This window comes from Canis aureus, chromosome X, assembly GCF_053574225.1.
Source record: "Canis aureus isolate CA01 chromosome X, VMU_Caureus_v.1.0, whole genome shotgun sequence".
In the NCBI taxonomy this organism is placed as follows: Eukaryota; Metazoa; Chordata; class Mammalia; order Carnivora; family Canidae; genus Canis; species Canis aureus.
In genome coordinates, this window is record NC_135649.1 from 51053378 (window position 1) to 51197556 (window position 144179).

The following is a 144179-nucleotide window of genomic DNA, read 5'->3' on the forward strand; positions in this document are numbered from 1 at the left end:
GTCTTAAAATAAGGCTTAAGGCATTTCAGACTAAATTTCTTGGAATCTGTGAAAAGATAATAGAATAAATGTTCTACACTGGTATAGTTAGCAGACCATCTATATGAAAGCTATGGGAATGAACTAGATGATCCTTCCAGATTTCTTCTAACTATAAAATTACAGGACATGAAATTAAGTTCTCCACAAAGGAATAATTCCAATTTATATCTGAATACCTCTCAGATTGATTGGCATGTTGATTAGGATACAGCCGGAATTTTTTTGTTTCTGTTTTTGCTTTTGTGACCACTAGCCCTTACCAACTCATCTTCTCAGGCTTGTACATCCTGCAAAGTCTTCCACTATTTCTTCTAAAATAAGTCATCAAAGCAACGTGTTATTTTTTTTTCTCAGTCCTATATCACAGACTCGAGTGAATTCTATGAAGGTGGGAATAAAATAAATAAGTTAAGTTTCTCTAGAGGTATATGCTGTTAAAAATAAGCTGAGACATATTAAAAATTTTAAGACCTTTGAGCAAAAATTTATTTGAACTGGGCAGCATCCAGTCTAGCAGGAATAAAGGAACCCTGAGAAGATGTACAAAATGAAATACTTTTATAGGCAGAAGGGAGCAGGAACAAAGGAATTATACTATACAAAAAAGTGGGTCGGTTATTGCAAAGTTACTCCTTTTTGGGCATAGCAGGGGTCCACCAGGTAAGTTATTTAACAAGTGCTGATCTGGCTATTCCTGACTAACTGGTTTAAGATTACATTTCTGGGAGAGACTAAGCTATAATTATGTTTTGATTTAGTGATGTGGAGCTTAGCATAAGTAATTCAATTTTGGGCCTGTCATTTTTCTTTTAACAATGCAACATTGTAGTCAAAGAAGTGAGAAAGTGAAAATAAATTTCGCTTTGCAAAAAGAAAATATATTTGATTTTTGTATTCTGCAACAAGAAGAACCAATTTAATGCTGGCATAATGGAAATCCAAGTATGAATGTAATGCTACTACAAAACTTCAGCTCTTTTTTTTGTAAGGAGAATTTTCTCTGGTTATAATAATTTCTTTCTGTGCTACTAAGAAGCACAGAATTTTTTTTTACTGTTGTAATTCAATCTGAAAATTAGAAATTTATTTATATTAGTGTCTTTATGATAATTCAAGGCTTGATGATCCCCTATTATACACTTTATTTGGCATGTTCTGCACAAATTAGACCAGACCTAGAATATTGTACTTTATTGTGGATACCACTACTTAAAACGTTTATTAATGAACTGGCATTTTTCCAACTACAAAGTCTAAGGGTCTGATACATGAGGATAATTCATACACAAATTCTTTGGCCTAATGATGGGATTTAAAACTTACTAAGAATATTTAGTAAAATATTTGATTCATAAGAAAAGGGATTACTTACTCTGAGTCAAGAAAATAGAAGTAGATACAAAAAGTGAAAACTTTAAATAAATTTTTAGATCAATATCAGTACAGACAGCAAGAACAATTTACCCAATGAAATGGACTTTTTTAAAAAATGCGTTTCTTGACACTGAAAGTAATTTATTAAAGGTTGGCTAAAAATGTTTACATCTGTGAAAGATTTTAATGGAACACTTGGAACAGAAGGAAAGGAAATTAAAACCTTTCTCTGAAAGAGAGATTTAATATAGTATATATGGTTTCAGAGATACAGTTTGAATTCAAAGTGTTACATATTAAACTGGACCACAGATAACCTCTATTGAAATCCTGTTTGGCTTTCACTTTTCCCTGTCATTTAAAATCAAGGTATCATAATATTCCCTACCTAACATTTCATTTCAAAATTTTAATCCATGGTATACATAAGGCTGAATTTCAATGCAATGTCACATTACTAAACCTGAGGATACTCATGTCTTTACTTATAATGCAGATTTCTTTCATTTTGAAGATATTATGAGATATTAAAATTTTTATAATATTCAAGTTTCTTAATCCACTAGCTTTTTTCTGAATTAATGTATAAAACAGCAATGAAATAAGTTCAACAATTGGAAGTTATTCAGAATATTCACAATAAGATATACCATCCATAAGATTTTTATGGTGATAATATAGTTTGTATCTTATTTACAGTGGTGGTTACATAAATCTACTTATGTCTATTTCTTGGTTTCATTTATTTTTAAATATTTCATTTATTTATTCATGAGAGACCCATAGAGAGAGGCAGAGACATAGGCAGAGGGAAAAGCAGGCTCCCTGCAGGGAGCCTTATGTAGAACTGGATACCAGACCCCAGGATCACAACTGAGCCAAAGGCAAATGCTCAACCACTGAGCTACCTGGGTGCCTCTAACCTATTTTTATTGATTGTGAAGAGGGTTCTCTGTGCCTCCTGGACTTGGATACTTGTTTTCTTCCCCAGTTTAGGGAAGTAATCTGCTATAATTTGCTCCAATATACCTTCTGCCCCCCTCCCTATCTTTCCTCTTCTTCTGGGATCCCAATTATCCTAATATTGTTTTGGCTTTATGGTATCACTTATCTCTCAAATTTTCCCTTGGTGAATCAGTGTTTCTTTATCTTCTTTTTCTCAGTTTCTTTATTCTTCATTATTTTGTCTTCTAGGTCACTAATTCTTTCTTCTGTCTCATTTATCCTAGCAGCTAGAGCCTCCATTTTTATTGCCTTTCTGATTTTGAGTTGATTAGAACTCAAACAGGAATTCAGTAAAGTGTCAGGATATAAAATCAATGCATAGAAATCAGTTGAATATTTATACACTAACAATGAGACAGAAGAAAGAAAAATTAAGGAGATAATCCCATTTAAAGTTTTACCCAAAACAATAAGATACTCAGGAATAAACCTAACCAAAGAGGCAAAAGATCTATACTCAGAAAACGATAGAACACTCATGAAAGAAATTGAGGAAGACACAAAGAAATGGAAAAATATTCCATGCTCATTGATTGGAGGAAAAAATATAGTTAAAATGTCTATGCAGGGGATCCCTGGGTGGCTCACCAGTTTGGCACCTGCATTTGGCCCAGGATGCAATCCTGGAGTCCTGGGATTGAGTCCTGTGTCGGGCTCCCGGCATGGAGCCTGCTTCTCCTTCCTCCTGTGTCTCTGCCTCTCTCTTTCTCTCTATATATCTATCATAAATAAATAAATAAATAAATAAATAAACAAATAAATAAACAAACAAATAAATAAATCTATCTTTAAAATATAAAGAAATAAAATGTCTATGCTACCCAGAGTCATCTATACATACAATGCAATCCCTTTCAAAATATCATCAGCTTATATCACAGAGTTGGAACAAATAATCCTAATTTGTATGGAACTAGAAAAGACCCTGAATAGACAAAGGAGTGTTGAAAAAGAAAAGCAAAACTGGTGGCATTACAATTCTGAACTTCAAGCTCTACCATACAACTGTAATCATCAAACCAATATGGTACCAGCACAGAACAGATATATGGATCACTGGGACAGAATAGAGAATCCAAAAATGGACCCTAAACTCTGTGGTCAATTTATTTTTGACAAAGTGGGAAAGAATATCCAAAGGAAAAAAAAGACAGTCTCAACAAATGGTTTTGTGAAAATTAGACAGCCACATGTAGAAGAATAAAATGACCATTTCCCCACACCAACACACAAATAGACTCAAAATGGATAAAAGACCTGGATATGACACACGAATCTATCAAAATCCTAGAGGGGAATGTAGGCAGCAACCTCTGTGACCTGAGCTGCAGCAACTTCTTGCTAGACACATCTCCAAAGGCAAGGGAAACAAAAGCAAAAATGAACTATTGGGATTTCATCAAGATAAAAAGCTTTCACATGTCAAAAGAAAGAATCAACAAAACCAAAAGGCAGAATGGGAGATGATATTTGCAATTGACACATCAGATAAAAGGCTGCTATCCAAAATGTATAAGAACTTACAAATTCAACACCCAAAGAACAAATAATACAATCAAGAAATGAGTAGAATACATGAAAAAATTTTCCAAAGAAGATAAACAAATGGCTAACACACACATGAAAAGAATGCTCAACATCACTAGGCATCAGGAAAATACAAATCAAAACCATAATGAGATACCACCTCACAGCAGTAAGTGACTAAAATTAACAAAACAGGAAATAACAGATGTTGGCAAGGCTGTAGAGAAAGGGTAACCCTCTTACAGTGTTGGTAGGAATGTAAGCTGGGGCAGCCACTCTGGGAAACAGTGTGGCTGTTCCTCAACAACTTAAAACTAGAGCTACCCCATTACCCAGCAATTGCAATTGTGTATTTACCCCAAAAATACAGATGTAGTGAAAACATAGGACACCTACATCCCAATATTTATAGCAGCAACATCCATATAGCCAAACTGTGAAAAGAGCTCAGATGCCCATCAACAGATGAATGGATAAGGAAGATATATATATATATATATATATATATATATATATATAGTCATGGACTACTATTCATACATCAAAATATGAAATCTTTCCATTTGCAGTGATGTGGATGGGAATAGAGGATATTGTATGAAGTAAAATGAGTCAATCAGAGAAGACAATGATCAAATAATCTATATGATAATCTATCATATAATCTCACTCATATGTAGAATTTAAGAAACAAAACAGAGGATCATAGGAGAAGAGAGGAAAAAATAAAACAAGACAAAATCAGAGATAGACACAAGCCAGAAGAGACTCTTTTTTAAAAATTTCTTTCTTTCTTTCTTTCTTTCTTTCTTTCTTTCTTTCTTTCTTTCTTTCTTTCTATATTTATGTATTTATGTATTTATTTATTTATAGATTATTTTTTTATGATAGTCACACAGAGAGAGAGAGAGAGAGAGGCAGAGACATAGGCAGAGGGAGAAGCAGGCTCCATGCACTGGGAGCCTGACGTGGGATTCGATCCTGGGTCTCCGGGATCACGCCCTGGGCCAAAGGCAGGCGCCAAACTGCTGCGCCACCCAGGGATCCCTAAAATTTATTTTTTATTGGAGTTCAATTTGCCAACATATAGCATAACACCCAGTGCTCATCCCATTAAGTGACCCCTCAGTGCCCATCATCGAGTCACACCCACACCTCACCCACCTCCCTTTCTACCACCCTTTGTTCATTTCCCAGAGTTAGGAGTCTCTCATGTTCTGTCTCCCTTTCTGATATTTCCACCTCATTTTTTCTCCTTTCCCCTTTAATCCCATTCACTATTTTTTATATTCCCCAAATGAATGAGACCATATAATGTTTGTCCTTCTCCGATTGACTTATTTCACTCCGCATAATACCCTCCAGTTCCATCCACGTCGAAGCAAATGGTCGGTATTTGTCGTTTCTAATGGCTAATATTCCATTGCATAGATATACCACATCTTCTTTATCCATTCCTCTTTCGATGGACACTGAGGCTCCTTCCACAGTTTGGCTATTGTGGACATTGCTGCTAGAAACATCAGGGTGCAGGTGTCCCGGCATTTCACTGCATCTGTATCTTTGAGATAAAACCCCAGCAGTGCAATTGCTTGGTGTAGGGCAGGTCTATTTTTAACTCTTGGAGGAACCTCCACACAGTTTTCCAGAAAGGCTGCACCAGTTCACATTCCCACCAACAGTACAAGAGAGTTCCCCTTTCTCCACATCCTCTCCAACATTTGTGGTTTCCTGCCTTGTTAATCTTCCCCATTCTCCCTGGTGTGAGGTGGTATCTCATGGTGGTTTTGATTTGTATTTCCCTGATGGCAAGTGATGCAGAGCATTTTCTCATGTCATTGTCGGCCATGTCTATGTCTTCCTCTGTGAGATTTCTGTTTATGTCTTTGCCCATTTCATGATTGGATTGTTTGTTTCTTTGCTGTTGAGTTGCCTAAGTTATTTATAGACCTTGGATACTAGTCCTTTATATGATATGTCATTTTCAAATATCTTCTCCCATTCTGTAGGTTGTCTTTTAGTTTTGTTGACTGTTTCTTTTGCAGTGCAAAAGATTCTTATATTGAGGAAGTCCCAGTCGTTCATTTTTGCTTTTGTTTCTCTTGCCTTCATGGATGTATCTTGCAAGAAGTTACTGTGGTTAAATTAAAAAGGGTGTTGCCTGTGTTCTCCTCTAGGGTTTTGATGGACTCATGCCTCACATTTAGATATTTCGTTTATTTCGAGTTTATCTTTGTGTATGGTGTAAAAGATTGGTCCAGGTTCATTCTTCTGCATGTGGCTGTCCAATTTTCCCAGCACCATTTATTGAAGAGACTGTTTTTATTTTTCCCTTAGGATAGTCTTTCCTCATTTGTCAAATATTAGTTAACCATGAAGTTGAGGGTCCAGTTCTGGATTCTCTATTCTGTTCCCTTGATCTATGTGTCTGTTTTTGTGCCAGTACCATACTGTCTTGATGACCGCAGCTTTGTAGTACAACCTGAAATCTGGCATTGTGATGCCCTCAGATATGGTTTTCTTTTTTAAAATTCCCCTGCCTATTCGGGGTCTTTTCTGATTCCACACAAATCTTAAGATGATTTGTTCCAACTCTCTGAACAAAGTCCATGATATTTTGATAAGGATTGCATTAAATCTGTATATTGCCCTGAGTAGAATTGACATTTTCACTATATTAATTCTGCCAATCCATGAGCATGGAATACTTTTCCATCTCTTTGTGTCTTCCTCAATTTCTTTCGGAAGTGTTCTATAGTTTTTAGGGTATAGATCCTTTACCTCTTTGGTTAGGTTTGTTCCTAGAGATCTTATGCTTTTGGGTGCAATTGTAAATGGGATTGACTCCTTAATTTCTCTTTCTTCAGTCTCATTGTTAGTGTATAGTAATGCCATTGATTTCTGGGCATTGATTTTGTATCCTGCCATGCTGCCAAATTGCTGTATGAGTTCTAGCAATCTTGGGGTGGAGGCTTTTGGGTTTTCTATGTAGAGTATCATGACATTGGCGAAGAGGGAGAGTTTGACTTCTTCTTTGCCAATTTGAATGCCTTTAATGTCTTTTGTTGCCTGATTGCTGAGGCTAGGAATTATAGTACTATGTTGAATAGCTGTGGTCAGAAAGGACATCCCTGTCTTGTTCCTGATCTTAGGGGAAAGGCTCCCAGTGTTTCCCCATTGAGAATGATATTTGTTGTGAGCTTTCTGTAGATGGCTTTCAAGATGCTGATAAATGTTCCCTCTATCCCTACACTCTGAAGAGTTTTGATCAGGAATGGATTCTGTATTTGTCAAATGCTTTCTCTGCATCTATTGAGAGGATCATATGGTTCGTGCTTTTTCTCTTGTTGGAAGTATTCCACCTCTTTCTATGTTTCAGAGCAACATTAGTACAATAGTTATGGTTTCTTCTTTAAACATTTGATAGAATTCCCCAGGAAAGCCATCTGGCCCTGGACTTTTGTGTCTTGGGAAGTTTTTGATGACTGCTTCACTTTCCTCCCTGGTTATTGGCCTGCTTAGGTTTTCTATTTCTTCCTCTTCCAGTTTTGGTAGTTTGTGGTTTTCCAGAAATGCATCCATTTTCTAGGTTGCCTAATTTATTAGCGTATAGCTGCTCATAATATGTTTTTAAAATCATTTGTATTTGCTTGGTGTTGGTGGTGATCTCTCCTTTCTCATTCATGATTGTATTAATTTGAGTCTTCTCTCTCTTCTTTTTAATAAGGCTGGCTAATGGTTTATCTATCTTATTAATAATAGAAAGAACCAACTCCTGGTTTTGTTGATCTGTTCCACAATTCTTATGCTCACTATTTCATTGAGTTCTTCTAGAATTTTTATTAACTCTCTTCTTCTGCTGGGTGTAGGATGTATTTGCTGTTTTTTCTACAACTCCTTTAAGTGCAAGATTAGCTTTTGTATTTGAGTTCTTTCCAGTTTTTGGATGGATGCTTGTATTGCGATGTATTCCCCCCTCAGGACTGCTTTTGCTGTATCCCCAAGTTTTTGAACGGTTTTATCTTCATTCTCATTAGTTTCCATGAATCTTTTCAATACTTCCCTAATTTCCCGGTTGACCCTTTCATCTTTTAGGAGGATGGTCCTTAACCTCCAAGTGCTTGAAATCCTTCCAAACTTCTTGTTGTGATTTAGTTCTAATTGCAGAGCTTTATGGTCTGAAAATATGCAGGGGAAGATCCCAATCTTTTCGCATTGGTTAAGACCTGATATGTGACCCAGTCTGTGGTCTATTCTGGAGAAAGTTCCATGTCCACTTGAGAAGAATGTGTATTCTGTTGTGTTTGGATGTAAAGTTTTGTAAATATCTGTGAAATCCATCTGGTCCAGTGTATCTTTTAAATCTGTTGTTTCTTTGGAGATATTGTGCTGAGAAGATCTGTCAATTGTAGAAAGGGCTACTTTCCAGTCTTCAAGTATAAGTGTAGTATTTTCTAAGTATGTCTTAATTTTGGTTATTAATTCACTGATATACTTGGCAGCTCCCACATTCGGGGCATAAGTATTGATGATTTTTAGGTCCTCTTGTTGTATAGATCCTTTAAGTAGGTTATATTGTCCATTTTCATCTCTCACTACAGTCTTTGGGATAAACCTTAGTTTATCTGATATAAGAATGGCTACCCCTGCTTTCTTTTGAGGACCATTTGGATGGTACATGGTTCTCCAACCTTTTATTTTCAGGCGGTAGGTGTCCTTTTGTCTAAAATGAGTCTCTTGTAGACAGCAAATAGATGGGTCCTCCTTTTTTTCCAGTCTGAAACCCTGCACCTTTTGATGGGGTCATTAAGCCCATTCACGTTCAGATTTACTATTGAAAGATATGAATTTAGTGTCTTCATGATACCTATTCAGTCCCTGTTTTTGTAGATTGTTCCCTTGAACTTCCTCTTTCTACTACAGAATCCCCCTTATTATTTCTTGCAGAGCTGGCTTGGTGGTTACATATTCTTTCAATTACTGCCTATCTTGGAAGCTCTTTATCTCTCCTTCTCTCCTGAATGAGAGCCTTGCTGGAGAAAGCTTCTTGGCTTCAGGTTCTACTCATTTAGGTCCTGAATATATCCTGCCAGCCCTTTCTGGCCTGCCATGTCTCTGTGGAGATGTCTGCTGTTTTCTAATATTTCTCCCCATAAGAGTTAGAGATTTCTTGTCTCTTTCTGCTTTAAGGATCTTCTCTTTATCTTTGGAATTTGCAAGCTTCGCTATTTAATGTCAAGTTGTTCAGCGGTTTTTATTGATTTTAAGGGGGGATCTCTCTATTTCCTGCATCTGAATGCCTGTTTTCCTTCCCAGATTAGGAAAAGTTTTCAGCTATGATTTGTTCAAATACATATTCTGGACCTCTGTCCCTTTCGGCACCCTCGGGAACCCCCTTAAACATAGATTTGTCTTTCTTAGCCTGTCATTTATTTCCCTTAACCAATCCTCATGATCTTTTAATTGTTTTTCTCTTTTTTCCTCAGTTTCTCTCTTTGCCATCAAGTCACTCACACGTTCTTCTACCTCATTAACCTTCGTTGTTAGGACCTGTAGTTTGAATTGCATATCATTCAATTGATTTTTAATTTATGCCTGATTAGATCTAAATTCTGCAGTCATGAAGTCTCTTGAGTCCTTTATGCTTTTTTCTAGAGCCACCAGTAGCTTTATAATTGTGCTTCTGAATTGGCTTTCTGACATTGAAGTGAAATCCAGATTTTGTAACTCTGTGGGAGAGAGGACTGTTTCTGATTCTTTCTTTTGAGGTGAGTTTTTCTTTCTAGTCATTTTGCTCAGTGCACAGTGGCCAAAAGCATGTTGTATTGGGAAAAGGAGAAAAAGATAGAAGAGAAAAAGGAAAAGAAAAAGAAAAGAAAAGAAGAAAAAAGTAGAGAAGAGAAGATTAAAAAAAGGGGGAGGAAGCAAACAGAAAACAAAGAAGTAGGGGGAGTATCCTCTGATTCTATATACTGTAAATCCCTCTATGTCACCTGTTATTTTCCGGTGCTGCTTGGTCAGTAACTTGGCTTTTCCACTGCCTGTGTAGCTGGTCTTCTGGGGGGGGGGGGGTGAGGGAGGGTGGCTTCTGTGCTAATTCTCAGGTGTGAGCACCTGGGGGAGCTGCATAGCCCCCTGCCTTGTGCATGGCTCAGTGGGGGTTGTTTATCCTGTGAGGCCCCAGGACGAACAACAGCAGTGGTGGCAGCGAGCTCTCCAGCCCTGGAGCCAGCTCCCGCTGTTACTCCTGCAGCTCCCAGTCCATGGGTGCCTGGATGCGGGGGTGGGACGCAGATCTGCACAGCTCGGGCCGCCCAGTGGCTGGAGCGTCCTTGCTGTCCTGTGCCCTACCGGCCTCTGCCTGTCCTGGGGGGACCGCCAGATCCTGGGCTGTGTCCCCCGGAGCCCTGAGCTCTGGAGCCTGCGCCACTGGAATTGCGCTCCTGGTTCTGTGCAGCCCCCTCCGCCTGCGAGCTGTTCCTGTGGCCTGCGGGGCACGCTGCAGCCCTTTAGCGATCTTGGCCCCGGTGTGTGCCACCTGGGGCCCAGGTCCTCTGTTAGTGCCCTTGGAGCTGAGGGCATCCCTGCCCTCCTGGGATCCTCCTCCCATTCCCTGCGAGCGCCTTTCCCTCCGGGAAGATTTGTGAAGCTCCTGCTTCTCAGCGATGTGGCTTTCCTGTCCTAGGGGCACTTTCTGCGGGGCCTTAGCCCGGCTTCTCGTTGGGCTCCTCCCCCTTGGATGCCTTTTATTTTTTAATTTTTTTTCCATCTTCCCACCTTGATAGAAGCACGAATTCTTCTCACTGTGGCATTCCAGCTGTTCTCTCTTTAAATCTCAACCCGAATTCATAGGTTTTCAGGATGATTTGGTGGGGACAGGTGCTTGGGGACCCTACTCCTTCGCCATCTTGCCCCCTTCCAGAAGAGACTCTTAATCATAGGGAACTGAGGGTCACTGGAGGGAAGCAGTTTGGAGGGACATGGTGACTGGGTGATGAACAATAAGGAGGGCATGTGATATAATGAGCACTGAGTGCTATGTAAGACTGATGAATCATTGACCTCTACCTCTGAAATCAAGAATACATTATATTTTAATTAATTGAATTTGAATTTAAATTTAAATTTTAAAAAATTTAAAAGACCTGTACTACGAAAACTAAAACACTGATAAAAGAACTTGAAGACACAAAGAAATGGAAAGACATTCCATGTTCATGGATCAGAAGAACAACAAATATTGTTAAAATGTCTATACAACCCAAACCAATCTACACATTTAACTCAATCCTCATCAAATTACAGCCAGCAATTTTTACAGAGCTAAAACAAATAATCCTAAAATTTTATGGAACCACAATAGATCCAAAATAGTCAAAGGAATCTTGAAAAAGAAAAAGTTGGAGGCATCTCCATTCCAGACTTCAAGATATATTGTATGGCTGTAGTGATAAAAACAATATAGTACTGGCACAATATAGACACATAGATCAATAGAACAGAATAGAATACTCAGAAATGAACCCACAACTATATGGTCAACTAGTCCTTGACAAAGGAGGAACGAATATCTAATGGAAAAATACAGTCTCTTAAACAAATGGTTTTGGGAAAACTGGACAAGAACCTTCCAAAAAAATGAAATGGGACCACTTTCTTACACCATTCACAAAAATAAATTCAAAGTGGATTAATAATCTAATTGTGAGATATGAAACCATTAAAATCATTGAGGAGAATATAGTAACCAGTTTGACATCAATCATAGTAACTTATTAGATATGTCTCTCGATGCAAGGGCAACAAAAGCAAAAAATTAAGTATTAGAACTTCATCAAGATGAAAAACTTCTGCATAGCAAAGGAAACAATCAGCAAAAGTAAAAAGCAATCTATGGTGTGGGAGAAGATATCTGTAATTGACATATCTGATAAATGGTTAGTATCCAAAATATATATTTATACAAGTCAACACCCCCCAAAACAAATAATACAATAAAAACATGGGCAGAAGACATAAATAGATATTTTTCCAAAGACGACATCCAGATGGCCCACAGACACATGAAAAGATGCTCAATATCACTCACCATCAGAGAAGTACAAATCAAAACTACAATGAGACATCACATCACACCTGTCAGAATAGTTGAAATAAATATTGCAAGAAACAAGAGGTGTTGGTGAGTATGTGGAGAAAGGGTAACCCTCTTGCACTTTTGGTGGGAATGAAAACTGGTACAGTCACTCTAGAAAACAGTATGGAGATTCCTCAAAAAGTTGAAAGTAGTTTAGACTCTTGGGTATTTACCCAAATAATACAAAAATACTAATCCAATGGGATACATGCATCCTGATGTTTATAGCAGTGTTATCTACAATAGCCAAACTAAGTGCCATCATGTCCATTGACTTATGAATGCATAAAGAAGTGATAGATACATTGAAATTTAATGAAAGATATGTTATGGATTTTAATTGGTTATTGGCATTCTCTAAAGCACCCATATTTAAACTTTCCTTGGTCAGATGTGAGATGCCTTTATATTTGAGTGGCTCCAATGGATTATGTTTAAATCTATGTATGTATGTATGTATGTATGTATGTATGTATCATCATAATAATCTGTCTATGTATCTATCTATGTATCTATCCATCTCTGTCATCCATCTTTCTAGATTGAATGGTCTATAATATTTGCCCTACTCTCCTACGAACCAAAAAGAGAGTAATGCACCTGAGTCCTGGTCTTCCAGAATGTGAGCTATTAGAGAAAAAGGAAGGTGATTCATGTGGAGGGTAAGCTAGATTTCAATTGCAAAACCTCAGAGATCTCAGCATATCAAAGTTCAGTCCTTTTAATCAGCTTGTAAGTTAACAAGAGCTAAATTGTCTAAATGTGCAAAGAAGTGTACATCTTTATGTATTTAACCTTAATTTTCAGATAACAATGTAATATATCTTTATACTCATTTAAGTTAAAAGGAGTACACAATGTTTTATGGTGCAAAATTTGTCCCCCAAGTGCTACTTGTGATTATTGGAGAACTAATTTTGGCTCATAATCTTCAAATGGCAACATTCAAATCCGTTTTTGTGCCAGATGTGAAAATCTTGCACAATAAAAAAATACAATATAAAATTTCTATTAGTCTCATTTCTTTCAACTTTGTAGAATGGAATGATGTATTCCAAGGGGCATGGAAGAAGGAACTCGTACTATCACAAACACATCCTAGCTCTTCCAGCTTAGAATTTAGATGTACAGCAGGAATAGGACTAGAGAGTCATTGCCATTCAGTCAAAACTCATTTTTCAATTCTAATTTTAATATTTATCATATAAGTGGTTTGCGGACTATCATTATCATTACTGAAAAAAAATTCAGAAAATGTATATAGCACTTAAGATATCTGTGATAAGTAAAATTTAATCAGAGGTCTAGCTTCATCACTAGATTCTATTCCTTTTTAAATATCACTGCATAAATTTCTCCAAAACAAACTTCCCCCAGATTTGTATTGGCTCAAGAATGGCAATCATAAATGCTGAATAAAAATCATTCACTAATTATATAACAGAAAAATTGAGCCAGAATCTGCTGGATGAGGAAGCTTCTTAAGGGTGCCCCTCAGACACTTTGGGCCACAAGGGAAGCATTTAGAACAATGTAGAATCAAGCTAATAAAACGGTGATGTGTGAAAACATATGTCAATATCTAGCTTCTAGCCTCCATCCTTGTTAAATCTAAATCCCCTTATATATGTATGGACACATTAATAGAAGCCAGTTTTCCCTACTTTCTGAGCTAAAAATTAGATGCACAGAGACATTATAAGATTGTCTCTTCATGACTTAGTGACAAATGCAAGAATAGAATTCATGCCATTTATTTCTCAATCTGAACCTCTGTGACTAGGCTGTGTAGCTTTTGAATAATTAGGACATCTGAAAGTACCTGGTTTACTTGTGACACTATTCACATTAAAAGCATTTTGGCTGTGGTTTATAGTTTCTACATAGATATTAAGTGACAAAAGGTACAAAATGTGAAAATGATCACACCCTGAATACTTGATCATGATACTGATACTTGGTTACAGTATCTTGTTTCTTTTCTCTTTCCTTCTGGTATGCATACCATAGTAACTTCTAAAAGGATTCCAGATAGTGTCCTATAGAGCAGTTTACTTGAAGAGCAATATGAGCCATAGGGATCAAAGCACTCCTGTACTTCATTAGCTCCATTGAAGTAAACCTAATGCATACACTATTATGGAGGACTTTTTATATTCATAGCATAGTGCTAGATATGAAGGTGGATGCAATAATAATTGAAACATGATTCTTGCTTCTACAGGTGTACTGACTACAGGGAGAGTTAAAGGTTTGGGATATTTATCCAACTCTGTCTCTTGCCTTCAAGCAGAAATATTCACTGAACGATTTCAGTTTTCCATCTACCCACTCATCCATACATTCATTCTAAATCATTTATCTGACAAATATCATATGCCAGAGTCTAGGTAGTATGCTGGGGTTAAAAAGATAAATAAATCATAGGTGCATCCCAAGGGTGCTCAGAGTCTATTAAATGGAAACAACATAAAAAGTTACCTTAACACAATGTATTAAATTGTAAAACACTTTTTATATGTAAATATTTACAGGGATATTTGATCAGAGAACATGCTTGACTCTTTCATAAATTAACTAGATTATTCAATAAGTGTGTTATTTTTTCCTTATGGAATTGGATCCTGAAGAAAAAAACGACAGTTTAAAAAACTTTTGAAACTTTTGAAACTTTCATTTAGAATACATCCAGATAAAATTCTTATGATTGAGTCTCCATGGATCACATCTAATTTTGCTTCTAAACAGCTTTATCTTTAATAATCTTTTTAAAATTTTTACTAGGACAATAAAAGGGGGAAAATTACTTGTTCAAAAATATAGTTGATACACATTTGGCGATTGATACACAGTAAAATCTCCTTCAAACTGTTTGCAATATCCATAGGATGGCTTTGCCATAAATATGCCATTCTCCCAATCAATTAAATAAATTTTAAAAGGAGCAAATAATATGTGAATATGCTTAGTACATTATAGTTTTCCTGAAAAATACTTTTATTACACTTTTGAAATATTTAAAAAATACATCAACAGTAGAATAATTTACTGAATAAAATGACATAATGGGGTAAAATCATCAAAAATGAATTTTTTCATACATAATTCTTTCAGATTCATTCAATAATATATCTATACTTGGAAAATTTCTTCAAATGATTCCCTAACTTATGTGGTAAATTTCAGGTTTTAACATAGTCTTATTCATATATATTAAGAAGTCCAGTCCAATTGTAATTAAAAAAAACCTCTCACAATTAATTTAAGCTCTATTCCTATACAGAAAGATCCTGTCTTGAATCAGGTTCAAAACTTAAAGCAAAAAGATGATATGGAAGTATTCAGATTACTTCCAAACTCGTTTTATGAGGCCAGCATCACCTTCATCCCAAAACCAGACAGACATAACTAAAAAGGAGAATTACAGACCAATATCCCTGATGAAGATGGATACAAAAATTCTCACCAAGATACTAGCCAATAGGATCCAACAGTACATTAAGAAGGTTATTCACCATGACCAAGTGGGATTTAACCCCGTGATGCAAGGTTGATTCAGGACTCGTAAAACAATCAACGTGATAGGTTACATCAACAAGAGAAAAAAAAAACAAGAACCCTATTATCTTCTCAATAGATGCAAAGAAAGCATTTAACAAAAGACAGCATCCATTCCTGATCAAAACTCCTCAGGTTGTAGGGATAGAGGGAACATTCCTCAGTATCTTAAAAGCCATCTATGAAAAGCCCACAGCAAATATCATTCTCAATGGGGAAAAACTGAGAGTCTTTTCCCTAAGATCAAGAACAGGACAGGATGTCCACTCTCACCACTGCTATTCAACATAGTACTGGAAGTCCTAGCCTCAGCAATCAGGCAACAAAAACAAATAAAAGGCGTTCAAATCGGCAAAGAAGTCAAACTCTCCCTCTTCACAGATGACTGATACTGTATGTAGAAAACCCAAAAGACTCCACCTAAGGATTTCTAGAACTCAAAAAGCAATTCAGCAATGTGACAGGACACAAAATCAATGCCCAGAAGTCAGTGGCATTTCTATACACTAACAATGAGACTGAAGAAAGAGAAATTAAGGAGTCAATCCCATTTAAAATTGCACCCCAAAGCATAAGATACCTAGGAATAAATGTAACCAAAGAGGAAAAGGATCAATACCCAGAAAACTACAGAATACTTCTGAAAGAAATTAAGGAATACACAAAGAGATGGAAAAATATTCCATGCTCATGGATTGGAAGAATTAATATTGTGAAAATGTCAATGATACCCAGGGCAATTTACACGTTTAATGCAATCCCTATCAAAATACCATGGACTTTATTCGCAGAGTTGGAATACGTGGTCTTAAGATTTGTATGAATCAAAAAAGACACCAAATAGGCAGGGGAATATTGAAGAAGAAAACCATAGCTGGGGGCATCACAATGCCAGATTTCAAGTTGTACTACAAAGCTGTGATCATCAAGACAATGTGGTACTGGCACAAAAACAGACACATAGATCAATGGAACAGAATAGAGACCCAAGAAATGGGCCCTCAACTCTATGGTCAACTAATATTTGACAAAGCAGGAAAAACTATCCACTGGAAAAAGGACAGTCTCTTCAATAAATGGTGCTGGTAAAATTGGACAGCCACATGCAGTAGAATCAAACTAGACCATTCTCTTATACCATACACAAAGTTAAACTCAATTTAAATGTAAGACATGACGGGATGAGCACTGGGTGTTATGCTATGTTGGCAAATAGAACTCCAATAAAAAATATCCAAAAATATAAATATTAGACAAGAATCCATCAAAATTCTAGCGGAGAACACAGGCAACCCCCTTTTTTGAACTTGGCCACATCAACTTCTTCCAAGATACATCTATAAAGGCAAGGGAAACAAAACCCAAAATGATAATCAAGATAAAAAGCTTCTGCACAGCAAAACAATCCGCAAAACTAAAAGCCAACCAACAGAATGGGAGACGATATTTACAAATAACATATCAGATAAAGGGCTAGTATCGAAGATCTATAAAGAACTTATGAAACTCAACATGCTAGAAACAAGCAATCCAATCGCAAAATGGGCAGAAGATATGAACAGAAATGTCACCAAAGAAGACATACACATGGCCAACAAGCACATGAGAAAATGCTCTGCATCACTTGCTATCATGGAAATACAAATCAAAACCACAATGAGATACCACCTCACACCAGTGAGAATGGCTAAAATTAACAAGACAGGAAACAATAAATGTTGGTGAGGATGTGGAGAAGGGTGAATCTTTTTGCACTGTTGGTGGGAATGCAAACCGGTACAGCCACTCTGGAAAACAGTGTGGAGATTCCATAAAGAGTTAAAAATCGAACTGTCCTATGACCCAGCAATTGCACTGCTGGGTATTTACCTCAAAGATACAGATGCAGTGAAATGCTTGGACACCTGCACCCCAATTTTTATAGTAGCAATGTCCACAATAGCCAGACTGTGGAAGGTGCCTCAATGGTCTTGGACAGATGAATGTATAAAGAAAATGTGGCCTATATATATAATGGAATATTACTCAACCCTTAGAAAGGAAGGATGAATACCCACTATTTGCTTCAACGTGGATAGAACTGGAGGGTATTATGGTGAATGAAGTAAGTCAATCGGAGAAGGATAATCATCATATGGTTTCACTCATATGGGGTATATAAGAAATAGTGAAAGGGGTTATAGGGGAAAGGAGGGAAAATGAATGGGAAAAATTAGAGAGGGAGATAAAACACAAGAGACTCCTAACTCTGGGAAATGAACAAAGGGTAGTTAAAGGGGAGGTGGGTGGTGGGATGGGGTAACTGGGTGACAGGCACTGAGGAGGGCACTTGATGAGGTGAGCACTGGGTGTTATACTGTATGTTGGCAAATCAAACTTCAATAACAAAAAAAGAAAGAATAGATGGAATGACCTACCTGTGCCTATTCTTCCTGTTTCACCTCTTCCACAACTTGATCTGCTACTTATGTTTCCTCCAGGTTCTGGTTGGAGAAGAGGGGGTGGAAAGTTTGAAAACATATCACCTGAGTAAACATAATCTATATTCTTCATTATTATGTTGGGAACTGGAATTGGTGCCCCTGTGGGACAGATTGCCAGACTCTGGCTCTTCATTTATTTATTCAGCAATTTGGGGCTTCATTGGGAGAAGCCTGTGGGGACTTCCAGGTACACTATTATTTGAAAAGGAAACCCAGTTTCTGCTTATTCCTTATAAATCCCCTTAAATCCTGGTTCTGGCAATAAATGCAGCATAGATCTGTCTGTTGGGTTCATTACACTGTGCATGGCAGATACATGTCTTTGGGCGAGTGCTGGTTAAGATGCTGTATGCCCAGCTATATTCTTTGTGCACATTCTGGCTCATGGGAAGCATGTTCCACTCAGTATTCACTCCTAACACCTGCCCCTGTTGACCAATAATGTACTTTCTGTTTCTATGAATTTTCTTATTCTGAACAATATGTGACTTTTTGTTTTTGATTTCTTTGAGCATATTTACAAGGTTCATCCATATTGTAGCATGTACCAGAGCTTTACTTTTTATTGCCAAATAGTATTTTATTGTATGAATACATCACATTTTTAAAAATATTTTATTTATTTATTTGTTCATGAGACAGAGAGAGAAAGAGAGAGAGAGAGAGAGAGAAAGAGAGAGAGAGAGAGAGAGAGGCAAAGACACAGGCAGAGGGAGAAGCAGGCTCCATGCAGGAAGCCCGATGTGGGACCCAATCCTGGGACTCCAGGATCACTACCTGAGCCAAAGGCAGACGCTGAACTGCTGAGCCACCCAGGCATCCCACATCATATTTTCTATATCCATTCATCTGTTTATAGATATGTGGATTATTTATTATTTATACTTTTGGATATTATGATTAATGCTGCTACAAATATTGGTATACAAATTTTTGTATGGACTATTGCCTCTACTTCTCTCTCTCTCTTTTAGTGGAGTCTTTATTTGCTCTTGGTAACAGGGTAATTCTGGCCTCATTAAATGAGTTTGGAAGTTTTCCTTCCTTTTCTGGTTTTTGGAATTGTTTGAGAATAGGTAGCCAGTCTTCTTTAAATGTTTGGTAAAATTCATCTATGAAGCCATCTGTCTCTAGACTTTTGTTTGTTAGGAGATTTTGGATTACTGACTCAATTTCTTTGCTGGTTAATGATCTGTTCAAGTTTTCTATTTCTTCCTCTTTCAGTTTTGGTAATTATACGTTCTAGGAATTTATCCATTACTCTTAGGTTGTCCAATTTGCTGGCACAATGTTTTTTATAATATTCTCTTATAATTGTGTGTATTTCTGTGGTGTTGGTTTGGTTGTTACATCTACTCTCATTTGTGATTTTATTTTTTTAGATCTTTTTTGCTTTTTGATACATCTGCCTATAGGTTTACTAATTTTATTAAATTTTTCAAAGAAATATCTCCTGTTCTCATTGATCTGTTATATCATTTTAGTTGTTTGTATATCATTTATTTCTGCTCTAATATTTATTATTTCCTTCCTTCTGCTGGCTTTTGGCTTTGTTTGTTGTTCTTCTCCCAGCATCTTTAAGTGTAAAGTTAGGTTGTTTATTTGAGGTTTTTCTCACTTCTTGAGGTAGGCCTGTATTGCTATATACTTCCCTCTTAGAACCATTCTTGCTGTATCCCAATGGTTTTGGACCATTGTGTGTTTTCATTTTCATTTGTTTCCATGTATTTTTTAAACTTTATTCTCATTTCTTGTTTAGTAGCACATTTATTCATTGTTTAGTTGCACATTTAACCTTCATGTGTTTGTGGTCTTTCCACATTTTTTTCTTGTTGTGGTTGAGTTCATGTTTCATAGCATTATGTTCAGAAAAGAGGTGTCTGATTTTCGTGAATTTGTTGATGCCTGATTTGTGATCTAGTATGTGATTTCTGTAGAAATTTCCATGTGCACTTGAAAAGAATGTGTATTTTGTTGGTTTAGGATAGAATGCTCTGAATATACCTGTTAAATCCATTTGTTCCAATTTGTTATTCAAATCCTTTGTTTCCTTTTTGATTTCCTGTTTAGATTATGTGTGATGTTAGAGTCTCCTATTATTGTCTTACTATTAATTAGTTCCTTTATGTTTGCTTTTAATTATTTTATGTATTTGGGTGCTCCCATATTGGGAGCATAAATATTTATTCATTTTTAATTTTTTTTAAAAATTAGCATATTTATAATTATTATGTCTTCTTGTTGGATTGTCCCCTTTATTAGTATATAATGCTCTTCTTTGTCTCTTGTTACAGTCTGTGTTTCAAAGTCTAGTGTGTCTAAGTATGGCGGGCCCAGCTTTCTTTTGACATCTGTTTGCATGATAAATATTTCTGCATCTCCTCACTTTCACACTTCAGGTGCCTTCAGGCCTAACCTGGGTCTCTTATAGGCCGCATTGAGATGGGTCTTGGTTGTTTGTTTTCCATTATGATAAATTCTGTTGTTTGATAGGATAATTTAGTTCAATTTCATTCAACATAAATGATAGATATGTATTTATTCCCATTTTATCACCTGTTTTGTGCTTGTTTCTGGAGATTTTCTCTGAAGCTTTCTTGTCTTTCTCTCTTTTATGGTTTCTTGATTTTCTTTACTGATATATTTAGATTTTTTCCTCTTTGATATATATATATATCTTGTTGCTTTGTGGTTACCATTAGGTTTGTATATAATATTGCTTCAAGGTGGATGGAACCGGAGGGTATTATGCTGAGTGGGATAAGTCAATCAGAGAAAGAGAGTCATCATATGGTTTCACTCATATGTGGAATATAAGAAATAGTGAAAGGGACTATAAGGGAAAGGAGGGAAATTGAGTGGGGAAAAATTAGGAAGATAAACCATGAGAGACTCCTAACTCTGGGAAACAAACAAAGGGTTGCAGAAGGGGAGGAGGATGGAGGGATGAAATAACTGGGTGATGGGAACTAAGGAGGGCACTTGATGGGATGAGCACTGAGTGTTATATTATGTTGGCAAATGAATTTAAGTAAAATATTAAAAAAACAAAAAAAATAATGGAGACAATAACACCAGTAATGCCCAACTGGTTCTTGTAAAGATTAAATAAACTAATATACATTAAATACACACAAACATATAAGTGTACTTTGTACAATACTTGGCATAGGAGAAGCCTCTAAGAAATTGTAACTATTATATTATCAATATTACACATTATCATTATTTTTACCATTATAATGAAAACCTTAAAAAATGATAGGTCTCCAAGGAATCTACCCTAAGTTGATAATAATACAAGTGGCAAAATATACAAAGATATTTATCACAGTGTTTTTTTCAAAAAAGCTAGAGATGACCACAGAGAATTGATTGATTAAATTGTGGGTATGATGCACATAATGAAATATTATGCAATTGTTGAAATGATTGGTGTATACCTATACTTATTGACATGGAAAGATACCAGCAACATTGCTAAATAAAAAAGTGAGTACAGGAAAAGGTTTGTATATAATATTTACTGCATATAACAGTATATATTAAGTTTATGGTTATTTGATGTTGATCTCATGCTTTTCCCCTTTCTTCCCCACGTTTCAGGCAGGTATATGTTGTAATAAGCTTACATCCTTTTATTTTGTGATTCCTTGACTGATTTTTTATAAACATATTAATTTTTAATACTTTTGTGCCTCCTGTCTTCACACTGTCACAGTTGGTCTTTATTTTTCATTCACAGAGTCCCCTTTATTAGTTATTGATGGGCTGGTTTCGTGTTCATGAACACCTTTAATTTTTGTTTGTCTGTTAAACTCTTTATTTCTCCTCTTATTTTGGATGTTAGCTTTGCCAGATGAAGTATTATATCCTTCAGGTTTTCCCCTTTTAGCACTTTGAATATATCATGGCACTCCCTTCTGGCTTGGAGAGTTTTTCCTGAAAAATCTTGTGATAGTCTTGATGTGTTTTCTCTCATAAATAGCTATCTTCTTTTGTCTTACAGTTTTTAGGATTTCTTTTCTTTATTACTATATTTTGCCAGTTTAATTACAATATGTCTTGGTGTTGGACTGTTTTTGTTGAGTTTAATGGGACTTCCCTGGGCCTCCTGGGTCTGCGTATTTCTTTCCTTCTGCAGATTAGGAAGTTTTCAGCTATTATTTCTTCTTTTTTAAAAATTAACATTTTTTTTAATTGGAGTTCAATTTGCCAAGATATAGCATAACACCCAGTGCTCATCCCATCAAGTGCCCCCCTCAGTGCCCGTCACCCAGTCACTGCTATTATTTCTTCAAATTAATTTTTTGCTCCTTTTTCTCTCTATTCTACTTCTGGAATTCTTATAATATGAACATTTATTACATTTAATTGAGTCAATGAGTTATTTTCATCTAATATTCTTTTGCACAATTTTTTTTTCTCTCTTTTGTTCGGCTTGATTACTTTCCATTACTCTGTCTTCTAGGTTATTAATGCATTCCTCTGCTTCTTTCAGCCTGCTGTACATTGCATCAAATATGTTTATAATCTTATTTATGGCACTCTTCATTTCTGATTAATTTTTTTAACTCTATCTCTGTGGAAAGTGTCTCCCTGATGTCTTCCATTTTTTTTCTAAATTCTCCTTCAGGCATGTTGCTTATCTCTGTTTTGCTTAGATCTCTTGTTAGAGCCTTATCTTGTTCTTTCTTCTGAGATAAATTCCTATATTTGGTATTTTTTCTATGCCTGTATCTTCTTCCCTGCATTAAAAAGCCAGTTATATCTCCTAATCCTGAAAGTAACGGCATTATGAAAAAGAGGTTATTCAGTTCCCAGATTACTAGCACTTCATGGAATGTCTCTTTTGTGTGCTGTATGTGCTCTGCTGCTGTGTTCTGACTGCTCTATACTTCAGGCCAGCTATCTTCAAAGATGCTCCTTGCCTACTGTGGCAGTGTTTGGTCCCTGCCCTGAATGTGGTGAGTCTTAACTAGGTGTGCTTTTGTCAGCTTGTGAAATGAGACCCATCACCACCTTCATTGGAACCAAGGCTACAACCAGGAGTTCTACTGCATTTGTGCTGGTCCTCTGGGGGATGGTGTCTATCACACTGGAACTGAGTAAATGTGACTGTGTGCATGGGGGGCGGGTAGGGCTTAATGTAAACAAGTTAAGCAGCCAGTGTCTACACTATGCTAGTTCTCACAGGTGGCTCTGTGTTTCTGCTGATGGGCTGGGGAGGGAAATGGTGCCAGCCATCTTCTTTGTTCCTAGAGAGATCTTTCCATGAATTCTGCTTCTCAGGCACATGCTCCAAAAAGAGCTAAAAATTTCCCCACTGTGTGCCCCAGGCACTATTCAGATTGCTATTTCCATGCTGTATGTCCCCAGGTTGTTTTCTTGCCTTCTCTCCAGGAGCAGGGCAGTGTCCTCTGGGTTCATTTCCAGCCAGTCCCATCTACCTTTAAGACTCCAGGTTTTAAGCGTCACTGGATGCAAGAACTCAGGAAATTCAGCCCCTTTCATTTCCTAAGCCAATGGCTTGGGAAATGTCCTCCTTGTGCATTCCCCTCTGTGTTCCTGTCTCTCTCACCCTTCTCCACAACCATGGCTCCCTCCCCTCCACAGCAGCCAGGATACATTTCTCCCCTAAAACACATCTCCATACTTCCTACCTTCTTTGATGTGACCTCTTCTCTACATTTAGTTGTGGAATTTGTTCTGCCTGTCTTCAGGTTGATTTCTGGAGTTTTTAGAATGATTTGATAGTTATGTAATTGTGTTCATGGCAGGAAGAAAGCTTAGGGTCCACCTACTTCACTGCCACCCCACCTCCCTGATATCAGCCTTAAGGATTCAGAATTCCCCTGAAAACCTCCATCAAACATGATCCAATAGTCTTTAATAAACCCTTTGGTATTCGAGATACACTCTCCCCCAGCCACAGGAAAACAGCAACAACAAACAAACAAGCAAACAAACAAACAAAAAGACACTTCTTTTGGTTCTTTAGTCCAGTTTGTCAAAAATATTTGAAAATTCTGTTTACCCTATTGGGGAACTTAAAATTTCTAAAAGAATTTTAAGCCCCAAATTTCACTTAGCTCAGATTCAGTTCAGACAGAACCCATTTCTCTTGATAATTATGCTAAATTTATTGGTTTAAACTTACAAGAAATCAGTCACAAAATCAAGGAATGCTTCTTCCATGTACTTAACAAAAGGTGACTAATGAGGTTTGCCTGGGTGGCTCAGTCAGTTGAGCATTCAACTGGATGTCAGCTCGGTTCCTAACCTCAAGGTCATGAGTTCAAGCCTCACATTGGTCTCCATGCTGGGCATGGAGCCTACTTAAAAAAGAAAAGTTGACTAAGGAGTCACTTTGCTGCTAATCAAAAAAACTCGTGATAGTTTACTTCATTCGTTAAGCATCTTTCAATATTCCTGACCTAGAAAAATGCTTTTCTTCAACCCTAATTGCTTTCTTTTATTGCTGATTTGTCTTTTCTCTACTTTTCAAAATTGTTGTTATTATCCCTTCTCTAGATTTTGTTTCTTTATGCACTGAATTATTTTACATCACATTTCCATCCACTCTTGTAGTGGAATTATTATTTATTTTTATTTTTAAATATTTATTTATTTATTTTAGAGAGAGAGAGCGTGCAAGTGGGGAAAGGGGCAGAGGAATAGGGAGAGAGAGAAGCAGACTCCCCACTAAGTGGGAAGCCTGATGTGGGGCCTGATATCACAATCCTGAGATCATGGCCTGAGCCAAAATCAAGACAGGACATTCAACCAACTGAGCCACCTAGAGCCCCTGTAGTGAAATTTTTATGTGTAACATTATCTATTATGTTTTTCTGTACAATTTAAGTAAAGTTCACATTTTTTTAACCTAAATTATAATATACATATATATGATATACAATGCTTAAATATATATGATCATCATATATACACATGCACACACACATATGTACAGTTGTTATATATGAGATGTGTGTTAACTGTTGTTTATCATTCAGACTTTTATATCATTGCTCTATATCATCCTGTAGGTTAGTTCATTTCTAGTTAATATTCTTTGGATCATTCCTAAAATCTCAAGTTTAAGAACTCCTCCAAGTAACATTTAAAGCCAATATGTCTATCGCAATCAAGATGTTCATAACCAGAGAAACAAAACCAGGTAAGTTCCAAGTATCATAGACTGTTGCTTTAGCAAGACTTATTTCTATACAGGTAAACTATGCATGTCATATTCACCTGTATGATTACTTTTGGAAAAAGTAAATTTGTGTGAAGGTAGCTAATGAATGAGAGTCAATTATCAAATGAACCCTGAACAGCTAATCTTTGGAAATTCATCTTTAATTTTATACCTTGAAAGTAAACTCTATCCTCCAATAAGCAATTGCCTTATTTTTTTTAGAGACAGTGTATGAGAGCAAGGGAGAGAATCTTAAGCAGACTCTACACTGAGTGCAGAGCCCAATGCAGGGCTTGATCTTATGACTCTGAGATCATGACCCTAGTGGAAATCAAGAGTCGGACATTTAACAGACTGACCCACCCAGGTGCACCTACGGTTGCCTTCTTGATATCTTCATTTCAAAGACTTAACGCATTCTCAAACTTAAAATATTTTAATTTAAGCAATTTAATTTAATTGATATTTAATTGAATGTTCATCAATGAAGAAATGGGTAGACAAAATGTAGTATATAACATACAATGGAATATTATCTATTAGATGTAAGATGAAAAGGTTCTGTAGATATGTTGCCCTAAAATGTGAGATCTGCTGAACAATATATTTTAAAAAGTTTAAAACAGTCAAATTTATGAGTTTTTCCACAATTAAAAATTAAATATATGTATCTGAAGTTAATATAAACATAATTATATGATATTTAGAACTCAAATATATATAAAGTTAAATTTGTATTCTTCACCCCAAATCTACTTTTTCTTGTCTTCTCCATCTCTCCAGCATAACTCAGGTGAACAAGCCAAACACTTGTAAGTCAAACTATAAATGTCTCCCTATCATTTCCCACAACTAATGCATCATCAATTTCTACAAATCCTACCGTATATTTCTTAAATATGTCCGTTTATTTGGAGTTTCAGTGCCCCAAACTTGTTACAAGTCATTATCATTTCTCAGGTAGACTCCTAATGTGTTTCCTAATACTATTTTCCTAGAATCCAATACAGTATTCTTATAGCATGCAATATCTTAAAAATAGCAGTAAATTGAAATATGCCATGTCACTGATTAAAATTCTTCTATGGCTTCCTATTGCTCTTGGGACAAAGTTCATAATCCTTAACATGGTCTTCAGGGCTGCACACCAGCCTCATCTCCTGTCATTCTCACTTTCAATTTTGACATTCCTGCCAGCAGATTGATCTCTTCATTTCCTCCAAGATGTCAACATTTTTTCTACCTCAAGGATTTCATGCATAGTGTTTTGTCTGCCCAAGTCTCTTCTGAAAAATGTCATATTCATCTTTCTCATCTTACCTTAAATATAACTTCTTCAGATGGGCCTCATTTAACCACTAAACAGTTTTTGTACTTTTCTTTTAAACACAAACTTGCATACAAAGTGCATATATCATAAGAGTAGAGCTCAATTAATTATTAGAGCCTTAAAAACAAGCATATCACCAAAATCTATATTAAGAAACAGAAGCATAAACTCTTTATTAGTCATGAAATCTATTTTAACAATATAGTTAAATTTTGCCTATATTTTAAATTATACTTACATAAAATAATACTATGTATACTCTTCTGTGAATACTTTTTGCTTAATATTATCTTCATAAGACTCATGCCTTTTTTAAAAATTTTAATTGCCACATGGTATTTTGTTATGTAAGTAAACCCAAATGTATTAATCCATTTTATTCTAAATGAGAATTTGTTTCTAAATTTGCCTATTACTAATAATATTGCTATACACATTTATAACATTGTTGTGTGTGTGTTTGTGATCAAATGTACAAATGCCTGTTGGATATTTACTGAGGAGTGAAATTGCTAAGTCATAGAATAAACCCTTGTTCCTCTGTAATAATATTGCCAAATGGTTTTCTTTTTTCTTTTTTTTTTTAGCATTATGGGAGTTTTATTTATTTGGAAGTGAACTTTTAACTATCCATACAAATGCCAAAATACTACACAAAACATCCACATGAACTTTTTTCATCGTTTTTTTTGAATTTTTCACAAACGTTTCCTACATAATCCAGCATACAACAGAGAAATGGTACATCTTTTTCCTTCAATTTGCATACAATGGAAAAACAAGAATATATATATATTACACATTTTAACTAAGACACTAGCAGGCTGACAGTTTGTCTATAAGTGAGAAATTATCTAATAAAAAATAATAAGGATTTATTTAGCATCAGTCACTTCCATAACCAAGTATTATTCTGATTAATAAAACTTACTGCCATTAGACTTGTGGCATATACTTATACTATTACTCAATTTGTAGTATTGCTCCCCACCCTTGGTTCTCCTTAACAATTACTAACATAAAAAACTGTTGCAGAGTAGGGGCAAGCATTTGCAAACAAACAAAAAAAATCCCCAGCTTATTATAAGCGTAGATGTGTATGACGGAATTTCTTCCCAAACAATGGACTTTCAAATCATTAATAAATCACCAGAATGGAATTTGCCAAGATATTATGCCTATGTCCAAGAAGAGATGCATTTATTTATATCCAACAGAGGAGCTGAAAATCAAACTTAGTGTTTAGTTTGGGGTGGGTTAGGGAATCCAGCCATTTGAAAAATGACTGTCTTAAAAAAAATGACCACCAAAAATAGGTTCACTAAATTTATTTTAAAATTCATAAAACGGTTCTTACAAAAGAGCATTACATTCTGCACACTGCTCTGAATAGATGCCAGGGACATATGGACTATTGTTACTTTTCCTCCCTGTCCCACCCCGCCCCCAAAATGTTACAGTGACCACAAAGCAAAGTGTTCACAATAATTACATGGGGGTAATTTTTCTTTTAAACCACCAACAATGGGGATCCCTGGGTGGCGCAGCGGTTTGGCACCTGCCTTTGGCCCAGGGCACAATCCTGGAGACCCGGGATCGAATCCCACGTCGCGCTCCCAGTGCATGGAGCCTGCTTCTCCCTCTGCCTGTGTCTCTGCCTCTCTCTCTCTCTCTGTGTGACTATCATAAATAAATAACAATTTTTTTAAAAAATAAACCACCAACAATGAACAAAAATTAAAATTCACTCACTCTGCTGTTGTTTCAAAATTTCAATGTTAGTTTTTGCACGCCCTTCCCCCACCCCCACCCTGTTTGTAAGGAACTAAAACATTACATCTGGTGAACAGCAAAGATTTCACTACACCTCAAATGCAGAACACCTATGAAGCAGAGGAATGTTGGCTTTTTAAACTAAGTAGATAAAAAAAAAAAAAAAAGATGCAGGACTCCTTCAGTTCTTCACTAGTTTTAGAAAAACTTTCCAGAATATTGCTTCACACTATAAAAAAGAAAAAGTATCTTGCATTAGAATCCTTCAACATTTGCATACTGCTTCACACTGTTCTACAGCAAATACGGTGCATTCTGTATCTGGTCCTGTGTTCCTGTAATGGTAATGACCCGATCTTCAGACCCTTCTAGAGGTTCATCAATTTTGATCGAAGCTCCTGACTCATGACGGACTGGCTTAATCCGCCGACCACCTTTGCCAATAATAGATCCAGCCAAATCTTTGGGAATAGTTACTTGTGTAGTAATAATAGGTCCACCAAGATCACCATATGAGCCACGACCCCCTGCATAGGAATAATCATATCCGGAGCCACCCTGTGGTTCATAAACCATCTGCCATTCTGATGGGCTCCATGTATCTATTGCAGAGTCCCAAGTTTCATCAGCACTGAAACCAACCATGCCATCGTAGCGGTCTCCAGGTCTTCCTCTTCTGTCATAGGCCATGAGATCCCCTCCTCTAGGTGGTGGTGGAGGAGGAAGAGGAAGATTCCGAGCTCTACTACCACCCCGGCCACCTCTTCCAGGAGGTGGAGGAGGAGGTCCTCGGCGAGGGCTCATATCGTCATAATCTCTTCTGGATGGAGGCATAGGACGCCCACCCCGACCAGGAGGCATTCTGTCAAAACCACCTCTCCCCCGCATGGGAAATCCCACAGGGCGTCCACGGCGGTCATCAAACATCATTGTAAAGCCACCATAATCGTAGGTTTCATCATAAAAATTGGGATCATAAGGCTGTGCCCGTCCTTTGATGGGAGACTCTGATATAAGATCAAGGATGATCTTGATGCACTCTACCTCCCTATCAGGTTTTCCTCCAATAAGAACAACTCTGTCAGTGGGATGAGGACAGCATTCCTGGAAAAGCTTGATTGTTGTCTGTGTGTTCTCTCGAAGTTCTTTGATTTTAGCACCTTTGACCCCAATAATTCCTCCTGCCAGACTCTGATGAATCAACAGTCTCAACTCGCAGTCAAAGTCACTTCCTTTATAGTGTTGGTAATTTAAGCATTCCACAGCATCAGATTCGAGCGGGAGCTGGCTGGTTGCAGTGGGTGATGGCAACTGCAGGCCCTCTTCCAAGGTAGGGATGATTTTCTTCAGAATTTCTCCAATTGTCTCAATATCAGCACTGATACTCAATATGCGCTCGGGGCCACTACTGTCTGGGACTGAAACACTGGCGTTGTAGTCTGTATGGAGAGCCTTAATATTCTTGCCTCCTTTTCCAATCACTGCCCCAGCATTCTTGCTCTGAAGCAAAATGCGTAGTTCAACCATCTCATCAGTGTTTCTAGATCTTTTAAAAGCTTGTTCCTCTTCCATATCTTCTGCAGGGCATTTACCAAATTCACCATTGGTTTCGGTGTTGGGGAAGGTTTCCTCTGGCTGTTCAGTTTCCATTTTCGTGTATCAAATGGACACACCAATCAGGTATTATATATCCTTGCAGAGCAGAACTGAAGTGTTCTGGGCGGGACCAACTGACACCCTAGTGCTGCAGTAGCCGCGCGAGGCCGCCGTCCCTGTGCCGCCGCGCCACCTCGCCGCCTCAGCCGGTCACCGCCAAATGGTTTTCTAAGTGTGTATACCAATTTACAATCTCACAAGTATTATATGAAGTAGAATTTCTCCAGGTCCCAGAGGGAAGTTAAACACACACACACACACCTGTTCCTTGTACTGCACCTCAGAAGGAGATTAAATAGGGCTACTGTCTCATAAAATAATACCAAACAATGTCTAGGATATACTCATAATCGCTTGTTATATCAAGAACCACAGAAATCACTATACAAATAAATAAATATATTTATATATATAAAATATATATAAATAATTATGTATAATTATATATATAAATAATTATATATAATAATATAATAAATTATATAAATATAATAATATTATATATAAATAATTATATTATATATAAATACATATATACATATATTTGTTTATTTTTTTAATCTTTTTATCTACTTACTAATTTGGCCAGCTTAGCTGGCTTAGTAAAATAAAGATGGCAAAACAGAGAAGAGTAGGCATAATCATTTATTTCTACAATTGGAAGATGCTTTAATCATAAGAAAGGAACCAAGAAGAGGTTCTCAAATTCAGGAGACCATGGAAATTTTTACCAATGAATGGACAAACCTTAAGAAAAGTCACGTTTGGTGACACCTGGTGGGGGATGTAGTTAATGCACAAATTGATTCCATTCTTCCTTGCTACACCACATTGATATTCATTTGTTTCTTTAGGTTTATTATAAGGACAACATTTTAAGGGCAAGTTTAATAAACTGAGACTCAGGTTGTCCTTCATTTAAGGTGCTGATGAAATTATGTGTTAAGCAGCTTAAGTGAAGACCATAGACAGTTTTTAAGTAGAAGTTTTTCAATGTTAAATCATTTCCCACATGTTAATATTCTGTCAAATATGTTCTAGTTCTGGCCAAGATGAGGTAGGCCACTCCTCTCAGGTACTCTTACAAGTACAAAAACCTTGAGATACAAAATAATAAATAAGCATAAGAAAGCTAACAGGTAGAAAGAAGTTTGACTACTTATGGAGCTCAGAACTTGATATGGCAGTGATTTTCCTTACTTATTGGTTCCCATATATATCCTGAATAGGTTGCTGCAAGAGCTTCCAACTCAGAACTGCCATCAGGTACATACAAAAGAAGCTTCAGGAAGAGCTTGTTCTTTTAGCCTTGGGACGTGAAAAGGGGTATCTTAATAACAGAAAACCTTTTTTGACAATATCTATTTTACTACTATCAGACACCAAAAGGAAAAACTGTTGCCTCCCTAACATTTCAATGGAGCTGAATGAAAAACTAATATGCTACCACACCACGTAGAAGCATGCTGGAGCACTCCAATTCCTCTGCATAGTGATGTTGGTGTACCCCAAAACAGGGAACTAAATTATCCTTTGCTTGGCAGAAGCAGGTGATGCTTTCATTTCCCCATTGGATTGTGTCGACAGGGCTGAAGAGGGAGCTATTATTCCATTGATCTCTCATTGGAAGCAGGGAACTCTTTGATTCCCTTGCTTAGGTACTATTAGTGAAGCTGAGTAGGAACTGATATTCCATCTCTCACACAATGGAAGAAAGATTTCCCTGCCCAAGTAGTCATACTGGAGTTAACATCAATATGAACATCCACTCTCACTTGTGAGCAAAGATAATTAATATAACAGTATGAGACAGAGTATTCAATATGCTTCATCCTCACCCCAGTATCAGTGGGTTTCATTGAGGATCTGTGCCTACACCCCACCTGGGATCTATAAGACTGAATAAAGTGATGTTTATTGGAGATAATCAGCACTCCACTTTCTTTCTGCTGTCCGCAGGGCTAAGAGAAAGTTAAATGTTCATAACCATCTGGCAAGAGTGACAATGAAAGAGAAGGCATGAAACAGGGCTTGTTGGTACTCTGTCTCCCACCAGTGTCAACAAGACCCAATGGGCAACTAAGAACCTATACCACCATTAAGCATCTGTGAAGCAGAACGAAGTGTTGTAAGGTAAGGATAGTTAGCACTCTACTCTACCTCCCCTTATTCAGTAGTATCCTATATAGATCAGAACTTTTACCCCAACTTGGCATCAGTGAGGTGGAATATGGTGATGGGAGGTGGGGCTAGAATGACAACTGCTTCTTCCTCCCCTCCACAATTATCACCAGGGTCAAGTAGAGAACTCAGCCTCCAACTCCACCACATAGCAACAAAGCATTAGAGTAAGCCTTTCATTTATTCACTCTCTGGAGTCAGTGGGGCCAAGCAAGGAATTGATTTTATACCTGTCTCATTCAGAGGCAATGAGGAGGTAGGAAGAAATGCTCTACTTTCACTAGGAAGAAGGTGTCAAGATTGCCGAAGGGGGAAGCTGAATTCCCATTCCTCTCCACGAGTCTGTAAAGAAACATTGTGATCCAGCATTCCACTTTTCCTGAAGTATGTCAGGAGGTCCCAGAGGGAAGTTAAACACACACACACACACACACACACCTGTTCCTGTTCCATTGTACCCAACAATGTCTAGGATATACTCATAATCACTTGTTATATCAAGAACCACAGGAATCACTATATAAATGAGAAAAGACAATCAACAAATGCCAACACAGGGTTAAATCAGAATTTGGAATTCTATGACAGAGCTAATAGCAGTCATGATAAAAATTCTTCAGCAAATAATGAAAAAAATAGAAAATATCAGAAAAAAATGTTTTAAAACTGATCCACTTGTCGTTCCAGAACAAGAATTAGGCACATTGCCTCACACTTTTCTTCTAAACACAAGAAAGTATCCTGAAAATAATTCAACAGACAATTATAACTATGAAAGGTGTAAAGAAGATTGACTAGCTAGGGTCTTTAGGAGTTGAATTACAACACTGCAGTGAATTCCTCGTGTTTAATTTTCTTAATTTCTTTATACATGCAGTACTGGGCAACAAAGAGATCTACAGGTGGCACCCACAATACATAGAGAGAGAAACAAAAAAAAAATAGAAAAGGAAAGAAGAAAATCCTAATCTTGTTAGGCAAGTCACTGGGAAAGGGAAAGCCTATTGAGGAATTGGGAGGCAGACTCATACTCAATGACAGCAGTGTCTAATCTGCATACTGCAAGATGATGTTGCACTAGCAACTAGCAAAATGCAGTAAAACTGCCCAATTCCTACCTCACAATGGTCAGCAGAAGTAGCACAATCTGCCATGTAATCACTAGCAGAACCTGCAAGGGCAAACCTATCACTGCCTTGCATCAACCAGCAACAATGGGCTGCATCTACTTGCAGAAGCATCACCAGCAGAATCTGGGTGTTTCAAGGAATGTGTTGCCTCAAAATTGCTGGCAATGGTGAGTAAGCTCTGTATGCAGCAGTAGCAACAGTGAAACCAAGCAAGGAGAGGCCTCTCCTATTCCATATCCATGGATAGCCACAAAGGTATTTGAAGAATAATGGCTAAAAATATCCCAAACTTGGAGAAAGACCTAATTTGTTCTCAGCATCATCACCAACAGAGCCTGTGGGCCAACTGATTCTCCATCCCACAACCACTGACAACAACAGGCCTGATCTAGCCATAGTGGGGATATTAGCAGAGATCAGAAGAGCTGTCAGAATAAATATGATAAAACCAGAAAGAGTAAGTGCTTTTTAAAATAGAAAATTTAAGGGATGCCTGGGTGGTTGAGCGTCTGCCTTTGGCTCAGGCCATGATCCTGGAACCCACGATCGAGTCCCACGTCAGGCTCCCTGCATGGAGTCTGCTTCTCCCTCTGCCTGTGTCTCTGCCTCTCTCTCTCTCTCTCATAAATAAATAAAATCGTTTCTTCCAATCCATGAGCATGGAACATTTTTCCAACTCTTTCTGTCTTCCTCAATTTGTTTCAGAAGTGTTCTGTAGTTTTTAGGATATAAATCCTTTACCTCTTTGGTTAGGTTTATTCCTAGGTATCTTATGCTATTGGGTGAAATAGTAAATGGGATTAAGTCCTTAATTTCTCTTTCTTCAGTCTCATTGTTAGTGTATAGAAATGCCACTGAATTCTGGACATTGATTTTGTATCCTGGCACACTGCTAACTTGCTGTATGAGTCTAGAAAGCTTGGGGTGGAGTCTTTTGGGTTTTCTATGTACAGTATCATGTCATCTGCGAAGAGGGGAGTTTGATTTCTTCTTTGACAATTTGAATGCCTTTGTTTCTTTTTGTTTGATTGCTGAGACTAGGACTTAGACATGGATGGAACTGGGGGGTATTATGCTGAGTGAAATAAGTCAATTGGAGAAGGACAAACATTATATGGTCTCATTCATTTGGGGAATATAAAAAATAGTGAAAGGGAATAAAGGGGAAAGGAGGAAAAATAAGTGGGAAATATCAGAAAGGGAGAGAGAACATAAAAGACTCCTAACTCTGGGAAACGAACTAGCAGTGGTGGAAGGGGAGGTGGGCGGGGGATGGGGGTGACTGGTGGTGGACACTGAGGGGGGAACTTGACAGGATGAGCATTGGGTGTTATTCTGTATGTTGACAAATTGAACATCAATAAAAAATAAATTTATTAAAAAAAGAATGATATTTGCTGTGAGCTTTTCGAAGATGGCTTTTAAGATGCTGAGGAATGTTCCCTTTATCCCTACACTCTGAAGAGTTTTGATCAGGAATGGATGCTGTGGTTTGTCAAATGCTTTCTCTGCATCTAATGAGAGGGTCATATGGTTCTTGGTTTTTCTCTTGCTGATATGATCAATCACATTGATTTCTTTACGAGTGTTGAACCAGCCTTGCATCCCGGGGATAAATCCCACTTGGTCATGGTAAATAATTTTCTTAATGTATTGTTGGATCCGTTTGGCTAGTATCTGGTTGAGAATATTTGCATCCATGTTCATCAGGGATATTGGTCTATAATTCTCCTTTTTGGTGGGGTCTTTGTCTGGTTTTGGAATTAAGGTGATGCTGGCCTCATAGAATGAGTATGGAAGTACTCCATTTCTTTCTATCTTTCTGAACAGCTTTAGTAGAATAGGTATGGTTTCTTCTTTAAATGTTTGATAGAATTCCCCGGGGAAGCCATCTGGCCCTGGACTTTTGTGTCTTAGGAGGATTTTGATGACTGGTTCAATTTCCTCCCTGGTTATTGGCCTGTTCAGGTTTTCTATTTCTTCCTGTTCCAGTTTTGGTAGTTTGTGGTTTTCCAGAAATGCATCCATTTCTTCTAGCTTGCCTAATTTATTGGCATATAGCTGCTCATAATATGTGTTTTAAATCGTTTGTATTTGCTTGGTGTTGGTGGTAATCTCTCCTTTCTCATTCATGATTTTATTAATTTGAATATTCTCTCTCTTCTTTTTAATAAGGTTGGCTAATGGTTTATCTATCTTATTAATTCCTTCAAGGAACCAACTCCTGGTTTTGTTGATCTGTTCCACAGTTCTTCTGCTCGCTATTTCATTGAGTTCTGCTCGAGTCTTTATTAACTCTCTTCTTCTCCTGGGTGTAGGATTTATTTGATGTTTTTTCTCCAGCTCCTTTGGGTATAAGGTTAGCTTTTGTACTTGAGTTCTTTCCAGATTTCAATGGATGCTTGTATTGCCATGTATTTCCCCCTCAGGACTGCTTCTGCTGTATCCCAAAGATTTTAAACAGTTGTATCTTCATTCTCATTAGTTTCCATGAATTTTTTAAAATCTTCTCTAATTTCCTGGTTGACCCTTTCATCTTTTAGCAGGATGGTCCTTAACCTCCACGTGCTTGAAATCCTTCCAAACTTCTTCTCGTGATTTAGTTCTAATTTCAAAGCATTATGGTCTGAGAATATCCAGGGGACAATCCCAATCTTTTGGTATCGGTTCAGACCAGATTTGTGACCCAGTACGTGGTCTATTCTGGAGAAAGTTCCATGTGCACTTGAGAAGAATGTGTATTCAGTTGAGTTTGGATGTAAAGTTCTGTAGATATCCGTGAAATCCATCTGGTCCAGTGTATCATTTAAAGCTCTTGTTTCTTTGGAGATGTTGTGCTTAGAAGACCTATCAAGGGTAGAAAGAGCTAGATTGAAGTCACCAAGTATAAGTGTAGTATTATCTAAGTATGTCTTCACTTTCGTTATTAATTGATTGATATACTTGGCAGCTCCCACATTTGGGGCATAAATAGTGATGATTGTTAGGTCCTCTTGTTGGATAGATCCTTTAAGTAGGATATAGTGTCCCTCTTCATCTCTCACTACAATCTTCGGGATAAAATTTAGTTTATCTGATATAAAGATGGATACCCCTGCTTTCTTTTGTGGGCCATTTGAATGGTACATGGTTCTTCAACCTTTTATTTTCAGGCTGTAGGTGTCTTTAGGTCTAAAATGAGTCCCTTGTAGACAGCAAATAGATGGGTCTTGCTTTTTTATCCAGTCTGAAACTCTGTGCCTTTTGATGGGGTCATTAAGCCCATTCATGTTCAAAGTTACTATTGAAATATATGAATTTAGTGTCATCATGATGCCTATTCAGTCCCTGATTTTGTGGATTGTTCCCTTAGACTTCCTCTTTCAATTACAAAATCCCCCTTAGTATTTCTTGGAGAGCCGGCTTGGTGGTCACATATTCTTTCAGTTTCTGCCTATCTTGGAAGATATTTATCTCTCCTTCTCTTCTGAATGAGAGCCTTGCTGGATAAAGTATTCTTGGTTGCATGTTCTTCTCATTTAGGACCCTGAATATATCCTGCCAGCCCTTTCTGGCCTGCCAGAAATATATATATATATTATATATATTATATATATTATATTATATTATATTATATTATATTATATTATATTATATTATATATATTATATAACCTATCTCACTACTTCATTAACCATTTATCAGTTGATGGGCATTTGGGTTATTTCTATAATTTGGCTATTGTTGATAGTGCCGCTATAAACATTGGGGTATATATGCCATTTGAATCATATCTTTGTATCCTTTGGATACTCAGTAGTGTAATTGCTGAGTCTTAAGATAGTTCTATTTTTAATTTTTTGAAGAACCTCTATACTGTTTTCCAGAGTGGTTGCACAAGTTTGCATTTCTACCAACACTATAAGAGGGTTCCCTTTTTTCTGTATCCTTACCAAGATCTGTTTCCTGAGTTGTTAATTTTAGCCATTCTGATAGGTGTGGGGTGGTATCTCATTGTGATTTTGATTTGTATTTAACTAAAGATGAATGATGTTGAGCATCTTTCATGTGTTTCTTAGTCATTTGTATGTCTTCTTTGGTGAAATGTCTGTTCATATCTTTTGTCCATTTGTTAACAGGATTATTTATATTGAGAGTGTTGAGTTTGATAAGTTCTTTATAGATTTTGGATACTAGCCCCTTTACCTGATATGCTATTTTCAAATATCTTCTCCCACTCCATAGGTTGCCTTTTAGTTTTGTTGACTGTTTCCTTTGCTGTGCAAAAACTTTTATCTTGAAGTCCCAATAGTTCATTTACCCTTTTGTTTCTCTTGCTTTTGGAGATGTGTCTAGCAAGAAATTGTTGCAGCCAAGGTCAAAGAAGTTGCTGCCTGGGTTCTCAAGGATTGAGTTCCTGTCTCACATTTAGATCTTTCATTCATTTTGAATTTATTTTTGTGTATTATGAAAGAAAATGGTCCAGTTTCATTCTTCTGCATATGGCTGTCCAATTTTCCCAACACCATTTGTTGAAGAGATTTTTTTTCCCATTAGATATTCTTTCTTGCTTTGTGACACACTAGTTGACCATAGAGTTAAGGGTTCAAGTCTGGGTTCTCTATTCTGTTCTACTAATCTATGTTTCTGTTTTTATGCCAGTACCAAAGTAACTTGATAATCACAGTTTTGTAATATAGCTTGAAGTCAGGAGTTGTGATATCTCCAACTTTGGTTTTCTTTTTCAATATTACTTTGCCTATTTGGGTTCTTTTCTGGTTCCATACAAATTTTATTTTTATTTTTATTTTTTTTTTAAAGTTTTATTTATTTATGACAGTCACAGAGAGAGAAAGAGAGGCAGAGACACAGGCAGAGGGAGAAGCAGGCTCCACGCACCGGGAGCCCGACGTGGGACTCGATCCCGGGTCTCCAGGATCGCGCCCTGGGCCAAAGGCAGGCGCCAAACCGCTGCGCCACCCAGGGATCCCTCCATACAAATTTTAAAATTATTTGTTCTATTTCTGTGACAGCTGATAGTGGTATTTTGATAGGGATTGCACTGAATGTGTAGATTACTATCAGTAGTATAGACATTTTAACAATATTTTTCCAATCCATGAGCATGGAATTCTTTCCCATATATTTATGTCATCCTAAGCTTCTTTTATAAGTGTTATATAGTTTTCAGAGTGCTGATCTTTTACCACTTTGGTTAGGTTTATTCCTAGGTATCTTATGATTTTTGGTGCAATTGCAAATGAAATCGATTATTTGATTTATCTTTCTGCTGCTTTGTTACTGAAGTACAGAAATGCAACAGATTTATGTACATCGATTTTATATCCTGAGACTTTGTTGAATTATATCAATTTTAGTAATTTTTATGGAATTCTTCAGATTTTCTATGTAGAGTTTAATGCCATCTGTGAAGAGTGAAAGTTTGACTTCTTTCTTGCAGATTTTAATGTCTTTTATTTCTTTTTGTTGTTTGATTGCTATAGCTAGGACTTCCAGTACTATGTTGAACAACAATGATAACAGCAGCTATCCCTATCCTGTTACTGACCCTAAAGGAAAGCAATCATTTTTCCCCCATTGAGGATGACATTAGCTGTGGGACTTTTGTGTATGGCATTTATAATGTTGAGGTATGTTTTTTCTATCCCTACTGTCTTGAAGGTTTTGATCAAGAAAGGATGCTATATTTTGTCAATTTTTTTCTGCTTCTGTTGAGAAGATCATATGGTTCTTATCCTTTATTTTATTAATGTGGTGTATCACATTGATTTATTTGCAAATATTGAACCACCACTACAGCCCAGGATTAAATCCCGCTTGATTGTGGTGAATGTACTGTTCAATTTGATTTGCTAGTATTTTGCTGAGAATTTTTAAATCCATATTCATTAAGGATATTGGTCTGTAATTCTCCTTTTTAGTGGGATCTTTAGTTTTTTAATCAAGGTAATGCTGGCCTCACAGAATTATTTTGGAAGTTTTCCTTCCATTTCTATTTTTTGGAACAGTTTCAGGAAAATCGGTATTAATTTTTCTTTACATGTTTGGTAGAATTCTCCTGGGAAGCCTCCAGCCCTGAAATTTTGTTTGTTGGGAGACTTTTTTCATTACTGATTCAATTACTTGGCTGGTTATGGGTCTGTTCAGATTTCCTATTTCTTCCTGTTTCAGTTTTGGTAGTTTATATGTTTCAAGTACTTTATCCATTTCTTCCAAATTGTCCAATTTGGTGGCATATAATTATTCATAATATTCTCTTATAATTGTATTTCTCCAGTGTTGGTTGTGATCTCTCTTCTTTCATTCATGATTTTGTTAACTTGGTCCTTCCTCTTTTCTTTTTGATAAATATGTATAAAGGTTTATCAATTTTGTTAATTCTTTCAAAGAACCAGCTGCAATTTTTGGTGATTTATTCTATTGTTTTCTTTTTTATTTCTATATCATTTATTTCTGCTCTAATCTTTATTATTTCCCTTCTTCTGTTTTTTGGCTTTATTTGGTGTTCATTTTCCAGCTGCTTTAGGTGTAAGGTTAGATTGTGTATTTGAGACTTTCGTGCTTTTTGAGGAAGGCCTGTATTGCTATACACTTTGCTCTTAAGACCACCTTTGATGCATCCCAAAGTTTTTGAACTGTTGTTTTCATTTTCATTTGCTTCTGTGTATTTTTAAATTTCTTTTTTCATTTTCTGGTTAACCCATTTATTTTTTTAGTAGGATGTTCTTTAGCCTCCATGTTGGCCTTTTCATTTTTTTTCTTGTGGGTGATTTCAAGTTTCATAGTGTTGTGGTCTGAAAATAAGGTGGTATGACCTCAATATTTATATATTGGTTGAGGCCTGATTTGTGACCCAGTATGTGATCTCTTCTGGAGAATGTTCCATGTTCACTCAAAAATAATGTGTATTCTGCTCCTTTAGGATGATATGCTATGAACTTATCTGTTAAGACCATCTGATGCTGTGTGTCATTCAAAGATATTGTTTCCTTGTTGGTTTCCTGCTTAGATTATCTGTCCATTGCTGTAGGTGAGGTGTTAAAGTCCCTACTATCATTGCATTATTATCAATAAGTTCAAGTTTGTTATTAATTGATTTATATTTTTGGGTGTTCCCAAGTTGAAAGTGTAAATATTTACAATTGTTAGATCTTCTTATTGTATATAACCCTTTAATATGATATAGTGCCCTTCTTCATCTCTTTGTACAATCATTGGTTTAAAATGTTGTAAGTATGGCTACTAGAGCTTTCTTTTTGATTTCCATTGGCATGATAAATGTTTCTTCACTCCCTCACTTTCAATCTGGAAGTGTTTTTGTTTCTAAAATGAGTTTCTTGTAAGGAGCATTTCAATGTGTCTTTTTCCCCCCTCTGTTCTTTTATTCCATGTCTTTTGAATTGAGTATTTAATCCATTTACATTCAGAGTAATTATTGAGAGATCTGAATTTAGAGCCATTTCATCACCTATATAGGCACCTTCATTATTTTCAATAATAATTTTATCTTCTATATCACCTATTCATTCCTCTGCTTCTTTCATCCTCATTGTGATTAAATCCAGTTGGTTTTAGATCTCAATTATAGCATCTTAAAATTTGGCTTAATTTTTATGTCTTTTTCTCTGCAGCAAGGGTTTTTTTCTGGTGTTTTCTATGCTTTTTAAAGCCCAACTAGCATTCCTATGACTGTTGTTCTAAATTCTTGTTCAGATATATTGCTTATATCTGTTTTTAGCAAGTTCCTGGCTACAATTTCCTTTTGATTTTTCTCTTGGGGAAAATTCCTCCATCTTTCAATTTTGTCTAGTGGTTTTTGTTTGTTTTGTTTTCTTTTGTTTTTTAGTGCTATGAAAGCTTGTTATGTTTCCTGCTCCCGAGTGTAATGCTATAGGACAGGGTTGTACACTGTCCAAGGTCTGGTGCCGAAGAGGAGTTTCTGGTATATGCTGCTCACTCTGCTATTGTGTTTGGCTGCTCTTTCCCACAGGTCAATCCTCTGCAGAGTTTCTCCTTCCTTGCAGTGGGGAATGTTTGGACCTTTAACAAGGTATGCTTTGATTTGTTTTTTAAAATAAGCCTGATTTTTTTAAAAAATGCCTGATCTAATAAAACTGAAAAGGTAAAGGGAAAAAAAAACAACAAACCAAAAAGCAAAAAAAAAATAAGCTTGATTCCAAAGAAAAAGAAAAAAGAAAAAAAAAAACTTGATCCAAAAAATGAGAAAAGGAAACAGACAAACAAGCAAACAAAAAAACTGTAAGCCTGATTCCAGGGAAAAAATAAAAATAAACAAATAACCTGGTTCTATTTCCACCATAACTGAAGGTGATGCTTTGGAGCACTCTATGATCTGTAGATTTGGTAGATGTAGGGATGCTGTGTTGGTCCACTGAGGGAGAGGCCTATTGTACTGGCTCATAGTCAGACCTGCCCTTCTAAAGATACTCTGGAGGGTGCAGGGTGATGGGGTTTGGTGTAAATGGCTTCAGCCTCCACTGGAGGTGCTGTGTTGCTTGCTGAAATTCAACTGAGCTGGTGGGGAGGGGGTTAGAAAATGGCTCCATCCTGTCCTCTCCATCCAGGGAGGGAACTTGTTCCTGCCACTATTCAGAAAACTCTCACATAAATGTAAATAATTTCCTCCTCCTTTGCCTCAGGCTTCCATCAGATATCTGCCTCGACCTATTCATGCCCAGGCCACTGGCATAACCAGTACCACAGTCATGTGTTTTATCTGTGGTCCACAGCTGGGATTCCAAACTCCAAATCTTAAAGGACTTGGAAAAGTGGGGACCCACTCCCCTCCCCTAGAGGAGAGCCTCACAACATTGCACCAGGCTTTGTCTGTCCCAGAAAAGCAGTTGCATAGTCATGTGGGTGCCTAGGGTCTATGGTGAACTATAACAAATAGCTGTGATCAGGGGATCCACTTTGTGTGCACAACTCTGTCCCCTGCTGTTGAATGGTTGCTTAATGTTGCCTGCTGGATTCCTTGTCCTTAGAGAGGAAATATACCCTTTTCCAAATGAACTCCAGTAAGGGAAACATTCTCTTCCAGTGTGATCCAGGGGGTCCTCACACCATGTTTTCCAGTGTCTACTCTGGGCCTCTATCCTCCCTCTTCCCAGGAGCACTCCAGCAAATGGTGTGGACTTCTAAAACCTCAGAATCTGAGCTCCACTGTTTACAAGAAAACTTGCCATCATCAATTCCTCACAATTCCCTGGTCAATGATTTTGAAGTGTTTTTATTGGATGAATCCAACACACTAATCTCTCTCCCTCTATCCCCCTCTTTCTGTGTCTTCTTTCCATGAAAAGGGCTCCCTCCCCCTGCAGCACCACAGCTATTCTTTCCTGCAGTTCATGTCTCTACACCTTGTACCTGCCATATTCTCTCCTTCTAATTGTGCAGATTGTTATCTTAATCCTCAGACTGATTTCCTAGTTGCTGAAAATGACTTGATGTTTATCTATGTTCAAGGGAAAAGGTAAGTTCAGGGTCCCCATACTACTCTGCCACCTTAACTTCTCACCACCACCCCTATTTATAATAAACAAAATTATTATTTATAACTTTATGTGAAAATGGTCAAAATGCCCCAAATAAAAGACAGAGATTGGCCAAGTGGATTTAAAAATTGACTACTATACGCTGTATGCAAGAAGTACACTGCAAGAAAAAAAGGATAGGTTGAAAGTAAAAAGATAGAAAAAGATATATCATGCTAACATTACTCAAAAAGCAGGAATGGCTTTATTAGTATCAGAAAAAAGTAATGTCATAACAAAAAATATTGACAAAGAGGCACATTACATAATGATAAAGGATAAGCCCACCAAGACTTTGATATCCTATATGTGTATTCACCTAATAAGAGGGCTTCAAAATACATGATAGAAATCCTGATAAAGCTGAAAGGAAAAATAAATAAATTCATAAATATAGTTTGAGATTTCAAATCCCCATTACCAGTAATTGGTAGAACTACTAGATAGAAAATTAACAAAGATATTAAACTCACCAATATATTAATTAATAGGATTTAATTGACAACTATATAACAGTTTACTCAATAACAGAAAAATACAAATTCTTTGCAAGTGCCCATGGAATGTTCACCAGGGTATATCATATCTTGGATATTCAACTTCAATTTATTTTTAAAAGTTGAAATAATACAAATATTTTCCTGATCATAATAGATACAAAGTAGATATGGTAACAGAAAGGCAACAGGAAGATCTATAAATATTGGAAATGTGAATATGTATACACTTTAAATTATATATATATGTATATATATATATATATATACACATATATTTAAAAAAACAAAGAAGAAATTTTAAGGAAAGAGGTCAAAGTCTAAAGAAAATAAAACACTGAATAGAACTGGATGAAAATGAAATAAAACATATAAAGTTTTTGAGATATAACTAAAGCAGAGTTGTAAGGGAAATTTAAAGTACAAAATGCTCACATTAGAAAAGAAAGTAGTCAAGAAAGGAGGAAAGGATAAAGAAACTCAAAGCAAGCAAAAAAAAAATATGTAGTAAGAAAATAAATCAATGAGATTGCTAACAGGAAAATAATAAAGAAAATAAAACATTAGATAGTTATTCAAAACTTCTGATACAATTCATGAATCTCTAGCAAAACCGAAAAAGATACAAGCAGAAAAGGCACTGATAGCCAAAAATCAAGATTTAAACAGGGATGCCATTACAGAACTAGCAACTGAAAACAATAATATAAATAATTTTATGGTATTAAATGGGGAATTTAAAAGAAATGGACCAATTCTTGAAAATCATATAACTACCCAAACTCAACAAAAATGAGGTAGTATGAATTGTCCTATAACAATTAAGAGCATATAAGTTGTAATTAAAAAGCTTCAAACAAAATTAGAGTACCAGATGGTTTCACTGGACAATTCTATAAAATATTTATGAATACCAATAGTACACATTTTTTCCAATTACCTTCTATTCATTCTATTGGTAAAGGACCAAGAAAAAATTCTTGAGACATCTTTGGGGCAAAATGGTGGTTTTATTAAAGCACAGACAGGACATGTGGGCAGAAAGAGCTGTTGCACCAGGATTCTGAGGAGTGGCTGATTATATACGTGGGAATTGTAAGTAAAAAGGAAGTTTCAAAAGGATTTTCAAGCACTAAAGAGGACTTACAAGATATTGGAGGCCTTGCCAATGTCAAGGTTGTTTTTCCCTCTAGCAAGACTACATTAAGACAGTTGGGAACTTCCTGGAGGAATGTCACACATATCTCACCCAGGAGTGGTTGCAGCGGGGTACAGGGTGTCAGCTTGTGTTTTGTTCTCAGCTAACCTTCTATTCCCTTAACAACATGAACTTTGATTTCTTTAGGGGGATGTGATTTACTTATTTGAATAATTTCAAGGGCACACAGTAAGGTTAAAGCCATTAATTTGAGGACTGAGTGGGTGGCAGCTGGTATGGTTGATAGGGGAACCATCTAGGTCAGGAAACTTTCCCTTTGGATTGGGGATCTATCTGGTGAAGGCAGGAGAATGCATGGCTAAGCCTTTGAGACCATATGAACCTCAAAGGTTATAATAATAAAACCAGACAAAGGCAGGGACAAAAAGAAAGTTACAAACCAATCTCTCTCAAGAACTTAAATGCAAAAAGGAATCAATATAACATAAGGAAACTGAAATCAGTGATGTATAAAAAGAATTATGCAATATGACCAAGTGGGATTTATTCCAAGTATTCAAGATTGGCTCAACATTAAAAAATCAATCAATGTGGCAGGGTTGACACAAGCTGCTTAACTTGCTCAAAATAAGTCCCACAGCCTTCTGCTCTGGTAAGAATGCCCTTCTCAGTTAAGCTGACTCAGTCCCAGCACAGCAGGCCCCTCCCCAAGAAGACCAGTGCAAGCCATTATCCACATCACATCTCTAAAGCCTGGAGTTTTAAAGTCAGAAGGCTTGGCAGGGACAGAGCCAGAAGGCACTGTGTTGCTCCTGGAGAGAAAGCAGGCAAAAAATCTGGAGGCAGACAGTGTGGAAACAGCAATCCAAAAGATGCCTGGGAAATGCAGCAGGGAGATAATTTTCTCATCTCAAAATGCTTCCCTGAGAACAGCATGCACAAAGACCTTTTTTGGGGTAAAAGGAACTGGATGGTATCATTTCCCTCTCTCTCCCAGCAAAACAAACAAAACAAAACACCCAACAAAACAGAGCCACCTGCAGGAAACAGCACAGTGCCAACACAGCCAAGTTAGCTTGCTAACAAGTCCCACACCCCTGCACTCTGGAAGGTCTGCTCTTCTCAGTCAAGCTGCCTGAGTCCCATCACTACAGGGCCCTATCCCAGAAGAACAGCAGAATCCACTGCCCATACCACATCTCCTGACCAAATTCTGAAGGGCTTCTTTTCTATTGGAAGGAGTATCAGGCTTCATTGAACAAACAGACAAGTGCATATCTAGTAAAAACTCCTCACATTCTGGTCAAGGACCAAACACTGCCTACTGCAGACAAGATCTTCTGGAGAAGACTGGCCTGAAGAATAAAATATCAAAAAAAAAAACAAAAAAAAACAAAACAACAGCAGAGCACACATAGCACACACCAGAGATATTTCCTGAAGGACCAGGCACTGGATACTACATAGCCTCTTCTTCATAAAGCCATTACTCTCAGGAGCAGGAAACTTAGCTGGCTTTTCTAACACAGAAGAAGGTAGAAACTTAGACAAAATGCCATGATGGAAGAATTCATCCCAAATGAGACAACAATATAATGCCATGGCCAGAGATCTAAATGAAACAGATGTAAGTAACCTGATGGGGAATTTATTTATTTATTTATTTATTTTTTTAATTGGAGTTCAATTTGCCAACATATAGCATAACACCCAGTGCTCATCCTGCCAAGTGCCCCTCTCAGTGCCCATCACCCAGTCACCCCAACCCTCCGCCCACCTACCCTTCCACTACCCCTTGTTCATTTCCCAGAGTTAGGTGTCTCATGTTTTGTCACCCTCACTGATATTTTCACTCGTTTTCTCTCCTTTCCCTTTATTCCCTTTCACTAATTTTTATATTCCCCAAATGAATGAGACCATATAATGTTTGTCCTTTTCCGATTGACTTATTTCACTCAGCATAATACTTTCCAGGTCCGTCCACGTTGAAGCAAATAGTGGGTATTTGTCATTTCTAATGGCTGATGTGGTATACATATACCACATCTTCTTTATCCATTCTGATGGGGAATTTAAAACAACAATCATAAGGATACTCATTGGGCTTCAGAAATGAATGGAAGACACAGGGAGATCTTACCACAGAGATAAAATAATTTTAAAAAGAATAAATTGGAAATGAAGAATGAAAGAAATGATTTGGAAATAGGTTTGAGGCAATGAACAGCAGCCTGGATGAAGCAGAGGAAAGAATTAGTGATATAGAAGACAAAATAATGGAAAATAATAAAGCAGAAAAAAAAGAGAAAAGAAATATGGAACATGAGAATAGACTTAGGGAATCCAGTAACTCCATCAAATGTAATAATATTGAAATTATAGGAGTCCCAGAAGAAGAAGAGACAGAAAAGGGGCAAAAATATTATTTGAGGAAATAATAGCTAAAAATTTACCTAACATGAGGAAGGAAACAGACATCCAGATCCAGGAGGTACAGAGAAGCCTCATCAATACCAACAAAGGCAATCCAACATCAAGACATATTGTACTTAAATTTGCAGAATAGAGTGATAAAGAAAAAGTCTTAAAAGCAGAAAGACAAAAGAAGCCCTAAAATTACAATCGAAGACTCATAAGATTAGCTGGAGATTTCTCAACAGAAATTTGGCAAGACAGAATAAAGAAGCATGATATATTCAAAGTGCTGAATGGGAAAAATCTGCCACCAAGAATACTCGATCTAGCAAGGCTATTATTCAGAATATAAGGATAGATAGTTTCTCAGACAAACCTAAAGGAGTCTGTGACCACTAAACCCACCTTGAAAGAAATTTTAAAGAGTACTCTTTGAGTGCAAAGGAGTGACCAAAAGAGACAAAGACAAGAAAGTATCAGAGAAAATCTCCAGAAACAATGACAAAACAAGTAATAAAATGGTACTAAATACATATCTTTCAATATATACCTTAGATGTAAATGGACTAAATACTCTAATCAAAAGACATAGGTATCAAGGAGGAGTGATAAAAAAACCACCTATCTATATGCTGTCTTTAAGAAACTCATTTTAGATTTTAAAATACGTGCAGATTGAAGGTGAGGGGATGGAGAAACATCTGGCTAAGCCTTTAGCCAGACTTATCAAAAAGAAGAAAGGACACAAATAAATAAAATCACAAATAAGAGAGAAATAACAATCATCAACATAGAAATATGAACAAGTATAAAAGATTATGAAAAACCATATGGCAGCAAATTTGACATCTTGGAAGAAATAAATTCCTAGAAAAATATAAACTAATAAAACTGAAACAGAGAGAAATAGAAAACTGAAACAGAGTGATAACTAGCAAAGAAATTGAATTAGTAATAAACAATCACACAAAAAACAAAAGTCCAAGATCAGATGGTTTCGTAGGCAAATTCCACCAAATATTTGAAGAATCACTTTCCCTTCTTCTCAAACTATTCCAAAAAAATAAAAAAGGAAGGAAAATGTGCAAACTCATTCTATGTGGCCAGCATTACCCTGATCACAAACCAGATAAAGACTCCACTAAAAAATAGAACTAGAAGCCAATATAGCTCTGATACACATGGATGCAAAACTTCTCAATAAAATACTAGCAAACTGAACCTCACAATATATTAAAGGAATCATTCACCACATTCAAGTCAAATTTATTCCAGGATTACAAGCATGGTTCAATATTGGCAAATCAATAAACATGATACATGATACATGATACATTACATAATTACTACATTAATAAAAGAAAATATAGGAATCATATGATCATTTCAATAGACACAGAGAAAGCATTTAACAAAGTGCAGCATCCATTCATGATAAAACCCCTCAACAATATATGTTTAAAGGAAACATACCTCAACATAATAAAGGCCATATATGAAAAACCCAAGTTAATATCATTCTCAATGGGGAAAACTGAGGGCTTTTCCTCTAAGTTCAGGAAGGAGACAGGGATGTCCACTCTTACCACTGGTATTTAGTATCATAGTGGAAGTCCTAGAGATAGCAATCAGACAAGAAGGAATAAAAGGCATCTAAACAGGCAATGAAGAAGTAAATCTTTCACTATTTATAGACGACATGATAGTCTACCTAAAAAACCTGAAAGACTCCACAAAAAATCTTTTAGAAGTGATACATCAATTCAGTAAAGTTGCAGGACAGAAAACCAGTGTTACAGACATGTGCTGCATTTTTATACACCAATAAAGAGGCAGTAGAAAAAAGGAATTAAGGAATCAACCTCATTGACAATGGCACCAAAACTCAAAAGATACCTAAAAATAAACCTAACCAAGAGGTGAAAAACTTGCATTCTGAAGATTATGAAACACTTCATAATCTTGAAGTGGACACTGAAAATGGAAAAACATTCCATGCTCATGAATCAGGAGAACAAATGTTAAAATGCCTATATTATTCAAAGCAATCTACACATTTAGTGAATTCCTTCTCAAAAAACCACCAGGGCTTTCAGAAAGTTAGAACAAACAATCCTAAAATTCCTATGGAACTAAAAAGATCTCAAATAGCAAAGCAATCTTTCTTTTGTTTCTGTTTTTAAGTTTTTATTTATTCATGAGAGACATACAGAGAGAGAGGCAGAGACATAGGCAGAGGGAGAAGCAGGCTCCCTGCAGGGAGACCAATGCAGGACTTGATCCCAGGACCCCAGGATCATGACATGAGCCAAAGGCAGACGCTTAACCACTGAGACACCCAGGCACCCACAAAGCAATCTTGAAAAAGAAAGCAAAGCTGGAGGCCTCACAATTCCAAACTTCAAGTTATATTACAATGCTGTAGTGATCAAACAGTGTGGTACTGGCACAGAAATAGGCACATAGATCAATAGAACAGAATATAAAATTCAAAAATGAACCCACAGCTATATGACAAGTTAATTTTTGACAAAGCAAGAAAGAATATCCAATGGGGGAAAAAATAGTTTCTTCAACAAATGGTGTTGAGAAAACTGTACAGCAACATGCAAAAGGATGATGTTGGAAAAACTGGACAGTAACATGGAAAAGGATGAAACTGGATGACTTAAGGATACCATATACAAAAATAAACCCAAAATGGATTAATGACCTAAATGTGAGGCATGAAACCATTAAAATCCTAGAGAGCATAAGTAGTAGCTTCTTTAGCATCTACAGTAGCAACTTCTTACTAGATATGTCTCCTGAGGCAAGGGAAATAAAAGAAAAAATAATCTACCAGAACTTCATCAAAATAAAAAGTTTCTTCACAGCTAAGAAAACAAATCAACAAAACTAAAAGGCAACCTACAGAATGGAAGAAGATATTTGCAAATGACATATGTAATAAAGGGTTAGTATCCAGAGTATATAAACAACTTCTCCAACTCAACATCTAAAAAACAAAAAAATCCAATTAAAATCCTGGTGGAAGACATGAATAGACTTTTCTCCAAGAAGACATTCACATGAAAAGATGCCTATCACTCACCATCAAGGCAATAGAAATCAAAACTACAATGAGCTAACATTTCACAGCAGTCAGGATGGCTAAAACCAACACAAGAAACTATAGGTGTTAGCAAAGATGTTGAGAAAAGGGAATCCTCCTGCACTGTTGGTGGGAATACAAACTGGTGCAGCCACTCTGAAAAACAGTATGGGGTTTTCTCAGAAGGTTAAAAATAGAGCTATTCTACTATCCAGCAATTGTACCACTATGTATTTATATATAGGATGAAAAAATATGAATTCAAAGGGATACATGCACCCCAATATTTATAGCAGCATTTTCTACAATTGCCAAAATATGGCAAAAGCCCAACTGTTCACTGACTGATGAATTAATAATTGGTACAAGTATATACAACAGAATATTACTCAACCATAAAAAAGAATGAAATATTGTCCTTTGTAATGATGTGGATGGGGCTAGAGAGTGTTATGCTAAGTGAAATAGTCAAAGAAAGACAAATACCATATTATTTCACACATATGTACAGTTTAAGAAACAAAATAAATAAGCATAAAGGGGGAAAAAAGGTGAGAGGCAAACAAATAAACAGATTCTTACATAGAGAGAACAAATTGATGGTTACCAGAGGGGAGGTGGGTGGAAGTAGGGGTAAAAAAGGTAATGAGAATTAAGGAGGGAACTTGATGTGATGAGTACTAGATGTTGTGTGGAAGTATTGAATCACTACATTGTACACGTGAAACTAATAAAACATTGTATTTTAACTGAATAATATTTTAACAAATATTAACTGGAATTTAAATAAATATTTTAAAGAGATGATGATAGATGTAGACAGATTATACATAGATAATAGGTGGATAGAACAAAAAAAATAGATCCATGTAGCAAAAAAAGTAACCCACAAATACAAAGACCCATCCAAATTTGCCCAACTGATATTTGAGAAAGTAAAATAAAAGAAAATCAAAGGAGAAAGGATATCATTTTCAACAATTAATGCATGAGAAAGGAGACATCTGTTGGCAAAAATAAATAAATAAAAATACACACAACAGCAACAGCCCCAGCAAAACTTCGAATTAAAGCAAAAAAAAAAAAAAAAAAAAACAACCAAAATTTTAAAAAGCACTGTCTATCTAAATGTCATACCTCATGCAAAAATTAACTTGAAATTGATTATGGACTTGACACAGAATATTATACATAGAAGGAAAAAAATTGATAAATTGGACCTCATCAAAGATTTTAAAAACTATTTTGGAGATGTCTGGATGAGTCAGTCAGTTAAGCACTTGCCTTCCACTCAGGTTCTGATCCCAGAGTCCTGGGATTGAGCCTGGAGTTAGAGTCCCCACTCAGTGGGAACCTTTCTTCTCCATCTCCTTCGATCCTTCGTCCCACTTCTGCTCTCTCTTTCTCCTTCTCTCTCTCTCAAATAAATAAGTAAAATCTTTAAAAAATATTCTGCAAAAGATCCCGTTAGGAGGATAAAAAGATAAGCTACAAAATGGGAACAAGTGTTCAAAAACCATATATCCAACAATGGAGTAGTATTTTGAAAAGACCTTTGAAAACTCAATGGTAAAACATCAAATCAAAAATAGACAAAAGGCATAAGCAGATATTTCCCAAAGACATCATACAGATGACAAGCACATGATAACATATTCAACTTCATTAGCCATTAGAGAAAGGCAAAATAATAACATAACTAATTATCATTATAGGCCTATCAGAATGGCTAAAATAAAAGAAAAAGAATGACAACAACAAATTCTGGAAGGATGTAGTAAAATAAGACAACTCACACATTGTTGGTGGGAATATAAAATGGTATAGCCATTCTGGAAAAAAGTTTTGGCTGTTTCTTATAAAATTAAACATGAAACTACTGTAGACCCAACATTGCACTCTTAAGAAATTTGCCCAGAGAGGGGTGCCTGTGTGGCTCAGTTGGTTGAGTGTCTGACTCTTGGTTTCCTCTCAAGTCATGCTATTGTGAATCGTGGGTTTGAGCCCAATGTCAGGCTCCAGTAGGGAGTCTGCTTGAAGATTCTTGCCCTCCGCTCCCCCCCCCTCACTTGTGCTTTCTCTCTCTCTCTCTCTAGGATAAATAAATAAATCTTTAAAAAGAAAAAGAAGGAAATTTACCCAGAGAAATGAAAGCATTTTCATATAAAAATATTTATGGGGATGGTCATAGTAGCTTTATTCATAATAACCTTAAAGTGGGAGCAGTCCAAATATGCCTCAATGTTGAATGATTAAACAAAACTGTAATACGGAAGTATTACATATATATATATATATATATACCAAGAAATACTCAACAATACTCAACAACGAAATGAATGAATTATTGATACATACAGCATATTGAATAAGTCTCTGGGGAATTATTCTGAGTGAAAAAAGCCAATCATAAAGGTCACATATTATATAACTTGATCTATAAAACATTTTGAAATGACAAAATCATAAAAATGGAGATGATTGCCAACCATTTGGGGTACAAGGTGGGGGCAACAGTAATACATGTGGCAAAGAAAGGGTGAGGGATCCTTGTGGTGATGTAACTTTTCTGTGCTAATATCAATAACCTAATTCCAATATTAAACTAAAGTTTAAAGATACTGTCATTGTGGAAACTTGGGAAAGGGACATAAGTTATCTCTGTTATTTCTTACAACTATATGTGAAGTTAAAACTATCTCAGAATAATATGTTTAATTTTAAAAAGTTCTCCCCACACCAGTAATGTGATTGTAATACCTGAAGTAGAAGAGAAGTGGAAGAATTCATGGCTTTTATTTACTGAAGTAGTTGCCTGGGCTAGAAAATTTTACCCTTTCTGATAACGTTCCCTTCTGGATACTGCTTTGCTGAACTAGCATGCAGCTAATTAAGTTTGCAAGCACAAATGTATCTCAAGTTCCTGAAGTTTTTATATTTCTTCCAGCTACATTATCAGAATTTTATGTTTTTTAAGTATTATTCTTAATGCATACATTTCTCTGTAGTTGTTACATAATGCAATTATTATTATTATTATTATTATTATTATTTTATTTAGCTCAAACCTTTTCTTTAGCAAATAAGAATTTGAATAACATAAACCATGATAAAAAAAACCATCAGGAACTTAAGAGCTAGCAATTATTTTGCATAAAAGAAAGATAACAGGCCAGAACGCTCATGTATTATTTGCTTTGTGCTGCTGCAAGCAAACCTAGTTTGTAGAACTTCCACCTGCTGTAATATTGTTATGTTATAGCTATACTTTTTCTGTGTGTATTTTATTATTTTGTGTAATTATCACCAAATATCCTGTATCCTATTTCTTTGCTCTTTCTTGCATGCAGAACATGTTTTCTGCAATCTGTTCTCTTTTCCCTGAGTGTCTCTCTTAAAGAAATCAGTTTGTGTTGACACTGCAGAGACAGTAGGAGAGTCCTGCTGGGTGCCCTCACCATAACCTGATTTCCTTCCTATTTGTTCCATGGGAAATGGTGACCTGCAGTGTTTAAACACACTTTTAGACTGTTGATTCAGAACTAAACAACTTAAAAAGCATAGAGAAATATGATTTTCAGGATCATTTGGAACATTAGAGCTTTTGCTCAAAGCATTTTTGAATAGCAGAAGTGGTGATTTTTTTAGTGACAGCAAAGTTTGGGATGCAAAAATTCAATTTTGTTATCATAGTCATGGTATACTATGTATGACTCCTAGGTGACACAAACCATCATGTTGGCATGTGTAATTATTTTAAATGATCTTATTCACATAATATGCTCCTCACAGTTCCTTAAAACAGTATATTTTATTTCTGAAGGCATTTCAAAAATTTTTTAAAGATTTATTTATTTATTTGAGAGAGAGGGAGAGAGAGACACACAGAGAGATAACTAGTGGGGGGGGGAGATGCAAAAGGAGAGGGAAAGAGAATCTCAAGCAGACTCCATGCTGAGCACAGGGCCTTATGCAGAACTTGATCTCAAGACCCTGAAATCACCACCCTGAGACAAAATCAGGAGTCAGATGCTTAACCAACTGTGCCACCCAGGTGCCCCTAAAAGAATTTCTAATTAATTCTACAGACACATAATTCAGTAGCCTTTGAAGAGCTCTTGAGATTGTTATTAAGTTAGTAATCATTTGAAGATGTGGTTATGGTTCAAGCCAAAAGTTCCCATTATCAGATAGCTCTTTGATGACTTCTATGAAAAGAGATGTCAGGGTCTTTGGTCATGTTCCTGAAGTAGAGGTAATCACCACAGAAAAATCACTAAAGGGTAATTTGTCCCAGTTACTGTCAAGCTCAAATGAAAGTCCAAGAAATGAATGAATCATAAACACAATAAAATCCAGCAGTGAGGTGAACTCACATGGCTGTTCCGCATGTCAAAAGTAACATGCATTGCCAGAGGCTGTCAATGTAGCAATTCCCAGCATTACCGAAGCAAATCATTAAGAAAAAAAAATCTTTGATCAAGAAATGTAAGCCACAGATTTCTAGGTCATGTAATCAACACAAAGATCTTAGAGTTCTAGTTATTGAAAGATTAGAAAAGATTATATGATTTGCCCATGACATAAGCTAGTAAATCAAAATAGTCTGTGGTGGTAATTTTTTCTTGGGATTGTGATTATGGACTGAATATTTATTCTTCCAGAAGTTTCAGGAGTTTTAAAATCACAAAATCTGATAGTAGAATTCCATTAACCTTTTTTTAATGTACTACTTGATCTTAATTACTTTGGTTTTATAGTAAATTTCAATTATTGGTAGGGTAGGACCCTTACCTTATATATTTTTTTTATAAAAACTTTTGGTATTATTGGCCCTCTATGCTTCCGTGAACAGTAGAATCATTTTGTTAATGTCCACAAACTGTATCCTTGGCATTTTATTGTTGTAATTGCATTAAATTTATAGATAAATTGGGATAGAATTGATATTTTTATAATATTGTCTTTCTATTAATGAACATGGTATATCTGTACATTTACATTAGAGCTTTTTAAAGTTTGATGATTTTCTACAAAACTGACTTATATTTCTTACATTGTTTCTAAATGCCTACATATTTTTGTTATTAATAAATATGGTAACTTTAAATGTTGGAACAGTTGCTGGTGTAAATAAATAAACTAAGCATTGGCATATTAATCTTAAATGCCAAGAACATGCCTTTATAAATTATAATAATTCTTTGTGGATTACACTGGGCCTGTATATATGCACAATCATATCATCTTTCAATATGAATTTATTTTTCATTTCTATTCTTAATCGTTTTCTCTTTCTGTTTTGTTTTTTTTATTGGTCACAACATCAGTTTTAAAACGGAATAAAAGAACTTACAGGGGACATCTGGGTGGCTCAGTGGTTGAGTGTCTGCCTTCAGCTCAGGGCTTGATCCTGGAGTTCCAGGATCTAGTCCAGCATCAGACTCCTGGCAAGGAGACTGCTTCTTCCCTCTGCCTATGTCTCTGCCTGTCTCTGTGTCTCTCATGAATAAATAAAATTTTTCTTTTTAAAAAGAACTGACAGAAAATATTATTTTCTTTTTCCAGATTTAAATTAAATGCTTTCAATATATAACAATAAGTGCAACGTTTGTTTAGATTTTGAGTAAGTGTATTTAATTAGTTTGAGGAATTTTTTTTTGCTATTCCTAGTTTGCTTGAGTTTTTATCATGAAATAATGTTGGAGTTTTCTTTTAATTTTTTTGTACATATATTAAGTCAAATGTTTGTCTCATATATGTTAATGTGGAAAATTACACTAATTTTTTTCTAAAATTGAATAAAATATGTTATTCATATCCATTTATATATTGGATTTAGTTTGTTAATGTTTTATTTATTATTCTTTTATGATTATGTTTTTTAATACTTTTGGTGTCCAGGTTATACTTGTGACATAAAAACTGAATACTCCTTTCTTTGTACCTTAATTATAAGGGCATATAAAAATTTAATTTTATGGTTTTTGAATATTTGCTGTAAATTTTTTCTATGTAATGATCTGGGCCTAGTATTTTGTTGTTTGTTAGATAATTTTTAACTACATATTAATTTATTAATAAAGAAATGTTTACTTTTTGCAATTTATATTGTTCAAGAAATTTTTTCACTGATTAATTTTTCAAATATACTGATATAAACTTGCTCAAAATTTTGATTAATCTTTTCAGATGATTTGATTGTATTTTTCTTTTTCTAAACACAATTTTTGACAATGTTGAACCTCTCCAATATGTTCATACATCAATTCTGTTTTAGTTGCATCAAGATAAGTTCATATGATTTTCATTTGCTGTGCATCCTTTTTGTGTGTGTGTGCATGTACCACTTTGAATATGTATTTTTCCATCCTTTGGGTAAATTGCTGTGCATTCTGAGTAGTTTAATATTTATTTGTGATTCATTCATATATATATCATTTTTAAAGTTCTTCAAATATTCCTTTTTAAAATCTAAGGCTAAAAAAATAAAATAAAATCTAAAGCTTTTCATTATCTTTTTGTTATTGATTTCTTAATTATATTTTTATTGGAGAATGTGTTCTTTACGATACCTATTCTTTGAACTTTTTTGAGAAACTTATAGGCTAGGATATAATTGATTTTTGGATGTGCTTTTTCAAAAATATGTATTTTATATTTGATGAAATATCTTGTAATTTCTTTAAGTGTCTATTTCTACTCTTTTAGTTGTTTAGCATATGTGATACCCTGCTATGTGATATGTGCTGGAGGACTAGCTTGTGGAAACACAACCTAAATGTCCCTGTTAACTACAATCTTGAAAATGTAGCGATCCCATCTTCACCTCTATATTCCCATCAAGCAGGGTGTGTAGAAGACGGTGTTGTTTAGCATTCAAGGTTGGGGACCAGGACTAAGGTGGCCAACCCTGAGCGTATCCCTTCTAAGGAAATGTCTCTGAATGATAGGCCTTGATTTCCTTGGAACATTGGCCAAGCAAGGAGCAGAAGGGCTAGAGATACTTGCTAGGCTAGGTTGCTGCATGATAAAAGCTTGAGGCATGTAGATCATAGCAGCAGATACTTTGTGTAGTTGGCTGCTCTCGACTCCCTGTAAGATAGTTTACCCAATAAATCTATCTCTCCACCGCTGTCTCAGGTCATTTCTTCAGCTTCACCAGACCATCACCCGGTGTGATGCCTTAGAGTCTTAGAGTCTGCCGGGGTGTCAAGACACACCATATTTTTTTAAAACAAATTTTAAAAATAATATATATTTTTACTTTAAAGTGCTTTATTTCCAATCATCTCTAAAAACTTCTATGATATTTTTGTTCTTTGTTTTAATTTTATCTTATTTTTTAATTCCAGAAATTAGAAACCATTGCTATTGTCCTATCTTTTGAATTATCAAACCAATCTTAAACTTTTAAGACAAATATATTCATATAATCAATTTAAAGTATTGTTTGATTTAATTTGTCAATAAATCATTAAATGATTTGCATCTAAGTTCATGAGACATATGTATTTATGCTTTTATTATAATGGCTTCTTCAAGATAAAAAGAAATAGCATTATAAAATAAAATATGCTGAGAAGTTTTCTCATCTCCTATATTTTTTTGAGTGGATTTCTGGAAGATCTGTGTTATTTCATTCTTAAATGTTTGATGTGTGGGCCTGGAGGTTTCTTGGTAAAGAGATTTGTGATGACAGATTCAATCATTAACTAGATATAGGACTATTCATATTTTCAGTTTTTTTCTTCTGTTACTTTTAATAGTTTCAAGGAATGTGTATGTTTTAATAAGTTTGTCTAATATGGTAGCATAAATTGTTTATAATATTTTACCTTTTAAAAAAGGGTATAGAATCTGCAATGATAAGCCCTATTTCACTCTATGCAGTGATAATTTGTATTCTCTTCCTTATAGAGATAGAGCTAAGAATTTGTAAAGTCAGTCAATTATTTCAAAGAACTATATTCTATTTTTTATTTCATTGTTTTTAAACCATATCTCTAATACTCTCTTTTTCTTATTTTGGAATTAAGTTTTCTACCTTTGTAAGATAGAACAGTAAATTATTGACTTAGACTGTTTTTCTTTATGTATATAACCCTTTTAAAGCTATACATATTTCCTTAAGGAATGCTTTGCTGCAACTCACAAGTTTTGATATGTTATTCTCATTAAGTCTGAAAATTTTCTTATTCCACTTAGGATTTTTTTCTCTAACTCACGAAATTTATTGAAATTTATCTAAATATCTTATTTTCATGATTTTTAATTTAATTGTGTTGTCATTAGAGAACATACCCTATATGATTTTAGTCCTTTTAAATTAGTTGAGGGTATTTTAAATGGCCTAACATGGTCTATATTAAGAAAGTATTGAGTTCACTTGAAAAGAAAATGATTGTGAAGGACTTAAGTGTCACATTCTGTAAATATTATTTAGGTCAAAGTGGTGAAAGATGATATTCAGGTCCTTTATAGCTTCACTTTTTGTCTATTTTATAAAAATAAAATGCAGTAAGAAAAGCAGAGAGAGAGAGAGAGAGAGAGAGAGAAGTTAAAATCTCTAATTATATTATAGTTTTGGCTATTTATCCATTCAGTTCTGTCAAGTTTTGCTATATTTATTGTGAGTTTCTGTTATGAGGCACATGAATACTTCTGAATTTCAATCTTTATGAAGGGTTATTTTATCATTATGAAAGTGTCCCTATTTTCTGTTTACATCAAAGTCTATTTTGTTTCTTATCAACATATCTTTTTTTAACATATCTTTGTTAAGCCTATTGATAGCATTATATCTCTTTTCTCATCTGTTTATGTTTAAACTGTTTTTTATGTGTATCTATTTTAGATATAGTATCCTCTACTTAGTAAACCCCATATATGCAGTCTTTGAATCCTCAGTTTTGTATATTTTTTCTGCTAATTCTCACACAACATGGTTTGTTTATTTAGAGATTTATTGATTTATTTACTGTGAACTTATATTTGGTCAAATGTAATCTGTAGGATATTTTGAGGCTAACGTTTAAATTGTTTTCCTGTATAGGAGATTTTGGTTCCTTGTGCCATTTCTTTTGGTAGTACAAACAGCACAGAAAAATGTAAACTCAAATCTCAGCTTTGATTTTTAAAAAGATCTTATTTATTTGACAGAGAAAGAGAGCACAAGCAGGGGGAACAGAAGGCAGAAGGAGAGGGAGCAGTATGTTCTCTGCTGAGCAGAAAGCTGGGATCCTGGGATCATGACCTGAGCCAAAGGCAGACACTTAACTGATTGAGACACCTAGACACCCTTCAGCTTTTATTTTTTAATTGTGGTAAAATATGCATAACATAAAATTTATAATTTTTAAGTGTACAATTTTGTAGCATTAAGTACATTTATATTGTTGTGCAACTATCATCACAATGTCATTAGAACTTTTTCATCATCCCCAACTGAAACTCTATGCCCATTAAAAAAAAATATTTCCCCATTTCCTCTTCCCCATAGCCTATATAGCAACTACTATACTTTTTGTCTATATGAATTTGACTATTGTAACTACTTCATGTAAGTGGAATTATACAATATTTGTACTTTTTTGTCTGACTTGTTTAACTTAGCATAATATCTTATTGTAGCATTTATCAGAATTTCATTCTTTTTAAGGTTGAATAATATTTCATTGTCTATATGGATACACAAACATGCATATTCATCTGTTGATGGATATTTGGATTCTTTCCACCTTTTAGCTATTATAATAAGGCTACTGTGACATGTGTGTGCAAATATTTAAGTTATTGCTTATAATTCTTTTGCATATAACTAGAATAGGAATTTCTGGATCGCATGGTAACTCTATGTTTAATTTTTCGATAAAGTGGTATATGCTTTCCACAGAAGCTCCACCATTTTACATTCTGAGAAGCAATGCACAATGGCTCCAACTGATCCATATTCTTATCAACACTTATTTTTTTAAGTAATAGCCATCTTACAGGGTGTAAAGTGGTATCTTAAAGTGAATTTGAGTTGCATTTCACTAATAACTAGTGATGTTGAAGATTATCTCATGTACTTATTGGCCATTAGTATATCTTCTTCAGAGAACTACATACCTATTTTTTAATTGAGTTGGTTTTGTTGTTATTGAGTTGTATAGCTAAGTATATGATTCTTATTATGAATCCTTTATCAGACAAATGATTAGCAAATTCTTTTCACTCCCTCAACAGTGTCCTTTTATGCACATAAATTTATTTTTTATTTTGATGAAAGTTCTTTTGCCTATTTGTCTTATGTTGCCTATGCTTTTGTTATCATTGCTAAATCCAATGTCATGAAGTTTTTTCCCTATATTTTCTTTAAGTTTTATACTTTTAGCACTTATGTTTATACTTCTGACCTATTTTAAGTTAACTTTTGCGTATGAGGTAAGGTTAGTGTCCAACTTTATTCTTTTGCATGTTGTTATATGTCGTTTCCCTAATGTAGAAACTAAGAAAACAATAGAACAGACCAATGAAACCATGAGATTGTACTTTGAAAAACTGATAAAATTGATAAATCTCTAGCCAGTCTTATCAAAAACAAAGGAGAAAGGATATATGTCCTTTCCTCATTGACTAGCCTTGGCATCATTCTTAGATATCACTTGGTAATAAACTTGAGGGTTTATTTCTAGGCTCTTTATTCTATTTTATTGTTCTATATGTCTGTTTGTATGCCAGTACCACACTCTTTTAACTACTGTAGCTTTAAAGTAAGTATTGAAATAAAAACTTTGAGTCTTACAACTTAGTTCTTTATCAAGATTGTTTTGGAGCCTTGGTGTCCATTGAAGGATGAATGGATAAAGAAGATGTGGTCTATGTATACAATGGAATATTACTCAGCCAGTAGAAACGACAAATACCGACCACTTGCTTCGAGGTGGATGGAACTGGAGGGTATTATGCTGAGTGAAATAAGTCAATCTGAGAAGGACAAATATTATATGGTCTCATTCATTTGGGGAATATAAATAATAGTGAAAGGGAATAGAAGGGAAGGGAGAAGAAATGGGTAGGAAATATCAGAAAGGGAGACAGAACATGAGAGACACCTAACTCTGGGAAACGAACAAGGGTTAGTGGAAGGGGAGGTGGGTGGGGGGGATGGGGTGACTGGGCGATGGGCACTGAGGGGGGCACTTGGCGGGATGAGCACTGGGTGTTATTCTATATGTTGGCAAATTGAACTCCAATAAAAATAATAATTATAATAAATAAAAATAAATAAAAATATTTTTTTTTGTTGTTACTTGGGTTCCCTTGAGATTCCATATGGATTTTTCTATTTTTTTAAAGTCTTGGTGTATTGAGGGTGATTATATTGAATCTGTAGGTCAGGTTGAATAATATTCACCTATTAACCATATTAAGTCCTATAATTCATAAACAGAAGATATCTTACCAATTATTTTTATCTTCTCTCATTTCTTTCAGAACTGTTATATAGTTTTCCATATTCACATCTTTCACCTCATTGAATAAGTTTATTCCTAAGTACTTAATTATTTTTGATGCTATTGTAAACGAAATTGATTTCATAAATTCCTTTCCAGATTTTTCATGGTTAGTGTATCAAAGTGAAATTGATTTTTATTTATTTATTTTTGATCTTGCAATGTGCTATATTTGTCAGTTCTGATAGATATTTTTTTGTGGAATCGTTATGTTATCTACAAATAAGATCATATCATCTTCGAAAAGAGATCACTTGGAGGCGGGGCAAGATGGCAGAAGAGTAGGGTCCCCAAGTCATTTGTCCCCACCATATTACCTAAGTAACCTTCAAATCATTCTGAAAACCTACGAATTCGGCTTGATATTTAAAGAGAGAACAGCTGGAAAGCTACAGTGAGAAAAGTTCACGCTTCTATCAAGGTAGGAAGACAGGGGGAAAAATAAAGAAAAAAACAAAAGGCATCCAAGGGAGGGCCCTGTGAGGAGCCAGGCTAAGGCCGGGGTGAGTGCCCCCAGGAAAGCCACGTCCTGGAGAAGCAGGAGCTTCACCAATCTTCCCGGACGGAAAGGAGCTAGCAGGGAGTTAGAGCAGGACCCCAGGAGGGCGGGGATGCCATCAGGCTCCCAGGGACACTAACAGAGGACATGAGCCCCAGGGAGAGCATGCCACACCCCGCGGCCGAGCTTCCTAATGGGCTGCAGCGCGCCCTGCTGGACCTGGGAACAGCTTGGAGGCGGATGAGGTGGCGGCTCCCCCGGAGGGGGCTGCGTGGCCCCGGGAGCAGCTCAGGGGCGGCGTGGGCAGAGGCTCCAAGCAGAGGGAGCTGCGCAGCCTGGGGCGCAATTCCAACAGCACAGGCCCTGGAGCACAGGACGCTGGGGGACACAGCCCAAGATCCGGCACTCCCCCTGGAACAGGGAGAGGCCGGGAGGGCACAGGACAGTAAAGACGCTCCAGCCTCCTGGCTGCCCCAAGCTGAGCAGATCAGCGGCATCTCCCCCCCCCCCCCCCCCGCCCCGAGCATCCAGGCCCCTGTGGACTGAGAGGCCATAGTTATTGCAGGACCTGATTCTAGGCCTGGAGAGCTGGCTCCTGCTACTGTTGTTGTTCCTCCTGGGGCCTCACAGGATAAACAGGTTAAACAACTTTTACTGAGCCCTGCACCAGGCAGGGGGCTGAGCAGCTCAGCCAAGCGCTAACATCTAGAAATCGGCACAGCAGGCCCCTCCCCCAGAAGACCAGCTAGGCAGGGGAAAAACAAGTAATTGACCAAACAGCACTGGAAAGTTCCAGGGGAAGTCGAGGGATTTACAGTATATAGAATCACAGGATACTCCCCCTTGTTTTTTTTTTTTTTTTCATTTCTGTTTGCTTCCCCCCCTTTTTTTCCTTATCTCTCTTTTTTTCTTTTTTCTTTTCCTTTTTTTTCTTTTTCTTTTCTTCTTCCTAGTCTCTCTTTTTCTCCTTTTCCCAATACAACTTGTTTTTGGCCATTCTGTACTGAGCAAAGTGACTAGAAGGAAAACCTCACCTCAAAAGAAAGAATCAGAAACAGTCCTCTCTCCTACAGAGTTACAAAATCTGGATTACAATTCAATGTCAGAAAGCCAATTCAGAAGCACTATTATAAAGCTACTGGTGGCTCTACAAAAAAGCATGAAGGACTCAAGAGACTTCATGACTGCAGAATTTAGATCTAATCAAGCACACACTAAAAATCAATTAAATGAGATGCAATCCAAACTAGAAATCCTAACGACGAGGGTTAACAAGGTGGAAGAACAAGTGAGTGGCATAGAAGACAAGTTGATGGCAAAGAGGGAAACTGAGGAAAAAAGAGACAAACAAAAGATCATGAGGATAGATTAAGGGAAATAAATGACAGCCTGAGGAAGAAAAACCTACGTTTAATTGGGGTTCCCGAGGGCGCCGAAAGGGACAGAGGTCCAGAATATGGATTTGAACAAACCATAGCTGAGAACTTCCCTAATTTGGGGAGGGAAATAAGCATTCAGATCCAAGAAATAGAGAGATCCCACCCTAAAATCAATAAAAACCGCTCAACACCTCGACACTCAATAGTGAAGCTTGCAAATTCCAAAAAAAAGAGAGAAGATCTTTAAAGCAGCAAGAGACAAGAAATCTCTAACTTTTATGGGGAGAAATATTAGATTAACAGCAGACTTCTCCACAGAGACATGGCAGGCCAGAAAGGGTTGGCAGGATATATTCAGGGTACTAAATGAGTAGAACCTGAAGCCAAGGCTCTCATTCAGAAAAGAAGGAGAAATAAAGATCTTGCAAAATAGGCAGAAACTGAAAGAATATGTGACCACCAAACCAGTTCTGCAAGAAATTTTAAGGGAGACTCTTAAAATTCCTCTTTAAGAGGAAGTCCAATGGAACAATCCACAAAAACAGGGACTAAATAGGCATCATGATGACACTAAACTCATATATTTCAATAGTAACTCTGAATGTGAATAGGCTTAATGACCCCATCAAAAGGCGCAGGATTTCAGACTGGATAAATCAAGCAGGACCTATCTATTTGCTGTTCACAAGAGACTCACTTTAGATAGAAGGACACCTACAGCCTGAAAATAAAAGGTTGGAGAACCATGTACCATTCAAATGGTCCTCAAAAGAAAGCAGGGGTAGGAATCCTTATATCAGATAAACTAAAGTTTATTCCGAAGATTGTAATGAGAGATGAAAAGGGACACTATATCATACTTAAAGGATCTATCCAACAAGAGGACATAACAATCATTAATATATATGCCCCGAATGTGGGAGCTGCCAAATATATTAATTAATAACCAAAGTTAAGACATACTTAGATAATAAGACACTTATACTTGGTGACTTCAATGTAGTGCTTTCTACCCTCAATAGGTTTTCTAAGCACAACATCTCCAAAGAAACAAGAGCCTTAAATGACACACTGGACCAGATGGATTTCACAGATATCTACAGAAATCTACATCCAAACGCAACTGAATACACATTCTTCTCAAGTGCACATGGAACTTTCTCCAGAATAGACCACATACAGGGTCACAAATCAGGTCTTAACTGATACCAAAAGATTGGGATCGTCCTGTGTGTATTCTCAGACCAAAATGCCTTGAAATTAGAACTAAATCACAAGAAGAAGTTTAGAAGGATTTCAAACACGTGGAGGTGAAGGACCATCCTGCTAAAAGATGAAAGGGTCAACTAGGAAATTAAGGAAGAATTAAAAAGATTCATGGAAACTAATGAGAATGAAGATACAACCGTTCAAAATCTTTGGGATACAGCAAAAGCAGTCCTAAGGGGGAAATACATCGCAATACAAGCATCCGTCCAAAAACAGGAAAGAACTCAAATACAAAAGCTAACCTTGCACCGAAAGGAGCCAGGGAAAAACAGCAAATAGATTCTATACCCAGCAGAAGAAGAGAGTTGATAAAGATTCTAGCAGAACTCAATGAAATAGAGACCAGAAGAACTGTGGAACAGATTAACAAAACCAGGAGTTGGTTCCTTGAAAGAATTAATAAGATAGATCAACCATTACCCAGCCGTAAAAAAAGAAGAGAGAAAAGACTCAAATTAATAAAATCATGAATGAGAAAGGAGAGATCACTACCAACACCAAGGAAATACAAACGATTTTAAAAACATATTATGAACAGCTATACGCCAATAAATTAGGCAATCTAGAAGAAATGGACGAATTCCTGGAAAGCCACAAACTACCAAAACTGGAACTGGAAGAAAGAGAAAACCTGAACAGGCCAATAACCAGGGAGGAAACTGAAGCAGTCATCCAAAACCTCCCAAGACACAAAAGTCCAGGGGCAGATGGCTTCCCTGGGGAATTCTATCAAACGTTTAAAGAAGAAACCTATCTATTCTACTAAAGCTGTTCAGAAAGATAGAAAGGGATGGAATACTTCCAAATTCGTTCTATGAGGCCAGCATCACCTTAATTCCAAAACCAGACAAAGACCCCACCAAAAAGGAGAAATATAGACCAATATCCCTGATGAACATGGATGCAAAAATTCTCAAAAAGATACTAGCCTATAGGATACAACATTACATTAAGAAGATTATTCACAATGACCAAGTGGGACTTATCCCCGGGATGCAAGGCTGGTTCAACACTCGTAAAGTAATCAATGTGATTGATCATATCAGGAAGAGAAAAAACAAGAACCATATGATCTTCTCAAGAGATGCAAAGAAAGCATTTGGCAAACTTCAGCATCCATTCCTGATGAAAACTCTTCAGAGGGTAGGAAGAGAGGGAACATTCCTTAACATCCTAAAAGACATCTACGAAAAGCCCACAGCAAATATAATTCTCAATGGGGAAGCTCTGGGAGCCTTTCCCCTAAGATCAGGGACAACACAGGGATGTCTACTTTCCCCAATCCTATTCAGCATAGTGCTAGAATTCCTAGCCTCATCAATAAGACAACAAAAAGAAATAAAGGCATTCAAATTGTCACAAGAGAAGTCAAACTCTCTCTCTTCACTGATGACATGATACTGTACATAGAAAACCCACACGACTCCACCCCAAGATTGCTAGATCTCATCCAGCAATCTATTTCGCAATTTGGCAGTATGGCAGGATACAAAATCAAGGCCCAGAAATCAGTGGCATTTCTGTACACTAACAATGAGACTGAAGAAATAGAAATTAAGGAGTCAATCCCATTTACAATTGCACCCAAAAGCAGAAGATACTTAGGAATAAATCTAACCAAAGAGGTAAAGGTTTTACACCCTAAAAACTACAGAAAGCTTCTGAAAGAAATTGAGGAAGACACAAAGAGATGGAAAAATATTCCATGCTCATGGATTGTAAGAATTAATATAGTGAAAATGTTAATGTTACCCAGGGCAATTTATACATTTAATGTAATCCCTCTCAAAATACCATGGGCTTTCTTCAGAGAGTTGGAACAAATTATTTTAAGATTTGTGTGGAATCAGAAAAGACCCCGAATAGCCAGGGACATTTAAAAATGAAAACCATAGCTGGGGGCATCACAATGCCAGATTTCAGGCTGTACTACAAAGCTGTGGTCGTCAAGACAGTGTGGTACTGGCACAAAAACAGACACATAGATCAATGGAACAGAATAGAGAATCCAGAAGTGGACCCTCAACTTTATGGTCAACTTATTTCGCAAAGGAGGAAAGACTAGCCACTGGAAAAAAAGTCTCTTCAAAAATGGTGCTGGGAAAATTGGACATCCACATGCAAAAGAATGAAACTAGACCACTCTCTTGCACCATACACAAAGATAAACTCAAAATGGATGAAAGATCTAAATGTGAGACAAGATTCCATCAAAATCCTAGAGGAGGGATCCCTGGGTGGCGCAGCGGTTTGGCGCCTGCCTTTGGCCCAGGGCGCGATCATGGAGACCCGGGATCGAATCCCACATCGGGCTCCCGGTGCATGGAGCCTGCTTCTCCCTCTGCCTGTGTCTCTGCCTCTCTCTCTCTCTCTGTGTGACTATCATAAAATAAATAAAAATTAAAAAAAATCCTAGAGGAGAACACAGGCAATGATCTTTTTGAACTTGGCCACAGCAACTTCTTGCAAGATACATCTATGAAAGCAAGGGAAACGAAAGCAAAATGAACTATTGGGACTTCATCAAGATAAGAAGCTTCTGCACAACAAAAGAAACAGTCAACAAAACTAAAAGTCAACCTGCAGAATGGGAGAAGATACTTGCAAATGACCTATCAGATAAAGGGCTAGTATCCAAGATCTATAAAGAACTTATGAAACTTAACAGGAAAGAGCAAACAATCCAATCATGAAAAGGGCAAAAGACATGAACAGCAATCTCTCGGAGGAAGACATAGACATGGCCAACAAGCACATGAGAAAATGCTCCGCATCGCTTGCCATCAGGGAAATACAAATCCAAACCTCAATGAGATACCACCTCACAGCAGAGAGAATAGGGGAAATTAACAAGGCAGGAAACCACAAATGTTGGAGACGATGCGGAGTAAGGGAAACCCTCTTGCGCTGTTGGTCGGAATGTGAACTGGTGCAGCCAAACTGGAAAACTGTGTGGAGGTTCCTCAAAGAGTTAAAAATAGACCTGCCGTACGACACAGCAATTGCACTGCTGGGGATTTACCCCAAAGATACAGATGCAATGAAACGCCGGGACACCTACACCTGCACCCCGATGTTTATAGCAGCAATGTCCACAATAGCCAAACTGTGGAAGGAGCCTCGGTGTCCATCGAAAGAGGAATGGATAAAGAAGATGTGGTCTATGTATACAATGGAATATTACTCAGCCATTAGAAACGACAAATACCCACCATTTGCTTCAACATGGATGGAACTGGAGGGTATTATGCTGAGTGAAAAAAGTCAATCGGAAGACAAACATTATATGGTCTCATTCATTTGGGGAATATAAAAAATAGTGACAGAGAATAAAGGGGAAAGGAGAAAAAATGATTGGGAAATATGAGAAAGGGAGACACAACATGAGAGACTCCTAACTCTGGGAAACAAACTAGGGGTGGTGGAAAGGGAGGTGGGCGGGGGGTGTGGGCGTCTGGGTGATCGGCACCGAGGGGGGCATTTGATGGGATGAGCACTGTGTGTTATTCTATATGTTGGCAAATTGAACACCATTAAAAAATAAATTTATAAAAAAGAAAAAAAAAGAGATCACTTTGCTTCTTCTTTTCTAATTTGGATGTCTTTTTTCTTTTCCCCTTGCCTTATTGCTCTGGCTAGAATTTTCAATTGTATGCTGAATGGAAGTGGCAGATTGGGCATTCTTGTCTTGTTCTTGATTTTAGGGTGACAGCTTTCAATGTTTGATAATTAAGTCCAATCTTAGCCATCGATTTTTCATACATGCCTTGAATATGTTGAAGTTTTCTTCTATTCCTAATTTAATGAATGTTTTCATCATAAAGGGTGTCAGACTTTCCATATCCATTGAGAAAATCATGTAGGTTTTATTTCCCTTCCTTCTGTTAATATGTTTAACATTGATTTATTTTCATACTTTGTATTATCCTTGTATTCCAGAATTAACAGAAGACACAAGATCATATTGTTGACTTCAATATAGCTTTGGTGATTAATGCTTTATGTCTACCCTCTAATAATGCCCTTTACTTATCTGACATTTGCAGAATACATTTCAGTCTTTAAAACATTTTTACTCAATATTTTTGGTTATTTTGTAAGAGGAAATATTTTCCAAAACATGTAGTCTACCATAATACCACACACATAATTCCATCGTAACTCATTTTTATCGGTTTTTCTCAAAGGCCAAAAAACATAGCTGATTAGCTTCTGTAGTTCTTCTCTAGACAATGTATGAATTCACACAGTATTAAGGGACAAGTCTTTGGCAAGGAACATTTCTCCATTTTGGCTACTAATATATAGGTTCTGAAAATCCTAATTTTAAACATGTTGTAATTATAGGAAGCATGCAGACAATGTTAACTTATTGATTACAAACAGTGCATTTTACATTGCTGGTTTGATAATCAAATATCTACTCTTGGACTTGTAGCCATTGTTCAATTGGGTTTTTCAAGTGTCTTTCCTTTTAGAAATTTTATTTGTTGGGAGAATAAGGAGAAAAAATTATGGAGATATTCGATGTGGTATCAATACAGAGACATTTGATATTCAGTTGCAGATAGAAAGGAACAGAAGTTCCAGTTCAAGATGGAATATAGAAAGACCCTGAATTTACTTCCTCCATGGAACATATCAAATTACACCCATCTATATAGCAATTTCTCCTAAAAAAGAACTGAAGGCCAATTGAACAGCTTCTGCACAACAAAGTGTAAAGAGAATAGCAAAAAAAGAAAAGGAAATACAGAGACATGACAACAAAAGGAATCCCTACTCTTAACACCTGGAACTGCATTGAGGAGGGATAGCACTGAGAGTCCAGGAACAGACTCATCTTTCCTTTGTCACAGAAAGCAAACAAACAAACATGGTTTGAAAGAACAACTATTATAAAAGGGCCAACCCTAAAAGCTGCCAAACTGCACTCGGAGGTGCTTGAACTCTCTCTGGATGGGAGAGACTGATAGACATGGTCTATGCTTCTCCTCCACCTTGAAACCACAGACCAGTATATGGTTCAGGCAATCTAACTGGCCTGTCTCATCAATGAACCCTATGCCCCGAACACACCATTCTCAGAAATTTCCATCAACGTGGTCACAGGGTGGTGTGCATGGGGACACCCATGATTAGCACTCATTACAGCTCCAACCTTCCCTGCCAAGAGGACAAAAGTACAGAATACCCGAGAGCACCCTAGGCTCACACCACTTTGGCTTCATATGGCTTTCTAGGGCACCTCCAGAACAAAGTGTTCTGGAACCTCCTGGTTGACATCTGCTTTGGATCCAGTTGCCCTGCCAGGATGATCCCTTTGCAGAGCACCCTGGAACCCCCAGCACATGCCTACCTCATTTCTAGCCATCCTGCCAGGGAACTCTTAGCATGGAGTGAACTGGATCCCCCAATATGCACTCATTACAGCTTCAGTTATCCTGCCAGGATGTCCTCAGCATGTAGAACTATGGACCCCCCCCTATCTACTCTCATTCAGCTTTAGCTGTCCTGCCAGAATTCCAGTTGTGAAGAAAGCTCCTGGACCTCCCAGTCTGAATCCTGCCTCAAATCCAGCCATCATCTGCACCATATATGCAGAGAGCCCTGGGGAGGCAGAGATAACATCTAGTTCATCTTCAGCTATCCTGACAATGTGCCCCCTGCATGTAGAGCCTTGCAACACACTGGCTTGTACCCATTTCAATTTCAGCTGTCCTGTCAGGGCATCCACAAGGTGGAGAGGCCAGGGGCCCCCACTCCATACCAGCCACAGCTCAAGCCTGCCAGAAAAAGTCACCAAGCTCAAATATTCTATTTAAGGGATAATCATACACAAAACCATTCTTTCGAGTTCAGGAGAAGTAGTTGTTCATCTATTTCTTAGAAATAAACACAGAGGGAAATATCAGAAAGGGAGACAGAACGTAAAGACTGCTAACTCTGGGAAACGAACTAGGGGTGGTGGAAGGGGAGGAAGGCGGGGGGTGGGAGTGAATGGGTGACGGGCACTGGGGGTTATTCTGTATGTTAGTAAATTGAACACCAATAAAAAATTTAAAAAAAAAGAAATAAACACAGAAAGTCAAACAAAATGGAGATAAAAAGGAATATGTTCCAAATGAAAGAATAAAACAAAGCCTCAGAAAAAGAACTAAATAGAATGGAGATAAGTAATATGCTTGATAAAGAATTTAAAGTAATGATCATAGAGATGCTCATCAGGCTAGAGAGAAGAGTGAAATAACACAATGAGCAGTCAATAAAGAGAGAAAATATTAAAAACTACCAATCAGGGTTGAAGAATATAATCACTGAAATTGAAAGTACACTAGAGGAAATCGACAGTAGATTATTGGATGCAGAAGAATGCAGCAGTGATCTAGAAGACAGGGTACTGGAAAACGCCCAAGCTGAACATCAAAAAGGGAAAGACATTCTAAAACTGGGGATAGGTTCAGGCATCTCTTGGACAATACCAAGTGCACAAGCATTCACATTATAGGGGTCTGAAGAGAAGAGAGAGGTAAAAGGACAGAAAACTTACTTGAAGAAATAATAGCTGAAAACTTTCATAACCTAGGGAAAGAAATAGATATCCAGGTACAAGAAGTTCAGAGAATACCAAACAAGAGAAATTCACGAGGGTCACAGAACAACACAAAAAATATAATGTAAACGATTGAACATGAAGAGAGAATTTTAAAAGTAGCAAGAGCAAAGCAAAAAGTTACCTACAAGGGAAACACTATACAGATATCAGTAAATTTCTCAGTAGAAACTTTACAGTCCAGAAAGGAGTGGCATAATGTATTCAAAATGTTGAAGGATAAAACGAAAACAAAAACAACCTTACAACTAAGAATACTCTACCTGGCCAGAATATAATTCAGAATTGAAAGGAAGCTAAAGATTTTCCCACATAAACAAAAGTTAAAGGATTTTATCACCACAAAATCAACCTTATAAAAAATGTTAAAGGAACTTCTTTAAGGGGAAAAGAAAAGGTCATAATTATAAGAAAAATATTAATAAAATATGTAAAATATAGCATCATATACATAAAACATGGAGGAGAGAATTTAAAAAGTTGTTTTTAGAACAACTATTTTTTATTTTGTTTTAAGTTTTTGTTTAAACTCTGATTAGTTTATGTAGTGTAATATTGGTTTCAGAAGAATTTAGTAATTCATCACTTACATATAACACCCAGTGCTCAACTCAACAAGTGCCCTCCTTAATACCCATCACCTATTTAGCCCATCCCCCACCCATCTCGCCTCCATCAACTCTCAGTTGATTCACTATAGTTAAGACTGTTTTGTGATTTGCCTCTCTCATTTTCCCCTTATGTTCATCTGTTTTGTTCCTTAAATTCCACAAGTGAAATCATATGGTATATGTCTTTCTCTGAATTATTTCAGTTAGCATAATACTTTCTAGTTCCATTCACATCATAGCAAATGGCAAAATTTCATTCTTTTTATGGCTGAGCAATATTCCATTCTCTATTATTCATCAGTTGATGGACATTTGGGATCTTTGCATAATTTGGCTATTGTTGATAATACCACAAAACAACCCTGTACATGTATCCATTCAAAATAGTATTTTTGTATCCTTTGGGTAAATACGTCATAGTGCAATTGCTGGGTCATAGGGCAATTCTATTTTTAACCTTTTGAAGAATCTCTATATTGTTTTCAAAGTGGCTGCACCAGTTTGCATTCTAAGCAAGAGTGTAAGAGGGTTCCTCTTTCTCTGCGTCCTTTCCAACATCTGTTGTTTCCTATGTTGTTAATATTAGCCATTCTGACATGTCTGAGGTGATATCTCATTCTAGTTTTGATTTGTATTTCCCTGATAATGAGGGATGTTGAGCATCTTTTAAGGTGTCTTTTAGTAATCTGGATGTACCCTTTGGAAAAATGTCTGTTCATGTCTTCATTGCCTTCATTTCTTAACTGGATTATTTGTTTTTTGGGTATTCAATTTGATAAGTTCTTTATATATTTTTGATATTAACCCTTTATCAAATAGGCCATTTGCAAATATCTTTTCCCATTCTATAGGTAGACTTTTAGTTTTGTTGATCCTTTCTTCACTGTGCAGGTTTTGTCTTGATAAAGTCCCAATAGTTCATTTTTGCTTTTGTTTCTCTTGCATCTGGAGATGTATCTAATAAGAAGTTCTAATGGCTAATTTCTAAGAGGTCGCCGTTCATGTCCACCTCTAGGATTTTGATGATTTAGTTTCTCACATTTAGGTCTTTCATCTGTTTTGAATTTATTTTTATGTGTGGTGTAAGAAAGTGATCCAATTTCATTCTTCTGAATGTTGCTGTCCAGTTTTTTTTTTTTCAACACCATTTGTTGAAGAGAATATCTTTCTTCCATTGGATATTCTTTTCTGTCTTGTCAAAGACTACTTAAACATGCAGGTGTGGGTCCATTTCTGGGTTTTCAATTCTGTTCCATGCTAGGAATTTATCCATTTCTTCCAGATTGCCCAATTTGTTGGCCTATAATTGCTCATAATATTCTTTTATAATTGTATATCTGTGGTATTGGTTGTGATCTCTCCTCTCATTCATAATTTTATTTATTTTGATACTTTCTATTTTCTTTTTGTTAAGTCTTGCTAGGGGATTATTAATTGTATTAATCTTTCAAAAAATCTGCTACTAGTTTCACAGATCTGTTATGCTGTGTTTTTTTATTGTTTCTATATGATTTATTTCTGCTCTGATTTTATTATGTTTCTACTTGTGCTGGCATAAGACTTTTTTGTTGTTTATTTTACTAGCTCCTTAACGTGTAAACTTACATTGTGTATTTGACTTTTCTTGCTTCTTGAGGTGGTCCTGTGTTGTTATATACTTCCTTCTTAGGACTGCTTTTGCTGCATCCCAAAGGTTTTGGACCATTGTGTTTTCATTTTCATTTGTCTCCGTGTATTTTTTAATTTCATTAATTTCCTTGCTAACCCATTCATTATTTACTTTTTAAAAATATTTTATTTATTTATTCATGAAACACACACACACACAGACAGAGACATAGGGAGAGGGATAAGCAGGCTCCCTGAAGGGAGCCCAATGTGAGACTCAGTCCCAGAACCTGTGATCACACCCTGAGCCAAGTCAGATACTCAACCACCGAGCCACTCAGGTGTCCTCCATTCATTATTTAGTAGGATGTTCTTTAACCTCCATCTATTTGTGGTCTTCCCCTTTTTTCCTGTGATTGATTTCAAATTTCATAGTGTCTTGTCAGAAAACATGCATGGTATTTATTATCTCAATCATTTTGTACTTGTTGAGGGATGATTTGTGACATAGCATGTGATTTATTCTGAAGAATGTTCCAAGTTAGTTGAAAAGAATGTGTGTTCTGCTAATTTAGGATGAAATGTCCTGAATAAATCTGTTAGGTCCATATGATCCAGTGTGTAAATTGTTTCCTTGTTGGTTTGCTGCTTAGATGATCCATTCATTGTTGTAAATGAGGTATTAAAGTTCCCTACTATTGTACTATCATCAATGAGTTTCATTATTTTTTTTGTATATTTTTCTATTGGAGTTCGATTTGTCAAAATATAACACCCAGTGCTCATCCTAACAAGTGCCCCCCACAGTGCCAACCACCCAGTCACCTCATGCCCCTGCACACCTCCCCTCCCACTACTTCTTGTTCATTTCCCAGAGCTAGGAGTCTGTCATGTTCTGTCACCCTCTCTGATTTTTTCCACTCATTTTCTCTCTTTTGCCTATAACCCCTTTTACTATTTTTTATATTCCCTGTGTGAGTGAAACCATACAATACTTGTCCTTCTCCCATTGACTTATTTCACTCAGCATAATACCTTCCACTTCCATCCATGTTGAAGCAAATGGTGGGTATTCGTCATTTCTAATGGTTGAGTATTATTACACACACACACACACACACATATACATATATCACATCTTCTTTATCAATTCATCTTTTGATGGACACTGAGGCTACTTCCTAAGTTTGGCTATTGTGGACGTTGCTGTTATAATCAATGGGGTGCAGGTGTTTCGGCTTTTCACTGCATCTATATCTTCAGGGTAAATCCCCAGCAGTACAATTGCTGGGTTGTAAAGTAGCTCTATTTTTAACTCTTTGAAGAACCTCCACACAGTTTTCCAGAGTGGCTGCACCAGTTCACATTCTCACCAACAGTGTAAGAGGGTTCCCCTTTCTCCACATCCTCTCCAACATTTGTTGTTTCCTGTCTTGTTAATTTTCCCCATTCTCACTGGTGTGAGGTGGTATCTCATGGTGGTTTTGATTTGTATTTCCTTGATGGCAAGTGATGGGGAGCATTTTCTCATGTGCTTGTTGGCCATGTCTATGTCTTCCTCTGTGAGATTTCTCTTCATGTCTTTTGCCCATTTCAGGATTGGATTGTTTGTTTCTTTGGTGTTGAGTTTAATAAGTTCTTTATAGATCTTGGAAACTAGATCTTGGATACGTCATTTGCAAATATCTTCTCCCATTCTGTAGGTTGTCTTTTAGTTTTGTTGACTGTATCCTTCGCTGTGCAAAAGCTTCTTATCTTGATGAAGTCCCAATAGTTCATTTTTGCTTTTGTTTCTTTTGCCTTCGTGGATGTATCTTGCAAGCAGTTACTGTGGCCGAGTGCAAAAAGGGTGTTGCCTGTGTTCTCCTCTAGGATTTTGATGGAATCTTGTCTTACATTGAGATCTTTCATCCATTTTGAGTTTATCATTGTGCATGGTGCAAGAGAGTGGTCTACTTTCATTCTTCTGCATGTGGATGTGCAATATTTCCAGCACCATTTATTGAAGAGACTGTCTTTTTTCCAGTGGATAGTCTTTCCTCCTTTGTCGAATATTGGTTTACCATAAAGTTGAGGGTCCACTTCTGAATTCTCTATTCTGTTCCATTGATCTATGTGTCTGTTTTGGTGCCAGTACCACACTGTCTTGATGACCACAGCTTTGTAGTACAACCTGAAATCTGGCATTGTGATGGCCCCAGCTCTGGTTTTCTTTTTCAGTATTCACCTGGCTATTTGTGGTCTTTTCTGATTCCACACAAATCTTAAGACGATTTGTTCCAACTCTCTGAAGAAAGTCCATGGTATCTTGATAGGGATTGTATTGGATGTGTAAATTGCCCTGGGTAGCATAGACATTTTCACAATATTAATTCTGCCAATCCATGAGCATAGGATATTTTTCCATCTTTTTGTGTCTTCCTCAATTTATTTCAGAAGTGTTCTGTAGTTTTTAGGGTATAGATCCTTTACCTCTTTGGTTAGGTTTATTCCTAGATATCTTATGCTTTTGAGTGCATTTGGAAATGAGATTGACTCCTTAATTTCTCTTTCTTCAAGTTCATTGTTAGTGTATAGAAATGTCATTGATTTCTGGGCATTGATTTTGTATCCTGCCACATTGCTGAATTTCTGTATGAGTTCTAGCAATTTTGGTGTGGAGTCTTTTGGGTTTTCTATGTACAGTATCATGTCATTTGCGATGAGGGAGATTTTGACTTCTTCTTTGCCCATTTGAATGCCTTCTTTTTCTTTTTGTTGCCTGATTGCTGAGGCTAGGACTTCTAGTACTATGTTGAATAGCAGTGGTGACATTGGACATCCCTGTCATGTTCCTGATCTTAGGGGAAAGGCTCTCAGTTTTTCCCCATTGAGAATGATATTTGCTGTGGGCTTTTCGTAGATAGCTTTTAAGATGCTGAGGAACGTTCCCTCTCTCCCTAGCCTCTGAAGAGTTTTGATCAGGAATGGATTCTTTATTTTGTCAAATGCTTTCTCTGCATCTAATGAGACCATCATATGGTTCTTGTTTTTTCTCTTGTTGATATGATCTATCACGTTTATTGTTTTGCGACTGTTGAAGCAACCTTGCATCCCGCATTCATTATGTTTTTTGCTAATTGATTTATATAATTAGTTGTTTACAAATTGGGGGCATAGATATTTTCAATTGATAGATTTTCTTTTGGATAGACCCCTTTATTTTGGTATAATGCCTTTCTTCATCTCTTCTTATACTCTTGGTTTAAAATCTAATTTGTTTGATATAAGTACAGGCACTCCAGCTTTCTTTTGATGTCTGTTATCATTTTAGATTATTCTCCATCCCCTCATATTCAATATGGAGGTGTCTTTAGATCTAAAATGTGTCTCTTGTAGACAGTATACAAATGGGTTCTGTTTTTTTAAGGTTTTATTTATTTGTTCATGAGAAACTTAGAGAGAGAGAGGCAGAGACACAGGCAGAGGGAGAAGCAAGCTCTATGCAAGAAGCCCGACATGAGATTCGATACCCGGTCTCCAGGATCACACCCTAGGCTGAAGGTGGCACTAAACCACTGAGCCACCCAGGCTGCCCGGTCCTGTGTTTTCTTTCTTTCTGTTTTTTTAAAAATCAATTCTCATACCCTATATCTTTTGATTGGAGCATTTAGCTCATTTACTTATTGGTGATTATTGATATACATGAATTTAGTGCCATTGTATTACCTGTAAAGTCATTGTTTCTGAAGATTTTCTTTGTTCCTTTCTACTCATTGTTACTTAGACTCTTTCATTCCTACTCATTTAATCCCCTTTAATATTTCTTGCATGGCTGGTTTAGTGGTCACAAACTCCTTTAATTTTTGTTTGTCTAAGAAACCATCTCTCCTTCTATTATGAATGACAGTCTTGTTGGATAGAGTATTCTTGGTTGTGTATTTTCCCCATCAGAACACTGAGCATATCATTCCACTTTCTCTGGACTGTCACGTTTCTGTGGATAGATCTGTGGTTAACCTTATTTGTCTTCCCTTGTAAGTTATGAATTTGTTTACGTTTGCTGCCTTTAGAATCCTGTCTTTATCTCTTTTTTTTTTTGAAAATTTTACTACAATATGTCTTAGTGTTGTCCAACTTCTGTTTGTTTTGATGGGAGTTCTCTGAGCCTCTTTGATTTGGATGTTGGTTTCCTTCCCCAGATTACAGACATTTTCAGCAATAATTTGCTAAGGTAAAACTTCTGCCCTCTTGTCCCTCTCTTCTTTTCTAGGACCTCTGTTATATGATGGTTATTATGCTTTTTGGATTTGCTGAGTTCTTTTAAGTCTACATTTTTGATCCAATATTTTTCTTTCCTTCACCTTTCCAGCTTCATTATTTTTGAAAATTATATCTCATATCACTTATTCATTCACCTAGTTCCATTCTTATGGTCATTACATCCAATCAGTTTTGTATCTTGGTTTTCACATTTAAAAAAATTTTGTCCTGAATAGTTTCTTTCTTTTATCTCTGTGCTAAGGGACTCCCTAGTTTCTTCTTTGCTTTTCTCAAGCCCCACTAGTATCTTTATGATTGTTGATTTATTTTGTCAGGTCTCTGTCTTGTTAGTAAAGCCTGTTATGTTCCCTGCTCCTGAGGGTAATAGCTTTATTAAGAAGAGGTAATATGCTGTCCAGAGCCTTAAATTTCAGGGTGTTTCTGGCATGTGCTACATGTACTCTGCTGTTATGTCTTGGCTGTTCTTTCCCTCAGATCAGTCCTATGCAGTTTCCTTGCCTGCAGTGGGAGTGTTTGGACCTGGTCCACTGTGTGGTGAGTTTTAAATATGTGTGTTTTGGTCTGCCTTTAAAAGAGACTAAATCTAATTTCCCCTAAAGCTGAATCTTTGCAGGACTCTATAGTCAGTAGACTTGGTGGGTGAGGAGGTTTGTGCTGATGTTCTGGGGAAGGATTGCTGCTATTCTGACTCTGAGGCACACCTACCCTAGTCGAAAAGCACCTGCAGAGCATAGAGGCCTGCAGGGCTTGGTGTAAGTAGCTCAAGCCTCTACTGTTGGTGTTGCACTGTTCACTGCACTCTGTCCATGGTGATAGGAGGGGATAAAAATGGTGTCAGCTGGCTCTCTCAACCCTAGAGAGGGGAGTTTGCTCCCACTGTCATTCAGGCAGCCCTCACAGAAGAGCAATGTATCTCCCCTCATGTGTCCCAGGCATCCATCAGATCCCTGCATTCACCTTGCTGTGTCTGAGGTGTTTTTCCACCCAGTGGCAATCCTTGTGTGTTTTATCTCAGGCATGCTGGTGGGGTTTCAAAACTCCAAATTTTAGGGACTGAGTGGTCACAGACACTCATAATCCTCTGGGGGAGGGTTTCACCACACTGTGGCTGTTGCAGATTTATCTCATAATGAAGGTTGTATGAATGTGCAGGTGTTTGGAATTTATGGTAAATTGTAGCAAAGAGCTGCCATCCTGGTTAGCTGCCCTCACCAGGTGTCTTTGCTCATATGCCAATGAACAGGGCAGCTCAATGGTGCCCAATGCCTCCTTTGTCCCCTGAGAGGCAGTGCTATCTCTCCCAAATGCTCTCCAAAAAGGGTAACTGTCTCTCCCAATGTGACATAGGGGATCCTCGAACAATGCTGTCAAGTCCCAGGCCTCTGCTCTCCTTCAGAGAAACACTGCTATACCCACCAGGCTCCACTACGGTGATGGTGCAGACTTCTAAAACTTTAGACTTTGAGCTCTGCTGCTTGCAAAAATTTGCGATTATCAGCACGTCTCATTTTTCTCATGTTTTTCTTCTGCAATACCCTGTGCCTCTCTCTCTCTCTCTCTCTCTCTCTCTCTCTCCTTCCCCTCCAATGCACCAGTGATTCTTTTCTCCCCAAAATCACATATCCACACCTCCTACTTTCCACAATGTGGCCTCTTTTCTCCCTCTGGTTTTCCAATTTGTTCTCTCATTCCTCAGATAAACTTTCTCTCAATAATCACTTTAAATGTAAATGGTCTAAATGCTCTAATCAAAAGAGATAAGGTGGAGGAATGAATGAAAAATAAGACCTATCTTTATGCTGCCTACAATGGGCTTACCTTAGACATAATGGCACACAGAGACTGAAAGTGAAGGGATAGAAAAACATTTACCAGGTAAAGAGAAGAGAGAAAAGGCATAGTATTAATATTTACATCAAAGTATAATTTAAAACAAAGACTATGACAAAAGACAAAGAAAGGCATTATATAATAATAAGTGAATGAATTCAGAAGTCAATTAAACAAATGTAAATCTCTTTTCACCCAACATTGGAGCATTTGAATACATAAAGCAAATATTAATAGACTTAAAGAGAGAAACTGATGGTAATAGAATGATAGTAGTGGATGTTAACAACCCAATCCCATCAATGGATAGATCATCTGGACAGTGAATCAACAAGGAAACAGTGTCTTTGAATGATACCTTAGACCAGATGATATAACAGACAAATACAGAACATTCCACAAAAATAAGAAAATATACATTCTTCTCAAGTGCACATGGAACATTATGCAAAATAGATCACATGTTAGGCCACAAAGCAAGTCTCAATAAACTTCAGAAGATTTAAATCATACCATACATTTTTTTTCTGATTGTAATGATGTGAAACTACAAATCAATCACAAGAAAAAAAAAAGAACCAGGAAAACACAAGCATGAGGAGGCTAAAAACATGGTACCAAATAACCAATAGGTCAAGAAAGAAAAAAAGAAGACAAAAAAGAAAATACAGTAAGACAAATAAAAATGGAAACACATTTATCCAAAATGTTTGAGACATAGAAAAAACAGTTCTTTTTAAAAAGATTTTATTTAGTTATTTGACAGAGAGAGTGCAGAGCGAGGGAGGGGGCACAGGCCAGGGAGAGGGGAAGAGGGAGAGGGAGAAGCAGGCTCCCAATTGAGGAGGGACCCTGATGTGGGGCTGGGATCATGACCTGAGCTGAAGGTAGATGCTTAACTGACTGAGCCACCAAGGCACTGCAGCAAAAGCAATTTTAAGAGGGAAATATATAACAATACAGATTTACCTCAAGAAACAAGAAAAAGAACTCATATAAACAATTTAACCTTACATCTAAAGGAACTAGATAAAGAAGAACAAACAAAACCCAAGTGAAATATAAGGAAAGAGATAACAAAGATCAGAAATAAATGTCATAGACTAAAGAGGAAGAGGAGGAGGAGGAGGAGGAGGAGGAGAAGGAGAAGAAAGAAGAAGAAGAAGAAGAAGAAGAAGAAGAAGAAGAAGAAGAAGAAGAAAGAAGAAAAAGAAGAAGAAGAAGAAGAAGAAGAAGAAGAAGAAGAAGAAGAAGAAGAAGAAGAAGAAGAAAGCAATGAAATCAAAGCTGGTTCTTGGAGAAATTAAATAAAATTGATAAAACCTTGGTAAGACTCAAGAAAAAACTCTAAATGAATAAAATCAGAAACAAAAGAGAAATAACAACCGACACCACAGAAATAAAAATGATTATAAGAGAATGTTAAAAAGTATTTATATGCCAATACATTAGTCAATCTCAAAGAAATGGATAAATTTTGAAAACACACAATCTTCCAAAACTGAATTAGAAAGCAATAGAAAATCTTAGAAAATCTTAGAATATAATTTTATAGTAATGAGATTGAATTGGTAGTCAAAAAATATCAAAATATCAAAAATTAAAAGTCCAGGACCAGATGGATTCAGAGGAGAATCCTACCAAGCACTTAAAGAAGAGTTAATACCTATACCTGTCAAAATTTTCAAAAAAAAAAAGAAGGAAAATTTCCAAATCCATCCCCAACTCCACTTACCTCCCCTCTAGTTACCATCAGTTTGTTCTTTATAGTTAAGAGTCTGTTTCTTGGTTTGCCTCTCTTCTTTTCCCCTTTATATTTGTTCCTTTGTTTTATATCTTAAAGTCTACATATGAATAAAATCACATAGTTATTTGTCTTGTTCTGATTGACTTCTTTCATTTAGTATAACACTCTAGCTCTATCCACATCATTGCAAATAGCAAAATTTCTTTTTTTTTGATGGCTGAGTAATATTCATCTTTTTATCCATTCATCAGTTTATAGACATTTGGGCTTTTTTTCTATAGCATTGGAAAAAGCATAACATCCTTTCATGATAGAAACTCTCAACAAAGTAGGTTAAGAGTGACCATGCCTCAACATAATAAAGGCCATTAAAAAATCTATAGCTAACACTATATTTAATGGTGAAGAACTGATAGCTTTTCCTTGATTAAGATCAAGAATAATGCAAGAATATCCACTCTCACCACTTTTATTCAACATAGTACTGGAAGCTCTAATCATAGCAATCAGGTGATAAAAAGAATAAAAGGTATCTATATTTGATAAGGAAAAAAAGTGTCACTCTTTGCAGATGACACATTCCTATACATAGAAAACCCAAAATTCTACACTGAATAACTACTAGAAGTAATAAATGAATTAAGTAAACTTGCAGAATAGAAAATGGATATTCAGAATTTGGTAACATTGCTATACACCTATAACAAAGCTGAAAGAGAAATCAAGAAAATATCTCCACTTACCATTGCACCAAAAAGGATACAGTAATTAAACTTAACCAAGGAGGAGAAAGACCTCTGTTCTGAAAACTATAAAACATTGATGAGATGAAAAATGACATAAACAAATGAAAAAATATTCCATTTACATGGATTGGAAGAACCAGTATTGTTAAAATATTTATACTACACAAAGCAATCTATAAATTGGAGCAGTCCCTGTCAAACCACCAACATTTTTCACAGAACTAGAATAAATCATCATAAAATTTGTATAGAACCACAAAAGACCTGGAATATCCAAAACAATCTTGAGAAAGAAGTAAAAAGCTGGCGGTATCACAACTCCAGATTTCCAGATATACTACAAAGTTGCAGTAATGAAAACTGTATGGTACTGGCGCAAAAATAGACACATCTGTTAATAGAACAGGATAGAGAGCCCAGAAATAAACCCACACTTATATATTTGACAAAGGAGGCAAGGATATACAATGAAAAAATGCACATTTTCAATAAATGGTGGTGGGAAAACTGGACAGCTACATGCAAAACAATGAAACGGGACCACTTTTTTACACCCCACACAAATATGAACTAAAATGGATTAAAGACCCAAATGTGAAATTGAAACTATAAAAATTTTAGAAGACAGGCAGTAATTTCTTTGACATCTACTGTAGCAAATTTTTCTAGATATCTTTCTTCAGGTGAGGAAAACAAAAGCAAAAATCAACTATTGAGACTATCTTAAAATAAAAAACCTTTTGCACAGCAAAGAAAACTATCAGCAAAACAAAAAGGCAACTACTGAAGTGGAGAAGATATTTTCAAATGATGTATCCAATAAGGGGTTGATATCTAAAATGTATGAAGAACTTAACACCAAAACAAAAACAGTCAAATTAAAAAATAGGTAGAAGAAATAAAGATATTTTTCCAAAGAAAGCATACAGATAGCCATTAGATACATGACAAGATCCTCAACATTACTAATCATTAGGGAAATGCCAATTGAAACCTCAATGAGATGTCACCTTACATCTATTAGAATGGCTAAAGTAAAAAACACAGGAAATACAAATTTTGGTAATCTTATGCATTTTTTTTAATGATAGTCACAGAGAGAGAGAGAGAGAGAAGCAGAGACACAAGCAGAAGGAGAAGCAGGCTCCATGCACTGGGATCCGGACGTGGGATTCGATCCCGGGTCTCCAGGAGCGCGCCCTGGGCCAAAGGCAGGCGCTAAACCGCTGCGCCACCCAGGGATCCCCAATCTTATGCATTTTTAATGAGAATGTAAATTGGTACAGCCACTGTGGAAAACAGTGTGGAGGTTCCTCAAAAAATAAATAAAAATAGAAATACCCTATGATCTAATATATGAGGGTTTATATGTATATAAAATGAACTATTACTCAACTAGGATGAGACTTTATCATTTGTGACAACATGGGTGGACCTAGAAGATACTATGATAAGTGGAGTAAGTCAAACTGAGAAAGACAAATACCATGAGATTTCACCCATATGTGGAATATAAAAGGCAAAACAAAGAAACAAAGAGGCAAAAAGTAGAATTAGACCTATAAATACAGACTGATTAATGTTCAGAGGGGAAGGAGATAGGGAATGGGAAAAATAGGTGAAGGGGTGTGGGAGATACAGATCTCCACTTATGGAATGACTAAGCCATGGGAATAAAAGGTACAGCATAGGAAATATAGACAATAGTATTATAATAGCATTGTATGGTGACAGATGGTAGCTATACTTGTGGTAAGCATAGCATAATGTATAGGTATGATGGGTTACTATATTGTACACCAGAAACAAATGTAACACTGTGTATCAACTATACTCAAAAAAATAAAGAAAATCAATTTTAAAAAAGACAAAGGAGCAGATAAAAGAAGGGAAGTCTAGAAGAAAGAAAGGTTAAGTTTTCAGCAGATAAAGGGACATAAGTCCTGAAAATGAATAGGACATGATAAGCAAAGAGGAGAGAATGAGAGATCACACAAAAAGCAGCAGGAAATAACATTGGGTAGAATTGGTAAAGAAGGGACATATATGAATACATGAAGTAGGTCTGGGATTTCTGGATGTAAAAAGAACTGAAGGTATGCCTTAAAAGTACTCTCTTTTACTCTAACATCACAGGGCCAGTAGAAGTTGGGAAATCATTTCTTATGATTGACAATATATCCAGTTAGCATAATTCTTGGCCTTATTATTTCACTACTTTTGTCTATTTATCATATCTATCTATCTATCTATCTATCTATCTATCTATCATCTATCATCTATCTCTATCCATCATCTATCGATTTATCGATTTTGCTGAAAGGTAGTTTTGCTTCCTTCACAGAGTAAAATTTCTGATCTTTATAATATACATTTTCTAATTAGAAGATCCTTTTGTTTCTAATTTGTGTTTTTGTTCCCAGTAGATAAAACTTCCTAGAATTCTGACCTAGATAAATAGAGACCTGGCAGTTTGGAACAGGCACCAGATTTGTTACTAAGTACTTCCAGTTATCACTATGGCAGGTTTACAATTCCTTAAATTTTTATCTCTTTGCCCTGATAGTTTTTCTTTATTCAGGAGCTTTCTGGTCTGAGTTAAACATTTCCTTTTGGTGCATTGACCAAACCCTCACTTTGACTATACATTTCTCCTTGGATTATAAACTATTTAGGAATTTCCTGATGTCATTTTCAAACCAGTGTCTACATGATTTACTCAAACTGGAATTCCCAGTAGATAAAGAGCATGAGAATGCATCTTTATCCTTATCTCTAGTCAAAAAATCTACCATGTTAGTATCAACTGAGTGCCAAGTCAGCATTCTATTTCTTCTATTTTTTCCTGAAAGGACCAAATTTTCATTGGACTTGGGATCTTGCCTATTATACCAAATTTCCAAAAAATATTACTACAGTAATGGTTTCTTGTGGAATTTGATATTTTAAAATAAAAATAAAGTCTTAATTCATAAACTTTATAAGCCTATACTGAACAGCTTCTTTGTGTGTATATAATCTAAGTATTACATCTACTAATTTTTGTCTCTGGCTTAACCTGAGTCATAAAATACAAAAATAAAACTATATTACCTGAAAATATATTATCTTTGACACATTTTCTTTTCCATTAACTGCCCGCCATTTTTTAATGTTAATTAGGCTTTTTATTAACTCTTGTTTTCTCTTTTTGTTGTTGTTGTTTCTTTGTTTTCCCTTTTCGTAGTTTTCCCATGTAGCACATTTTGGAATATTTTGAATCATCCATATGTACCAGGTCTTTCATTTCTGCAGTTACTAAAGCACTGACCATGGTTAAGTTTTACAAGTTATAAATTGATGAACCACTTTTAAAGATAAGCATATTACAAAATGAAACATAGCTTTTAAAAAACTCATCTTCATTTTCTTTCTTTTAAGATTTTATTTATTTATTCATGACAGACACACACAGAGAGAGACAGAGACATAGGCAGAAGGACAAGCAGGCTCCATGCAGGGAGCCCGATGTGGGACTTAATCCTGGGACTCCAGGATCAAGCCCTGAGCCAAAGGCAGACGATTAACCACTGAGCCACCCAGGCATCTCACAGCTTCATTTTCAAAAGCCATTTAAAATATATGATTCTCCCCACACACACACACCCACACACAAAAGTGCCAATAGCTTCTTGGAAGAATGAGGTTTGACAGTTAACCAAGTACTTTTCAATTCCATGGCAGTACCAGTTCCAGAATTTGAGTTCAAGCTAATAAAGTCCAAAATTTTAAAGCCAGTAATGACTCATTTGTGGTTTCAATGTTGTATCTTATCATTTTGTCTTTAGTTACTATGCTCCTGACTTAAAAAAACATATTTCTGACTGTTTAGCTCTTTTATCAAATATTCTTTATGAAAATCAAAATATATAGTTTTGTTATTTAAATTTTTCAGACTCGATTAATATTTGGAAATAAGATACAGGCAAAATATTATTTTACTTTTCCACTACTGTCTTTAAACTCATCACGAATCTGTAGCTTGCAAATATGTAATCCAGCCTCTTTCAACAATGAGTATCAGGCACAGTTACAACATATATTATGTCAGAAAAAAATTGAAGAAGATAATTATATGTGATACCACGTGATAATTGATAAAACCATATTGGCCAAATCAAATCAAGCTACTAATTTGCTGTCGTGTACCAGTGAAAGTTCTCTCGCTGTATGATCATTAGTTGTTTAAGTCATCTCTGATTAAATCTTTGAAATACTTCAGTTTGAAAAATCTTACTATGAAGTAGACATCTCTTTTTTGCCTAAGACCTTTCTTCTGTTAAGACATGCACCTAATATTTCCTATGAGGAATATCCTCTACGTTCAATTCATATAGTCTACATAGAATTGAGATCATGTCCAAACTTTCACGGTTACACCCTAATTAGCCTAAATAACGTGTCTGCTCTCAATGATTATGTTAAGAATGGGCATTTTTCCTACTTTAGCCAATGCAATCAAATGGATTCAAATTTTGCTGAAATTGACTGTAATTCTTTTGCTTGGCCAGAAATATGAAATGATGTAGACACTGAAGACAAAGTCACTATCTTCTAATTTTATAGAGATTGAATATGAAGCCAATACAACAGGAGGAAGAGTAATGACCTAGAGCATTAAACCCTAAATACAGCTGTTTGGTAAAGCCATTTTTACTCCTGGATTTTTCTGTATTCAAGCAATCCATATATTGCTACCCTCTCTCTTTTTCTTCTTAACATGCTATATGTTGAGTTTTCCATTATTTCAAGCCAAAATATTTCAAACAGAAAGGCCTTACTGGTAGTTGTTAATGGGTGGACAAATGGACAGGAAAAATGAGAGTAAATCAAAGTTCTACAAACTTGGAACAACTTACCGTTTTTCTCAGGGCTTCTTAAAGCCTAGGACCTTAAACTTGTTAACTTTGGAGAAAAGGTGAGGTGGAGAGCTTAGATTTTTTACATTCTTAATAGATTCATATTATATAAATTATTTGAAATTTCTTGCTGTATGATCAATTTGGTAATTCCTTTGCATCTCTACTGCCCAACATATCTAAGGAAGTGTTTATTACATTACATTTTAATGATTTAAGATAACGTATTATTACTTTAAATTCTATATCTTATCTTCAATATTCTAAAATAATAATAGCAATAGTAATAATAACAACTAAATATAATGTGCTTCTTATGTGCCAAGTAACTTGCTAAATAAATGATACATAACTACTATTTTAATTGAGACTGCATCTCTATAAACTGAGCACTGTATTTACTATTTTACAAATGTGAATATTGAGGCTCAGAAAGTTTAAACAATTTGCCATAAGTAACATACCTGGTAAATAGAAAAAGATTTGAACTTTTCTGTCTGATTCCATAACTAGGCCGTTAACCACTATGTCCTCAAATTCCAAAGTCTTAAACACTTTTTAAAATTGACTTTATTTATTTATTTATTTTATTTTATTATTTTGATATGTCTCCAGGTTTATTTATTTATTTTTTACATATTTTTTAACTTGGAGTTCAATTTGCCAACATACAAAATAACACCTAGTTCTCATCCCATCAAGTGCCCCCTTCAGTGCCCGTCACCCAGTCACCCCCACCCCCTGCCCACCTCCTCTTCCACCACCCCTAGTTCGTATCCCAGAGTTAGGAGTCTCTCATGTTCTGTCTCCCTTTCTGATACTTCCCACTCATTTTTTCTCCTTTCCCCTTTATTCACTTTCACTATTTTTTTATATTCCCCAAATGAATGAGACTATATAATGTTTGTCCTTCTCCAATTGACTTATTTCACTCAGCATAATACCCTCCAGTTCCATCCACGTGGAAGCAAATGGTGGGTATTTGTCATTTCTAATGACTGAGTAATATTCCATTGTATACATAGACCACATCTTTTTTAACCATTCCTCTTTCGATGAACACCAAGGCTCCTTCCACAGTTTGGGTATTGGACATTGCAGCTATAAACATTGGGGCGCAGGTGTCCCAGTGTTTCATTGCATCTGTATCTTTGGGGTAAATCCCCAGCAGGGCAATTGCTGGGTCGTAGGGCAGGTCTATTTTTAACTCTTGGAGGAACCTCCACACATTTTTCCAGAGTGGCTGCACCAGTTCACATTCCCATCAACAGTGCAAGAGGGTTCCCCTTTCTCCACATCCTTTCCATAATTTGCTGTTATCTGTCTTGTTAATTTTCCCCATTCTCCCTGGTGTGAGGTGATATCTCATGGTGGTTTTGATTTGTATTTCCCTGATGGCCAGTGATGCAGAACATTTTCTCTGCATCACTGCTTGTCGGCCATTTCTAGGTGTTCCTCTGTGAGATTTCTGTTCATGTCTTTTGTCCATTTTATGATTGAATTGTTTGTTTCTTTGGTGTTGAGTTTAATAAGTTCTTTATAGATCTTGGCAACTAGCCCTTTATCTGATACATCATTTACAAATATATTCTCCAATTCTGTAGGTTGTCTTTTAGTTTTGTTGACTGTATCTTTTGCTGTGCAAAAGCTTCTTATCTTGATGAAGTCCCAATAGTTCCTTTTTGCCTTTGTTTCTCTTGCCTTCATGGATGTATCTTGCAAGAAGTTACTGTGGCCAAGTTCAAAAAGGGTGTTGCCTGTGTTCTCCTCTAGGATTTTGATGGAATCTTGTCTCACATTTAGATCTTGGTACTGGCACAAATACAGACATAGATCAATGGAACAGAATAGAGAATCCAGAAGTGGACCCTCTACTTTATGGTCAACTAATATTCGACAAAGGAGGAAAGACTATCTACTGGAAAAAAGACAGTCTCTTTAATAAATGGTGCTGGGAAAATTGGACAGCCACATGCAGAAGAATGAAACTAGGCCACTCTTTTGCGCCATACACAAGGATAAACTCAAAATGAATGAAAGTTTCCATGAATCTTATTAATTCTTCTCTAATTTGCTGGTTGACCCTTTCATCTTTTAGTAGGACACTCTTTAACCTCCACGTGTTTGATTTTTTTTTTCCAAATTTCTTACTATGATTGAGTTCTACTATCAAACCATTATGGTCTGAAAATATGCAGGGGATCATCCCCTTCTTTTGGTATCGGTTGAGACCTGATTTGTGAGTCAGTATTGGTTTATTCTGGAGAATGTTCCATGTGCACTTGAGAAGAATGTGTATTCAGTTGCGTTTGGATGTAAAATTCTGGAAGTATCTGTGAAATCCATCTGGTTCAGTGTATTATTTAAAGCTCTAATTTCTTTGGAGATGTTGTGCTTAGAAGATCTGTCATTTGCAGAAAGTGCTGTGTTGTAGTCTCCCAGTATTAGTGTATTATTAGCTAAGTATGTCTTCAGTTATTAATTGATTGACATACTTGGCAGCTCCCACAGTAGGGGAATAAATATTGATGATTGTTAGGTCCTCTTGTTGGATAGATCCTTTAAGAATGATATACTGTCCCTCTTCATCTCTTACTACAGTCTTCAGGATAAAATTTAATTTATCTGATATGTAGATTGCTATCCCTGCTTTCTTTGGAGGACCATTTGAAAGGTAAATTGTTCTCCAACCTTTCATTTTCAGGCTGTAGGTGTCCTTAGGTCTAAAATGAATCTTCTGTAGACAGAAAATAGATGGGTCTTGATTTTTTATCCAGTCTGAAACCCTGCGTCTTTTTATGGGATCATTTAGCCCACTCACGTTCAGAGTTACTATTTAAATATATGAATTTAGTGTCATCATGATACCTATTCAATCCCTGTTTTTGTGGATTGTTCCCTTGGACTTCCTCTTTCTATTACAGAATCCCCCATAATATTTCTTGCAGAGCTGGTTTGGTGGTCACATATTCTTTCAGTTTCTGCCTATCTTGGCCACTCTTTATCTTTCCTTCTATTCTGAATGAGAGCCTTGCTGGACAAAATATTCTTGGCTGCATGTTCTTCTCATTTAATACCCTGAACATATTCTCCTAGCCCTTTCTGGCTAATATTTCTACCTAAATAAGTTAGGGATCTCTTGTCTTTTGCTGCTTTAAGGATTTCTCTTTATCTTTGGATTTTGTAAGTTTCATTATTAAATGTCGAGGTGTTGAATGGTCTATATTGATTTTATGGGGGGGGACCTCTCTATTTCATGGATCTGAAAGTCTGTTTCCCTCTTGATTTTAGGGAAGTTCTCAGCTATGTTTGTTCACATATGCTTTCTGGCCCTCTGGCCCTCTCAGCACCCTCTGGAACCCCAATTATACATAGATTTTTCTTTCTGATGCTCTCATGTATTCCCCTTAACCTTTCCTCATGGTCTTTTAATTATTTTTCTCTTTTTTCCTCAGCTTCCTTCCTTGCCATCAACTTGTCTTCTATGTCACTCACTCTTTCTTCAACCTCATTAACCCTCATCATTAGGACCTCCAGTTTGGATTGCATTTAACCTAATTGATTTTTAATTTTGGCCTGATTACATCTAAATTTTACCATCATGAAGTCTCTTGATTCCTTTTTGCTTTTTTCCAGAGCCACCAATAGCTTTATAATTGTGCTTCTGAATTGGCTTTCTGACATTGTTTTGTAATCCAAATTCTGTAATTCTTTGGCAGAGAGTACTGTTTCTGATTCTTTCTTTTGTGGTGAGTTTTTCCTTCTAGTTATTTTCCTCAGTGCAGAGAGGCTGTATGAGTGGGTGCATCCAGAATATCAACCACAACCTAAATAAATTTCACCCTAGATGATTCTGCTGAGGTCAGAGACTAGAAATTGAAAACAAAGATCAGAACAAAATAAAACAAAAGGACCACTAAAGTGAAAAACAAATTTTAAAAGAACGTAGTGACAAATAAAATGTCAGGAATCCTAAAGAAGAAGAGAAAAAAAGGGAGAAGAAAAAAGGGGGTGCTGAGAGATGATGATGGTGTCAAAGTTGTATTGGAGGAAGGATATAGTCTACTGGAGGGGTTCTAGAGGGTGATCCTCCTGGTTCTGAGTATATTAACTTCTGTATGTTAGAAGATGCTCAGTCCCAAATTTATATAAACCAGAAATACTTGTAGAACGCCTCAACATTGACAACCAAAGCATAAATGAGATATAAAATCAGGGAAGAATGGGAATGAGGAATTTCACAAAATCAACCAGCATGGTATACCACTTGGTTCTGGGTGCATGCTGGTCATGTTTTAGAAGGCATTAACTTCCACCACTGTAGAACAAAATGAGGCAGAAAAAAGAAAAAAACACAAAACAAACAAAAAAAAGCATATCTTTTGTATCTCCCCAAATTAAGTTGAGTATGTTGAAGGGAATCTAGAAGTGGAAAATATACCTAGGACCTGTCATTGTAGAAATATGAAAGTCAAAAAGGAAGAATCTTAAACATGAAGAGGTGGTAAAATATTGTAGTTTAGGTGTGAAAAGAGAAAAAATGGATATTTACAGTTTGATATAAAAACAAGTTGTACTGGAAAAAGGAAGAAAAAAAAGAAGGGGTGTCCTCTGGTTCTGTATACTGTGAAGCCCTCAACTTCCCCTGGAGCTTTCCAGCACTGCTTGGTCAAGAACTTGCTCTTCCTCTGTTCTTAGCCGGTCTTCTGGGGGAGGGGCCTGCTGTGCTGACTCTCAGGTGTGTGCACCTGGGGGAGCCAGGTGTATGGCTCAGTGTGAGCTTTTTATCCTGTGAGGCCCCTGCTCCCTGGTGCCCTGCTCCATCCCAGGCACAGGGTGACACCAGGAGGAACAACAGTTGCCCCGGCCATCTCTCCAGCCCTGGAGTTAGCTCCCACAGTAACTACTCCAGCTCCCAGTCCGCACTGGCCTGGGTACTCCCGGGGTGGTGGGTGTGCTGATATGCACAGTTTGGGAGCTCCTGGGGGGCTGGAGAGTCCTTGCTGTTTTTGGCCCTTCCCCTCCGCCTGTCCTGGGGGATCAGGGGCCTGTGCTTCTAGAATCGCGCTCTCCGGGCCATGTCTCTTGAAGGCAGCAGGGCGCACCCCCCTCCACCTGGAGCCCCCACCTGACTGACCGGCTTCTTCCCAGGCCCTGCTGGGTGTGCACTCCAGCCCTTTACCGAGATTCTCCCTAGAGCCCTTTACCGAGATTGTCCCGCGGTGTGCGGTGTGCACTTCCTCTGTTAGTGACTACAGGAAACTGGAGTCTCCTCTGCCCCTCCTGTGATTCTGCTCAAGTTCCCTGCTAAGCGCCTTTCTGTCCGGGAAGAATCTGGTACAGATTTTTAACGTTCCTGCTACTTTGGGGCTGAGTTTTTCTGTCCTGGGAGGCTTTCACTGCCCGGCCTTAACCCGGATCCTCACGGGGCCCCTCCCCCACTGGATGCTTTTTTATTGATTTATTTTCCATCTTCCTACCTTGATAGAAGCACAAACTCTTCTCACTGGAGCATTCCAGCTGTTCTCTCTTTAAATCTCAGGCCAAATTCATAGGTTTTCAGGATGATTTGAAATTTATCTAGGTAAGTTGGTGGGGCCAGGTGAGTTGAGGCACCTACTCCTCTGCCATCTTGACCCCCCTCCCCCAAACAGACATTTTTAGAAACAAAACATTCAAATGGCCAACAGGTACATGAAAAGGTACTTAACACTACTCATACTCAGGGAAATGCAAATTGAAAACAGAATGGGATATCACCTCACATGTCTTAGAATGGGTATCATCAAAAAGACAAGAGATAAGAGTGTCGATGAGGGTGTGAAGAAAAAGGAACATGTGCACTGTTGGTGGGAGTATAAATTGGTACAGCCATTACAGAAAACAATATAGAAGCTTCTTAAAAAATTAAAAATAGGGACGCTTGGGTGGCTTAGCAGTCAAGCATCTGCCTTTGGCTCAAAGCTTGATCCTGGAGTCCTGGGATCGAGTCCCACATCAGGCTTCCTGCACGAAGCCTGCTTCTCCTTCTGCCTATGTCTGCCTCTCTCTCTGTGTCTCTCATGAATAAATAAATAAATTCTTTAAAAAGTTAAAATAGATTTACCATATGATTCAGTAATTCCACTTCTTGGTATATACCCAAAGGACATTAAAACATTATATCAAAGAGGTATCTGTACTCCAATGTTCATTGTAGCAGTATTCACAATAGCCAAGATATGGAAACAATATGACCATCAGTAGATGAATGAAAAAAGTGAGAATATATATAATTATATTTATATATAATTCAGCCATGCAAAAGAAAAAAAATCCTGTTATTCTTGGCAACATGGATGAACTCTGAGAACAATATACTGAGATAAGGGGATCCCTGGGTGGCTCAGTGGTTTGGCCCCTTCCTTTGGGCCAGGGCGTGATCCTGGAGACCTGAGATTGAATCCCACATCAGGCTCCCAACATGGGGCCTACTTCTCCTTATGCCTGTGTCTCTGCCCCTCTCTGTCTCTGTGTCTCATGAATAAATAAATAAAATCTTAAAAATAAAAACAAATATACTGAGATAAGTCGAAGAGAAATATAAATGTATGATATTACTTATATATGGAATCTAAAAAGCCAAACTCATGAAAACAGAGAGTAAAATTATAATTACAAGGGGCTGGGGAGTGGGGGAATGGAGAATGTTGTTTAAGAGTACCAACTTACAATGAGCAGCAAATAAGTTCTAGAAATCTAATGCACAATGTAGTGAATATAGATAACACTATTGTATTATAATTATCAAAGTTACAAAGAGACTCTATTTTAATTATTTCAACCACAAAATATAATAATGAGGTGATGTTATAAAAGTGCTATCACTACAATGACAATCATATTACTATATATAAATGCATCAGATCAACATGTTGCACACTTTAAGTTCAGACAATGTAAAATGTCAAATATCCTTCAAAACAGAGAAATAATGAGCATATAATTACAGAAATAAAATATAATGCAAGCAAAGACTTGGTGTCCTGAATTTGGAATACAAAATGTCTCATAGAAGATGTCTAATATTACATAAAAATACATAAAATATCCCAAGTTCAGAGTTAGATATTAAAGAAAATTCAAAGTAAAATAGTTAAGTCCAAAATAAAGCTTGACAGATTTTACTCAAGAGTTACCTAGGGGAATAAAACATTTTAGTGACATATGTTAGGCTGTGTACAAAGAATGAACATTTACAATAAAATATAACTCTCTTAAAAATAAGCTATTCCAGATTCCCCCATGACATTCCTAAAGATTCTGTTACTGAATTTGCATACTGTTTTATAACATTTTTTAAACTAAAAAAAGGATTTCTAAAATGTGATTTTCAAACTGATCATTACCAATATGCATGGCAGCAAAGACATGATTTATGGTTTCAATGATTTTCACATACGATTAAAATCATAGTAATGTCAGATGGTAGAACATGTTGACTGCAATAATTAATTTTTACTGTATGATGTTCTTCTTAGAGGTAAAGGTAGAATCATTTCAATACAGCTTCTTTGCTGCTTCAAAATCTGGGTCTATATCCTCTTGTTAGAGTTCTGCTCTATGATTACCAAATTTTTCTTAATCTAATTTCTCTAATACTTCAAGGAATGATCTATTGTAAGAATGCAATTACAGTACACCGATAAAACCATGTTCATAGAATTTGAACTCAGACTGAGTTTGCCAGAGTTTGATCTATTCACCAAGAAGAGGTACACTGAATCAGGATGGACTATATGTACTTGAAGTTATAGGGAGAGAATATGACTCTAATTTACTAGCTTCCACATGAAATTTAAGATCTACTGATTAGTAGATAAGAGGCAATTTCCTATGTAATATGAGCCCAGAATTATGATATATATGGCCTCATAAGTGAATTCAAAGTCAACTCTAAGCCAAATTTAATTGTAAAACCAAAATCCATTGAAATAAATTCTATCATGGGGGATGCCTGGGTGGCTTGGTGGTTGAGTTTCTGCCTTTGGCTCAGGGCATGATCCTGGGGTTCTGGGATTGAGTCCCACATCAGGGTCCATTCAGGGAGACGCATCTTCCTCTCCTTATGTCTCTGCCTTTGTGTCTCTCAGGAACAAATAAATAAAATCTTTTTAAAAATTCCAACATGATAATCATTCAGCAAAAGATTGAGACCTTTGAGTGACCACAATATAGAGAAGATGAAATGGTTATCCATAAAGAGTAAGATCGTAAAAATATATTAAAAGAATGTTGGAAAATAACTTTAAAGATTATTAATTTATTTATTCATGAGACACAGAGAGAGAGAGAGAGAGAGAGAGAGAGAGAGAGGCAGAGACACAGGCAGAGGGAGAAGCAGGCTCCATGTAGGGAGCCTGACATGGGACTCAATCCCGGGTCTCCAGGATACGCCCTGGGCTGAAGATGGCGCTAAACCGCTGAGCCACCTGGGCTGCCCTGGAAAATAACTTTAAAAAGTACACCATTTTTTTTCAGCAACTCTTGAGGTGTTGGAACCTTTAATTGGCAATGATAAGGATAGCCAGAGAAGTAGGCTATATCTAGATGAGTGTGGAATCACACAAGCCAAAATAAAAGAATGTTTCAAGGAGGTAAAGTAAGTTGAGGACTCATACTTTTTCCTCCATTTAGAGGATATATATATTATTAATGGTCTTAGCAAGATCAGTTTTGTGAAGTGATGAGGGGGGAGTGGAAGTCATATTAGAAAAAGATGAGAACGTGTATAAATGAAAAATGGCTTTGAATTTGTCTCTACCACTTATACCTCAACGAGGCATTTGAACACTCTCAGCCTCCATTTCCTTACCTCTTCCATGAGGATAGGAGTTTATTGAACACTATGTTTATTGAACATACACACTATGTTTATTGAAACATTAAAAGAGCATATGTAACACATTGATTTCACATGCTAATAAGTCAACTTTGAGATTTAAGAAACATGACCTTCACTCAACATGTACTTATTTTATTTAACAAAGTGATTTTTACCAGCTTTGTCCTGCACGATCAAGGGGAGGGGGTAATTAGCATTCACCCCTACCTCACCAGTCACTAGTAAATCTTATTCTCAAAAGTATTGATATAGTGTCAATAGCAATTCCTGAATCTGAAAATCTATCAGAGAGAAGAGAGTGATAGTTTTTTTTGTTTTATCTTGCTTTGTTTTTGAAATAATATATCTTTAAAAAGTTATGTGTTAGGGTGAAATACTTTAGATCAATGTGAGTTGCTGATGCAATTAATATAGTACAATGATAATAAATATTTTATCTGAATTCCAAATTAATAAAGAGACAGATGCCTGGACAAACACTAATTTCCCCTTTAAAGTTGAATAAATCTTTAATATGAAATATTACCCTATTTGATCTGTGATACAGTATAGGGTAAATCAGCATATCAAAAGTAGTGAAGTTTTCAGCATGTCTCAAGATAATTCTGAAGACAGGTAATGCAAGGCACACAATACAAAAGTAGTTTTTTGTTCTTTTTGGGGGGAGGGAGTTTTGGCAAAGGTATTTTAAAGAATGATAGATAAGGACCTACAGGGGGAAAAGGTGCAAATCAAGCAAGTCCCGAATTTGTATGCTTTACATGACCACAGAGTTGCAATATCACCAAAATTAAGAGGTCGTGATAAGAGTCCTGAGGATCTATATAATCACTCTCAACTGTAGGATCACATTTGGCAAGGCCAAGACCAGGGCCATTAAGGTACAGGTCTCATCTCTCAGCAAAGCTGCTCTTGTGAAATAAGTGGGTGGTGGCAGCACCTGGACACAACCTGTAGAAAACCAATTTGTTAGAACAAGTTATTTATATGTGTGTTATTTTGTTTGTTTGTGTTTCCCCTCAGATATACCAGGAGCCATGATAATAAAAGTGATTAGTTTATTTGGAAAACATAATAACAACTAAAAAAGCAAACAATGAACAAATATCCAAATCAATTGCATGTGTGAGAGCTAAAATGAAGAAAAAAAAAGTCTTCAGTGATTTTTTTTTTTGGCTCTATGGCATATATTGTTATTGCAGAGCGTAGGGATTTTTCTGGCAAAGAAGAGTAATAAAAGACTTAATTGACATCTTTAAAGTTACAAAGGGGGTAGGTAATAAAATCTTATCAGACTCCCCTTTTAGTTCTGTGCTGTAACATGAAAATCAAAGTGTCATTTGAAATTAATGGCTGACAAATTTGAACATAATAAAAAAAATTACTATTGCTTTGGTCAATGTGAGGCAGGCTGCAGGACTGTGAAGGTCGGAGAGGCCAATTCTGTAGTCAGTTCCAGGAAGGACTTAGTAATTTTATGATCACTAAAAATGTTTGTGGATTTCATGCAAGCTAAGCTAATGAAGGGGGTAGCCAAAGCCATGCTGTAGTGTTTAAAATAGCCATCTTCCATATGTTAAAGGAATAATTTCATTTTCACCTTGCAACATTAACTCAGAGAGAAAGATTATTTTCTCCATTTGGGCAATTCTAACCTAGGCACTGTATTGCATAGAGTCACCATATGACTGACTATATGAATGACATTAAGAGGAATATTTCACATTTTTACAGTAATTAACTTTACAAAATACTTTCTAATTATTCATTTACTTTTCATAGTACCCCAAAGTAATGATAATCCCATGGGGATATTATTCCTACTTTTTGTTGTTTTTTTTTTTAACATGAGTAGAATCCAGGCCAGACATTTCTTAGAACTGTAATAAATTATCTTAATATTGATGGCTATAAAATCAGAGCGCATGATTAAAGAGACTAAGTAATTTCACTGCTTTCAATCTCAGTTTTCTTACTGGTAAAATGCAGAAGATGATCCTTAAGATATCTCTAGCTCTAACATTACATAAAGCTATGAGTCCAGGTACTGTCAAGGCCAACCTCATTTTAACATCAAATCCTTTCAGCCTGACTGTTTAATAACCTTCTACTTTTCTTGTAATGTTGAAGAAAATGTACCTTTAAGAGCTGATGTGTCCATTTTCGCACTGGGATTTACTTCTTTGGCAGCAGACTATCAATATTGCATGGATTCGAATATATTTTCTTTTCCTTTTATTATCTGTTAAAATAAAATCATATATGGAAAGCTGATATATTAATACCATGTTCAAATTTCAATGTACCATGAACTTAGGTGTTTTAAGTATGTAACATTTTTTAAAAAAATAAAATTAATTTCTACTGGAGACTCTGTTTTGTCTGAAGCAGAAATAGTAATTGAACTACTGATCAAACTCAGCCACTTGAATTATGTTTCACAATCACTTCAATTTAAATGTAATTAAATTAAAGATATCTCTTCTTGCCCCTCCCTTCTCCCTGTGGTATATTCTAAGCCTAAGAGGGGGGTTATGCAAATGCCACGGTGACATCACTTTTAATATTTGTTTTCTGAAATGTGATGAATTCCAACATCAAACTACATTTCTGTGTTTGCTAGTATCATTTTTATGTAATGGTGTCTTTACCTGACTCTCTGCTGGATTATCCACTCCTCACCTCTGTTATAGCCTACTCTCATACCATTCACAAAAAATTTGTAGGTCAGCTGGCTTTCTCTCCTTCTCAGGGCTTGGAGATCATTGGAAAATTTTTTGATTCAGCTTAGCCACTTCAGAGCTTCAGGAAACCTAAGATACATCTCTTGAACTCCAATTGTTAGAAGTATCATACTATCCATTCTTGTAACATGATGTCAAGGGGAGAATTTTCTGTGAGCCTTGAAGATTACCTGTGCTTCATCAGAGAAAGAGGTTCAAATATTTTATCATAAGGAAATCTAAAATTAAAGGACATAATATTCCCCACTTGCCCAAATCTTAGATGAGGTCTCACATTGTTCCTAAAATTACATTCTCTCCAAATTATTCATGCCTCTTATTTAGCCCAGAGAACTGTTTTCCTTCTCCTGTGACAGGAAAAATGGCTAGCTAAGTATTCTTCCAATTATAAGGTTTATGATAGGATTTAGGACCTTGGAAGTTCAATGTCAGTAATATATTTTTATTATTTTTCTTTATATTTCAGTTGTCGCCTCACTTTTTTGGACATTGGAGGCCAAGTTGAGTTTAAATGGAAATGAAGGTGAGGCAGAGGGCACTGAAGAGAAGAGGGAAGGGTGCCAAATTAAACAATAAACAACTTGAAGAGTAACAGCAGAAAAGAACCAACCACAGAGACTAATGACTTACCTGTAACCTCTCCATATACAGATAAATAAAGTAGGAACTATTTAGAGATCCACTCACTGTCTTGTCTTCTTCCTCTTGCAGTTACCACTAGAATTTCCCAGAAACCACAATAAGCCTTGGAGCACAGTTTGAAAACTACTGGGACATACTCAAAATTTGGGTTTAGTACTGGTTCTACCATTAACTATCTATATGAATTTGGTTACAGCACTTAATCTCTTTTATGTTTTATCTACCACATGTTTTAAAAAGCGTGTAATTAGACCTTCTATGTGTAACTCATAAGCTAGTGAAAGGGAAAAACAAATAATAGATATAAAGCTCTCTCTCTCTCTCTCTCTCTGTGTGTGTGACTATCATAAATAAATAAAAATTAAAAAAAATAGATATAAAGCAATACTATAGTCAAGCACTATAATCAAGAGAAATATATGAGTACATACATATTGTGTATACACACACATATGCACACATATATACAGAGAGAGATAATATTTATTTTCTTTTTGTTTCACTCTGCCTGGTCCTTTAAACATCTCACCACTTAACTAAAAATATTTTTTTCAATAATGAACTATCTTATAATAAAATTGTGATATGCCTTTGGAATACTCAGAGCTTTCATTACCATAACTATGTATCATCTGCACAATCATATCCCATTTATATGAAACCTTTTCTTCATCTCATTCTCCATCAAAACTTACCATTCATTCAGGATCTTGACTTCTACTGCTCCATTCCTAGTAATTCCTGTTATCTTGGCAAAGATCATTTAAAGGTGATGATCCAAATTAGATTAACAACTCTACTTGTATAAATTGAACTCTAATTATGGATATTAATATTGCAGAAAGGTATTTGAAAAAATTAGTGGTCACAGCAGAAGTCGGAGAAGCAGGGTAGATGGGCAGAGAAAAGGTCTTTTATTTTTTTAAGGTTTTATTTATTTTTATGAGACTGAGAAAGAGCAAGCACAAGCAGGGTTAGAGACAGAGAAGGAAGGAGAAGCAGATTCCCCACTGGGCAGGGATTCTCCCATGTGGGGCTTGATCCCAGGACCCTGAGATCATGACCTGAGCTAAAGCAGATGCTTAACCAACTAAGCAACCCAGGTACCCCAGAAAAGGTCGTTTAGTATGTCACAACTAACACCAAATTGTATTAAATTGAGCTCAACCTTCAAATATTGAAAAATGTGTTCATCTAAAAAGAAAGCATGATTAGTAATTTTGAATATTCATCAAATGATTAATATCTGGATAGCATATTGGTGTGTGCATATGTGTGTAAAACTTAAACACACATATTAGTGATTGGGAAGGGCAATATAGCTTTTCTCTTTCCATCAAAATTTAATCTTTTTTAATTCAGACAAGATTTTACTAACATTTAACAGAACAGGGGAAACCAGCAAAAGAACCTTCAAGAGATTAATCAAGGGACAGTATCACTGAGCTATAACATACAAAGCATTTTGGTACACACCACTACTTTATTGAGTCATTTCTTTCCTCTGCTGTTGTTTCAAGTCCCTTGCACAGATTAGGAATGTCCGCAGCCTACAATTTCCTATTGCTTTATGCTTTAGACAGACTGAGGCATTATTCAACAGGGGCATAGCTCTTGACCATATTTCTTGGCTGGCTCCATATTCAATTAGCTTTGCCATGCTTTCCAAAAACAGACTTGTAGTTGAGACTGATATAAAGTATCTTTAGTGGTGGAAAGTTAAAAAATCTGACCAAATTCTTGCCATGTCTCTTCCCCAAAGAAATCTCATTCCCCATACAGAAACCAGCCTATCAGGATCTAAGAAGGAAAATCAATAAAAGTGATGGCAATTGGAAAAAACAAACACAAAAATTCCTTCCCATCTACAACAACAGCTGGAATGGGCATTAGAACTAAGTGCCATTCAGATGCTGTAAAGCTGATGAAAATTGATGAAACTGTACAACTTAATGGTGTGAAAATATTGGTTTAGCTATTTGTTCAGAAGAAATATTTCAATAAATTGCTGAATGTATTTCAAGGTTGCTGTCATCATTTTGTGTTTTCCAAATGCCAGTTATTTGAAGGTAGATAGCAGAAGTGGTAAATACCAAACCATCTCTTTTTTTCAGAAAGGACTCCATTACCAGTAATGAAGACCTGAGTTCCTCTGAATGGAACTTGTCAATGGAATTCAGAAGAAGCATCACATTCTCTGAGGTTGTAGCTAATGGGTGTTTAAACCCACAACTATTGGGTTCAATTTATAGTGAAAGTCTTTTATTTTTATTTCCAATATCTTTATTAAAAAATTTGGGGACTCCTGGGTGACTCGGTTGTTGAGCATCTGCTTTCGGCTCAGGGATTGATACCCAGGGTCCAGGTATTGAGCCCCACATTGGGCTCCCTGGGGGAAACCTGCATCTCCCTCTGCCTATGTCTCTGCCTTTCTCTGGGTCTCTCATGAATAAATAAATAAAATATTTTTTAAAATTTCAAAAGTTCATTATAGTTACATACACTGTTTTACAAAGTTCATGTGAAGGAAAATGTAGAGATGCCATCATATGCATGTTTGAACACTACAGTAGCTTGCCAAAGAGGTAACCCTACAATTTCTGTCACCTTGTTTAACAGTAGACCCCAACAATGCTTTTTCCCCATTTCTACTATGCATAACATATTTTAAGTTACTTAAAAGAGTTTAAATGTGTCATAAGTACTTCTTCAATATTTGTCCTTTATTTTGTCATTAATATCTCTCCCAAAAGCTGAGCTGTTTACAGGAAGCATAATATTGGACTTCCGCTCACTACTCTTTATAGTACATTTTCACCAAGCCTGCTTTGAGAGCCAGATAACATTACAAATTGCATGTTACCATATTACACTTGGGAGAGAATCTACACACATTGGTTTCTTTTTTTAATTTAGCATTTAACAAAAAGGGGAGAATCACTCAACTTGGAGACAAAACACCATAGTCGTTCAGTGGAATCAGTAATTATGGGATATGTCTGTCAATTCCACTGAGTTCCCTTACAAGCAGTAAATGGCATGACTAAGAACTGGGTCCAGGAATACCAATACAGAATACAGAAAAGGATCTTCTTGGGGATGATATATCACAAATTTTATGTCATGAACATTGTATTACACTTCAAAATAATTGATGCTAGTAGGTCATCAGCTCCTGACCAGAAACATCAATGGTGTGGTGTGCCTTAGTAAAGGCTTGTGCTTGGTTACTAAAAGTAGATTTTTGAAGATATTATCCAGCAACATCAGAAAAAGCCATCTTCAAATGAAGGATTCCTTATTCACCCATATGAGGCTGCATGTCTCTTTGGGCTCACATTCATATTCAATGACAGAGAAGAGTCTTCCTCACTGGAGGTGATCTTGTTTGTTGTAATTCATTACCTTAGCAGTTTTAAAGAGTACTGATATTTTATAGAACATCTCTTAATTTTGGTTTGTCTGTTTTTTAAATAATTATACTGGTGTTTAAGTTTTAGGGGAAAATACCACAGAGTTAAAGTGTTTTCATCTTATCATATTTAGGCGTAACCTAATGAATTATCTGCATGAATTATCACTGGTGATGTTAACATTGAGTCATATTTCTTCACTGTAAAGTTACTATTTTTGCCTTTTTTCAAACTCTATTCTTTGGAAATAGGTCACTAATATTAATTTTAGCCTACACTCTGGTGAGAATGATAGTTGGGGAGATAGTTTAAGCTCCACCTTGAAAAGAATATTTAAATATATTATTTGAAAAAAAATAAATATATTATTTGGAAATCTGTAAGAAATATGTATCTATTTTCCTCCATTCATGTATTTATAAATAATTTATTTCTATTGGTTTAAAGTCCTGTATATTTATTTATGCTTTGGTTTATAATCCAATACTACTTTCTTCATTTTTTTCCCACTGAAATTATTCCAGTTTTGAGTATTAGGAGCTATTTCAGGTTGTTTCCTCTATCCCTTCGGCATGCCCCATACTTTTGGTTTTTAAAAACTTCCCTATTTTAACGTGCTATAGGATTCTTCAGGCTCATTGGTATATTCCCTGCTCCAGTTCTAGAATCAACCATTTGTTCAAGGATGTCTCTTGGTATTAGTTTGTAATTTTGTCTTGAAACATCTAATATCATGGTTGGAAAAAACCTTTTTATTCCTTTATCTGCCCCTCAGTCCCTAAGTTTCCCAACTCCAGTATTTCTACATGGGTGATATGCAATACCATTCAAGGAATGGAGTCAGTTGAGATTCTTCACGTAAGTATAGTAGTTTGTTAATTGCTCCTTAAAACAACCTCCAAGAAAGATTCAGTTTGCAAACTTTCTGAATAAATGTTGGATTTCAATTATTGTCACATGTAAGGGATTAAGATAGCAAGTTAACTATGGGCTTTTAACGGTTTGGAGTAGGTGTAATCATTCATTTTCCAGGCATGAGCTCATCAATACATTCCCTGCTCCAACCCTAGATTCAGCCATTTATTCAAATATCCCTGTTTTTTTTTTTTTTTTTTTAAGAGTATGTTATTTAGAAAGCAAGATCTGGGTACTTGATGTGCTTACTGCTTGGAAATATTTTTTTTTTTTACAAATATCTATATTTGAAGACTTTAGAAGTGATATTGGTCCTTTAAATGCTTACACTCCTCACTAGTCTTTTTTTTTTTAAAACACAACATTTTATTTATTTATTCATGAGAGACACACACACACAGAGACAGAGACACAGGCAGAGGGAGAAGCAGGCTCCATGCAGGCAGCCTGATGTGGGACTTGATCCCAGGACCCCAGGATCATGCCCTGGGTGGAAGGCAGGCGCTAAACTGCTGAGCCACGCGGGCTGCCCACCTCATTAGTCTTTACTGAATTTTTACCTCAATGTTTTTTTTTTAAGATTTTATTTATTTATTTATTCATGAAAGACAGAGGGAGAGGGGAAGAAACATAGGCAGAGGGAGAAGCAGGATCCCCTGCTGAGACTCTAGGATCATGCCCTGAGCTGAAGATAGAGGCTTAACCGCTGAGCCATATATATATATATATATATATATATGGTTTTCATTCCTATAAGGATATTTCAGTGATACACAAAATTTATGAGAGCATATTTTAGGTTCTTGATCTCCTTGGGATAAGTCAAGAATTTGGAGGAATTGGTAATTATTTTAGGATACATAAAAGTAATTGACATTAGCATGTGAGTCTATCACTAATGTTAATAAATAAATTACTTGGTGACAATATATGGCTCTATTATTTTGTGGACAAAATGGCTTGGATATTATATGCTCAGCATTTACAAATCTCAGCAATTGTGCTACAAGGTAGCACAGTTTTATACAAAGGATACAAACCTAGTGATTTGAAGGGGCACATGCACTGCAGTGTTTATAGCAGCAATGTCCACAATAGCAAAAATATGGAAAGAGCCCAGATGTCCTTCTGAAGATGGATGGATAAAGAAGTAATACATATATACAACAGAATATTACTCAGCCACCAAAAGGAATGAAATCTTGCCATTTGCAATGACATGGATGGAACTAGAGTGTATTATGCTAAATGAAATAAATCACTCAAATAAAGACAAAAATACCATATGATACACTCATATGTGGAATTTAAGAAAAAAAGATGAACATAGGGCAAGAGAAGGAAAAATAAAATTAAAATAAATAAATAAAATAAGAAAATCAGAGAAAGACAAGTCATAAGAGACTCAACTATAGTAAACAAACAGTGTTGCTGGAGGGGGTGTGGTGGGCAGAAGGGATATAAGTATGGGATCTCTTGTCTCATACTGCTTGAAGGATTTTCTCTTTCTCTTTGGAATTTGCAAGTTTCACTATTAAATGTCGAGGTGTTGAACATTTTTTATTGATTTTTTTTCGGGGGGAACCTCTCTATCTCCTGGATCTGAATGCCTGGTTCCCTCCACATATTAGGGAAGTTCTCAGCAGTGATTTGATGTATTTTTTCAAATATGCTTTCTGGCCTTCTATTCCTCTCAGCGTTCTCTGGAACCTCAATTAAAGGTAGATTTTTCCTTCTGAGGCTGTCATTTATTCCCCTTAACCTTTTCTCGTGGTCTTTCAATTGTTTTTATCTTTTTTCCTCAGCTTCCTTCCTTGCCATCAACTTGTCTTCTATGTCACTCACTCTTTCTTCTACCTCATTAACCCTCGTCGTTAGGACCTCAGTGTGGATTGCATCTCATTTAATTGATTTTTAATTTCGGCCTGATTAGATCTAAATTCTGCAGTCATGAAGTCTCTTGAATCCTTTATGCTTTTTTCCAGAGCCACCAGTAGCTTTATAATTGTGCTTCTGAATTGGCTTTCTGACATCAAATTGTAATCCAAATTCTGTAACTCTGTGGGAGAGAGTATGGTTTCTGATTCTTTTGTGGTGAATTCTTCTTTCTAGTCATTTTACTCAGTGCAGAGTGGCTAAAAATGAGTAGTACTGGAAAAAGGAAGAAAAATAAGAGAGAAAAAAGAAACAAACAAATAAAAAACAAGGAGGGGTATCTTCTGGTGCTATATACTGTAACTCCCTCGACTTCCCCTGGAGCTTTCCAGTGCTGCTCAGTTAAGAACTTGCTTTTCCCCTGTCCTTCTAGCTGGTCCTCTGGGGGAGGGGCCTGCTGTACTGAATCTTAGGTGTGTGCACCTGGGGGAGCTGCCCTGCCCCCTGTCAGGTGCACAGCTCAGTGGGAGCTGTTTATCCTGTGAGGCCTCTGTTCCCTGGCGGTCCAGACCCTTGCAGGCACAGGGTGACACCAAAAGGAACAACAGTGGTGGAAGCCAGTTCTCCAGCTCTGAAGTCAGCTCCAGCAGTAACTACCACAATCTCCCAGTCTGCAGGGGCCTGGATGCTCCGGGGGCGGGGGCACTGATCTGCACAGCTCAGGGCTGCCTGGCAGCAGGAGCGTCCTCACTGTCCTGTGTCCTCCTGGACTCCACCTGTCCCGGAGGAAGTGCATGATCCTGGGCTGTGTCCCCCGGCGCCCTGGGATCCTGGTCCTGTGCCACTGGATTTGTGCTTCCGGGGCACTCCAGCCCTTTACTGCACTCGGCCCACAGTCTGTGGCACTCTCTCTCCAGGGTGCACTTCCTCTATTAGTGACCCCGGGAAACTGGAGGCTCCACTGCCCCTCTTGGGATCCTGCCCGAGTTCCCTGCAAGTGCCTTTCTGTCTGGGAAGAATCCAGTGTGGATTTATAAATTTAAAAATTTATAAATTTCAAAAAAAAATAAAATAAAAATTTATAAATTTCCTGCTTCTCCGAGGCTGGGCTTTCCTGTCCTGGAGGCACTCACAGCCCGGCCTTAGCCCAGATCCTCACAGAAACCCCTCCCCCACTTGATTCTTTTTCATTTTATTTTTTTTTCCACCTTCCTACCTTGTTAGAAGCACAAACTCCTCTCTGTAGCATTCCAGCTGTTCCCTCTTTAAATCTCAGGCCGAATTCATAGGTTTCAGGATGATTTGAGAGTTATCTAGGTAACTTTGTTTGAACGTTATCCAAGTAAGTTGGTGGGGCCAGGTGACTTGGGGACCCTACTCTTCTGCCATCTTCAATTGATGAATAAAATCTTGTTGACTTACTGTTGGGTACATTATCTAAATATGACATAAGGTTCCTAATATTTATTACTTTATATTATGAAAATAATATATACTGATTTAAAATAATGGAGGTATATTGAGTGAAAATAAAAGTTCTCACTACATACAACTTCTAATCCCAATATGTTCTTCCAAAGTAACTATCATTTACATTTCACGTTTTTCTCTGCATTTATTTGTACATATATGGGTATATATTTTCTTTTTTTTTAATATATTTTATTTATTTATTCATGAGAGACACAGAGAGAGAGAGAGAGAGAGAGAGGCAGAGACACAGGCAGAGGGAGAAGCAGGCTCCATGCAAGGAGTCTGATGTGGGACTTAATCCCCGATCTTCAGGATCACACCCTGGGCTGCAGGTGGCACTAAACCGCTGCGCCACCGGGGCTGCCCATGGGTATATATTTTCACTTGAATATTTGTTCTATATGAATAAGATAATATTCTGTTATGCAGCTTTTATTATTTATTTATCAATACATCTTAGAGATATTTCCATTTCATACCAGGTAGCCCTACATCATTTTTAAAATAAATCTATAAAATTTCATTTTATGGATATACTATTATTTATTTAAATAGCACTGAGCTTATGGACATTTGGATTATTTCAAGTTTTTTTCAGGATATTCGTAATAAAATATATTTTCATACATAAAGATGCTTATGCCATAGACTTCTAAGAGTTGAATAGGGGATCCCTGGGTGGCGCAGCGGTTTAGCGCCTGCCTTTGGCCTGGGGCGCGATCCTGGAGACCAGGGATCGAATCCCACATCCGGCTCCCGGTGCATGGAGCCTGCTTCTCCCTCTGCCTATGTCTCTGCCCCTCTCTCTCTCTCTCTCTCTCTCTGTGTGACTATCATAAATAAATAAAAATTTAAAAAATTAAAAAAAAGAGTTGAATAGGTGAGTCAAAGAGTATATGCATCTATAATTTAAATAAATACTTAAAACGACCTTCCTAAGTCCTAAATCTTCTTATTTCTTAGAGTGTATGGATGTTGGTCTACCCACATCCTCATAAATACCAAATATTATTGCTTTTTATGACTTTAAAATCTAAAAAATAAATTTTATTTCATTAATTTGCATTTATTATCTTTATTGATACTGTTCAATATATATGTTCATATGCCATTTATATTTCTTCTTTTTTGAATTTTTTATTTCTATACATTTCTCATTTCACTTTCTGTTTATTTGTAGGATACATATCTTTTGTATATTTTTTATTGGAGTTTGATTTGCCAACATATAGTATAACACCCATTGCTCATCCCGTCAAGTGCCCTCCCTCAGTGCCTGTCACCCAGTCGCCCCATCCCCTTGCCCACCTCCCCTTCCACTATCCTTTATTCATTTCCCAGAGTTAGGAGTCCCTCATGTTCTGTCACCCACTCTGATATTTCCCACTCATTTTCTCTCCTTTCCCCTATAATACCTTTCAATATTTTTTATATTCCCCGTATGAGTGAAACCATAAAATGTTTGTCCTTCTCTGACTGACTTACTTCACTCAGCATAATACCCTCCAGTTCCATCCACATTGAAGCAAATGGTGAGTATTATTGACTATCATACTTTATCTTCTACTTACATCACACATATTTTCTCCAGCACTATTGGTTTCTATTTAAGTTTATTTTGCTGTTTTTCATAAAACAGAAGTTTCAAATTCATTATCTGCTGAAATTTGTTCATTTCCTTCATATTTTCTGGGTTTCAAGTGCTGCTTAGAAATAACTTTTCCACGGGACACCTGGGTGGCTCAGCAGTTAAGTGTCTGCCTCCAGCTCAGGGCATGGTCCTGGAGTCCCAGGATCAAGTCCCACATCAGGCTCCCAACATGGAGCCTGCTTCTCCCTCTACCTATGTCTCTGCCTCTCTTTCTCTCTGGGTCTCTCATGAGTAAATAAATAAATAATATTTTTTAAAAATAGCTTTCCCTTACATAGGTTACCAAAACAATCTCCTGTATTACTATTCTAGCATTTTCTTAATTTTTGTTTACATTTATATCTATATGTGGAATTTTTTATGTTAAGTCAATATATTCATTATTATACCGTGTTCAATTATTAACAAGTAGTGTACTGGGACACCTGGGTGGCTCAGCAGTTCAGTGTCTGTCTTTGGCTCAGGGAATAATCCCAGGATCCAGGATCAAGTCCCACATCGGGCTTCCTTTGAGGAGCCTGCTTCCCCCTCTGCCTATGTCTCTGCCTCTCTCTCTCTCTCTCTGTGCCTCTCATGAATAAATAAATAAATCTTTTTTTAAAAAAAAGTAGTATACTATGTTTATATTTTCTTTTTCATATTGCTTATTGATTAGCCTGATAATTTTACTATTAAAAAATTTAAGGTTCAAAATAGTAACTTCTTATAATTTTAGTGAAATTTAATAATTTCTGAACTTTGTATAGTTTTGCTATTGAAAAATCTAATAGCAATGTAATCAATTTATGTTTTACCTGATTTATTTTTTTACTTTCAGAAAATTATAAGGATGTTCTCTTCATTTCTTACATCTAAAAAATATTAGCATGGGTCTGTATTTATTGTTTACAACATTTGATGGGCTTTTTCCATCTGGAGAGTAATGTTTTGGTTTGGAAATTTCTTCCTATAACACATTTACTATTTTTCTTCTTCATTTTTGTATGCACTATCTGGAAATACTAATAGTCAGATGTTGACCCTCCTAAATTTATTCTGTAATTTCCTTACATTTTTTAATTATACGTCAGTTTGTATACATGTTTGATATTTAACATTTTCTTAGTCATCCAGAACTATCTATATTTTCTTCATAAACTTTTTTATATTGGAGGTTTTATATTTAGAGAAAATTTGCAAAGATAGTAAAACTCCCATATTTGCCATACCCAATTTCCCCATTTATTCACATCTTACATACTCATGGTACATTTGTCAAAATTAAGAAATTGACATTAGTATATTACTATTATTGAAAGTTTATACTATTCAAATTTCCTTAGATTTTACCTAATGTTTACTGTTCCAAAATAGCATCCACTATTGCACATTACATTTGGTCTTTTATTAGTTTCCTACTGCTGCTGTAACAAATTATCACAAACTGGGTGGCTTAAACAACCAAAACTTATAATCTTATAATTGTGAAGGTCAGAAGTCCAAAGTGAGTCTTACAAGGTAAAAAACCAAGTTGTTGGCAAAGCTACATTCCTTCAGGACACTCTAGAATAGAATCTATTTCTTGCCTTGCCTAGTTTCTAGGGGCTACCAGCATTCCTTGGCTCTTAGTGCTGTCCAGCAGTTACATTTTTCAGATGCCTGCTTCCTTCATCAAAGCTTCTATGATTCTACATTTTTTTTTACTTTCATAAAAACATTTGTGATTACAGTGGCCTCATGCAAAAAATTCAGGAAAACAGGATAATTTCTTCATTTCAAAATCATCACTTTAATCACATCCCCAAAGTCCCTTTTATCATGAGTGGTAACATTTAGAGGCTCTGGAGCCTAGGACATAGATTTCTTTGAGGAGAGATGTCAATATTCTGCCTACCACAGATGTCATGTCTCCTTAAGTTCTTCTTGTCTGTGACAGTTTCTCAGATAATCCTTGTTTCTGATTATATTAACAATGTGGAGGATTTCTGGTCAGGTATTTGGTAGGATGTCCCATAGGATTTTTTTTATGATGTCTCATGATTAGACTAGAATTAGGAGTTTTTTTGGGGGGGATAGACTACAGAGGTAAAGTGCTATTTTTTCAAAAAATATCAACATGACCTATTATTGTCATTATTGATCTTCATCACAATTCTGAGGTGGTATTTATCAGGTCAATCCACTGTAAAGATAATCTCCCCTCCCATTTCCATGCTCTATTCTAGAAGGGAGTCACTATGTGCTGCCAACATCTGATTACTGGGTAGATATGCTGTACCTCCTTCAGAGAAGAGTATCTGTAGAAATTATTTGGAATTCTTTCACAAAGGAAATTTGTCTCTTCTTTCAATCTTAAAAATATATATACTCAATCATTTTTTAAATAAGTATAGATTCAGAGATATTTAGTTCATACGTTGTGTTATAAAACAATAATATTTTATTTTGTTGCTCAAATAGTTCCAGGTTTGCCCATTGGCAACTCTTTCAGTTGATTTCTGTGTCCCTTTGTTATGTCCCTATTTGTGTGTGTGTATGTGTGTGTGTGTGTGAGTATGTGTGTGTGTGTGTTTTATTTTGAGCGCTCCCTTATTTTCTGGCACGACAAGAAGTTCCAGGCCCATCTTGTACATTTCCAATCTTAGTCTTAAAAACTGCCATTTCTCTAAGGATCCCTGGTCTGTTTTTATTGGAGACCTGTATTAGAGACCAAGATCTAGGTACTAGATATGCTTATTACTACTGTGTTGTTATTTCTTTTAGGCCCTCTCAGTGGACAGAGCAAACAAATATATATGGATACACTAATGTGAGTGAATATACATATCTATATATTTTTTCTGTGTAATCATTCATAGAAATATTAAGTAAAGCATGAATTATCACTAATGTCTACAGCTCTAATTCATTGTCACACCCACTTCAACAGTGAGAAACTTGGCTCTACTAACTGCCATCAATTTGTTTAATTGTTCCAGTATATATATAACATTGTATCAAATTTGTTAACTTGTACCCTCATGAAAAACAATTTTATAAATGAGAGTACAGTGATTATGCACAGTTGCTTTTGCCCTTAGTTTTAGAGACACCACTCATTTCCAAAATGACTTAAGTCAACGTTATTTTCCCCATACATATCACAGAGTCTGATTCATCTTTGTAGACAGTTAAATTCTTTTGTCACATTCTGCATTACATCCAGAGATTCCCTGATCTCCTAAGTGATTTTATTGATTTGCATATATGAAGGTTTACTTTTTTTTTACTATTAAATTTTATGGCTTTGGCAAATTAGTTATGTATCCACCATTAAATTATCATACAGAGTAGTTTTACAGCCTTAAGTACTCCCTTTGTTTCACTTTTTCAACTTTTTCCTGAGCCTCTGGTAACCATTGATCTTTTTACCATTGCTACAGTTTTGTCTATTCTAGACAATATAATTGGAACAATATGGTATATAACCTTTTCAGACTGGCTTTTTTACTTACCAATATGTGTTTGAGAGTTATCCAAGTCTTTTTGTGGCCATATAGCTTATATATTTTTCCATTGCTGTGTATTATTCCATTGTATGCTACTGTTTATCTGTACACTTACTGAAGAACATCCTGTTTGCTCCCAATTTTTGGTAATTATGCATAAATCTGCTATAAACATTTGCATTCAGTTTATTTTTAAAGATTTTATTTATTTACTTATTCATGAGAGACACACAGAGATAGAGGCAGAGACACAGGCAGAGGAAGAAGAAGCAGGCTCCATGCAGGAGCTCCATGTGGGACTTGATCCCAGAACTCCAGGATCACACCCTGAGCCAGAGGCAGATGCTCAACCGCTGAGTCACCCAGGCATCCCTGCAGGTTTTTTTTTTTTTAATGAAAATGAGTTTTTAAATTAAATGAGTAAATACTTGGGAGTGTAACTGATGGATCATAGAGTAAAATTATGTTTAGCTTTGGAAGGAACTGCTGAACTGTCTTCTAAAGTAGTTGTTCCAGGGCACCAGGGTGCTTAGTGTTTGAGTGTCCCAGGATTGAGTCCCACATCAGGCTCCTCTCAGGGAGCCTGCTTTTTCTTCTGCTTCTCTGTGTCTCTGGTGAATAAAAGAAAAATCTTTCTTAAAAATAAAGAAGCTGTTCCATTTTACATCCCCACCAACAATGAATGAAAATTGCTTTGTTTGGCATTTGCACCAATGTTTGGTATTGTCAGTTTTTATTTATCTATCCATCCATCTTTTATGTATTGATTTGCTTGTTTATTTTGGATTTTAGTCATTCTAATAGATGTGTAGTGGTAAATCATCATTGTTTAATTTGCACTTCCCTAATGACAAATGATGTTGGTAATATTTCACTTGCCTATTCAACATCTGCATGTATATGTTGATAAGGTATCCAGATCATTTTCCCATTGTTAATTTGATTATTTGTATTTGATTATTGAGATTTAATGATTCTTTACATATTTCACATAAGTCCATTATTAGTTGCTTTGAAAATAATTTTCTGCCAGCTAGGCTTGTGTTTTATAGAATAAAAGGTTTATTTCAAAAACTTAAATAAGCCCAAACATTATTTTTTTCTTTTATAAATCATGTTTTTGGTGTTGCATATAAAAACTCATCACTAAACTTAATGTCATATCATTTTCTTCTATGTTTTATTCTAGAACCTTTATATTTCTGCATTGTAAATTTAAGTTTTTGAACTGTTATTTTTTTGTGTAAAGTTTAAGGTAACTGTGTAGATTTTTCATTTGTTTTTCCATATGGACATCTACTTGTTCTAGCAACATTTGGTGAAAGATTATTCTTGCTTCATTGAATTTCTTTTGACTTTTTTTTTCATTTTATGCTAATAGCACTTTATTGAGTACAATTTAAAACAGCAAAATTCATTAATCTTATATGCACAACTCCATAAACTTTGGAATTATATGTGTATCCTTATGTATACATATAACCATCACACAGATCAACATCTGTAAGATGTCTACACCCCAGAAAACCCCCTCCAGACCCTGTTCACACCATCATTCTTCCCCCACGCTCCAGAGGCAAACACTATTCTGATTTCATTTAGAGGTTAGTTTTTCTTTTTTTTTTTATTGGACTTCAATTTGCCAACATATAGCATAACACCCAGTGCTCATCCCATCAAGTTCCCCCCTTAGTGCCCATCACCCAGTCACCCCCAACCCCGCCCACCTTCCTTTCCACCACCCCTTCTTCGTTTCCGAGAGTTAGGAGTCTCTAATGTTCTGTCTCCTTTTCTGATATTTCCCACTCATTTTTCTCCTTTCCTCTTTATTCCCTTCCACTATTTTTTATATTCCCAAAAGAATAGGACCTTATAATGTTTGTCCTTCTCCGACTGACTTATTTCACTCAGCATAATACCCTCCAGTTCCATCCACGTCGAAGCAAATGGTGGGTATTTGTCATTTCTAATGCCTGAGTAATATTCCATTGCATACATAAACCACATCTTCTTTATGCATTCCTCTTTCGATGGTCACAGAGGCTCCTTCCACAGTTTGGCTATTCTGGACATTGCTGCTATAAACATCGGGGTGCAGGTGTCCCGTGTTTCATTGCATCTGTATGTTTGGGGTAAATCCCCAGCAGTGCAATTGCTGGGTCGCAGGGAAGATCTATTTTTAACTCTTTGAGGAACCTCCACATAATTTTCCAGAGTGGATGCACCAGTTCACATTCCCACCAACAGTCCACATCCTCTCCAACATTTGTGGTTTCCTGCCTTGTTAATTTTCTCCATTCTCACTGGTGTGAGGTGGTATCTCATGGTGGTTTTGATTTGTATTTCCCTGATGGCAAGTGATGAAGAGCATTTTCTCATGTGCTTGTTGGCCATGTCTATGTCTTCCTCTGTGAGATTTCTGTTCATGTCTTTTGCCTATTTCATGATTGGATTGTTTGTTTCTTTGCTGGTGAGTTTAATAAGTTCTTTATAGATCTTGGAAACTAGCCCTTTATCTGATATGTCATTTGCAAATATCTTCTCCCATTCTGTAGGTTATCTTTTAGTTTTGTTGACTGTATCCTTCGCTGTGCAAAAGCTTCTTATCTTGATAAAGTCCCAATGGTTCATTTTTGCATTTGTTTCTTTTGCCTTCGTGGATGTATCATGCAAGAAGTTACCGTGGCCGAGTGCAAAAAGGGTGTTGCCTGTGTTCTCCTCTAGAATTTTGATGGAATCTTGTCTCACATTGACATCTTTCATCCATTTTGAGTTTATCATTGTGCATGGTGCAAGAGAGTGGTCTACTTTCATTCTTTTGCATGTGGATGTGCAATATTTCCAGCACCATTTATTGAAGAGACTGTCTTTTTTCCAGTGGATAGTCTTTCCTCCTTTGTCAAATATTGGTTTACCATAAAGTTGAGGGTCCACTTCTGAATTCTCTATTCTGTCCCATTGATCTATGTGTCTGCTTTTGTGCCAGTACCACACTGTCTTGATGACCACAGCTTTGTAGTACAACCTGAAATCTGGCATTGTGATGCCCTCAGATATGGTTTTCTTTCTGAAAATTCCCCTGGCTATTCGGGGTCTTTTCTGATTCCACACAAATTTTAAAATGATTTGTTCCAACTCTCTGAAGAAAGTCCATGGTATTTTGATAGGGATTGCATTAAACGTGTACATTGCCCTGGGTAACATTGACATTTTTGCTATATTAATTCTTCCAATCCATGAACATGGAATATTTTTCAATCTCTTTGTGTTTTCCTCAATTTGTTTCAGAAGTGTTCTGTAGATTTTAGGGTATCGATTCTTTACCTCTTTGTTTACATTTATTCCTAGGTATCTTATGCTTTTGGGTGCAATTGTAAATGGGATTGACTCCTTCATTACTCTTTCTTCAGTCTCATTTTTAGTGAATAGAAATGCCACTGACTTCTGGGCTTGACTTTGTATCCTGCTACACTGCTAAATTGCTGTATGAGTTCTAGCAAACTAGATGTGGAGTCTTTTGAGTTTTCTATGTAGAGTATCATGTCATCTGTGAAGAGGGAGAGTTTGACTTCTTCTTTGCCAATTTGAATGCCTTTTATTTCTTTTTGTTGTCTGATTGCTGAGGCTAGGACTTTTAGTACTATGTTGAATAGCAGTGGTGAGAGTGGACATCCCTGTCTTGTTCCTGATCTTAGGGGAAAGGCTCCCAGTGCTTCCCCATTGAGAATGATATTTGCTGTGGGCTTTTCATAGATGGCTTTTAAGATGCTGCGGAATGTTCCCTCTATCCCTTCACTCTGAAGAGTTTTGATCAGGAATGGATGCTGTATTTTGTCAAATGCTTCCTCTGCATCTCTTGAGAGGATCCTAAGCTTCTTGTTTTTTCTCTTGCTGATATGTTGAATTACACTGATTGCTTTACGAGTGTTGAACCAACCTTGCATCCCGGGGATAAATCCTTCTTGGTCATGGTGAATAGTCTTCTTAACTATTATTGTATCCTATTGGCTAGTATCTTATTGAGAATTTTTGCATCCATTTTCATCAGGGATATTGGTCTATAATTCTCTTTTTTGGTGGGGTCTTTGTCTGGTTTTGGAATTATCGTGATGCTGGCCTCATAGAACGAGCTGGGAAGTATTCCATCTCTTTCTATCTTTCTGAACAGCTTTAGTAGAATAGGTAGGGTTTCTTCTTTAAACGTTTGGTAGAATTCCCCAGGGAAGCCATCTGGCCCTGGACTTTCTGTCTTGGGAGGTTTTTGATGACTGCTTCAATTTCCCCCCTCGTTTTTGGCCTGCACAGGTTTTCTATTTCTTCCAGTCCAGTTTTGGTAGTTTGTGTTTTTTTAGAAATGCATCCATTTTTTCTAGATTGCCTAATTTATTGGGATATAGCTGCTCATAATATGTTTTTCAAATCTTTTGTATTTCCTTGGTGTTGGTAGTGATCTCTCCTTTCTCATTCATGATTTTATTAATTTCAGTCTTCTCTCTCTTCTTTTTAATAAGGCTGGCTAATGGTTTAATCTATCTTATTAATTCTTTTAAAGAACCAACTCCTGGTTTTGTTAATCTGTTCCACAGTTCTTCTGGTCTCTATTTCATTGAGTTTTGCTAGAATCTTTATTAACTCTCTTCTTCTGCGAGGTGTAGGATCTATTTGCTGTTTTTTTCTCTAGCTTCTTTAGGTGTAAGGTTAGCTTTTATTTTTGAGTTCTTTCCAGTTTTTGGATGGCTGCTTGTATTGCAATGTATTTCCCCCTCAGGACTGCTTTTGCTGCATCCCAAAGATTTGAAATGGTTGTATTTTCATTCTCATTAATTTCCATTATTCTTTTTAATTCTTCACTAATTTCCTTGTTCACCCTTTCGTCTTTTAGCAGGATGGTCCTTAACCTCCACGTGTTTGAAATCCTTCCAAACTTCTTCTTGTGATTTAGTCCTAATTTCAAAGCATTTTGGTCTGAGAATACGCACGGGATGATCCCAATCTTTTGGTATCAGTTAAGACCTGATTTGTGACCCAGTATGTGTTCTATTCTGGAGAAAGTTCCATAGTCACTTGAGAAGAATGTGTATTCCGTTGAGTTTGGATGTAAAGTTCTGTAGATATCTGTGAAATTCATCTGGTCCAGTGCATCATTTAAAGCTCTTATTTCTTTGGAGATGTTGTGCTTGGAATACCTATCGATTGTAGAAAGTGCTACATTGAAGTCACTGCATATAAGTGTATTATTATCTAAGTATTTCTTGACTTTGGTTATTAATTGATTGATATATTTGGCAGCTCCCACATTCGGGGCATAAATATTGATGATTATTTGGTCCTCTTGTTGGATAGATCATTTAAGTATGATATAGTGTCCCTGTTTATCTCTTACTACAGTCTTTGGGATAAACTTTAATTTATCTGATATAAGGATGGCTACCCCTGCTTTCTTTTGAGGACCATTTGAATGGTAAATGGTTCTCCAACCCTCCAACCTTTTTTATTCAGGCTGGAGGTATCCTTCTGTCTAAAATGAGTCTCTTGTAGACAGCAAATAGACAGGTCCTGCTTTTTTATCCAGTCTGAAAATGCCTGGCACGGGCTGCAGCCCTTCAGGGAGCTCGGCCAGCGGCGTGTGGTGCACTATGCCTCGGGGCTCAGGTCCTATGTTCGTGCCCCTGGGAGCCTGAGGGCATCTCCGCCCTTCCTGGGATCCTGCTCCAACTCCCTGCAAGCGCCTTTACCTCTGGGAAGATTGGTGAAGCTCCTGCTTCTCCTGATGGGGCTTTCCTGTCCTGGGGGCACTCCACAGGGGTCTTAGCCCATCTCCTCGGGGGACCCCTCCCCCTTGGATGCTTTTTTATTTCTTTATTTTTTTTTCGGTCTTCCTACCTTGATAGAAGCGTGAACTCTTCTCACTGTAGCGTTCCAGCTGTTCTCTCTTTAAATCTCAGGCTGAAATCATAGGTTTTCAGGATGATTTGAAAATTATCTAGGTAATTTGGTGGGGACAGGTGACTTTGGGACCCTACTTTTTCGCCGTCTTGCCCCCTCCTTACAATCCCTATGTAAATACAAACAGGATTCTTCACAGAATTAGAACAAACAATTCTAAAATTTATATGAAACCACAAAGACCCCAAATTACCAGAAGAATCTTGAGTGAGAAAAACAAAGCTGGAAATATCACAATTCCAGATTTCAAGTTATATTACAAAGGTATAGAAATTAAAACATTATGGTATAGGCAGAAAAATTGACACATAGATCAATGGAACATATTAAGAAACCCAGAATAAAACACCATTACATGGTCAACTAATCTTTGACAAGCAGAACAAATATCAAAGAGAAATTCCAGTCTTATCAGCAAATGATTTGGGGAGAACTGGTCAGCAACATGAAAAAGAATGAAACTGGATGACTTTTGTACCATACACAAAAATAAGTTCAAAGTGGATCAAACACCTAAATATAAACCTGAAACCATAAAAATCCTAGAAGAGAACACCAGTAGTAACTTCCTTGACATTAGCTATAGCAACTTTTTTCTAAACATGCCTCTTGATAAGACGGGAATAAAAGTGAAAATAAACCATTGGACCTATGTCAAAATAAAAATCTGTGTAGTGAGGGAAACTATCAACAAAACTAAAAGGCAGCCTACAAAATGGGAGAAGACATTTGCAAATAGCATATCTGATAAAGGGTTATTATCCAAAATATATAAAATACTTATAAAACTCAACACCCAGAAAACAAAATAATCCAATTTAAAGATGGGAAGAAGATATAAACAGATATTTCTCCAAATAAGACATCCAGATATCCAACAGACACATGAAAAGTTATTCATAATCACATTCCTTCAGGTAATTATAAATTAAAATTATAATGAAGCATCACCTCACACCTACCAGAATGGCTAAAATCAACAACACAAGATACAACAGGTGTTGGTGAGGATGTAGAGAAAGGAGAACACTCTTACAGTGTTGGTGGGAAGGCAAACTATTGCAGTCCTTCTGGAGAGCAGTATGGAGGTTCCTCAAAAATTGAAAAATAGAACTACCTTACAATTCAAGAATGGCACTAATGACTATTTACTCAATAATAATAATATTAATAATAATAATAAAAACACTAATTCAAGAAGATACATGCATCCTTATGTTTATAGTAAAACACATTATTTACAATGGTAAAATCATGGAAGCAGTCCAAATATCCACTGATTGATGTATAGAATATATATATATTTATATTCTATATATTACAAAGAATGTAATAAATAAAAAAGAACCTCAGAAGCTTCCCTCAGGCCCATCCTGTTCACTATTCATTTAATAATACTCACCTGGTTTCTAATAAGATGGTCTTGCCTGTTTAGTGAGTGAGTATACATGGAATCTTGCTTTTTGTGAATAGCTTTTTTTTCCTTTTTTTTCTTTCTGTTCACAGTCCAGCTGCAATTTATTTATTTGTTTGTTTGTTAAGTTCTAGTTAGTTACCACATAGTGCAATATTGGTTTCAGGAGTAGAATTTAGTGATTCATCACTTAAATATTACACCCAATGCTCAACACAAATGCACTCTATAATACCCATTGCACATTTACCGCTGCCCATCTCACCTCTATCAACTCTCTGCCATTGTTAAGAATCTCTCTTTATGGTTTGTTTTTTTCTCTCTCTCTTTTTCCCCCCTTCCTCTATGTTTATCTGTTTTGTTCTTTAAATTCCACATATGAGTGAAATCATATAGTATTTGTCTTTCTCTGTTTGACTAACTTCACTTAACCTAATACACTCTAGCTCTATCCATGTTGTTGCAAATGACAAGATTTCATTCTTTCTGATGGCTGAGTGGTATTCTGTTGTACATATATATACACTGACTTCTTTATCCATTTATCAGTCAATGGGCATTTGGAATTTTTCTATAATTTTGTTATTGTTAATAATGCTGCTATAAACATAGGGGTGCATATGCTCCATTGAATCAATATTTGTGTATCCTTTCGGTAAGTATGTAGTAGTGCAATTGCTTAATCATAAGCTAGTTCTATTTTTAACTTTTTTGAGGAATCTCCATACTCTTTTCCAGAGTGGCTGCACAACTTTGCTTCCCAAGCAATAGTGTAAAAGGGTTCCCCTTTCTCCACATCCTTTCCAACATATGCTTTTCCTGTGTTGTTGATTTTAGACATTCTGACAGTTGTGACATTGTGGTTTTGATTTGTATTTCCTTACTTAGGAGTGATGCTGAGCATCTTTTCACATGTCTGTTAGCCATCTGGATGTCTTCTTTAGAAAAATGTCTACTCATTCTTCTGCCCATTTCTTAACTGGATTATTTATTTTTGGGGTGTTAAATGTGATAATTTCTTTATAAATTTTTGAATATTAACCTTTTCTCAGATATGTCACTTGCAAATATATTCTCCCATTCCATATGCTGCCATTTAGTTACGTTGATTGTTTCCTTCACTGTGCAGAATATTTCATCTTGATAAAGTCCCAATAGTTCATTTTTTGTTTGTTTGTTTCCCTTGACTATGGAGATGTGCTTAGTAAGAAGCTTATACGGACAAAGTAAAAGAGGTTGTTGCCTGTCTTGTCCTCTAGAATTTTGATGGTTTCTTATCTCATATTTAGGTCTTTCATCCATTTTGAATTTATTTTTGTGTATGGTCTAAAAAAATTTTCCAGTTTCATTCTTCTGCATGTTCCTGGCCAGTTTTCCCAACACCATTTGTTGAGATTGTTTTTTTCCCATTGGATATTCTATCCTGCTTTATCAAATATTCGTTGACCATATAGTTGTGGGCCCATTTCTGGGTTCTCCATTCTGTTCCATTGATCTGTGTCTATTTTTGTGCTAGTACCATACTGTCTTGATGACAACTTTTTGTAATATAGCTTGAAGTTTGGAATTGTAGTATGGCTATCTTTGCTTTTCTATTTCAAGATTACATTGGCTCTTCAGGGTCTTTTGTGGTTCCATACAAATTTTGTGATAGTTTGTTCTAGTTCTGTGAAAAATGCTGGTAGTATTTGATAGGGATTGCATTACATGTGTGGATTGCTTTGGGTAGTATAGACATTTTAACAATATATGTTCTTCCAATCCATGACCATGGAACGTTTTTCCATTTCCTTGTGTCATTTTTTAAAAGATTTTATTTATGTATTCATGAGAGACACAGAAAAGAGGCAAAGACAGACAGAGAGAGAAGTAAGCCCCTTACAGGGAGCCCGACATGGGACTTGATCCCTGGACCAGGATCACGCCCTTAGCCAAAGGCAGACACTCAACCGCTGAGCCACCCAGGCATCCCACCTTGTGTCATCTTTAATTTCTTTCATAAATGTTCTATAGTTTTAAGAGTATAAAACTTTTACCTCTTTGATAAGGTTTATTCCTAGGAATCTCATGGATTTTGGTGGAATTTTAAATGGGATGAATTCCCTGATTTTTTTGCTTCTTAATTATTGGTGAATAGAAATGCAACACAAATGCAAGGTTGATTTTGTATCCTGCAACTATACTGAATTCACTTATGAGTTCTAGCAATTTTTGGTAGTCTTGGAGTTTTCTACATAAAGTATCATGTTGTCTGTGAATAGTGAAAGTTTGACATCTTCTTTGCTGATTTGGATGCCTATTTTTTCCTTTTGTTGTGTGATTGATGATGCTAGGACTTCCAGTACTGTGTTAAGTAACCATGATGAGAATGGACATCCATGTTTTGTTCCTGACCCTAGAAGAAAAGCTCTCAGTTTTTTCCCATTGAGGTTGATATTAGTTGTAGGTCTTTTATATATAGCCTTTATGATGTTGAGTTGTGTTCCCTCTATCCCTACTTTGTTCTAGATTGTTTGCTATATCTTTTGTAGTGTTTTGTCCTCTTTTCCTCTCTTGTCTTTCTATATGTTTCATTGATTTTTTAAAATGGCATTGATTTTTTTTCTTTTGTGTATCTTAAGTATGTATTATTTTTGTGGTTACTGTAAGACTTACATAAAATACCTCTGTGTGTGTGTGTCCCTCATTTTTTCCCTTTCTTCCTTTTCCCCTCTATCCTTGTTTATCTCCCTTCCTTTCTTACTCTCTCTCTCACCTCTTTCTGTCTGTCTGTCTGTCTTTTTATTTCTTTTTTCTTTCTTTCTTTCATCTTCTGTTTCAAACTCCCAAACTTTCTGGATCTATTGCTTGGTGTTCGTCATTAGTTTTGGAAACTCTTGCTATATATATATATATATATATATATATATATATATATATATATATAATAACATTTTCTCTTCAAATTTCTTTTAACCTTTTGTCATGCTTTATATATATTTTTAAAGATTTTATTTATTTATTCATGAGAGACAGAGAGAGAGGGGCAGAGACATAGGCAGAGAGAGAAGCAGGCTCCATGTAGGGAACCCCACATAGGACTTGACCCCAGGTCTCCATGATCATGCCCTGGGCTGAAGGCGGGCACCAGGCACCGCTGAGGCACCCAGGCATCCCTTTATATTTTTTTTATTGAAAGCTGGACATGAGGTAAATACCATGTTGATCTGGCTAAGAATTGGACTGTGTTGAATGTTTGCAGTAGCTATAATATGCCAGAGGCTTCAACTTTCTCTGGTGTCCTTGGTTTTGCCTTTTCTTTTTCTTTTTTTTTTCTTTTCTTTTTTTTTTTTTTTTTTTTTTTTTGCCTTTGGACTTCCCGGAGTACTGCTCCTCAAAGAAATCCTCTTCTAAAAAAAAAAAAAAAAAAAGAAATCCTCTGCTTGAATTCTTTCAGTTTAATCCCTTGTTATTATACTAGTGTCCTATTAGTGTGGCAATAAGCTGCAGGAGAGAGAAAACTTTCTATAATCTTACAATTAAATCTAAGTATTTATGGTGCTTGTGTCTTGACTGTGACCTTTACAAGTGTTTCGTCAGCAGTTATTGCTTTGTTCCCTTGCTTTGTACTTTTTTCCCATGCCATACCTTTCCCAATTTATTACATTAAAGTCCTTAGTACTGTGTTTATTTATATATATATATATATATATATATATATATATTTTTTTTTTTTTTTTGCACTTTAGTGATAAGAAAAGACTAGAGAGGACTTGAGTTGGAAAGATTCCCTTCCTCCAGCTGTGATGTGGCTCTGGAAAAGTCATAAAGACTTTTATTGTTTAAAGAGATAAAATCTGAATGATAAGACCTTGTTGTGGAGAAGTTGAAAAGTATATTTCACAAGTTATTCTTTTCCTTTCCCTGCCACACCCTGATGAAATCTTTCTTATATCTTCAACAGGACAATCTGGTGGTCCTGCAAGTAATACTTATGGAAATCACCATAACCTGTGATCCTCTAGTTTCTTACTCTCGCCCTAGTTCCACACTAAGCTTCCATCAATTTATCAGAATTAGGATATAGTTATTTCTACAGATTTTTTTCTCCAGTGATTTCTGTTTCAGGGAAGCAGAGTTAAGCTGTAAATCTGGATGTACCTGTCTCTTCAGATATTAGGATGATGATTTGCCCTACAAAATCAGTTTTCTGATAGGTCAAGAAAAGTTATTTATTTTCAGTTTGCATAGTTGTTTCTTGAAAAAGTAGGAGAGATTACCTTTGAGTTCTTCACATATTGAAGATGAAACCCAAAGTCATGGTGTGAAATGTTTTGGTATGTGACAAGCAGAGACCTGTTTCTTTCCTCAATGGGTAGTCAGGAATGCTGGTGTTCATTCTACTTTACTGACATAAATATTAAATTTATAATAGAATAACTATCCATATTCTCATGTGTCTGTTTATTTATACTATTATTTTGTTATATTTTTGTCCAGATGTTCCCGTGCCAATAATTTTCTATTAAGTAAATCAACTTATTAATATAACTTGGCATACAATATCTTATAAGTTACATTCAAAAAAGAAAACGGTGGGGGGACAGGGCAAGATGGCAGAGTAGTAGGGTCCCCAAGTCACCTGTCCCCACCAACTTACCTAGATAACTTTCAAATCATCCTGAAAACCTACGAATTTGACCTGAGACTTAAAGAGTGAACAGCTGGAACGTGACAGAGAGAAGAGTGCTCTTCTAACAAGATAGGAAGGCAGAAAAAAAAAAAAAAGAATCCAGTGGGATTCTTTTTCCCACTGGATTCCTCAGTGGAAAAAGTGGGATTTTCCTCAGCCCCCTGAGGAACCTGGATAAGGCCGGGCTGCGAAAACCTCCAGGACAGGAAAGCCCAGCCACAGAGAAGCAAGAACTTTAAAAATACACATTGGATTCCTCCGGGAGGGAAAGGCGCTAGCAGGGAACTCCAGCAGAACTGCAGGAGGGGCAGGGGAGCCTCCAGGTTCCTGAGGTCATTAATAGAGAAAGTGCACTTGGGGGAGAGCATGCCACAGACTGTGGCCTGATCTCGGTAAAGGGCTGGAGCATGCACCCAGCAGAGCATCAGGGAAAGGCTCAGGCAGAGGCTCTGGGGGAGGGGGCTGTGCCCTGCTGCCTCCAGGAGCCACGGCCCCCTGGGAGCACAATTCCAGCAGCACAGGCCCAGGGATCCCAGGGTGCCAGGGGACACATCCCAGGATCCTGCACTCCCCTTGGGACAGACAGAGGCTGGAGGGCACAGGACAGCAAGGACACTCCTGCCGCTGGGAACCCGCAAGCTGTGCAGATCAGCGCCCCCCAACCCTGGAGCATCCAGGCCAGGGTGGACAGGGAGACTGCAGTAGTTACTGCAGGGAGCAGAATCCAGAGCTGAAGAGCTGGCAGCCGCCAGTGGTATTGTTGCTCCAGATGTCACCCTATGCCTGAGGCAGAGCGGAACCACCGGGGAACAGGAGCCTCACAGAATAAACAGCTCCCACTGAGCCCTGTACCTGGCAGGGACAGGGCAGATCCTCCAGGTGCACAAACCTGAGAGTCAGCAGAGCAGGACCCTCCCCCAGAAGACTAGCTGGAAGTACACAGGAAGAGCAAGTTCTTGAGGGAGCAGCACCGGAAAGCTCCAGGGGAAGTCGAGGGATTTACAGTAATTTGAGCCAGAGGATACCCCTCCTTGTTTTTTTTTTCTTTTTTTTTTCTTCCTCTTTCCAGTATAACTCGTTTTTAGCCACTCTGCACTGAGCAAAATGACTAGAAAGAACTCACCACAAAAGAAAGAATCAGAAACAGTATTCTCTGCCACAGAGTTACAGAATTTGGATTACAATTTGATGTAAGAAAGCCAAATCAGAAGCACAATTATAAAGCTACTGGTGGCTCTGGAAAAAAGCATAAAAGATTCAAGAGACTTCATGACTGCAGAATTTAGATGTAATCAGGCTGAAATTAAACATCAATTAAATGTGATGCAATCCAAACTGGAAGTCCTAACAATGAGGGTTAATGAGGTAGAAGAAAGAGGGAGTGACATAGAAAACAATGTGATGCAAGGAAGGAAGCTGAGGAAAAAAGAAAACAACAAAAGATCATGAGGAAAGGTTAAGGGAAATAAATGATAGTCTCATAAGGAAAAATCTATGTTTAATTGGGGTTCCAGAGGGCACCAAGAGGGACAGAGGAACAGAAAGCATATTTGAACAAATCATAGCTGAGTACGTCCCTAATTTGTGAAGGGAAACAGGCATTCAGATCAAGGAAATAGAGAGGTCCCCTGCTAAAATCAATAAAAATCATTCAACACATCGACATTTAATAGTGAAGCTTGCAAATTCCAAAGAGAAAAGGAAAATCCTTAAAGCAGCAAGAGACAAGAGATCCCTAACTTATTTGGGAAGACATAATAGATTACCAGCAGACCACTCCACAGAGACCTGGTAGGCCAGAAACGACTGGCAGGATATATTCAGGGTCCTAAATGAGAAGAACATGGAGCCAAGAATACTTTATCCAGCAAGGCCCTCATTCAGAATAGAAGGAGAGATAAACAGCCTCCAAGATAGGCAGAAGCTGAAAGAATATGTGGCCACCACACCAGCACTGCAAGAAATATTAAAGGGGACTCTGTAAAAGAAAGAGGACAGCCAAAGAAATAATCCACAAAAATAAGGACTGAATAGTTATGATGATGACACTAAATTCATATCTTTCCATAGTAACTCTGAATGTGAATGGGCTTAATGATCTGATCAAAAGATGCAGCGTTTCAGACTGGATAAAAAAACAAGACCCATCTATTTCCTGTCTACAAGAAACTCATTTTAGACATAAGGACACCGGCGGCCTGAAAATGAAAGGTTGGAGAACCACTTACCATTCAAATGGTCCTCAAAAGAAAGCAGGGGTAGCCATCCTTATATCACATAAATTAAAGTTTATCCCAAAGACTGTAGTAAGATCTGAAGAGGGACACTATATCATACTTAAAGGATCTATCCAATAAGACGACCTAACAATCATGAATATTTATGCCCCGAATGTGGGAGCTGCCAAGTACATCAATCAATGCATAACCAAAGTTAAGACATACTTAGATAATAATACATCAGTGCTGGGAGAATTCAACCCAGCGATTTCTGCAAATGAAAGATTGTTTAAGCACAACATCTCCAAAGAAACAAGAGAATTAAATGATATGCTGGACCAGATGGATTTCACAAATATTTACAGAACTTTACATCCAAACGCAACTGAATACTCATTCTTCTCAAGTGCACATGGAACTTTCTACAGAATATATCACATACTGGATCACAAATCATGTCTCAAACTATACCAAATAATTGGGAATATCTCTTGTATATTTTCAGACTATAATGCTTTGAACTTGAACTCAATCACAAGAAGACATTTGGAAGAAACTCAAACAAGTGGAGTTTAAAGAGCATCCTGCTAAAAGATGAAAAGGTCAACCAGGAAATTAGAGAAGTATTAAAATATTCATGGAAACTAATGAGAATGAAGATAGAACTGTTCAAAATCCTTGGGATCCAGCAAAAGCAGTCCTAAGATGGAGATATATCTCAATAAAAGCATCCCTCAAAAAATTGGAAAAAAACTCAAAAAACACAAGCTATCCTCACACCTAAAAAAACTGGAGAAAGAACAGCAACTAAAATCTACACCAAGCAGAAGAGAGTTAATAAATATTTAAGCAGAACCCAATGAAATAGAGACCAGAAGAACTGTAGAACAGATCAACAAAACCAAAAGTTGGTTCTTTGAGAGAATTAATAAGATAGATAAACCATTAGCCAGCCTTATTAAAAACAAAAGAGAAAATACTCGAATTGATAAAATCACAAATGAAAAAGGAGAGATCACAACCAATACCAAGGAAATACAAACTGTTTTAAAAACATATTACTAAAGAGTTATACTCCAAAAATTAGGAAATCTAGAAGAAATGGATGCATTTCTGGAAAATCACAAACTACCAAAACTGGAACAGGAACAAATGGAAAACCTGAACAGACTAATAACCAGGAAGCAAATTGAAGCAGTAATCAAAAACCTCCCAAGACACAAAAGTCCAGGGCCAGATGGCTTCCGAGGTGAAATCTCTCAAACGTTTAAAAAAGAAACAATACCAATTCTACTAAAGATGTTCTGAAATATAGAAAGGGATGGAATACTTCCAAACTCCTTTTATGAGGCCAACATCACCTTAATTTCAAAACCAAAGGTCCCACCAAAAAGAATTATAGACCAACATCCCTGATGAACACAGATGCAAAAATTCTCAACAAGATATTAGCCAATAGGATCCAACAGTACATTACAAAGATTTTTCACCATGACCAGATGGGCTTTATCCCCAGGATGCTAGGCTGGTTCAAAACTCTTAGAGCAATCAATGTGATAGATCATATCAACAAGAGAAAAAAAGCAAGAACCGTAGGATCCTCTCAATAGATGCAGAGAAAGCATTTGACAAACTACACCATCCATTTCTGATCAAAACTCTTCAGAGGGTAGGGAGAGAGGGAACATTCCTCAGCATCTTAAAAGCCATCTATGAAAAGCCCACAGCAAATATCATTCTCAATGGGGAGGCACTGAGAGCCTTTCCCCTAAGATCAGGAACACGACAGGGATGTCCACTCTCACCACTGCTGTTCAACATAGTACTGGAAGTCCTAGCCTCAGCAATCAGGTAACAAAAAGAAATAAAAGGTTTTCAAACTGGCAAAGATGAAGTCAAACTCTCCCTCTTTGCGGATGACATGATACTGTACGTAGAAAACCCAAAAGACTCTACCACAACATTGCTGGAACTCATACAGCAATTCAGCAGTGTGGCAGGATACAAAATCAATGCCCAGAAATCAGTGGCATTTCTATACACTAACAATGAAATTGAAGAAAGAGAAATTTAAGAAATTAAATCAACTATCCTTTTCAATTGCACCCAAAAGCACAAGACACCTAGGAATAAACCTAACCAAAGAGGTAAAGGATCTATACCCTAAAAACTACACAACACTCCTGAAAGAAATTGAGGAAGACACAAAGAGATGGAAAAATATTCCTTGCTTATGGATTAGAAGAATTAATATTGTGAAAGTGTCTATGCTACCCCGGGCCATTTACACATTTAATGCAATCCCTTTCAAATACCATGGGCTTTCTTCAGAGAGTTGGAACAAATAATCTTAAGATTTGTGTGGAATCAGAAAAGACCCTGAATAACCAGGGGGAATATTGAAAAGGAAAACCGGAGCTAGCCCTATCAGAATGCCGGATTTCAAGTTGTACTACAAAGTTGTGATAATCAAGACACTGTGGTACTGGCACATAAACAGACACATAGATCAATGGAACAGAATAGAGAATCCAGAAATGGGCCCTCAACTCTGTGGTCAACTAATATTTGACAAAGCAGGGAAGACTATCCACTGGAAAAAGGACAGTCTCTTCAATGAATGGTGCTGGGAAAATTGGGCAGCCACATTCAGAGGAATCAACCTCGACCATTCACTTACACCATACACAAAGATAAACTCAAAATGGTTGAAATATCTAAGTGTGAGACAAGATTTCCTCAAAATCCTAGAGGAGAACGCAGGCCAAGCCCTTTCTGAACTTGGCCATATCAACTTCTTGCAAGATACATCTATGAAGGCAAGGGAAACAAAAGCGAAAAGGAACTATTGGGACTTCATCAAGATAAAAAGCTGCACAGCAAAGGAACAGTCAACAAAACTAAAAGACAACCTACAGAATGGGAGAAGATATTTGCAAATGACCTATCAGATAAAGGTCTAGTATCCAAGATCTATAAAAAACTTATTAAACTCAACAGCAAAGAAACAAACAATCCAATCATGAAATGGGCAAAAGACACAAACAGCAATTTCACCAAGAAAGACATAGACATGGCCTACAGCACATGAGAAAATATTTCCTATCTCAAAACCACAGTGAGATACCACCTCACACCAGTGGGAATGGGGAAAATTAACAAAGCAGGAAACCACAAATATTGGAGAGGATGTGGAGAAAAAGGCACCCTCTTGCATTGTTGGTGGGAATGTGAACTCACGCAGCCAAACTGGAAAACTGTGTGGAGGTTCCTCAAAGAGTTAAAAATAGATCTGCCCTACAACCCAGCAATTGCACTGCTGGGGATTTACCCCAAAGATACAGATGCAGTGAAACTCTAGAATACCTGCACCCCGATGTTTATAACAGCAATATCCACAATAGCCAAACTGTGGAAGGATCCTCGGGTCCATCGAAAGATGAATGGATAAAGAAGATGTGGTATGTATATATATACAATGGAATATTACTCAGCCATTAGAAATGACAAATGCCCACCATTTGCTTCAACGTGGATGGACCTGGAGGGTATTATGATGAGTGAAGTAAGTCAATCAGAGAAGTACAAACATATGGTCTCATTTGGGAATATAAAAAATAGTGAAAGGGAATATAAGGGAAAAGGAGAGAAAATGAGTGGGAAAAGTCAGAGAGTGACAGAACATGAGAGACACCTAACTCTGGGAAATGAACAAGGGTTGGTTAAAGGGAGGTGGGTGGGGGGTTGGGGTGACTGTGTGCCCTGCACTGAGCAGGGTGCTTGATTGGATGAGCACTGGGTGTTATGGTATATGTTGGCAAATGGAACTCCAATAAAAAATATACAAAAAAGGAAAACAAAACAAAAATGGAAACATTATTTTAACTCCGACAATATCAAGTTAATATTGACTTGTATATTTTCCTCTTATATTCCCATCTGTTAATAAAAAGTATGAATTCTAATAATTTTCCAGTTGATTCACTTTGATTTTCTAAGTAGACAATAAATTTTCTTCATGTAAACAATTTTTCTCTTCCTTTTACATATTAATACTTATATTTTTTGGAAGGGATTTTTTTTCTTATTGTATATACTGGATATTGCACTGCACTTTTAAATGATCAGGAGTAGAAGGAAATTTTGCCATTTTTAAATTATTTTCCCTCAAAATATTAGCTTTTGTGTTGAGCATGATTGACTCATTGAAATATTTATTTCAATTATCTCTAATACTATCTTTCTATACTGCAATGTCTACAATGCTACAAATTTTATCTTACATTTCTAATGTTCCATTGTAGCTAGAGTTCTGTACATAATTTAAGTCTTCCAACTAGATTTACTCATCCAAGTTTTAAGTTAAGATGAGGTAGCTATATGAATGTAGTGTTCTCATAGTGGCCTTATTAATTGCCAGAGATAGGTTCACGCTCTTCTAGAACCCATTCTTTAGATTGTGAGCTGTGTATAGGCAATTCAAGAGGTAGAAATAGACCTTATTGTAGTTTTGATTTAACTGATGGCTAATAGGGTTGAGGGAATATTTGAAGGATTTATCTGCAATTATTTTGTGAATTGGAATTAATTTCCCTTGCTCAATTTTAATTGGGCTGATTGTGATGTTCTTATTGATTTCTAAAATTAATTTATATATTTGAGTACTTGCGATTTTTCAGTAATATATATTGAACATATTTTCTTCAATCATATATCCCATTTTTAATTCATTTATGTTGTCCTTTGTTATAAAGAAATCCTTATAAAGTAAAATCTATAATATATTCTTGCAGCTTTTAGATTATGTATCTTCCTCAGAAATCCTGAATCTCAAAATTATTGAACATTACTTACCTTATTTTATTAGTGTTATTTCAATGCTTTGTTATTTGATACATAAATAATTTGACCTGTGTTTCACCTTCTGGGTTGAGATAAACTTTTGTAAATATATAATATTCCTCTTCCTCAGGCATCAAAAAGAATGAAATCTTGCCATTTGCTGTGACGTGAATGGAACTAGAACATACTATGCTAAGTGAAATCAGTCAGTCAGAGAAAGACAAATGGCATGCGATTCCACTCACATGTGAAATTTAGGAAATAAAACAGATGAACATAGGGGAAGGGAAGGAAAAAGAAAATAACATAAAAACAGAGAGGGAGGCAAACCATAAGAGAATCTTATCTATAGGAAACAAACTGGGGGTTGCTGGAGGGAATGTGGGTGGTAGAAAGGGGTAATTAGGTCATTAAGGGGAGCACTTGTAATGAGCACTGGGTGTCATATGCAACTGATGAATCACTAAATCCTACCACTGAAGCTAATAATAACTAAACTGAATTTAAATAAAAAACAAAAAGTAAAGTTGTCCTTTTAATTTAATTTAATGATTTTTTTACTTGGGATTTTACCTAGACTAATAGAAATGTTCCTGTTTTCTTTTCATATATTTTAAACACACTTGTCATTTTAAATCTTCCTTCATTTAAAGTATGACTTTTCAAAAAAGCATTTAAAGAATCAGCATACGGATTTAACACATTTAGGCTTTTGAATATTGAATTATGGGATTATATTTGTGTCATTATGTAATATAATTTCACTTAAACATACTTAGATCTTGTTTTTCCTTTATGCTTTCCTTTCTTGATTTTGCTAGTTTGAAGAAGTCTTGTTCCATTCCCATTTTTTTTTCCAACAGTGGCTTGGAAATTCTCTAATTTTTTTTAAAGATTTATTTTTATTTATTTTTGATAGAGAGAGAGAGAGAGGCAGAAGCAGGCTCCATGCCGGGAGCCCAAAGCGGGACTTGATCCCAGGACTCCCAGATGGCGCCCTGGGCCAAAGGCAGGCGCAAAACCACTGAGCCATCCAGATGCCCTGTAAATATTTGCACAAAATCTGCACATAGCAGGTACTCAATATATATTTTATACAGAAATAAATAAATAATAAATAAATAAAACTATATTCATACCTGCAATAATTCCCACTGTTTTTATTTCGCTTTGCTTTGTTTGTTTCCTTCTTCATTTGTATGTACTTATCCATCATTGATGCTCAAAGTACCTTGGATTTTGCTCTGCTTATTTCTGTAGACTGATCTTTTCAGGCTCTTTTTTTTTTCTCTGATCTGGAGGATTGATTCCTACTTTTTCAGCACCTCACTTTTAAACCTGTTTGTATTGTATTTCTACTGTTTTGTTTATTTTTTTCCATCACTGTACTCAAGCATGCTTTTGTGTTAGCAAGTATCCTCTATTTGTAGGATGACTAGGGACAATAATTTATTTAATTGTGAGTCATAATAATTAGGTTATTTACAGACAAGAGCCTGGCTTAGTTCCTCCAAGCTAAATAATAAGAATTTTGAATGACGGCTATAAAGAATGGACAAGCAATTTTGGAGCATGAATCACACGGGACACTACTCTTAGTAGGACACTATTTTTGGGGAATTTGCAAAAGCAAAGGCAACTTGAGAGAGCTGGAAAGTATAGAGATAATGGAAAGATAATAACTTTAGGACCATAAAAAATATGTAAGTGTGCCAAGGGCAAAATTCACCTATTGCATAATTTACCTAAAGGCTAAACTAGGGATAAAGATATATTAACTCATTTTTGAAGTGCAATGACTTAAAAATAACACAATTCAATCATTAATAACTTTAACATTTAATAGTAAATAGTTGAAAACCATGATGTTTAATGATGTCATGATGTTAAATGTGACACTCGACCTAATCATATAATCAAAAGTACAATAAGTATAGATATGATATTAAGTTGCAAGAAATTAGCCACAACTCAAGTGACTCAAATCCCTATTTATAGTCTGAGTTAGGAAATACTCTAACATTACCTGCCATATCTGACATGTACACTTTATTTTGCATTTCATACATTGTAGTAAATGATAGATACTTTTGACACTCTTGCTGCCCACATTATTTTAACAGCTCAACTGCTGAAGTTATTTTATAGCCTAGGGGTCCTTAATTTCAACATGTTCATTCACCTCTTGTCTTTTTTTTACAAGTTTAATAAAACACATTTTAAATTAGCAACACACTATGGAATAAATATAAACATGTCTATTCTCCAATTACACTATCATATATATGTATATATGTGACAAATATGAATATAGATATCAAACACTTAGTGTAAACAATTAAAATTAAAACAAAATAAACATTTCTTAAAATGTGATTTCAGAGGCTCATAATTTAAGAATTTGTTTTTCTCACCTGTATTTCTTTAGTTACAGCAAAGTGATATTCTTAAGCTTGTGAACGTATCAGAAAAAAACAGTACTATATTAGAAGACATTAGCCAAGAACTTTTAAATACATGAAATATATTTTAGCAATAATGTAGAGTAAATTCATATCAGGTTTGATTAACAAAACATGCAGAAAGGGCACCTGGGTTGCTCAGTTGTTTGAGTCTACCTTCAGCTTGAATCATGATCCTGGGTTCCTGGGATTGAGCCTTGAGTCAGGCTCCCTACTCAGTGGGAAGTCTGTCTCTCCTTCTCCCTCTCCCATTCCTCCCCACCCCCACTTGTGCTCTTTCTATCTCACTCTGTCTCTCAAATAAAATCTTTCAAAAATTAAATAAAATGTACGAAATTTCAAGTTAGAATATTTGTGTTAAATTCATGATTCTGTAACTATTTAGCTATGTGATTTGCATGAATGTACCTTTTCTTAACCTTAGTTTTCCTCTTTGTATAATAAAAAGGTAATACTTTTCCTAACAGGTTTTATGTAGGATAATTAAATTCAATAACAAAGGGTTACTGTTCAAAACTATATAGCACTATGCAAATAAGCTATTTATTTATTTATTTTTGTCTGAAGATGTTTCTGTTCTTATTCTCCAAATATTTAAACCTATAATACAAGTTTCCCCCTCTAGTACTTCCTTACTTTCTGGTACCACAAGGTAGCCCATATTTATCTTGTGTTTTCCTTTCCCATGACTTGTGATTAAAAAGTTCTCCAAGGAGCACTAGGTACTTTTATTGAGGAATAGTATTTAGAAACTACAATCTGGGTGCTATGCATACTTACTGTTACTGGAGTGTCCACAAATTATAGTTCCTTTCAGCAGACAGAACTAGAATATATCTAAGGCAAGTATGTACAGATAAATATATTGATTTCTTTATTTTAAAACATGAAGTTTTTTTTACTGATGTGTCCATCTTTAAATATACCATGAGTTTTTTTTCTTTTTTATTGAAGTAAAATTTGACATACAATATTGTATTAGTTTCAGGTGTACAACTAAGTGATTTGACATTTATATACATTAAAAACTATCACCATGATATGCCCATTTTAAATCCAACTCAACTGAGTTTCTTCTAGCTTTTCCTTTGTAATTTTCCTTCATCACAGTGAGTGAGAAATTTGGCTAACATTTGCTCCAATATGCTTAGTCATTTCTAGTGTTTAGTTGTTTATTCATTTTTTGATACAACAAACTAGTTTCAGAATTTCTGACCCTTAATTCTATGAGAAACACATTTAGTCTTACAGTATCAAAGCAGAACATAATTTTCAAGTTACTTAGTTCATTATTATTATTATTATTTATTTGTCAGCCCTCCCTCTGAATACCAATAAGATCAAATTGGTTGATAGTGTTGTTCAAGTCATGGATATTCTTGCTGATTTTCTGTCTTTTTTTTCTATTAGTTGGTTTTAGGGAGAAATGTTGAAACATTCCAACTCTGTGGATCTATTTCATCTTTAAGTTCTATCAACTTCTGAATCATATATTTTAAAGCTCTGATGAACAACATAGGAAACAAGAGATGTTGGCAAGGATGCAGAGATGTAGATGTTGGTGGGAATGCAAACTGGTGCAGCCACTCTGGAAAATAGTATAGAGGTTCTTCAAAAAGTTAAACATAGAACTACCCTATGATCCAATAATTGAACTAGCAGGCATTTATCCAAAAGATACAAAAATTTGGATTCAAAGGGATACATGTGTCACCATATTTATAGCAGCATTATCAACAATAGCCAAATTATGGAAAGAGCCACATGTCCATTGACTGATCATTGGATAAATAAGTTGTAGCATATATATACAATGTTATATCACTCAACCATAAAAAAGAATGAAATCTTGCCATTTGCAGTGACATGGATGAGGCTAGAGCGTACTATGCTAAGGGAAATAAGTCAGTCAGAGAAAGACAGATATCATATAGTTTCACTCCTATGTTGAATTTAAGAAACAAAATAGATGAACATGGATGGAAAAAAAAGAAGCAAACCAGAAAACCGACTTAACTATAGAGAACAAACTGAGAGTTGCTAGAGGGGAGGTGGGTTAAATATGTTATGGATATTAAGCAGAGCACTTGTTGTGATGAGCACTGGGAGTTGTATGTAAATAATGAATCACTAAATTCTACACCTGAAACTAATATTATAATGTATGTTAACTAGAATTTAAATAAAAACTTGGAAAAAAGGGAAAAAATAATGCTCTGCTGTTAGCTATACACTTCTATGATTGTTATGTCTACTTGGAGAATTGACCCTTGGTCATAATGTAAAGTGCATCTTTATTCTTGATAATAGTATCATATTTCTTCTTCTAAAGTCCACTTTATCTGGTATTAATATAAATATTTCAGCTTTCTATTAGTTAGTTTTTGCAAGGGATATCATTAGCCACCATTTTACTTTTAATCTATTTATGTCTTTGTCTTTAATGAAAGTTTGTTGTAGACAGCATATTGTTTTCAGTTTGATAATTTATATCTTTTAGTTCCTGTGCTTAGACCGTTCATACTTACTGGGATTATTTATGTGATTTCATTTGATTTCCCTATTGATTAATTATTTATACATATTTCAAAAATTCTATTCATGATTGTTCTACAGCTTAAACTTTAGTTATGGAGAGTCTATCTGCAAATAAAATTATAAAACTTCTCATGTAATATAAGAACTTTAAAGCACTATATTTATAATCTTCATCTCTCTTCATTCCTACCCTTAATATCAGTATTGTCATATATTCTATCTTTACTATGATAAACAAAAATTCCTCACCACTACTTTTGCTTTAAGCAGTTGCATCTTAGATCAATTACAATTATAAAAAGATATCTTTACTTCACCTTTATTTTTAAATTTCCAATTCCTTTTATTATGTTTTGTAGACTAAAGTTTCTGTATAGCATTGCTTCTACCTGAAGATCTTCCTTTAAAAATTCTTATAGATTATATCCACTGCCAATATATTCCCAAATTTTTGTTTTATATTTTATTTGTATATTATACTTCTTTGCTTTTGTGCAGTGTCTACTGTTCCTATCCCCCATGTATGTGATACAAAGGAGAATTTCTGAGGACTCTCCAAGTCTACTCTGTGATCACCAAGTGGGGTCTGTGAAGAAAAAACATGAAAGATGTTGTCGACTCTCTGTATTTGTAACCAACGTGGGTCTCACACTGTCAAATAGACATTTTACTGAACTCCAGCAATTTTCCAATCATCCCAGGTGAACTTTTTTTACTACTGTCCCATTGCATCTTGTCCAAAAAACCCAGTGCTTAGATCTCATCTCCCCCGGAAAATGCCTCTTTATATCTAAATTCTGGGACACCTGATTACTAAAGATGTTAATAATATGATGGGTTGAAGAAAAGTTGTGAACTTGCTGTTGGTCCAGGGTTTTACATTGTAAAGTCAAGAGTAATTCTCTCTTTAACACTTTTTCATATATAAATGAAAACCAGAAGTCCCACACTTAATAATTTTTATTCTTAATTTTTAAAACATCAAGACTCATTGCTTCCAAATTTTAATCAAACGTTCCTAGGCTTTTTGCTACACTGGCGTATCTGATTTTACAGCCTCTACCATTTTTCCTTGTAGATTCATTATCAAAATCTAGAATCCTGGAAACACATTCTTGTGAGCAATATGAAAAGATAAAAAAGTTTTAGTTTTGTAGACATTGCTAAACTCATTCTATCACAAACATCCTTTAGTAGTAAGCTAGCATTATAGACATCAACAAACTTATTTGCATTTGGATTAATTTTCCAAAAAGATCATATTTAGATAAAACTTTACATATAATATGTTTTATGATACACTATATATATATATATACACTCACTATATATATATATATATACACTATATATATTTTTTAATTTTCTTTCTCTTAATTTTGGAAAATAAATATATTGGGAAAATGGACACTTATATGGGAAGGAAGAGATTGTTGCTTTGCTTTTGATGTTGCTTCTGGCTCATAGAGGTGGTGATATCCAGAAAGAATAAATATATGAGGCTTATTGATAGTTGGTACCCTAGAAAGACGAGGAGATACGCCAGTTGTGTATAACATCAGTTGTGTATAACAAACAGCGAGTGCTCATCACATCACACAAATGTATCAGAAACACATAAATTGAATAATAATTATTGATTACTCAGGGAATCACTCTCCAGATTTAATAAATGATAATGTTTTACTATGTTTGCTTCAGGTCTATTTGAAAATAAATAAATAATTACAGATGGAGGAAGATACTTTTTTGCTATTCACTGATTCCAAAATGTTTCTTTCAGAAGTAAACACTTAATGTGGTATATTATCATTTTCCATGTTTTTATTTTGCTTTCATAAATGTGTACTCATAAGCCATATATCTATATCTATAAATAATTTGTATGTGCAGTTTTAACATTTATGTAGTTACTTATATATATTTCATAACTTCCTGATTTACTCAACTTTTCATATTAGGGGTATCTATGTTGACAAATGTAGAACATTTATTCTCATTGCTATATAATATTCCTTTGTGTGAATAATTATACAAGTTATCCATACTACTATTTATGGATATTTGTGTTCCCAATTTCACTTCAATGAATATCCTATCCTGCTTTATTGTACATGTGTCAGTCATTTTATGTTATGCACTGGACTCTTTGCTATTCTTCACATAAGTTAGTCATGCTCTCATCTTAGAGCCATTGCACTATCTCCTCTGGCTAGGATGCCCATCCCCTTGACTACCTAAGTCACCTTTTTCAAGTCTTTGCTCAAATGTCACATTCTTTTTTTTTCAAATGTCACATTCTTAATGAGGTTAGCTCTGACTGCACTATATCCTGTCATTACTGATAACACTTTTTTTGAGCTATTTTTTTTGCATGACCTCTGTTTTATCTGTTTTGATTATTGTTTGTTTTCCTTATTGCTGTTATTATGCTGCTGTTGTTAATGTGATTTTTTTAAGAGACAGAAAGCACAGAGGAGGGGCAAAAGGAGAGGGAGAGAGAATTGCAAGCAGGATCCATGATCAGTGTGGAGTCTCCTGTGGGGCTTAGTCCCGCAATCTTGAGATAGTGACCTGAACCAAAATCAAGAATCAGATGCTTAACCCACTGAGCTACTCAAGTGCACTGAATGTAATACTTTTGATGGTATATTTTCTATATGGATATAGATGAATTTCAGCAAGTTAACTGATATTTTTCGATTTTATTAATTTTATTTGATTTTCTTGATCTTTTATCTTTATCTTCCTTGCTGTATCCAATTCTTAATTCTAATAATACATCTGTAGATCTTCTTAGAATTTTTATATAATGATATTGCTAGTGAATCAAAATTTGATTTTTCCTTTTTAATATTATAAATTTCAATTATTTTCTCTAATACAATGTTAAAAAGTGGTGAAAGAAGGCATTCTAATCTTGTTAACAATAATTGCCTACAATCTCACCATTAAAAATGAGAATTCTATGCATTTTGACAAATTATCAATTAAAAGATGTCTCTTTCCATGTCTAATTTGCTAAGATGTTTAACAATAATAAGAGTTACATGTAAAAGAATGTTTTTTTCTTTAATTCCACTACTGAAATGATAGTATTTTCCTGTGGTAAAATTTACATTTATATATTTTTATGAGATTATACATATAAAATCAATATTATCATATCTAATATTATATGCAAATTAATGTTAGTGAATCACAGAACTAAATGTAAAATTTTATAATATAAAACTTTTAGTAGAACACATAGGGAAAAAAACTTTGTGACTTAGATTAGGCAATGAATTCCTGGCTTTGACACTAAAAGAAAGGTATCATAAAAAATCATAAATTGAATTTGATTAAAAAAGCAAACAAAATTTTGCTCTTTGAAAAACACTATTCAGACAATAAAAATATAACCAATAACCTGGGAGAAAATAACTTTGAATCACATTTCTGACAAAGGATACATATTAAAATGTGCAAAGGTCAAAAACAAGAAACAACACAATTTTTAAAATGGGTAAAATACCAGAAGACATATTACTCCTGAGAAATATATAGATGAGAAATGAGCATAATAAAATCATACTTAATATGCTAGTTGTTGGAAAAATGCAAAACAAAACCATGATCAGACACCACTAGACACTAATCAGAATGGCTTAAAAAATAAAAGGAAAAAAAAGAGACAATGCCAAATGCTGGAAACAATATGAAACAATTGAAACTCTTGTGCATTGCTAGTCCTTATGCAAAATGGTACAGCTACTTTGAAAAAGTTTCAGTATCTTATAAGCTTATATGAAAATCTTCCATGTTACCCAGAAATTATATCCTAGATATTTTTCTTTGAGGAATAAAAACCAATAACACATTAAACTTATATGTGAATGTGAAGATAGAGGCACAGTAAGAGGAACCTAGTCTCATCTCATCCTTTGAACACAACTAGATAATTATCAAATCATGCTGAATACCCAAGAAATCAACCTAAGGACTGATAGAAAAAAACTGCAGTACTAGGAGGAGAGAAGAGGCCCCATTGAGGAAAGGGAGGAAGTGTGGAGACATGATTTGAGGGAGAAATGGATCATGGGTCCTATGGAGGGGAGGAAGCTCTGGTCACACAGAAAAGCAAGAGAGAGAGAATCACATAGGGGAATTCACAAAGAGCACACTTCCCCAAAGCCATTGGGTGGGAAAATCAGAGGGACTGATTTTCATGAGTTTTTGCAAACAGGTTGAAGACTGGAGTTTTAATGGTCAGCAGATTTGGCTAGGATAGAGCCCCAAGGGTGCACCCCTACTCCTGAGAGAAAACAGGCAAACAACTTGGGGACAGATGGCAGAATCTGAGGAACTCCTAGAGCACACAGTGGGGAAATTATTCCCTCTTCTGAGAGAGGAGGTATTTATTTATTTTTTTTTATTTTTTATTTTTTATTTTTTATTTTTTATTGGTGTTCAATTTACTAACATACAGAATAACCCCCAGTGCCCATCACCCATTCACTTCCACCCCCCGCCCTCCTCCCCTTCCAACACCCCTAGTTCGTTTCCCAGAGTTAGCAGTCTTTACGTTCTGTCTCCCTTTCTGATATTTCCCACACATTTCTTCCCCCTTCCCTTATATTCCCTTTCACTATTATTTATATTCCCCAAATGAATGAGAACATATAATGTTTGTCCTTCTCCGACTGGCTTACTTCACTCAGCATAATACCCTCCAGTTCCATCCACGTTGAAGCAAATGGTGGGTATTTGTCATTTCTAATAGCTGAGTAATATTCCATTGTATACATAAACCACATCTTCTTTATCCATTCATCTTTCGTTGGACACCGAGGCTCCTTCCACAGTTTGGCTATCGTGGCCATTGCTGCTATAAACATCGGGGTGCAGGTGTCCCGGCGTTTCACTGCATCTGTATCTTTGGGGTAAATCCCCAGCAGTGCAATTGCTGGGTCGTAGGGCAGGTCTATTTTTAACTCTTTGAGGAACCTCCACACAGTTTTCCAGAGTGGCTGCACCAGTTCACATTCCCACCAACAGTGTATGAGGGTTCCCTTTTCTCCACATCCTCTCCAACATTTGTTGTTTCCTGCCTTGTTAATTTTCCCCATTCTCACTGGTGTGAGGTGGTATCTCATTGTGGTTTTGATTTGTATTTCCCTGATGGCAAGTGATGCAGAGCATTTTCTCATGTGCATGTTGGCCATGTCTATGTCTTCCTCTGTGAGATTTCTGTTCATGTCTTTTGCCCATTTCATGATTGGATTGTTTGTTTCTTTGGTGTTGAGTTTAATAAGTTCTTTATAGATCTTGGAAACTAGCCCTTTATCTGATATGTCATTTGCAAATATCTTCTCCCATTCTGTAGGTTGTCTTTGAGTGAGAGGAGGTATTTAAAGAGACCCTTCTCTGGAGACAAAATAGCTGGCAGGCGCCATTTCTATCCACTACCTCTCAACATAGACACAGAGCCTCCTGACAAGGTCAGCTTGGCTCTGACACTAGTTGCCTAGCCTGCTTGCTCCAAGTTCCACACCCCTGTGCTCTGGTTCAGTTGGCATTCTTGGTCAAACCTGTCTCAGTCCCGGCAGGGTAAGACTCTCCCCCAGAAGATCAGTGCAGGCCACTGCCCACACCATGTCCCTAACGCCTAGAGTTTTAAAAGTCAGCAGGCTTGCCTGGCATAGAGCCCAGAAGGCATTGTACTGCTCCTAGAAAGAAGGCAAACAAACAGTCTAGAGGTAGGCAGTATGAAAATGGCAATTAGAAAAATCCCTAAGACACACATGGAGAGATTATTCCCTCTTCTGGGAGTGCTTCCCTGAGAGCAGCAGGCAGGAAGACTCATCTCAAGGACAAAGGAGCTGGCTTCTGCCATGTCCCTACCCACTCTTCAGCATAAATGCAAACTACCTACAGTAAACACCATAGTACACAAAATGGCTGTCTAAACTTCTTACACCATGTCTCGCTCCTGCCAATATTGCTCTTCTCAGGAAACTGTGCCCCAGTCTCAGTTTGTCAGACTCTTTCCACAGAAGACCAGCAGAAAAACCTGCCAACACCATGTCTTCCAACCAGACAGTTCTCCAAGGCTTCAGTTCAAGTGGAAGTAGAATCAGGTTTCATTTAAAAGCAGACCAGAAAACACTTAGTTAAAACTGGCCACACTCTGGCGAAAGTCCAAACACTGCCCACAGCAGGCAATGAAAGCCTCTGCAGACAACTGGCCTGAGGGAAAGAGGAGCCAAAACAGCAGCAGAGTACACATAGCACACACAAAAGTCATTCATGAAGCATCAAGCCCAGGACACTACATGACCTCTTCATAAAGCCATTACTCTCACAAGGAGAAAACATAACTGGCTTTTCTAAAACAAGAAGACAGAGGCTTAGACAAAAACAAACAAACAAAAACCAAGATGGAGGAATTCATCCCAAAAGAAAGAACAAGACATGGTCACGGCCAGAGATCTATGTGAAACAGATATATGTAATATACCTGTTGGAAAATTTAAAGCGACAATCATAATGATACTCGCTGAACTTGAGAAAAAAATGAAAGACTTCAGGGAGACTTTTACAGCACAGATAAAACTTAATAAAACAGTCAAAAATGAAAACTGTGATAATTTGAGATTCGAAACAGACTGGATGCAATGAGCACAAGGATGGAAGAAGCAGAGGAACAAATATATAAGATAAAATAATGGAAAATAAAGAAGTTTAACAAAAGAGAAAAATAGTTATGGAACATGAGAGCAGATTTAGGGAACTCAGTGACTCCATCAAATACAATAACATTCATATGATAGGAGTCTCAGAAGACAAAGAGAGAGAAAAATGGGCAGAATGTTTATTTGAGGAAATTATAGCTGAAAAATTCCCTAATCTGGGGAAGGAAACAGACATCCAGATCCAGAAGGCATAGAGAACTCGCATCAAAATCAATGAAAGCAGGCTGGCAACAAGACATACATTAATTAAATTTGCAAAATATAGCAATAAAGAAAAAAACCTGAAAGCAGCCAGACAAAAGAACTCCCTAATTTAAAAGGAAAGACCTATAAGGATAGCATCAGATCTCTCCACAGAAACTTGGCAAGCCAGAAGGGAGTGGTGTGATGTATATTCAACTTGCTGAATGGGAAAAAATCTGCAGCCAAGAATATCCTGTCTAGCAAGGATATCATTCAGAATAGAAAGAGAAATAGAGTTTCCCAGACAAACAAACCTAAACGAGTCTGTGACCACTAAACCTGCCCTGCAAGAAATATTAAAGGGGACTCTGAGTGCAAAGGAGAGACCAAAAGAGACAAAGATAAGAAAGTATCAGAGAAAATCTCCAGAAATAATGACAAAACAAGTAACAAAATGGCACCAAATACATGTCTATCAATAATTACCCTGAATGTAAACGGACTAAACACTCCAATCAAAAGACAGAAGGTATCAAGGAGGGATTAAAAAAGGAGACCTATCTTTATGCTGCCGATAAGAAACTAATTTTAGGCCTAAAGACTAAAATTGAAATTGAGGGGATGGAGAAATTTTTGTCACACAAATGGCTGTCAAAAGAAAGCTGGAGTAATTATACTAGATTTTAAAGCAAAGTCTAGTAGACAAACTAAATTTTAAAGCAAAAATTGTAACAAGAGAGGAAAAAAAGGCACTATAACATAATAAAGGGGAAAATACAACAAGAAGATCTAACAATTGAACATATTTGTGCATATAGAATGGGAGCACCCAAACACAAAAAGAATAACAAAAATAAAGGAACTCAATAATAATGCAATGATAGTAGGGGACTTTACCACCCCATGTACATCAATGGACAAATCATCTAAGCAGAAAAGGGAAAGGAAACAATAGCTTTGAATGATATACTAGACCAGGTGGACTTAACAGATATATTCAGACAATTTCACCTTGAAACAAC

At 36.3% G+C, this 144179-nt stretch overlaps 1 long non-coding RNA gene and 1 pseudogene across 3 annotated transcripts; one reads left to right on the plus strand and one right to left on the minus strand.

Annotated features, from left to right (window-relative positions):
- Window positions 1-28459: 28459 nt before the first annotated feature.
- LOC144309044 (heterogeneous nuclear ribonucleoprotein K pseudogene) lies at window positions 28460-30248 on the minus strand (annotated as a pseudogene).
- Window positions 30249-32048: 1800 nt separating this feature from the next.
- Window positions 32049-99367, plus strand: LOC144307991 (uncharacterized). 3 transcript variants are annotated; one of them, XR_013374644.1, is made up of 4 exons: window positions 32049-32228; window positions 32961-33854; window positions 41388-41447; window positions 99175-99367. It is a non-coding gene; the product is annotated as an uncharacterized LOC144307991 (long non-coding RNA). The 3 variants fall into 3 exon arrangements; XR_013374643.1 differs by having other exon boundaries at window positions 32961-33564; XR_013374645.1 differs by lacking the exon at window positions 99175-99367 and adding an exon at window positions 59279-59553.
- The last annotated feature ends 44812 nt before the right edge of the window (window positions 99368-144179 follow it).